We start from the raw sequence: 144,179 nt of genomic DNA, 5'->3' as shown, positions 1-144,179 counted from the left end.
GAACCCATATTACAATCTTCGCGATCTTACCCATAGCTTTTAAACGGCGTGAAACTTGATTGATTGGTCATCATTTCATTTCATTTGTAGATATTGGCAATCGTTTTCGTCCAATAATGTTTGCAATTCGGCGTCTTCAAACACTTCCGGTGGTTTCCTACGTTCCTCATATCAAACCACTTACCACTTTAAACCTCTAAACATACCACTTTGAGGGTGAACCCCGGTCTGGAAATTAGATTTTTTTTTTTTGCTTTTTTTATGCTTATGCCCGTAGGTATGTTGCTGTAAAAGGATTTTTCGATATTTGATTTCGTTGGAAAGTTACAGTCAAAAGAACGAGGAAAAAATAAAGATATACGAGGGTCGTTAAAAAAAAGTTTCAGTGCCTCAAAAATTGCGGAAAAATAAAGTTAGGACAAAAAACAAGGTGATTTTCGTAATCTACGTTTTATTTTCTATTTTTCTACATAATCGCCGTAACGTTCGAGGCATTTTTCATAGCTTGGCACGAGTTTTTCTATTCCGAGCGCGAAGTGCGTAGCGTGTAACTTTTTGAAGTACGTGTAACTACGTCACGAATTTCTTCAGTGTTATCAAATCGTTGACCGCCGAACGTCTGTTTCATGACCGTACTATTGTGAAGTTTTGGACCGATTAAGAACCGCGATCAAGAACAAAGGGTCATGTTTATTGACGAAAGGAGTGTTCCTCATCCACAATAATGCGCGGCCCCATTCTACTCGCGTAACTCAAGAGCAATTGAAAAAATTCAAGTGGACTGTGTTTGAGCATCCTCCTTACTCCCCAGACCTCGCCCCTAGCGACTATCACTTATTCCCGGTGATGAAACAGGTGTTCGGCGGTCAACGATTCGATAACACTGAAGGAATTCGTGACGCTGTACATCGTATTTCAAAAAGTTGGACGCTACGCACTTCACGCTCGGAATAGGAAAACTCGTGCCACGCTATGAAAAATGCATCAAACGTTACGGCGATTATGTAGAAAAATAGAAAATAAAACGTAGATTACGAAAATCACCTTGTTTTTTATCCTAACTTTATTTTACGTGATTTCTGAGGGACTGAAACTTATTTTTTGAACTACCCTTGTAATATCGTTGTAAGAATTTTTGAACGCGTTTTTCTTAAAACCATGTTTTTTTCAGTTGGTGGTACCGATATCTCCGGAACTACTCGACCGATTTGGCTGAAATTTTTTATCAGCATGTAAAAATCAATTATCTAAAGCATTACATAGCCGTTTTTTGATATCTCGTTTTTTCTCGATTTTTATGAGCTTCTGAACACCGATTTTTCATGAAAAATAACTTATTTTTAACAAAAATGGGCACCATTTTGGCAATTTTCCGAATTTTCGAAAATTATTATGTAACGTTTTAGTTATTGTTCTAAAGTTTCAAAATATTCATTGAAATTTGTTCTGCGTCATCCCGTTGCTCCAGAACCGATACCACCAGCAAGGTGCAGATTTTCTGACAGCATCTACGCATCCAGTCAACAGCTACGTATCCAGCTGTGAATTTAATAAATAAGTATGACCGTCCGTGGAAAGGACTTGAAGCCTTGGTCATTTCAATAATTTATCGTGGATTTCCAAAATATGTGAACGAAAGAATTGCCACATTTTACATTACAATACATTTTACCCTCTGAAGTTATTGCATCTCTCGAGTGAATGTACTTCTCGAATTGCGACTTTGCTTGTTTTGGTGAACTTCAGGCACTCAGTTACAATTGTAACATGCACTTTGAACGTATACTGACCGGAAGATATGAAAGTGACAAGGCGTTATGTTCGTACCCTCTCTTGTAGTCTGTGTTTGCAAAACACATTCCGGAATGCAAACAAGGATGCGGGTACAAAAGTAAACCCGGATTGCACAAATGCAAGTGAGTGCAAAAGTACTCGCAGTTCGCATGTACACTGATTTTTGGATTTTTGGCGGTTTATTTTTACGCGGATGTCGGCATTTACGCGGGTTTCGGAAATGACGCGGTTTTTACGCGTATTTCGAAATTTACGTGTTTTTTTACGCGGCACGTATCAACCGCGTAAAAAATACTGGAGTCACGATTTTACGCGGTCGATACGTGCCGCGTAAAAAACACGTAAATTTCGAAATCTGCGTAAATAAAACGCGTAATTTCCGAAATCCGCGTAAATTCAGAAATCCCGTGACTTTTCATGGAATAAGTTTGTATTGTACTGATTAGTAGCTGAAAAATGAAAGGAGAAACAGATACCAAGTATAAAATGTATGTAAAAAAATCAGTTAATCTATTTTTAGAATACGGGTTGCATTTTGAACTAATAATTTACTGTTTGTTAGATTTATACACGGATTTTGAAATTTACTCATTTTATTTTTACGCGGATTTCGGAATTTACGCGGTTTTCTTTTTTCTCTGTTAGGTGTGAACCACTGCGTCCATTATTTTGAACTATTTTGGTATACCCCTTTTTTATACTACACTTCAAGCTTATTTACTGCTTATTGATGAAGGATTAGACTGAAAGCTATAGCGAAATAGGTGCCAATTAAGAATAATCTGTTTTCAAACATTATTTTCAAACAATTTATAATCCTGATCGGCGACGCAGACCAAATTTCCTTGGGCTCCAGAATAGCTTTATCAAGGTGATTAAGTCGGCGTCTTGTTAGAGCTCCGCAGTTACAGAGCAAATGTTCCGAGGTTTCGCTTTATATCATCTTGTGCTAAACCTATATTTTTAAGATGGTATTTACTCGGACAGTGTCCTGTTACAAGACCAGTGAATGTGCTCAAGTCTTTCCTATTAAGGCTCAGCAGTTGTTGAGTAGTTTTCACACTCGGCGTAATATTTTTTCTGCCTGTTTAAGTTTTACAGCCATCCAATTGGCTGTCACTTCCCGGTCTTCCCATTTATTCAGCTCACTTTTCAACACACAGTCAGGTTCTGGACCAGTGAATGGTGAGTTTGAGTCTATCGGGGAGCCTTCCGCGAGCAAAAATCGGGCCAGTTAAAAGTAGGATATAAGGCGTTTAGATAACGCTTGACATTTCACAATTATTCAATTGATTATCTCAAGTATTTTTTATAATTGTGATAGATGCGTAGAAATATTTCCTATCAATTGATGCAAATATATTTGCGATCTATTGAGAAATGATTAAGGATATAAGAATTCGGAATTTTTGATTTTTTCATAGATGTTCAATGTTAAGATTTCCATTTCATCACCCGTATATTCCTGCTGGGCGTAGTCCTACGTCAACGAAAATGCAACGCAGTCCTAATTAAAAAAATAGTAAAGCTGATATGGTATGGACGTTGGACGTTTGAGAAAATAAATTTTGTTAGTACATTTTTTCGAAAATCCCATTTTTTATCGAATTGTAAAATTAAAAAAAAATTAAAATTCGGTAAATAAGGAAAATTTTTAAAAATCCAAGTACAAATTATTGAATGTCTAAGCATCAACAATATGAATAAAATAATGAATGTTTTCGAATTTCTAGACTAGAATACCCCTTTGCTCGATAAGTTGCAACATTTGTTTACAATGGCTGACCAAGAAGAGCGAGGTCGATGTTTGAGATCAAAATTTCAAAACTATACAAGCCACTCCTGCGTCCTGAGTCCGCGTCGAAAACTTCACAACAAATCTGCATAATATTGCTGCGCATTGTCATTTCTGAAATAAAAAAAAACATACCATAGCGAATTTTCTTCACAAATTTCACACACGATTGGTGAATGATCGAGCTTTTTTTTAAATAAAATGTAACCAAAAATTAACTTTCAGATACGAGTCTCTTTAAAGCGATTGGATTAGTGTTGCCTGATATATGACCATCGATACCATCTAGTGAAAGGCTGGCCAAACGTACCATTTTTCACGGGACAGTACCGTTTTTTGGACCATTTTCGATTGTTCCGTCTTTTTATCAATTTATACCGTATTTTTAGTATAAAACAATATATTTGTAATAATGCCATGTTGTACTATGATTTATTTAGAAACCCATGCCTTTAATTTCTTCTCAGCAATGATTAGTTAGTAGCTTTACGAATATTTATTCGCCATGTTGAGAGAGAGTATGTATCTATTGTTCGAGTTGATGTTAATTTTTATGATTTTCCGCTAAAAATTTTCCAAACAAACGTTAAAGGAATTTTTTAACAAAACATTTCATAAAGTTTTGTGACCTTGGTACCAGTACTGGTTTTCAAAATAATTGGGTTTTGAACAAAACATTTCGGAAATATTTACATTTGTCTGAAATTCGTGACAATTTAGCCGCGGTTTGCGGTATGTATATTCAATTTGAAATTGAAATTATATTGATTCGTAAAGGAATTTCTAATAAAAATATTCGTGAATGTTAAGTTCCACCCTAAAATATTTGTGCAATTCCGATGGACAATAAAATTTAAATCTTTTACCTGCTATATAAACGGTTTTTCTAATCTTTCCCAGAATAAATCAATAGTGTTTACTTATATTAAAATAGTCATATAACTTTTTTGAAATTGTCCACGTAAACTAAGTTGAGCATCCCTCGCAACTTATTCTTTTTATTAAAGCTTATTTGACCAAGTTACAATCGGGACAGGAAGGTCGCTCTTGATTGAAAAGCAAGTGTGCTTACAATGTGAGTTGTGCTTGATGACTCGGTGCTTTCGGCTTTTCGCCAACACCGTGAGACTATTCAACTGTGTGTATGCGCGCTTCACCTAAAAATGCCCCCTTAATCTTAATCATCTTAGTCTCGTTTTTAGAGTCCGGGCAATGATAAATCGCGAGCATTATGAAGGGTACGAAAAAAAAACAAACTCGAAACAACGCTGTTAGACTCTGGCAGAATTCGAATGCCCTCATGTGTCCGGAGATGGCTCGTCATTAATAATAATGATTTAATTAGTTTTACATCCTTATAGATTGTGTATCATGTTCGATGAAACTACGCGGATATGTATGGGGGCTTTTTAGAAGTTTCGGTTCTGTATATATCACAGTGTCGGAATGAGAACACCTTGGTCGTGTCTGCATATAGCTCATTTGAATGGAGAGAAGCTATACTTTTATGACCTTTCATCATTTGATTTATCGGATGAAGAAGTTCCAGTTTGTTCCTGAAGAAAAAGTTCAATAAGCATTGTTCACGATAGAAAAACCACACGTTTTCGACACTACCCAAGAACAGACCCATTTTTAGATATTTTAGAGTTGTACATCAGTTTCGTCGATATAGATGAAGACACTATATTCTACATTCACTACATTCTAATAATTAATTCACCTCCTCAGCATAGTATTACTTTGGTCAATTATAAAATGTGCCTTACCTAAAATAATACCAGAAGGGAAATCAAGTGCAGAATTCCCATCATTATTTGCGGACATTGGATCAATTTAGTCCATCTAGACTTCAGGAGTAGATCTTTTTCAAGTGTTTGCGAAACCGAATTCGTTATTCGGAGGTCATCAGAAAGAAATACAAATGTATAGCGTTTAAAAAATATATAAATTAGGCCCTTGACACTTGGCTCAATCAATGCATACTTTTTATTTGAGTTGTCAACCTTTGCGCATCCGTTCAATGATTCATTAATGGACATATAAATGTATGTTTTCCATCAAAGTACTTACAATCAATGGTACAATCGTATTGTAAATATGTAATTACAATGATTATTGTTCGAGTCGCTAAATGTTGCAATCAACGGAGTATGACTTCAGCAAAATTATTATCAGGCTAACACCATTTAATCGGCTAAGGACTCACCGGTTATTATATCGATGATTTCATGTTTTACCGCGAAACTATAAAGCCTCACACAGATGTTCAAATTAAAATTTCGTCATATAATCATTGTGTGCTTTATTCTTGCAATCCGCTTATTGTGGTGGAAGAAGGAGTGGAATACTGTGCTATGCGAAATACGCTCAAAGCTCATTCTTATTTCATAAATTATCTGGCTTGAAAGTGATTCCTGGTTATAGACGAATTTATAGATAATTATATCCCTTATGCAGCCGACTACCAGTGCAACTGAGCTTGGTAGAAAGAGATTGCAGCTGATCTGGCACGATACAAGTTTTAAGTACATGGACTGCAAATTGAATTCACAAGAGAGCGGGTCAAAATCAGTTTGCATTGATTGTTCTAATTATGTGCATCAGAGTTTTGGATTTTGTTATACATAATCGCAAACCTTTTTTATAATCGATCCAGATTGCTTTAATTACATGAAAGTTATACCACAGTTGGCCACAGTTAGGTTATAAAAATCAATCCAACAATTATATATTTATTTTATTTGAAGGTACGTTCATGATATTATCTAAAGTCATCGGTTGAGTAGCAATGAACTTCATTGACCTTTAACCATGTACTTATGGAATACTTCAAATAATTAGTTATTCGAAATCAATTATTTGAGCTATTGCGGGAACTTTTGAGTTACCTCCTCGTTGAACATACGCATTTCATTTTTGGTATATCACCCTTTTTTTCTCTATGAACGTTTCAAAATAATTAACCACATTTTCAGAAAATTTAGTAAAATAGGTAAGGTTGGCGAGATAAAAAGGCTAAAAAGGCTTCAGTTGCGTCGAAGAAATATAGAAATAAATCTTAAAGACCACAAAACTGCAACAGAAACAGAACGCAGGAGCTAATTATAATCATTTAATCCTACCGGCAAACGTGACTCAATTACTGAATTTTACATCCAAAGTATGGCTTCATTTTTTTCAAATTAAACAACATCCGCAAAGCCATACTCGAATAAATCACTCTCAAGGGCTTTTAATGCCGCGTAGCAGAACAAGCGACGAACGCTCTTGTTGACTGTCCATACCGTTTTTTTATTCACCTACGAGAAATCTTCAAACCGATAGTGCTAATGTAAATTCGCTAACCAAGTGTTTATATGCCTTTCCGCTACTAGTAACTGAGCAGTCAAAACTGAATCTACTAGCGTTGTAATTACTTTTTGGCGAACATTGTCTCGCTTAACTCGCTTAACAACATCCACACGTTTCAACTCTTCTAGCAGAAGACAAGAAGTACTGAAAACGGAAAGTGATTTACTCTCGATGTGAATTAGACTAATCAATTATGATGATGAGAAGTCTTTTATGACAGTATAAGGCCGTTTATAAAGTAGTACATGTGTAACGTTTAGTTTTGCTCCTTAATTTTGTTCATCTATTTTTGCCCCTTAATGTCTGTCAGGCATTGCTATTGAAAGCTATTTTTGAAAATCACTAAATCATTAAATTGAAATCTGTTCGCAGCATATAAAAGGTATGACAGATAACTTTTGATAAAAAATAGGTATTCACATTGAATGTTTCGAAAAATATCAATTATGAAAATGTTTAGTTTTCATAGGTATTGTTTCAACTTGTCCTGTAGGGCGGGGTAAGTTGAAACGCGGAACTATCATGAGTTTAATATGTGGTTTAGCTTCTCGAACTATCTACAACTGATTCATGAAACGCTAAATTGAAGGAATTACATATACACAATTCGAGAAGGGGGTTTCGGTAAACTTGAGATGTGGGCGGACTCTTCCCCTCTTACACGCAAAATGGACACTACACACAAAGAATTAATATACGAAACAATAACATCAAGAATACTATTTTAGACGCTTTCATGTCAGACTCGAGCCACTCAAAACGACCACTAATGAGATTTATTGGATTTTTTTTTATCCCATTTATTTATTAGGCTCATTAGCATTTAGCTGTAACAGAGCCGGGTTTAATCGTGTACATGTACATATGTTTAAGTTTCTATAAATTGTGAAATACACTGTAGTTAGTAGTAGCCATTTAGGCGTTAAGTTTTCTGTTCCATTACATTATGGTAAATTACTCAGTAGTAGCCATTTAGGCGTAAGGGTATTCTTTCTGTTCTTCCATTGTTCAGCAGACCGGACAGCGGAGACAGTTTTTTTTTTTTATCTTCGCTTATTTTTCGTCGGCCTATTTCCGCCACTTTAGTGCCAATCACCGACATCAGGGAGGCGACTCCACCTGTTCCTACCTATCAGACTCAACAACTCATGAGCCGGGCCAACTTCTTTTACTTCCGCTCCGAAGGAAGACGTAACCAGAGATTTTTCGCCTCAGAAAATCCCAACGACGCCAGCTGGGATTTAACCCAGGCCGATCGGATTGTGAGGCTGTTACGCTGCGGAGACAGTTGATATTGATCATTGTTGAGTTATTTATAGAACAGCAGCCCGATATTTCTTGCAGAGCAGAGCAGTTGTATGGATGAATCGATCTTTGTTCCACCGTGGATCGATTTCCACCGCTGATGATGGTTGCGTGGACGTAGTTATTCTATAACAACACAAAGATGGTCAATTGTTTGAACTCACGATCGATCGCTTGGTAAGCGAACGCGTAACCAAGTGGCTACGAAGACCCCCTTTTATTGGATTATTCAAATATTCATATATTACGTAATGCACTCAGGAAGGGAGGAGGGGATGTCTTGTGAAAACTTGTATAGAAATAAATCCGAATAAGTCTAACCATTTTTATGCAAACGACCATTGTTACATGTTATGTAGGGGAGAAGGAGTTCGAAATAGTACAAAAAATTGCGTTGCGTATTATTCGAACGTCCCCTAGTTGCAAAATTAACAAATTTGACTTGTCTGATACCCTGCACAATCTGTTCACGTGGACCCTCAAGCTGGGTATCGAATTCTCTACGGAGAAAACTGAAATGGTCGTTTTTTCTAGGAAGCACGAACCCGCCCAATCCCAGCTTCACCTATCCGGCAAAACGATCCAACACTCTATGTTTTTCAAATACCTGGGTGTATATTTTGATTCTAAGTGTACCTGGGGGAGACACATTGCGTATTTGAAACAGAAATGCCAGCAAAGAATCAATTTTCTCCAAACAATTACCGGAACATAGTGGGGTGCCCATCCAGGAGACCTCATTCAGTTGTACAAAACAACGATATTATCAGTGTTAGAGTATGGCAGTTTTTGCTTCCGATCAGCTGCCAGGATTCATATTCTCAAGCTGGAGAGAATACAATATCGTTGCTTGCGTATAGCCATGGGGTTTCAGATTTCATCCGTTGCAAGATCATGAATCCATTGGTGATTGATAACTTCGAAAATCTACTCCAACTGACTCCTCAGTCAAGTTTTATGTCTTTATACCACGAGTACCTTACCCACGACGTGCACCCTTCACCAGGCATGTTCAACCAAGTTTGCTTCCCATACTTTTGCGATTCCTCTTTAATTTTGATCTGTCCATGCGACAAAAAAATCCATGGAATACCAGATCACCTACGCTCCAATGTTATTCCGTCGATATTTTCGGCAGAATATGGGAAAGTTAGATCTGATAAAATGTTCTTTACTGACGGTTCATTCATAAACGGGTCCACTGGCTACGGCATCTTCAATGAAAATTCCAGTGCCTCTTTCAAACTCAAAGATCCTTGTTCCGTGTATGTCGCTGAACTGGGTGCGATATATTACGCATTAGGGATCATTGAAACATTTCCCATCGACTACTATTTTATTTTTTCAGACAGTCTCAGCTCAATAGAGGCAATCCGCTCAATGAAAGTTGCTAAACGCTCATCTTATTTCTTAACAAGAATAAGACAACTATTGAGTGTTTTGGTCGAAAAATTATTCAAGATTACCTTAGCATGGGTTCCCTCTCATTGCTCGATTCCGGGGAATGAGAAAGCGGACTCGCTAGCTAAGGTGGGCGCTTTAGAAGGCACACTTTTTGAAAGGCAAATTGCTTATAATGAATTTTTCCACATTCCTCGTCAGTATACGCTCGTAAGTTGGCAGCGCATGTGGAGTGGTGATGAGTTCGGTCGTTGGTTACACACGATTATCCCTAAGGTCTCGACGAGTGCATGGTTCAAGGGATTGAATGTAGGTCGTGATTTCATTCGCGTGATATCTCGGCTTATGTCCAATCACTACAACCTAAACGCGCATCTCTATCGCATTGGGCTCGCAGCAAACAATCTTTGTGATTGTGGCGATGGCTACCACGACATCGAGCATGTTGTCTGGTCGTGTATCCGGTTCCATGCTGCTCGCTCTCAGCTCTCTAGAGCACTGAGAGCACAAGGCAGACAATCGTGATCCTGATCCTGATCGTGATCCTGATCTTCTGCTTCATCTATACCTGTTCCTCAGAAACGCCGATGTCAACGTTTAATGATGTTTCCTTCGTTGTGTCCCCGTTTCATATCCCTCCTATCCAAACGATAAACTTTTACTTAGTCGCGGCAATACATACACACACTCTTTACAGATACACGGGCCAAAGGTTGTGCAGTCCACTGATCATTCAACAAGAGCCAAAGGTTGTACCAAAATATTGATTTTTGACGAAATAGCGAAATTTTTAGTAAAAAAAAATGCAGTTTTGTCTAAAAAATCGAGACAAAAGCATTCACCAAAATTTTATTTTTCTGCGTGCGATGACAGGAAATTTAGTGGAGAGTCTGATGAAAAAAATTTCATCAAAATTGGATGGACCGTTCCGGAAACAGAACTCCCACCCAAAACATGGTTTCGATAGAAAAGCGTTTTAAATTTTGGATACATTTATTTATCCCAGCTACAGCGCGTTGTGTACAACGAACGCGTCTAATGCAACCCACTTTTCGCACTTTAAAACTGGAGTATTAATAAAGCGCTTTAACGCTTAAAAGATGACCTGAATAGGGGGATGGAACTCAACATGGGAATTAACTTCCTTTATAATAAGAGCAACATTCTTCATAAGCAGGATTAAAAAAAAATCCAAATTTTGTAGCAAAGTATTATTGGGATAGTCCACTATGAACAACATAAAAGGTATGTATATTTTATTAAAAGTATGTTTATTTTACATCGTATCTTCAGTCTGTAATCCTTGGACCATTAAACTGTCCTTTAACGCTTAAAATATGACCTTCCGGTCGCTTTTTTGTTGCGAAATTGGACTTGCGGACTTCTCTAGCTGCTTCTGACATCTGCATCTCTGTTCGTTCGATTCGTTCCTTTTCCGATTTCCCGCAGAAATTGCTACACTCCGGTCCAATTTCAAGCTTAAGATCTTTTACCGTCGAAACACCTCGTTGGCCATCATTGAAGTTACAGGTTGCTATATTTCCAAAATTTTCTTCTCACATTGAATGGTTTATTATTATTATTTTATTGTCTTGAATCAAATTGCAGACCAATACATTCTTAATACTACTTAAGACTAAAACATTATAGCAGGTTGTGTCCAAGATACGACCGCATTGTTGACGTAGAGCTACGCTGTTTTTTATATACCTTCGGATATTATTCTATAATGTTGTGAAATTTTGGAAACAACTGCTTAGTAGAATAATCTTTGAAATGGTTTTTCATTGTAGAATCAGCTGACGATAATTGATTTATGATTCATTCTTGCCCTCACAAAACAATACACTAGCTGATCGTATGTCGCAATTTATTTCATGTCAATGCATTGAAAATTTACCTCGAACACTATTCCGGTGGCCTTTTTCGCAATTGACATAGACTCGGCTACAGTCGTTTATATGCATGTTACACCTGCACCATTATTCCACATCTCATAACTACATCAATATATCTTTGGCACCGCATGGAAACAACCACAATGACAACACTTGCAAGTATCAAATATCATGCTACATGTTATTTAGTATTGCCTCAAAGCAATCACACCTCTAGGTATCGTTCGTACAACGTAAACCAAGCTACAAACAAACGTTCGCCATAGCATGCATACGGAGCCATACATTGGTGGCTTGAAGCTACTAGGAATACAAATACTTCTCATCATTTTGGGCTATTCTCAAAAGAAACGCTTTTGTTAATATTACTGGCCTCAAAAAAAAGTTGCATTACTTTCTCATGCTCGAGGGAAGCGCAGCTGTCACCCTTGGTGGAGAAATTTTTGCTACTGGTAAGTGAAACCTAATCACATACAAAACTCCAGAACGACATTTACTTTTATGGTGACTAAACAAGCGAAATAAACTCTTTTTGTTAATATCAACAACCTCGAAAACAGTAGCAATGTTTCATTATGATCAATATTAACGCAAATCCAATCCTAGTTGAAGGCAGTTTTGCGACTGGCATGCGAACCTAAATTACTTAAAACATTCCAGTAAGACATTCAAGATGCTTGGTATTCCCCAAAAATTTTTTTGGAGCACAACCTTAACGCCTGCTTCGCCATAACGTCAGTTTAATGTATTGATGCATTCTCAAAGGCACCAAAAAAGCCGTTTACATTTTCGACCGACGCGCCGAAATCGCCTATTTTGCTATTGTTCGATGCGGTGTAACACTCGCGAAGGCTCGGTTCAGTGCGTGCGCTTTTCACTGCACCAACATCGCGTGCTTCATTAGATGACGCTTGCCTCGAAATTTCATTGCCCCTGGCAATGCGTTAGTTTTTTGCAGGGCTCTTCTTGTTCATCACACACTACGCGAAACGTCCAATTTATGACGCGGGAAGAAAAACACACGATACGAATAACGAATAACGAACAGAAAAAGCAAACGACGATGTTGCAGTCTCCAGTACTATGTATGTGTGGCCGACATGGGATACTTCCTATTGAGGTGCAACTGATCATTAATCAGCGACGCCCCCCTGGTCTGTACCTCATATCAATCGTGGTGCGTATCTCTTGACTCGAGGAATCCAGGGTAGAATAGAAAAAGCAAACGACGATATCCAAGTTGGATTATCACTGGTGGTGTCCAATCATAGATCGAAGCGCAGCGAAAGCACTGAACTGGATTGCTCAACAGTCCGAAGCCGAATGAAAGTTTGCCTCAGCGAGATCCACTGTTTATACTCTAGGCAAGTATTCTCCTTCAATCTTCTATTTTTCCTTTGTTCACGGCGACTTCAAATCCTACGATTTCCCCTTCGTTGGTAGTCGATAAGTTGCTCGTTATTGACAGCTCTGTTCGGGAAAGCACACAAATGGACAGAACAAATGTATGGGAAAATGGAAACGCATAAAGTTTTCATGAATTTTAAATGGTCAAACCAGGGAATTCTAATGTATAGCATATTAAACAAATCTTAGGAAATTTCCGATTCGTTTAGTATGTAAATCGCTAAAATACGTTCGCGGCAAAAATAGTTATTAACGTTAACTTTATTTCATAAAAACGTGACCTGTTTTCTGATTTGGCACCCTCAATGAAAGACGTAGTTTTACGTCAAAAAAAACTAAAGAGAGCTGGTTGGATAATTTATCCGTTTAATTCAAAAGACGATTTTAACAAGCTACATTATCAAAATGAAATGTTTTTGAAGACATCTACCAAATACAAGCATTAAGGCTTTCGTTTGCATTTTGTATAAGGCCTCCAAAGCATCTTTCCAGTATGTGATGACTCCATTATATTCACCCATAATCTGTATTTCGGTCGATTCGAAATATTTCGAACGTCTTGATGAAATTTAATTCTGTATTCCGTTAGAGTTGTTTTTGCATTTCTCTTCGAACATTAAAGGGGCAAAACGTTCGAAATAGGAAATGCGAAATTATAACTCGAACGAAATAACAGTTTCGAACGAAATGGAAATCCGTCGGAATATAGAATAGGACTGATTGTTCGATAGCATTGTTAGCCAGAAGGACATTCATTCCCGTAAGCAACTGATGTATGCGTTGCGCGCATTCTTCAAGCGCTCCTTACGCAAAGACTTAGGTCCACTTATTGGCTTGTAATTGGCTTGGAACGGATAATCGGGCAAACCTGGGATAAAAACTACAGTAAAGTGGACAAGAATATTTTAAGCCAGTTTAATATTTAATTTTTATTAAATTTATAAATTTAATTAAAAGAATTAAGTTTCCATAGTGTACTACCCCCTTAAAGGAACTGAACCAATTTATGGTGAATTTATATGAATACAATCTGTATGATTCTATCGCATGGACCAAAAAAATTTGATTTTACTATTTTTTAAAAATCGGGAAACGAAAAACAAAACCGCTTTTTTTCAAACAACCGCCATTCTGTCAAGAAACATGATTTTGAATTTTATTTTTCAAAATATTGGAAAAAAAAACCTGCGTGCGATGAAAAGGCATTTAGTGAAGTTTAAAACTGGAGTATTAATCAAGCCATGAACAGGGGGATACAACACAACATGGAAATTAACTTCCTTTATAATAAGAACCACATTCTTCATAAGCAGGATTCAAAAAAATCCAAATTTTTTTGCAAAGTTCATGCGATAGTGAAATCTTCACTGGTCAGAATCTATTCGATTTGGTTGTTTCAGATAACCAGGAGGGCTGAAATCGTATACGCCAATGCACAACATTTTTTTAACCTCCTCACTTGATCAGCTTGGAAATATTTCAATTATGAATATTTTTTCTGTCCAATTTTTTTTATTGTTGAAAGATAAATGAACAAATAATGATATAATGGATAGTACAAATATTCTTTGTTTTGTTTTTTCGAAGTTCGAAAAAACGTCCGAAATTCGGGCCTCTACACTAGAATACTCCCTTAACACAAAACAAGACAGTTCAAACAATGTAAGCAGTTGTTTATATTCCAGACACTGATATACTGAAATATTCTGAATTCCTTGCTGATTTCAGAAGATTTGCTTCGATCCTAAACTACCTGCATGATTCACATATTATAGTTATAATGTGATGGAGATAACGGAGGAAGAAAAAGACGACGAATTCAAAAAAAAAATCACAAGATATTGAACACCTTTTCTTCTTCCACATATTTTTTGACGTAGGACTACGTCTTTCATTTCTATACCGGGGTGTAAAATCAAAGTTTCGAAAACGAAAGCGTTACGCCGGAGACCGAGATTTTGAGCGTTAATAGCTCCTAAACAACTGAACGAAATGGTATGATAAACACTTCATTCGAAAGATAAAATGTCTACGCATTCTATACTTGTTACTTTCTGATCCAAAAACTTGTTTCAATAGTCTTAAAATTGCTTTCAAAACAGGCTATTGAAATCACCAATCGGTATATAAGCGAGCGCTGCTCGGAAATCCACTCAGTTCAAATTGAACAGCGATTGGAGCATGTTGTCGCTGTTGTGGTGAAGCTCTTCGTTTATCATGAAAGCGCGGATGAACGGTGTCACCAAGAGCCTGTTTGTGCACCTTAGGCCAAAAGGGAATCCATCAGGAGGAGAGTGATGCCACAAACGGTTCCCAGGGAAGATCTCGAAGCAGCCGCTACACACACACACATACACGCGCGGAATTCTTTCCGTTTGGATGCCATTCAGCATCGAGAAAGATCCGGAAAATAATCTGCCAGTTCCTCTGGGAATTTAAAAATACATTCATAGAGTTTATTTGAATGTTTTCTATCCATGTAACACTGTGACCAAATATGATTCAATCAAGTGCTATTAACAGATGGTTATCGAGTTAGCATTAACCACTGGTGGGCTTCCAGTATCGAGGAAAATGTGGAAATATCTAATCGTTACTAAAAATAATCTGCCAGTTCCTCTGGGAATTTAAAAATACATTCATGTGAAAGAATTTATTTGAATTTTTTCTATCCATGTAACACTGTGACCAAATACATTTGGTTTTGTGATTTTTCAATCAATCGCAATTAACAGGATAGCTTCTGAAGATTATTCTTCCCCATCAGTAGGATATTTCCGTATCCAATATTGTATGCGCCCGCAATCGATTATTGCTCAGTCACCGAAAGTTCCGAGCTCAGAGAGTTCATTCCCCTCTAGTTTGCCTTCCAAATTGCCATCGTAAACCACGCCTTCTCTCGATTCAATCACGCACAAAAAGCATACTTAAGCGATATTCTGGTGGTGAGATGCATTCATTTTTCGTGAGGACATCGACAAGACAACATCGTTGCTGAGGGTGCTGGACGGCGAAGGATCGAGATCTGCCATGAAACGCAAGCAGTTTGTTTGAAACTGTGAGGGAGCACAGAGAAGCCGATCCTTCAGGAGAAGAGAAGGTGACAATCGAAGTAGCCGCTACACACACATCTTCTTCTTCTTCTTCAATGGCACTAACGTTCCTAGAGGAACTTCGCCGTCTCAACGTAGTATTACTTGCGTCATTTTTATTAGTACTTAGTTAAGATTTCTATGCCAAATAACACGCCTTGAATGCATTCTGAGTGGCAAGCTCTAGAATACGCGTGATCACAGTGCAAGTCGGAGGAATTTTCTTTGACGAAAAATTCCCCCGACCAGAACGGGAATCGAACCCGAACACCCGGCATGTTAGTTATGACGCTAACCACTCGGCCAAGGGAGCACGACGCTAACACACATACACGCACGGAATTCTTTCCGTTTGGATGCCATTCAGCATCGAGAAAGATCCGGAAAATAATCTGCCAGTTCCTCTGGGAATTTAAAAATACATTCATGTGAAAGAGTTTATTTGAATGTATTCTATTCATGTAACACTGTGACCAAATATGATTCAATCAAGAGCTATTAACAGATGGTTATCGAGTTAGCATTAACCACTGGTGGGCTTCCAGTATCGAGGAAAATGTGGAAATATCTAATCGTTACTGAAAATAATCTGCCAGTTCCCCTTGGGAATTTAAAATTACATTCACGTGAAAAAGTTTATTTTAATGTTTTCTATTCATGTAACACTGTGACCAAATACATTTGGTTTTGTGATTTTTCAATCAATCGCAATCAACAGGATAGCTTCTGAAGATTATTCTTCCCTATCAGTAGGGTATTTCCGTATCCAATATTGGATGCATAAAACCTTGTGCCTCCAACGTAACGCTCTCGTTTTCGAAGTCCCCCAAATATTCATTCATTCAGAATGAATTCAGATTCAACTTCAAACAAATGATCTCTAAATCAACGTTAGTCCTACGTCACCCTTGCGGTTATACCATAGATATAACCCACTTCCTGTTTTTTCGATCGTGTTCACTGCAAAGTTACGTATGCGTATCTCCAGTGACCATGGAGATGGTTCATTTTTGAATCATAAACACATTTTTCCTTGATTGTTACACTCTGTCGACCATGTAATCTGACAATCGTTTGTTGCGCTCAATTGCTCCAGTCACTTGGAATCCGGAATCATGGAGACTGCTCTATCTCGAATAGGTTTTGAGAAAATGAAAAGTTGAGGAGTTAAAATAAATGCTAAGTACTGCATTAAAAAAAATATTTCGATGTGGTTCGCTTTTAATTGTATTCTTTTCTTTGAATATTTTGGAAACTTCGTGGTCCAATATCAGCAAAACTGAAGTCGTATAACTAACGTATGTACAGCATCATATACCCCATATTTTGGGTGATATATGATACATCTAACTAGCATATACATACAAAAATGAAGACGATATACAAAACGTTTTGTCACAAATTCCGAACATTTCATTTTGAAATGTAAATTTACTAAACTTTAATGTTATGAATAATGAAAATCCTGATATTCTTTGGGGTCACACTACATTTTAACACCATTTACATGTATCGATACTATAATTTATAATACTAATCATTTGCAAAAAAGTGACTGTCAAAACCAATGATAAAATGTTTTCGTTAGCAAATTCCGTATTTGCTTTTTTCGTGCTAGAAAAAATCTACTATAAATTAATGGAAAAAAAATTATGCAGAAACCTTCATTAAAATTAGATTAGCAAGATTCAAATTTCGAACAGCACATGTTTGCCGCACTATTTTCATTTTAATTCACACTATTTTAATTAATTCTGGAGCATCAATATAAAAAGACCTAACACCATTTGTAAACAAATGTTTGTAAGCTCTTTCCTTACAACACGTTGGTCGCAGGCGCAAACCAACGAGAGTAAAGCGGCCCATAGACGTTCAATTTATTGTGCAATATGAAGTTATCTTTGGGAAACCTTAAAAGGTAACCAATAGGATATATTCCGTCATTCATTGCACGTACTCCTTATCGACCTCCAATCGCGGCGATGGAAGATATACAGAGTTAAAAAATAAAAGAATTGAAGAATTAGGGAACTAAAGAATTCAATAATTAAAGAATCAAAAGATTGAAGAATTGAAGAATGGAATAATTAAAGTAATAAAGAATTGAAGAATTAAATTTTCAAATTAAAAACAAATTGAGTTCATTTCATCGCGCCGCGAATCCTATGACACATAGAATTGTCTCCAAACTGCCGCATATTTCACTCGCGACTGCGAAAGTCCTAGTAATCCTAGAAAACCTGATAAGGTAACTGGTAAATTCGATTCAATTCCTGATACATCGCGCGTAGTATTTCTTTTATTTTATGGTTTAATCCTGTATTCCAAACTTTTGTTTCATTGTCGCGAGTAGTACTTCCTTTATTCTTTGAAGCTATATTTTTTTATAGAAACCTGAAACTGAAACACTGAAGTAGTTTATCTGTATCTACTGATCAAATGATATCTCTAATTCTGTCAAAAACATTATTCTCAAAGTAATATCCACAAATTATACTATGCAACACATTTTACAAAACGAAAAAAGAAAATCCGAACCGAATCGGTTGTGCGCATCGAAACAAATTTCACCATCAGTTTTCTTTCAACCGGTCCTGTCCCCCGCACAAAAATAAAGGTTTGCCTGTATTCAAATTGTATTCTGTTTCTTTTTCTTTGTTCACGGAAACCTTCTGGGTGTCGTACTGCTCGGCATTGATTCAAGTATGGGTGACAATTTTTGTTTACACTGAGTATCTGTTATTGAAAGGAGCACTGTTTTCTTTCATGAACAAGTTCACTAGACATTAAGATTCGTTTAGAATAAGTTTGAACTGAAACATTATTGAGTAAAGTATAAGTACAGATCATTGCTGTAGAGGCTGAGAGCAGACATAGGACCGCAAATAGTTAAATCTTACGATTCATTCGTGTCCGAATTGTCCGCTGTTACTCTAGTTGCCTGATTTTGCCGGTACAACTTAAAGAGCATAAATTGGACCAATCAAAACGTAAGATTTAACACGTTCAGATAATGATTTACATTTTACTTCTATTAAATTGTTTATCTAAAAAAGTATAATTTTATTTATTATGATAGATGCCTAGAAATATTTCCATTCAATTGAAGCAAACATCTTTACAAATTATCTATTAAAAAAACTTCGAGTTATTAACGTTCGGAATCTTTCATTGTTTCCTACATATTCAGTGTTTAGATTCTCATTTTACCCCCATACCCCCATATATGAGACATATACTTGAGTCATTGAACAGCATCATACGAATTTATTGTTGATAAATGTTTCCCCTACCGATTCACATATATTGACATCTAAATAACTAGTTATTGTTTTTCAATTTATGATACGAATTTTTTAATTTAATTTTTCAAAACTATAAAATTCTTGTTTCATTCGCTTTCAACGGTTTCTGTTCCGCAATTGTCAACCTCATGATTATCATTTTCTCATGTGGCGCCGGCACCTCATTGTGAGTTGGCTTCCTCTGTACCTATTCGTTCAAGACACTGTGGGATCTCAATCAGTAACAAATCTAATAATAATTAATTCTTCTGGAAGCGTGAACTAGAAATAACAGAGCTATGAATTCAGATGTTGTGCGAGTGTGAAGCATGCTCGGCTGCATGCAACATTAATTCCTCTCAATGCGGACAATTTAGTATTTGAGACAACTATTGGAAATTCGCACGCCTCTGTTGCTCTTTCACCTTTTTTTATTATGCTAAGATAAAAAATTTTTCTTCCGAACGCAAACAACTTTGTAGAGTGAATGGAAGCAAACTGAAGTAAAAATCATTCCAACTTATAGTTGAATTGCAAAAATGCTATGATACAAAAGATGATGAAAATGATGAAAACATGATACGTGGTGTCCTATTTATGAACACAACAATGGAAGCCTCAAATCAACAGTTCCGTTGTGTCCAACTGTGAACTTTCGAACAATAGGAATATTCTTACGCCGAAAAAAATGCGACATGTGTTGTGTATCGATAGAACTAAATGGCTAATGTTTAATAGATAAAAATGTATATCGATGAGATAGGAATACTCTTACGCCTAAGTGGCTACTATGTAATATACAACATAAGAAAAATGTACACGATAAATTCGGCTCTGTTACAGTTGTTCTGAATTGCTAGATGAGCCTAGTAATAAAAATAAACAGATGGGGAAAAAAAAGTTGATCATATGTATATAGTAATTAATTTCAACAATGGGTGGATTACATCTATGATATAATCGCAAGGTTGACGTGGAACTACCGTTGGCTTAGTAAGCATTTGTTTGTAATTTAATTCAACACATTTGTTTTGTAAGTAAAGAGTTTGCACAAAACAATTGATGTTAGATCAATTCATGCATTGCAATAGATAATGTGCTTCGTTACAAGTAAATTTGATGACCGTCCATTTACGTTTGAAATAATGCCTAAGACCAAAAAAATGATGCCAAAATATGTGAACGGAAGAATTGTCCAACGATCATTGTATTTTACATTTCCCTCTGAAATTATTGAATCTCATGTGTACGTAGTTTTAGAACCGGGAATTGCGTGATTTGATGAACTTCAGGCACTCAGTTTCGATTTTGACATGCACGTCCAACGCATATTGTTGAATCAATTGACGTTATCGCAGCATTTTGCCTAATCATCAAACGGTATGCGTAGAAATGCAGTGGGCAGAAGATATGAAGGTATATCTTCCAATGCAGCCTTGAATAACAGAGCCAAAGCGTTGTGTTCGTACCCGCTTTTGTAGTCCGTGTTAGGATAACACATTCCGGAGTGCAACAAACTATGGGTGGGTTTTATTTAAGATATAACCGTAAGGTTGACGTAGGACTAGTGTTGGCTTAGTAATCATTTGAGTGTTTAATCAATATATTTATTGATTAAATTATTAATTGAATGGAACAATTTCCGATTTCAATTGCCAACAAATCCCAATTTAGGTCAATTAATGCATTATGATAGATTACGTCCTTCGTTCAAAATCTCACGTATGTCATGATTCCTTGTGTATTTCATTCATTTGGTGGACTTCCAAAATATGTGAACGGAAGAATGGCTGAACGATCAACGTATTTTACATTTCCCTCTAGGTACAAAAGTACCCGCACCTTGCATATATTCGCCATTCCGATTTCCTCAGACTCCTTGGTTTTGAAGTCTGTATTGGGGATACTCATTTCGTTCTGTAGAAATGCATAGGAATACAAAATTACCCGCACCAAGCATGCACTAGGCAACACCTTCCGTTTACCCGTCGAGACGTGTACCAATTAAAAATTGCCCTCAAACATAACGTTCACCCCGTCACAGCTAGAGACGTCGGTTAATCGTTCGATTAATTCAAATAATCGAATATCTGAAATTATAATCGAGTAATTCGGTATCGAATAATTTAAAATCAAAATATGAATACATCGAATAATTGCCACTGTAATCGCGATTAATGAAAGAAAGAATTTTTCTCAAGGCTAATGCATTTTTAGGTTAAGATTTTTTTTTTATCTGTATTATAGTGATGTTCAACTCATTTGGCTGGTTCGTCACTTTTTACTTCCATTTTTGGAAGAATGTCGGGAGTGAGAATTGAACTCGTGACCTTTAGCTTGAGAGGCATGGATGTTACCACTACCCCAGATCGCCTCCACACGACAATTGCGAAATGAGTTAAGAATTAGGCTATATAGTTTTTTTTATCCAACATTTTTTCATCCAACCATCTAACATCGACAACCCGATAGACCACGCGACCAGAATGACAACGAGATACGTGATTATTACAAGAAATAAATATTCGCTCGATTAATCGAATATTGAAAAACAATTATTCGAATGAATCGAATATTGAAAAATGTCCGAACGATTAATCGATAATCGAATAAATGAAAAATTTAGACATCACTAGTCACAGCCAGTGTTGCTAATGGTCACCATCGTATGACTGTTCATGGAGACGTATGTGCTGTGTCATTAATGAACATCATAAAATGAACAGTCAAACAACCGTCGAACTAAAAATGTCATATGACATTTCGGCTTTTTTTCGTCCTATACATTAGATATCCATCGCCCCGTAATTAAACAACAGTGTTCACGGGGAACGCTACCGCTGAAAACGTTCATTCAACACATTCGCACTTGATAGGGGAGAGTTCGACGGTTGCTTTGATATAGCAATCCGTCTGAATACCATCCATCGTGTATGGATGTGTGAGTGAGCAGGTGGATGTATATGTGCAGCTACGCTTGAATGCAGAATAAAGGGAGAAAAAGAATGATGGTTATGAGCACGAATGGTAGAATGGAAATAGCATATTTTCATCGCTCTTCTGGGTACGGTCGACAGAAAGAGAAAACATATAAACGTTCAATTGATAGTCGTGTTTGTGGCTGTGCGTTTATTTCTGATGTGACTGTTAGAACCGAGCAATGCATTCTTGGTTACATTACATATTGAGCCGTAACTCTTGAGCGAGGGCAGTATATGATGGTTGAGAGAAATGTCGACCGTTTACAACACTGGTCACAGCTACTCTCGTGTGGTACCATCCGTTAGAACAGTCGTAGTAGTTGTTCATCTTGGACGGTCAGGCGTTTTCTGCACGTTGGTCGGCCCTCCATTCCCGCTGTAGCTTGGACATGATGTGTACGATTGCACGGTTCACTGCATTCCAGGTACCCTCGTCACGACACATTTCCTCCAAGTGTTCTCAGCATGTAGGGCAGGCGTCCTTGTGGTGAATCTGAGACACACGAATGTTCTGGCGTTTCCTGAACATCTTCACACTCCGGGCAGAGTGGCGACCTTGCGTGCCCGAACCGATGTAATTATTCCTGAAACAGCCTTGTCCAGACAGGAACCTATCGTGGTTGTTCCGCCACGTACATTACGTTTTCTTACTAAGCGCACGTTCATGGGTCCAATCGCAGAATTGTTCATTGATTGATCTATGAATCTATCAATCTACCCTTTAAAATTACCTTTTACTACAGGGTGCGGCAGCATAAATTCCTTTTTTAAAATGCGCGCCACTCAGTTAGTTGATGTCATAGCGGAGCGCTAGTGGTCTCGTTCAAGAGGGGATACTGTAAAGTTTTGTCCCGACACGGTTCAGTCGCCATCATGCGTTGGAATAGTGAGGAGCGTGCCTTTGCCGTTGAGGTTTACTTTTCAAGCGGATGTTCGGTTATTGCAACACAGCGTGCATTTCGGAATCGCTTTAATTTAGACCCAGACCGCAAATCAATTGTTACATGGGTCACTACATTCAGACAAACTGCAAGTGCGACAAAAGAAGGAACTGGAGTCCCTCGGCCCGTTAGATCACCTGAGAACATTGATGCAGTGAGAGCGTCAATGTTGCGATCGCCACGGCGTTCTGCGCGCAAACACGCATCTGCCCTTGGACTGTCCGATCGTTCTGCGAGAAGAATTCTTCGTGATGATCTTGGGGGACACTTGGTTCCAACAAGACGGTGCAACAGCACACACTTCAAGAGCATCGATGGGAACACTTTCCAGAGCGCCTTATCTTAATCAGAGGCGATTTGGAATGGCCGGCACGCTCTCCCGAAAAATCTCCCTTGTGATTTTTTTCTATGGGGTTTTTTGAAATCCCGTGTTTATGTGAACCGTCCTAAACCCTACAAGATTTGAAGACCAACATCCAAGAAGAAATTGCTAACATAACACCTGCTATGCTAACAAGAGTCATGACAAACGACAGAAATCGGTTTACGCAATGTATGGAGAATGGGGGACATCACCTAACAGATTTGATCTTCAAAACAATGTAAAAACTTTAGACATGTACCTACATTATAAAAAATAAATAAATATTTTCCGATGCATACAATAGTTTTTATTGAGGTTTGAAAAAAGGAAGTAATGCTGCCGCACCCTGTATAAATTTCCTAGTACTTCTACCAAAACTCTTCATTTTATTATCATATTATTTTCAAACACAACTCTCGGAGATTTTTCAACCACTTGCAAATAACATGTTTCTCCGTTACATGGAATAAATGTTTGATACAGAAAATATGATAGAATAAAGACAGTTCCAAATCGGACAATTCCTTTCTCGAGTTTTGCTATTATCAACACATTCGGTGATCTATTTTTCATATAGATAGAAGAAGATATAGGAGTGCGTTTTATCACATTAAAATCCATTTCCACTTTCGAAGAAAAATCAATTTCGTTAGCGCAAACATCAAATGGGCTAACAACTTTGTCTAGTTGTAGAACATATGCGAATTTGAATTTTCCTAATTTTCCCATTTTCCTTCAGAGTTTTCCGAAAATTTTCAATTGTCATGTTTGGTTGAAACATGTGTATTATTTTTACTGGACTCCCTCTCCATTTCAGAAGAGAGAGGGGTGCCATACCATCATAAAAACATTTCTCGTATCCAAAAACACTCACATCTGAAATTTGGCTCCATTTGCTTAATTAGTTCTCGAGTTATGTAGACGTTTGTGTTTCATTTGTATGGCAGCTCCCCCTTAGAGAGGGGGGTGCAGTGTGTAACCACCCACTTCCACATGTCATATTTGGTCTCATTTGCTGGATTAATTCTCGAGTAATGTAAAAATTTGTGTTTGATTTGTATGTTTTTAAAAACAACACATTGACATATCCGCACTGGCGGCATGGAGCTTCATTTACTAGTTTAGGGGAGCGTGAAAGAATTGCTGATTTTCAGCCGGAATGAACACGTTTTCAAAACTAAAATTATGAATGAAAATTAGCTTTTCCATATCAAACTAGTATTCTATTTAAATGAAAAACATTTTTGTTTGCAGGTGGTGAAGATAGGAAAATTGTTTATTAAGACAACTCTATATTAGATGAAAAAATTCAGCAACAATGTTGGAATTGTTTAGCCATGTGGTTGAATGAAAGTCAGAAACACGTGTTTCAAGTAATCAAATAACATGTGAAAATTTTCATTCAAATTTTAGAATTTGAAAACCGGCTTCGTGTCTTCTAATCTGATAGAGATTACACTAACGAGTTTGGGACCCAAATTATGGCGCTAATTTAAAGTTGCCACCAGACGTCGACACAGCAGTTCTTCTTCTTCTTCTTTGTTTTTAAGAGGCTTTAAACTTTGCAGTTCATTCGCCTCTATTTCACAGCAGTTTAGAACAAATGTTAGCGTTTAGTACAACGATGCTAATGACGCAACGCATTATTGTGTTCGACTAAATGGAAACACATATATTTAAAATGAACTGTCGAAGCACAATTGTCGTAACGCGACGCATAGCGCGGCATTCTGGTCCCACCTTTAGAGACGGGACATTTACGCAATTTGTGTTGCCTAAGTAGGACGATTGTACGAGTACTCTACAGAAAACGCCAATGAAAATACAGCAGTGATTGAATGTGAATGATTTAATAACCAATTCGTTGCGGTCACATATCCAGTCATTAATGTTTTCACGTCATGGGGAGAGCACCTTGCAGAAATTATTAGATCTGGTATTTACTTACTTGGAACAAAACTACGCTTCAAGCTGTGTTCCATTATAAAATAAAATAGGTTTTTGTTTTCTCCCCCTGACATTCATTGAGTAACTTGGTTTGATTTGTGCCGTCTCAATCATTAGTTGCCATGCTAGCGATGTGACACGGTCAGAGAAAAATATAGTAAGACTAATGCGGTCTATTAAAAACGAGATTGATTAATTAAAAAGCACTTCGGTTGCACAGGGATATTTTCGGATGCTGCTGATCAAACAAAAAATACTGCTCTAGTCAGTAATCAGTGTAAAATCGGGGTGTCAACGAGATTTTGTTTTCTATAAGTTCCATGTAAGTTTGTATTTTCTGATATTGTTCGAAAATCATTAGTCTTTTGTAGTGAGAGACACACTTCGGGTGATTTCTACATTGTTCTCTTATAATTTATGCTGAGTGTAAGATAACTCTTGCTAGCACGGGTAAAACAGTTTATTAAACTTTCTAAACGCTATAAAGTGGATGTTCTGTTCACTGTATATCGTAACTACGTTATCACAAATTAGACGTTTACTTTATTCTCAGAACCTTACCTAAATAGGAATGTAATTGTGTCCGTTGTGTTCAAGTGCTACTTCAAACTTGGTTGGTTAACTACAATATATATACTGACAGTGGAAACGGGTTTTAGTGTAAATGCTAGAATTATGTTCAAGAGGTAAACATACACAGTAAGTATTGACTACTTCGAGAGGACAAGCGCTTGATTCAATCAGTGAGCTCGAATGGAAATTATAGTTGCAGAAACGAGAAGAGAATACATTGATTATAGACATACGATTCTCAGTGGTCTTAACTTAGCGTAGAATAAACATTGGTTTTATACAAAAATATACATTCAATGCCTAAGGTGCCTTGTATGAAAACAGTTTCACTTGTTCAAAAATCACACAATTATTTCTCTTTTTTTACACCAAAATTCACCCATTTATTAAAAATTAAAATATATGTTCGAATGCCTTCTTCTTTGAGCTCACACCTCTATTTACAGCTTGAACATTAATTTTACAACATAAGTTGATTGCAACATAAGCTATTGATTTCACAACTAAAACTTTAAAACAATTTAGTCCTTCGATCTGAATATGAAAATGAAAAAAATAATGAAAATGAAAACGCGATTTTTAGGAAAGGTCTTTGCTTGCCACAGGAACCGACGCGGACCATACAGAAATTCATTGTCGGTCCCCCGGTAGCATAAAAATTGTTCGATCCATTGTTACTGTTCTTACTCCAAAGAAGTGTGAAAGGGGAATGAAATAAATGAAAAATCAATAGCTCTAATACAACATCGGTCATTGCCGTAGACACTCTTGTGAACGGCTTCTAACTGACATGCAATTCCTTGTGTTTCAATTCGCAACACACATATAACATAACGAACGTATTAAAATATAAAAGTTAATACATAAAATTGCCGTTTATCCTCTCTGCGAAAAATGTTGCCCTGGTAGATTTATTCCTTATACCTAATTCTCGTGACTATCGTCGATCAGCGACTCGTGCTGCTCTTCCAAATCCGGAATCCGAACAATGTTCGGCTTTCGACAGTGCCAAATCCGTCGATAAATCATCTTGAAGAACTTCAGCAACGGATCACAGTCATCAAATTTTACCAGGAACGCAACAAAAATCAACGAAAGGAACATCGGTAGGGAACCGAAATAAAACAACAACGGAAACGTCTTACCGTGAAGAACCATGTCAAAAAGCATGGCCAGTGGGATCTGCAGCGATATTGCAACTGTTCCGATAAGCGATGAGGTAAGAAAACAGCCCCTGATGAGATAGACAACAGTTAAAAAATGGTTCAAGCTTCATCAAAATTATACTAAAGAGCAATTCCAAATGAAATCGACAAATGACAAAACATGAGTATTTTTGATTCGAATGAAAGTTTCTATTCCGTTTGGGTTGGAGGAAGTATGAGTTTTCCACAGCAATTGAGAATTTTTTGACTCAAGTGTAACTTTTGAAAAGGACGTATCAATTTTAGTAAGAGAAATCTTTGATAATTTATATCTCAAAAACTATGAGTCGTACCGAAAGAGTGTCTTAGAAAGAGTTATAGAGTATTGATGTTGAAACGTGAAAAAAATATACACTTAGAAAAAAATTAGTACTCTTTTTTTCAATTACAAAAAAAAACTTTAATTTGCAATATCTAAAATACATATTTATGATTTTTTTTATTTTTTCATATGAAATAGAACTCATGTAGAAAATTTAAAAAGTCAGTCCAAGATAGTAAAACTATTTTTGGCAAATTTTGTGGAACATCGAATTTTTATGAATTTTCGAAACTTCGAATTTTTGTATGTTGACCAGTCTTCAGAAAACCAAACTCAGCGGTGCGCTTGAGTTTTATTTTCATCAGCGCCCGTTCATGAAAAACATCTGTTCTCTCTTTGAACCAAGTGCACCAAAATCTTTGAACATGAGGGCATTGATTTTGAGCCCGGTGCGACTCGTGTGTGAATCCGGGAGCGTCAGTGTCTCTTTTGTTTTGTCTTTTTCTTCGCCCCAGCGCAAGCGTTTCCCATGGACGCTTTGTTTTTTTTTTCTTTTCGTGATTACGTTTGCAGTCTGAAGCTCAGATTGACTGAAAACACAATTTGATGGGCAGACGGGACGCTAAAATTTGAAAAATGTAATGAATGAATTTGGAAAATTATGCACGCACTTTATAATGCAATCTCGAGATTTATACCATCCTCTACGCTGAATATCAAAGTACATGTACCTAATGTATGTTCATTTTCAGTTGTTTCGATGGTTTAGTACGGTTTTTTTTTATTTTGCCAAGCAACGAAAAAGAAACAAATGTTTAAGGTCCTGTATTATGAAATCGTCAATTATTAAAAAATATTCTTCTTCTTCTTCTTCAATGGCACTAACGTTCCTAGAGGAACTTCACCGTCTCAACGTAGTATTACTTGCGTCATTTTTATTAGTACTTAGTTGAGATTTCTATGCCAAATGACACGCCTTGAATGCATTCTGAGTGGCGAGCTCTAGAATACGCGTGATCACAGTGCAAGTCGGAGGAAATTTCTTTGACGAAAAATTCCCCCGACCAGAACAGGAATCGAACCCGAACACCCGGCATGTTAGTTATGACGCTAACCACTCGGCCACGGGAGCACATATTAAAAAATATTACATCACATAAATAAACAAAAACGTTTAGGAATTTTGTTGAAAATTGCTTACGGCAGTTGACAATAAGTCGCGGTTGCAGCGGATGATCATCAAATCGTCGAGCATATTAGGGGACATTCGTAACCGATGTTGCTCTAATAAAAGTTTAATCGCTGAGAAGCATCGCTCAACTGACACTTGCGTTGCTGATGCAGATAAAGCAACCATCGCCAACTCATACAATTGTGGATCTTCGAATTGTTGGGATTCCCAGTATTTCACCACATCTGTATTGACCGGAAGTCGTGTTTTGGTGTTAGCCAATTCCAAAAGTTTCAACTTCAGATCTACCTGCGAAGGATAAAGCTTGGAAGATGAAGCTTTCTGGCATTCTTCTTCGAGCAAGGCTTCCAAATCGTCCTCTGTTGAAATATTTGGCTGTTGTTGAGATGTTGGGTTACTCTGAGCCTCAGGTTGATTTGGTTTTAATGTTATCAAAATATTGCTCACTTTTAACATATGTTCCTGTATAAATTAAAATATTAAATAAAAATCAATAAATTTATAAAAAATGAAATAGAATAAAGACACTCGACAAAAAATTAGAGGAACAGAATTCGGAGTGAACATTTTTAAGTGATTTTTCAAATGATGTTAAATCGTGATAAATCAACACATGAGAATGAAATATACATTTTTGTAAAGCTTCAACTTTCAAGTTCTGAAATATTCACATTTTTATTTTCGTGAGTGTACCGTTCTGAATCATATTTCGGACGCTTATGGCATATGATGCAGAAAACAGTTCTCAACTTTATGCACAGGTATTATTTGGTTGATATTTTTAATAAATTAGTTCAATATGCTTTTAACCTTTCTACTTTGTTACCTATTTGATTGAAAAACATGAAAAAATCATCGAATAAATGCTTTTCAAATCAAGCGAATAAGAATCAAATGAGTGGATTTTTGGATGGATTTTTTCCTACTATGTAATAATTCAAATGTAATTCTCAAATGAAGTGATAGTGAAACCAAGGGATTACTGTAAAGAAGCAATTATGATATTAATTTTATAGTTATATCATCAGTGCATCAAGCATTTCAAGATTTTAGTGTCCGATATATGATGTTGTCCGAAATATGATTCAGAACGGTAGATGTAGTGGAAAAAAATATAAGTAAGAATTAAACATTAAACAGTTTCTTTCTGTTTTTTTCAAAGTTGTTATGGACTAATACAATGTTTTGTTAACAAAGTCATTAGAAAATCAAATTAACTTTATCAACCTGGTTTCATTTGATCCCTAGAACGTTCCTGTAGGACCTTCTGAATAATTCTGTTTGAAAAAACAATCCGGTGCATATTACAGCTCAAAATAAGTACGGCGCGAGCACAGCGCAAAAACGGTGCTGACAGCCAAACATTTCATCTGTGTTTCGGTGTGTGCTCATTTGCCAGAGCGCTAGTGCGCACACGGAGTGGGAGCTCAACTGGGTACAAAAATCTTGTTGCGCATCAGCACCGAGTTGAATTCTGAAGACTTATGTTGACAATCATTTTTAGACACAAATTATGAATCCTGATAATCCTTTCACTACGGCAGTGTGCTCCATCGGAGTGCTAGCGCTGAACGGAGGACTGCGCCGAAAAGTATGCATATCGCGCTGGCGTGATCGATGCGCAGTATCACCCTGATGTCGTCTATAGAGGACGCTCGTATCGAAAGGGTTAAAACAAAAATGCTCTTTATTAATCTCCTTCTACATGCAGTCATTCTCAAGATATTTAGAAAAATATTTCTAATTTATTATCTTTTTTATAGTACATAGGCTCTTTTAATATGTTTGTCGGGTTATACCGTCATGTTCATGAAATTTTATGAATTTGCTTATAATTTCCAACAACTTTTCCAAATACATCAATATGTATTGTATTTTTTGGTACATTTCTGCATAATTCCAGAACTAATCAAGCATACGGAACCAAATTTGACATGTGGAGGTTCCAAGAGACAAGAAACATTTCTAAGGTGGTTCAACACTCCTCCCACCTTTTCAAGCGGGGGGTTGCCATAGAATAGAAACACAAATTTCTGCATAACTCGAGAACTAATCAAGCAAATGGAACCAAATTTGGCATGTGGAGGTTTTAGGAGACAAGAAACGTGGGAGTTTCTTACGTGATTTGACACTCCTCCCCCTCTCTTCAGGAAGGGGAGGTGCTGCGCTGAATAACTCGAGAACTATTGAAGCAAATAGAATCTATCTTAGCATATAGAGGTTTTAGGGATCGATACACGTTTCTATGGTGGTTCGACACTCTTCCCCTCTCTCTAAGGGGACGCTGCCATACGAATGAAACACAAATTCCTGCAAAACTCGAGAACTAATAAAGCAAATGGAGCCAGATTTTCTCTATCTCGATGAATTTTATGGCACCTTTGATTTTACAAGCATTCTTCTTTTCATAACTCGATACCTCCCTAACTCGATGCCTCCCTTACTCGATGGTTTTTGATTCATTTTTCCATGTATTTTCACCTTCCTAACTCGATTGATATTCGCGTACATGTTTTTGTGCGTTATTAATTGTCATTTCAATTGCTCTTTAAAGTGAAGACGGAGTGTTCGTGTCATCAAAGCATTTCTTTTCAATTATGGAAAACCACGAAAAACCTTCAAGCGAACTATTAAAACAATAACCACGTTTGAGCATCATCGAGCAGGTCGAAAAGTATGTACGGAAAGGGTCTGAAGCTGCAAAAGATGTCAGTATTGTACAAAGTACGGTATCAACACTATTCAAGCTAAAGAAAAAATGGAATCGAAAGGGGAAATTGAATCTAGACAAAAGGCATATAAGGTTGTTCGGAATCAAAAAGTTGGAGCGGTCAATGGATTTTTTTTGTCTTATCAAGCCAGAGAGTTTACCTCTCTCAGGTTCTATTCTTCGGGAGAAGACTTGCAAATTTGTCCAGAAACTGGGAATTTTCAACTTTAAAGCACAACCAACATGGACGGAAGCGATAAACTACCGTTGCTGGCCAATGGAAAGTGTAAAAACCCACGATGTTTCAATAAGAAAAAATCATTACCGGTGATATACTAGAGCAACACCAAGGCCTGGATGGCCTTATGCTTTTTCAGAAATGGATCATGCAACTTGACGAAAAATTTCCAAAGAAAATAAAAAGAAATTAATTCGGGAATTATGTGTAATGGTAATGTCTTCTTCTTGAATGGCGTTAACGTTCCCTGTGGAACTTTTGCCGTTTCAACGTGTGCATTAACTAGCGTCATTTATTAATACTGAGTTGAGATTTCTTAAGCCAAATAACACGCCTTGAATGTATTCCGAGGGGCAAGCTCTAGAATACGCGTGACCACAGTGCAAGTCAAAGGAAATTTCTTTGACCGACCAGAACGGAAATCGAACCCTAACACCCGGCATGATAATGTGAGACGCTAACCACTCGGCTACAGGTGCACCATGGTAATGTATCATACTTATATTCTTTCTTCTCAAAGGTGGTGGTGGTAGAGTTCGTTGATAACTGTACAGTGCACCCAAAATCTCTCCGACCAAAGGTTAAATCGATAAGTTTACAGTTTTTCAACAAAATCTTCATTTCCGTAGCTCAGCAGCTGGACTTCGACATAATCAAGAACCTGAATCAGTACTATCGCCATTTCCGATTAATTGTTTCGATTAGTTAAAGACTGCAAGAAATGGAGGATGTGTGTCCTTTTTAACATTCATGTTATTCAGTATTCTTACTGTATTTAAATGCACCCTAGAACCCGTCACAAACTGGAACTGGATACAATTGAAATACTTTCACCCTCTAAGATCAATAAGGTTAAATCTGAGACTATTTAAAATTGCTTCAGGAAAGCCGAATTTTCATTCAATGATGATGGTGCTAATTAATATGCTGGCATAATTAATGCATCGTGAGCTTGCTGATGTCGACAGTACAATACCGTTCGATTGCTCAATGTCTTTTAATGATTAGTGCAAAAAGGACCAAAACGTGATTTGCAGTGATCTGATGCCAGATACCGATATACTGGAAAGTGTTGAAAAAGCTGAGAAGAACGCTGAATCGAGTTGGAGATTATTCAGGTAGGTTCAGATGATTGTGTCGAAATTACACCTTCGAATGTTAAATCAAATCTGAAGAATATGTCCGCAATATTAAAATCAACTGAAAATGTTCCTGTGAAACTATTTGAACATTTCTTTCTGATTTAACAGTTCCTGCATGATCGTTACAATTTAGTTTGAATAACATACTTAATCAATATTTTCTTTGTTAACCTAGTTCCTTATGCAGGTCGGACTCGATTATATATGAATCGATTCTATAAAATTTTGGACTCGATTATATACAATTTGAAAAAAAAGTTTTTCTTATAATTCAAATATGACTTATTTAAAGAAAAAATGGAACCTTCCAACGTTGAAGTGAATTTTAAGTGGCTTTTATAAGCACAGTGGAGAAAAATTACTAACTTTTACATTTTCCACTTCCAAATTGTTATTTGAATCCACAAATTTAGATGTTCCACTACTACATCGTATACTAAATTTTCTCATCTTTCAAATGAAAGCAACAGAAACGCCTTTCGTAGCTTACTTTTCAATGTAGAGCAAGTTTGGGGCAACAGAGTCCGAAACAAACAAAAAAAGTTCTATAACTCTATCATCATTGAAATTCGAACATATGCGTAGAAGAAATAGTTTTTTTTTTCAAATATCTCGAGAATGGCTGCATTTAGAAGGAGATTGATAAAAAGCTTTTTTTATTTTAAATCACCTTAGGATTCATAATTTGTAACCAAAAATTATTGTTATTAACATATAAAAATTCGAAGTTTCGAAAATTCATAAAATTCGATGTTCCGCAAAGATTGCCAAAATAGTTTTACCATCTTTTTTGGATTTTCTACGAGACTTCCATTTTATATGAAAAAATTTAAAAAAAATAAAAAATATGTATCTCAGATATTACGAAGTTTTTTTTGCAAGTAAAAAAAGAATACTATTTTTTTCTCACTGTATATTTTTTCACGTTTTAACATCAATACTCTATAACTCTTTTTGAGACAATACTTCGTTACGACTCATAGGTTTTGAGATATAATTTATCAAAGATTTCCCTTACTAAAATCGATACGCCCTTTTCAAAAGTTACACTTGAGTTAAAAAATTGCTGTGGAAAACTCATATTTCCTTCAACCCAAACGGAATACAAACTTTCATTCGAATCAAAAATACATGTTTTTAAAATCTGCATTTTTGGACGATTCCATTTGGAATTATTCTAAAGAAAATTCATACGAACTTACCAGAGCCACAGGGCCTCCGACAAAACCGTGCCTACCAATCCGTTCAATAACAGCACAAGGAATTGTTTGCGCGAGGGCAGCTCGAACACCTCCAGCTGGGAGAAGTTAAGTACGAACAGTAGCGGCCACAGCAGGAGCAGATTCCACATGCCAACAAAACCGAAAAACATCGGAATGTTAATCTTCTCCTCGGTATCACTTTTACGTTTGACTAGCACCAAATACGAAGCGTAGAAAAAGGCGCTCATTATGGCTAATACAATCCCACGTGTCATTTTGGGTTCGCTTATCTCCGACAGTGAAACCATAATCTGTAATATGTTGTTAGCACTGTAAAACAAAGAATAACTTTCCAAACGAAATACTCACGGCGCCAGAAATACTCAGGAGTACTGCGAAGATTTTCGAAAAAGTAAGTTTATCACCACATGACGATGGAAACATTGCGGCCAAAACCAACGTGAAAAAACTCGATGTTGAGCTCAGCAATGTAACCATTGCCGTTTCACTTGGATCTAATGCTAGCTGAAACATGTAGTTTGCGATGAACCACTAAAACAATACAATGTTGAATCACTCGATTCTCCGGAGACATACCTATGCTCAATGCAAATTACCAAAATCGAAAACATGAGCGCAGTACGCGCAGTTTTATGGTGAGATTTCTGGCGCCTCACTCGCAAGCTGGCAGCGTACGACAGACGTGACATTAGCGCCTCAGTCGCCTCATGAGGAGACATTTCACGGACCTCGGCAACCTTGCTGAATCGCACACTTCGTATGCTGGAGTCATCGCTCTCGGTGGCCGATACCTGAGCATCTGCTTTGATTGGAATAAATGAGGAATCACTCTGAAATTAAAAAAAAACACAATATTTGTAACTCATTCTCATGTTGTATCAAACAATTGCAAATCATAATACTCACCAGACTAGAATTCCCATTCACGAAATAATTATCGTCGTCCTCGGCATTCTCCATTAACTAGAAGAAAGAATGCTAATAATGCAAATAATTCGTAAAATAACAAATGAGGAATGACAAACCGCATAATTTCCATTCTTAACGCAGGTTTCTTTCCATGGCGCAATAAGCCCCAAGAAAACCAAATAAATTGTAAACATTGATGCCTTGAAGTAGGTGCAGAAAAATGGCTTGTCATAGTTCTCATTTTCGTATAAAAACTGGAAAAGAAAATGATTCTATTAGGGCAAATGGTACTGCAAGATTTTAAAATATCACCCACTTTAGTCAATTCGCTCGAAGAAACCCATATAACGTCGACAAGCACCAGTAAGACTATCCCTACGATCAAATTATGTGCTTTGTTTAACATTGCATCCGTCTTCCCAACAGAGCACATGCAAACCAAATTCCGACAGTACTAGTGGTTGTGGTTGTTGTGCGGATCGGGTTATTTTAGAGTTTATCACGTTATATTCGGTAGAAACAATTGTGCCCGGTTTCACATCAGGTTAGTCCGACGCTGCCTCTTGATATTTTATTCCAATTAATGGTTGGGCGCTGCAATACTTATTACCGATAGATCATTTGTTTCGTACTTTGTCGTGTTCATCGCTTCCATCTTCCTCGACATCGAAGTAATTCATCGTCAGAAGGTATCAGAAGCAGAGCGATCGTTACATTATCTCAGCACAGATAGAATAATATCGTAAATATGCCTTCGTTTGTCGAATATGGTACGTCTCGTCGCGAATGAGCTTCCAGTGGAGGATCTGAAATAGGGAAAGATATAAAATATAATATACTTTCAACCACAATTCATAAAAACAAGGTCGATGACGAGAAGATAACGTATAGGTAGATCATAAAAATTGACTTATTTCGGATGGCAATGAAAAAAAAACTACATAGAAACATAGAAAAAAAGTAGAAGCGTCTGAGCCTAGAGGCACGGACGGAAACTTGGCGTAGAACTTTGAGGACAGTTGCTTTTGAATTGAGTTCTTCAATTTTCGGCATCACTAACGAACTCAATGTTATGATAGCACATGACAGAGACGTGCATTGAGCATAATATGATTAGACAACAATCTTTCTAATAAAATCTCTAACAACGTTTAACCCTTTAAACCAAGCTCTCGTCGAAACAATAAGGTGTCTCCATCTTCCAAGTCATCTACTCTTCTTTTATTTATTTATTCATTTATTTATTTATTTATTTATTTATTTATTTATTTATTATCTTTTGAAATAAATAAATTCTTTGTATTTGCCAACAGATGATTTCCATCCCAATGACATTAGTACTTAAACTAACTTAAACTAACAACACGAAACGAAACAATCGATCAATATAAGGCTTTTAGGCAGTAAACGTCCCTAAATTTTTTGGTAAAGCGAAAAAAAAACCCCAGATGGGAGAAGGCTTTAGATACAGCATATGTGACGTGATCTTTAAAATTCATTTTAACGTCGATCAAAATCCTCAAGCCCTTGACTGTTGATTCGCGTTTGAGTTGTACACCTGCCAATGTGTAGTCAATGTAGAAGAGTGTGTGTTCACGCCCGAATGAAATAACCGAGCACTTCGACACGTTAAGCGACATACTGTTCTTTAGACACCATTCGGCGAAAGCTTCCATTTGTTGTTGCAGGAATAATGCATCTCGCGGTTGCCGTATCACGTAGTAGAACTTCAGGTTATCGGCATACGAGAGTTTCAGACATTTCATCGTGAAGTTGACATCGTTCATGTACAGCGGAAACAAAAATGGTCCTAGGTGACTGCCCTGCGGAACACCAGACCAAAACGGAAACGGTGATGAAACATGATCTCCAATTTTGTCGGACATGCTACGACCAGTTAGATACGATCGGATTCAGATGACCATTTGGTTACTCATTCCAAGTTTGTCAAATTTAGCTACTGCTATTCGATGATTCATCTTATCAAACGCTGCGAATAGGTCGGTGTAGATAGCGTCTACTTGTAGTCCATTCTCAATTTGATGTGCTTAGGCACAAATCCGTGTTGTTCCGATGAGATATACTGTGAGCAACTTTGCATTAATGTCTGAAGCACGATCAGCTCAAACAGCTTAGAGCTGGCACATAATGCAGCTATACCTATATACCTATATTCTTTGATTCTGATAAGTGTTGCTTAGCGTAGCAATAGATGTACGGGAAAAAGTTCATCATCGAATTTCAAAAACCAACCATGTACATTTTGTTTGTTGACCCAACAAAATGATCTGTTGTGTTTCAGCTCAATCGGACATTATTTAGGGGTGAATCAAAACGCTCAAAGTTTTGATTTTTTGATCCTCGAAAATCTTCCAAGGAGGGAATAAAGGAAGTTTAGAAAATCGAATATTTTTTTCGATGCCAAATGACTTAAAAATGCATGAAACGTCGAGATCTGGTCTCCTCTCAACGACCTTTTGGGACTGAGAGGCAATGAAGGTATGGAAAAAAATTATCGAATTTAAAGAACCATGTACATATTGTTTATTTGTCCAAAATAAAGACCTGTGCAAAATTTCAGCTCAATCGGTCATGATTTGGGGGTGCCTCAAAACACTCAAAGTTTTGATTTTTTGGCCACTAAGTCCAAAGGCTAAGTCCCGAAAAGTCGATTTTCGGCCAAAAATTTGTTTTCGAGATAACAGCGGATCTCGACGTTTTATGCATTTTTAAGTCATTTGGCATCGAAAAAAAATCGATTTCTAAATTTCCTTTACTCCCCTTTTGGAAGATTTTCGAGGATCAAAAAATCAAAACTTTGAGCGTTTTGAGGCACTCCTAAATTATGTCGGATTGTGCTGAAACTTTGCACAGATCATTTTTTGGGCCAATAAACGAAATGTACATGATCGGTTTTTGAAATTTGATATGACCATTTTCGCTGCCACCCTAGTGTTGCTGTCGGCAAATGTAGAATAATTCTTAATATGCAACGACTCACCTTGTCTCCCACGAAAAAAACATGTAAGTTGATGATTCTAATTTGTGTCGAATTTTGTTTTTTTTAATTACTGGGGAAATAAAAGGCGTTTATTCTATAAAACTCGCAAATTGGACGTAAAAATGTGTTTCCCACCCGACCATGCTTTGTGTAATAATTTGATTCGCGCATTTTTTCTTATTTTCTGTTAAGACTCAACCTAGGATCCATCAAAGATCATGGGCCTGATCACGAACATCACTGCCACGTACGCTTTCACGTCACTTACACTTCACTTAATCTTTTTGTGTCTATCATCATTGTCACGGACAGTTGCGTGTAAAAATAAACTCCGTGAAGTGAAAGAGTTCATTCCCGTTTATAGGAGACATGTCAGTTCACAATTTCGGGCGTTTAGTATAGATCAAGGTTAGAATCATTTTATAAGAACCATTTCTACAATTATGTTGGATAATAATAACTTCTTTACAGACATGAATGAGAATTTTTTTTTTATTGCGCCAGTTAGTGACCATTCTATCCTGGATTCCTCGAGTCGAGAAGACGCACCACGCTAGATATGGGGTACATACTAGGGGGGCGTTGCTGATTAATGGTCAGCTGCATCCCAATAGGAAGTATCCCGTGTCGGGCACACGTACAGAGCATTGGAGACAGCAACATCCCAATTACGAGAACACTTGTAATACTAACCTCGAGCCGACCGCGAGTAATCGGTTACATATTACTAACATAGATAATAAGAAAAACTGTCAAAATATTGAACTCCGGCCCCGTCAGGCTAACGCCATATGAGCCTTGTTAAAAATATATATTTTGGAAAAAAAAAAAATAACTTCTTTAACCCATAGAAAACCACGATCAGTATGATCTGAGCTACTCCCATACGGGATTCTGAATTTCAATCCTTTTCTCCTTCCTATTCTCGTGTAATTTGATACACGGGACACGAGGTTTGATTAATTATTCAAACAGAAACTGGTTAACAGCATTCGTCAGAAACATAATCTGATGGATTTCAAAGAATTATCTGAAAGCAGAAAGTGATTTTCAGAAAGCAGAAAGCAAATTTTCTTTAGACGGATATCAAAATAATGAAAACAGAATTTCAAAACAGTATCTTGTGAATGCTTTGCAATGATAGACTCATTTTTTCCTTGTTTAAAACTTATTATCAGTTCAGTTCAGTTCTTTGTTTTTAATAAACATTAAACTTTGTAGTTCATTTGGCTCCTCAATCTAATCTAGCTTTTTAATATTCTATTGAAAGCATGTCATCAAAACAATGTCGTTTAAAATATTTTACGTAAAAAGTAAAACAAATAATGGCCTTATTTTTTAACTATCATGCGAATGTTTAAATTACAAAGACTTGCTCTACAATGTTGGAAAAACTTCACGGTTATTATTCAGTACTCAAAATATCAACAAATCAATATATATATATTTTTTTTTAAAGAGACTTTGCCTAATCAATATTATACATAATCAACCATAATGATCGTCCGGGTCCAAATAAACAAATTGATGTTCTCTGGATACTTCAGGATTTCGTCTAAAAATGCCACCAAGTTGGTAAATTGCTGTTTGTTTTTCTTTTTTTCTTAAATAAGACAAGACAAGATTCAAATTGTTAGCAAAAAATTTGATGGGTCTGAGCCTAGGGGGACGGACGGGATCTTGACATAGGACTGTGATTGTGTGTAGTAACTGCATTTAAATTGAGTTTTTCATTGTTCAAAATCTGTATTTTTGTCTCTTTTGATACATCAAATGGATGCCCTGGAAAACCGTTTCCTGTATGTACTTGTATCCTTTAAATGGGCTAGATGGCATAACGTGGTAGAATTCTGTACCGCATTCTGTTCAAAAATGTACACAAAAATACCATCAAAGCCATTACTACCCTTTTCTTTTGTTTATTCAATCATGCAGAAGAAGACAAAGAGTCATCAGCATTCGTCTTCCTAAGCTCGAAGCCGCCGGACGGTTTTATATCGTTATCGTCCATCGTTGAAGTGATACCGTTATTTTCGTGGCTGGTGAAGTGAGTGTTGGACACTAACGGGATTCCCTGTGAATTCATTGAAGCAGACACAACAAGCGAGAGGAAGAAACGCTGCACGCGAGCGCTGAGTGTTGGTGTGTTATCGCCGTAGCACCGTCTTCGACATCATCACCGCGTGGTGCGATACACGGGTTCAGCTGTACCGAACGATCAACACGCAGCACCGTTATAAATAATCCGCACTGGTGTGCATAATAAGTATACTCAAATTAATAGGTTAAGGTTATTAGGTTAAGGAATTATAAAAAAAAATTGCAAAAATTATAAGAAAGTGTACATCTGCCATTTTAAATGGCAGAAGGGGAAGAAAGCGTTGACATGGATATCGAATCCACTGTCTCCCCCTCCCCAGCTACGGGTGCTGGGAAGTCGCTTAAACGCGTTCCCCCCTCAGAAGATGTCTCTTTACAGGAAGAGTTAACTCACCTCAACAAGCCTCCCTCAAGAAAATTTGCAAACCTTTCCTCTTCACCCCCTCATTCTCCCGCTCCCGTTTCCGCTCAACTCCCGAACTTGCCTCCCAGCCCTACTGATCCCGCTCCCGCTCAACAATCGACCTCGACCTCCCCCTCAGTTGCTTCCTCTCCTCGTGTCAAGGTCTATCCAGAAGATTCACCTGGAGCTGGCCCATGGGTTGTTTTTTTCCGGCCCAAACCGAACGGAAAATCCATCAATGTCATTCAGGTTTCGAAAGATCTGGCAAGATATTATTCCTCCGTGGTCGAAATCTCTAAGGTTAGACCGAACAAACTGCGTGTTGTCGTGAGTGATCGGAAACACGCAAATGCAGTTGTGATCGACGAGAGATTCTCCCTAGAGTATCGTGTCTACGTGCCTTCCCATGACGTAGAAATCTCGGGGGTGATAACTGAAACGGGTCTGACGTGTGAAATGATAAAGGAAGGAGTTGGTAAATTTAAAAGACTCCCGTTGGTGGGCGTTAAAATTTTGGACAGCCGCCAACTAGGGAAAGTATCCCAAGAAAAGGGAAAAACTAAATTCACGCCGTCAGACTCGTTTCGAGTAACTTTTGCTGGTTCCGCTCTCCCTGACTACGTCATGGTGGGCAAATTAAGACTGCCTGTGCGACTCTTCGTGCCAAAGCCCATGACTTGCCAAAAATGCAAGTCAGTTGGTCACACTTCAGATTATTGTGCCAACAAGGAGCGCTGTGCCACTTGCGGAGAGCAACATGAGGGGAAATCCTGCAGTGCGACTGAGCATAAATGTCCATATTGCGGGGGATCCCCACACGAGCTCTCAGTTTGTGAAACTTACAAGAGTCGCTGGGAGAAACAGAAGCGCTCTTTGAAGGAACGCTCGAAACGCACTTTTGCGGATATTTTAAAGGGCGCTTCTCCACTGGCCCAACAACAACAACCAATCATCACACAAAATGTCTTCGCCACGTTACCCGTTGACGAAATGGAAGCGGACACAGCTAACGGGGGCACACCGTTCATTTTCCAAGGGAATCCCCGGCGCAAAAATGTGACCACTCCCAAAGTTCAAGGACAAGCCCCTCCGGTTATACCTCCTGTTAGCATGCCTAAAAAATCGAGTGCAGCGGACAAGCAAAATCAGGTTCCTCCTGGCTTCCGTGGGAATAGTTCACCTTCGAACGACCCAGCACTCGAGGGGACATCAAAAACCCCAAATGTCCCTATTTTTCCGTCCAGCTCAACTCCCCAATCGGGATTTATAAAGTTGTCTGACCTTTTGGACCAAATCTTCAAGTGTTTTAATGTTTCCGACTCCATCAGAACCATTGTCATTTCAATGCTTCCAGTATTAAAGACAATTTTGCAACAATTGATGCAAACATGGCCCCTCCTTGCAATGATTATCTCTCTTGATGTCTAATTCAAATAGAGAGGTCGGAGATATCACTGTTTTACAGTGGAATTGTCGTAGTCTTATCCCTAAATTGGATACATTCAAATTTTTAATTCATAACTTCAATTGTGACGTTTTTGCTCTGTCCGAAACTTGGCTTTCTTCGCGAGATGATATCTCTTTCCACGATTTTAATATTATACGCTTGGACCGTGTTGACAGATACGGAGGGGTGCTATTGGGGATCAATAAGTGCCACTCATTTTTTAGAATTGACCTTCCACCTATTGGGGGGATCGAAGCTGTTGCTTGTCATGCAAACATCAGAGGCAAAGACCTTTGTATTGTCAGCTTGTATTGGCCTCCGAGAGCTGCGGTTAGCCGCAAGCAACTTGTTGACATGTGCTCACTCCTTCCTGAGCCACGATTGATCTTGGGAGACTTCAACTCTCACGGAACTGCCTGGGGGGAACAGTACGACGACAATCGTTCATCGATGATATATGACCTTTGTAACAGCTTCAATATGACCGTTTTGAATACTGGGGAAACAACACGTGTTCCTAAACCTCCTGCTAACCCAAGTGCTCTTGACCTCTCGCTTTGCTCGAATTCACTATCGTTAGATTGCAAGTGGAATGTAATCCAGGACCCCAACGGTAGTGATCACTTGCCAATCAAAATTTCCATCACCATTGGTTCGAATTCTTCTGAATCTATAAACATGGCATATGACCTCACAAGACACATTGACTGGAAAAAATATGCGGACGCGATTGCTCTAGCCATCAATTCCAGAGATGGTTTGCCTCCATTGGAGGAGTATAACTTCCTTTCTCGTTTGATATATGACAGCGCGGTTCGCGCTCAAACGAAACCCATCCCAGGCTCCACTTTTCGTCAAAGGCCTCCCAATCCATGGTGGGATAGCCAATGTTCCAAGCTTTATCAGGATAAATCGAACGCATTTAAAGCTTTTCGGAAACGTGGAACCATTGAGAATTTTCAAACGTATTTGGACCTTGAAAATCAATTTAAAAACTTGATCAAAGGGAAAAAACGTGCTTATTGGCGAAATTTCGTGGGAGGTTTGTCACGAGAAACGTCAATGAAAAAATTATGGAAAGTGGCTCGAAACATGAGAAATCGCTCTTCATCGAATGAAAGCGAAGAATATTCACATCGATGGATTTTTAATTTTGCACGGAAGGTTTGTCCCGATTCCGTTCCTGTGCAAAAAATTGTTCGAGATATACCACAAGATAGGTGCGATCTTGATTCCGAGTTTTCGATGGTAGAATTCTCTCTTGCTCTCCTTTCTTGTAACAATTCGGCTCCAGGAACGGATAGAATTAAGTTCAACTTGTTAAAAAACCTCCCTGATGTGGCGAAACATCGCTTGTTGAATTTATTCAATCGGTTTCTGGAGCATAATATTGTTCCAGATGATTGGAGACAAGTGCGAATTATAGCTATTCAAAAACCCGGAAAACCCGCATCCGACTTCAATTCGTACCGTCCAATAGCAATGCTGTCTTGTATACGGAAATTGTTGGAGAAAATGATCTTGTTTCGCCTTGATCGATGGGTTGAAACGAATGGCCTACTCTCAGATACACAATATGGGTTCCGCAGGGGCAAGGGGACGAATGATTGTCTTGCGTTGCTTTCTTCAGAAATTCAAATGGCTTACGCCGAAAAAAAACAAATGGCTTCAGTATTCTTGGACATAAAGGGGGCCTTTGATTCTGTTTCAATAGAGGTTTTGTCAGACAAATTACACTCTCGGGGTCTGCCGCCTCTGTTGAATAATATGTTATATAACTTGCTTTGTGAGAAACAGTTGAACTTTTCTCACGGGGATTCGACAGTAAATCGGGTCTCCTACATGGGCCTCCCCCAGGGCTCATGTTTAAGCCCCCTTTTGTACAACTTCTATGTAAGCGACATCGACAATTGTCTTACACAAAATTGCAGCCTAAGACAACTTGCAGATGACGGAGTGGTGTCTGTCGTAGGATCAAACGAATCCAACCTGCAAGGACCCTTACAAGATACTTTGAACAATTTTTCAACCTGGGCCATTGGGCTAGGGATCGAATTCTCCACGGAGAAAACAGAGATGGTGGTTTTTTCTAGGAAGCATAGACCAGCAAAACCAAAGCTTCAACTTTTGGGTAAACCGATCACTCATGCTATGTCATTCAAGTATCTTGGGGTCTGGTTCGACTCCAAATGTACTTGGGGGGCCCATATTAGGTATCTGAGTAAAAAATGCCAACAAAGAATAAACTTTCTCCGTACAATTACCGGCACCTGGTGGGGAGCCCATCCCGAAGATCTTATAATGTTGTATCGAACAACTATTCTCTCAGTGATGGAGTATGGCAGTTTCTGTTTTCAATCAGCTGCCAAAACACATCTCATTAAACTCGAGCGAATTCAGTATCTTTGTCTCCGTATTGCGTTGGGATGTATGCCCTCAACGCATACCATGAGTCTCGAGGTTTTGGCAGGCCTACTCCCACTAAAAGATCGCTTCAATTTATTATCGCTTCGGTTCCTCATCCGGTGTAAGGTTATGAACCCATTGGTGATCGGAAATTTTGAGCAGCTTATCGAGCTAAATTTTCATTCAGGATTCATGAGCTCATATCATGAATTCATCTCCATGCAGGTTGATCCTTCTTCGTATACTCCCAACCGTGTTTGTTTTCCTGACTACATCAATTCCTCTGTACATTTTGATCTGTTCATGAAGGAGAAAATCCATGGAATTCCAGATTATCATCGATCGGGGATCGTTCCTACGATCTTCAATGCAAAGTATGGGCGTGTCAATTGTGATAATATGTACTTTACTGATGGGTCCTCTATGAATGAGTCCACAGGATTTGGAGTGTTCAACGAAATTTTTAGCACCTCCCACAGTCTTCAGAATCCTTGCTCTGTGTATATTGCTGAATTGGCAGCAATACATTGGGCGCTGGACAGCGTCGCCTCACGACCTGTTGAACACTATTACATTGTAACGGATAGTCTTAGCTCTGTCGAAGCTATCCGTTCAGTGAGGCCGGAAAAGCACTCGCCGTACTTCCTTGAGAGAATACGAGAAATTTTGAGTGCTTTAACCAGACGCTGTTATGTCATTACCTTTGTCTGGGTCCCTTCACATTGCTCAATTCCGGGTAACGAGAGGGCTGACTCATTGGCAAAGGTAGGTGCAATTGAAGGCGATATTTATCAGCGTCAAATCGCCTTCAATGAATTTTATTCTTTAGTCTGTAAAAATACCGTCGTTAACTGGCAACGTAAGTGGAACGAAGATGAATTGGGTCGGTGGCTTCACTCGATTATCCCTAAGGTTAGCCTCAAACCATGGTTCAAAAGTCTGGACTTAAGTCGGGACTTTATTCGCACCTTCTCTCGACTCATGTCCAATCACTGTTCGTTAGACGCGCTACTCTTTCGTTTTAATCTTGCCGATGGCAATATCTGTGCTTGTGGCCAAGGTTACCACGACATCGAACACGTTGTTTGGTCGTGCGAGGAGTATCTTGTTGCCAGATCGAATTTAGAAAACTCTCTTCGGGCTAGAGGAAGGCAGCCCAATGTGCCGGTGAGAGATGTGTTGGCTCGGTTAGACCTTGATTACATGTCCCAAATATATGTCTTCCTAAAAGCTATCGATCTTCGTGTGTGATTGTCCTTATATCCTTATATTCTCCTTTTCCTTTTCCTTCGCGAGAAATCAAATCCCTTCTTACTAACAATAGAATAAGGTGAAATGTAAATACATGTTAGATATAAGATAGGCTTAAGAATTGAGTATGATGAATGTGAGTGCGAATGTGAGTGTGAACATTGTCAACATATCCTTATATCCCATCCTTTTCCTGAAACAAAATGTCACCCTTCTAAACTCGAGCAAGCCGCGAGTAATCGGTTCTCTACCTCATTAACATTAGAATTAATAAAAAATGTTTATGTATACTTGTAACTATACAGATAGGAGTTTGGCTCCTTTAAACTTATGTAACTGAGCCTGTAAAAATAAACGATTTAATAAAAAAAAAAAAAAAAAAAAGAGTCATCATCTACCATTTTTAAACACAAGTATATATATTTTTATAGATAAAAATAGCATTATCTCCTTCGTTACCGCGTTGTCCGGAACATTGTTTGTAATAATTTTATAGCCCTGTAAGATCGCGACTACTCAAGCTATCATAATCTGATTTTCGTGGGTATACCCTTTCGATCTTCTAAATCAGCAGCCACAATTACACGAATTGTTAGTAGTGAGACCTACACGATAAAACATGAATTGAGCACAAACTGATTGGACAACATACAATATAATATAAAATTAATGCCTATTATCGGTAAATGGAGAATAATTCATTTTACGCATCAACTCACATTATGAGCTAACGCCGAATTTAGGCAAAAAGATTGCTCGTTGCGTTGGGGAGGAAGCGAGTGGATAGTGCAATCGAAAGAAAACATACCCTATTAAATCGCCAAATTGTTAACTTTTGACGTAGGACTACGTCTTTGATTTCTATATGGGGGGTCAGTCTACGAAAAATGTAACGTTTTATTTGGAGTTTTCAAATGCATATTACGCAGAATCGTTCTTACGATATATGTTATAATATATACCATTATACGGAAAATTTATCCAAATTTTTTTTCGACTTAGGCATCAATTGTGGAAATAATTAAACAAGTTAGCAATTTAACAAATATGAGAGGTATGTTTTGCGAGCGAATGCGAAGGTGAATCATGTATTATGCATTCTTTCTTTCAACTTTTCATTCGTTCCCATGAATGTTGTATGCAACATACAATTGTGTGCAATAGTTCGTTCTATCAAACATATTAGTAAGACCTTTTTTGAATCTAATGAGAAATCAGACGCAAGATTTCATACATCACTCAAATTTCATGCAAGATTTCATCGATGCAACGGTGAAAGTGTCGCCCATACAGTGATCGTTAGTAAACCCCTTGCCGTATGATTTAATTTCCAACAACAGGGCCCAAACACGAGCACATTGAATCGTCCCGATACTCTGTTGAGTGTGTGCATCTTACTTACGATCGTAGCAGTCTCGCATCATTACACGCCTGAAGCATGTATCGATTTGAGGTTCGATTTGGTACGTTCTGGCACAGTCTAATCGCAACGAGTGACGTTATACGTGAAGGGGTTAATTGGGCCGGAAAATCAATAAAATTATCGAATTTCACTCGCTAACTGGACTGCAAAACAGCAAAAGCTATACTTCAAATTGAAGATGACATCTATTATTGATACATAACTGCTTTGCTAACTGGGCTAACGTACGCCCAGTTATAGATAAGCCCAGTTGAAGATAGTCCAGTTAGTGAATGACTTCTGTGTATGACGGGGTGACGAACATCTTAAGCGAGTGTCTTCCGGGCTGCGGCAACATGGGCAATTGTACAGCGAAAATTATATCAATACTAGGAGGATGGCATCGATCATCATTCAAGGACTTCTTGAGACCGGCATTACATCGCATCACAAAAATTAAACGAAATGGAATATTAATAACCTTTATGACTCATATTCATAACTTTCAATGACTCAATTCCTTCTATGATAGATTGAGCCGTAGAATCAATACGATTTGAGCTCGAATTATCCGAAAAACGTGAATACTGATTTAACAAACGAACGGGATTCGCAAGAAAAAAGTGGCGTTCGGTAGGCAGAACTCATTTATACGAAAACTAGAATAGGCGTTTCGTTTGAATTGTTTAATTTTCGAAATTTAGAAAGATTTGATTCGAACGAATTTCATGTGTATTTTACCTCAAAATATAACGAAATCGTTTGATGTGTATTTTTCTCCTCAAATATAACTAAATCGTACGTATTTTTAAATTGTTTTTTGTTTCTTTCCCATAAAATTCATGTTCGATGTAATCAATGACGATATTTTTTTTGTTTGCTGATCCGCATATACTTCATCTACCATTCCACTCTGTTATGTGTTTAAGTTAAACTAACAGATGTCTGAACAATGAAAAGAATTACATTAACAAAAAACAACCGTTCTGAACAATCACAGTCCTACGTCAAACTACCGTCCATGCCCTTAGGCTCAACCTTTCTACTTTTTTACTATTCACTGTTCATGTTTCAAGCAAAAAAAAATCTGGATAAATTTCCTGTCTAATGATATATAATACAACATATGACGCAATAACGATTTTGTGTAATATGCGTTTGAAAACCCTTAATAAATCGTTACATTTTTCGTAGAGTGACACCCCTATATAGAAATCAAAAACATAGTCCTATGTCAAAAGCTAAATAAATACGAAATAAAACTTACTCCATTGTGCGTGACTAGCTTTTACCAACTAAAACACAAGTGACAAATATACCTGTTTTGACGTAGGACTACGTCTTTCATTTCTATACCGGGGTGTAAAATCAAAGTTTCGAAAACGAAAGCGTTACGCCGGACACCGAGATTTTGAGCGTTAATAGCTCTTAAACAACTGAACGAAATGGTATGATAAACACTTCATTCGAAAGATAAAATGTCTACGCGTTATATACTTGTTACTTTTTCATCTAAAAACTTGTTTCAATAGCCTTAAAATTGGTTTCAAAACAGGCTATTGAAATCACCAATCGGTATATAAGCGAGCGCCGCTCGTAAACCCACTCAGTTATAATTGAACAGCGATTGGAGCATGTTGTCGCTGTTGTTGTGAAGCTCTTCGTTTATCATGAAAGCGCTGATGAACGGTGTCACCAAGAGCCTGTTTGTGCACCTTAGGCCAGAAGGGAATCCACCAGAAGGAGAGTGATGCCACGGTTCCGCTTGAAACATCGGAGCAGCCGCCACACATACATACACGCGCGGAACCCTCGTTCCGCGTTCCGCGTACCAGTTCCCCTGGGAATTGAAAAATACATTCATGCGAAAGAGTTTATTTTAATGTTTTCTATTCATACAACACTGCAACCAAATACATTTGGTTTTGTGATTTTTCAATCAATCGCAATTGACAGGAAAGTTTCTGAATATTATTTTTCCCCATCAGTAGATAATTTTCGTATCCAATATTGGATGCATAACATGAAAAACGGAAAATGTTACACATCGCGAAAATCATGTCATTTTCGAGCGATTATTTGCATCCTACTCATATATTGCTGCGACCAAATACATTTCGTTTTGGATTTTTCAATCAATTGCGATCAACGTAAGACCACGTCTTTCGGCAATTTATTAGAGGTGCAATGAATCTTTAGGAATTCCCGCTCTACGCGCACTGGCAAACGATGTTTACTCAACAGTTTCTCAAACGAGAAATGGGTGTTGTGAGAAAGGATTAGCGAACGCAAAAACGACAAACGGGAGAAAGAGATGTTTGAAGGTTGAAGGAAATTAGCAGAAAACATCTTCATTTTATCTTCCGAATAATGTGATTATCATAGTACTTCCTTTTGCCGGAAACAGATTAATAACGCTCAAAGGAGGAATCGAATCCTCCGAGGAAATACCCAGCGCAAATTAGAATCGACTATAGATTGCGCCATTAGTACACAAATAACTTTATAATGCAGTTTCATCAAAGTGATTTCTTCGATATGGGGAAATATTCACTGCATCATGTCATGTATTTCATATTCTTCACTATCAAAATCCATATCCATGGCACCTATCGGTATCGAATTGTCATCGACAACACGATTTTCGCTAAATGCTCCCTTCAGTTCGGCCCGCAAAAAACTTTCCTGAACTCTAATACATCAAATTAGGAGCCCTGAAAAGGGCTGCTGATTATATGCTAAGCTAATAGCACGCTCTCCTCGGATACGATGGGCCAAGGACATCCTTGGGCATAATGTGACGCGCTTTGCGTGGATAGCACACAAATTGGTATCTTCGAATAGGCCTCCTGCAGTACCATAACCGCGAAGTTTGACGAGCAAGTCGGTTTTGAAGTTCCGGGCAATTCCACAAACCAAACGCTGCAAAGGTAGCTTGCGGATCAGCAGTTTGTTCGACCTCTGAAAGCGACGAATTTCACTTAAAGTTCCCGGTCGATAGCGATGTGGCTTCTTCACGCTTTCTGCGGCTGGTGCGCTTATCCGAGCTGCTTTCATGGTGCCTTACCACCGAAAGACTAACGAGCTGTCTTCTTGGTCCCAAACAAACAAGTCCTCACGGTGCGAGAGTAGAGTAAGAAATGAACGAAAGCAAAGGAAGCGTGATATTATATACCATAACAGACTTGAATGTAAACCCCACCCTCTTTATTATATTCTTAGCTTAGCCTGAGAGAGAAAAGAATAACATCGAAGTAATTATACAGTAATGTATTTGAATCCGGACACTTTGTGTTACATTCAATATCATACCGCAGACACAACATTTCGTGCATGCTGAATTAATACGATTGATTAGTAAGTATCAAGTAACTATCAGTAACTATATTAGTAACTATTAATCGCATAAATTGAACATGAAAAAAAATGTTATGGCTGTGGTATGATTTTGAATGAAATGCAGTGTCCGGATTCAAAAGCATTACTTCTTTTACAGTACAGTTAACTCAACTGAAAATTTTTCAGTTCGGCCTGCAAAAACGAAATTAATTGGAAGAGTACAGCATAATGCATAGACGTGAGTATGAGCTTCCCCATCTCACATTCCAATAGGATTAATGGGCTTCCAAGTGGGCGCGCTACATACGGATACGTATGATTTCAATAACCTGTTTTCGAAGCTATCATTAAGCTATTGAAACAATTTTTCGAGTCAATAAATAGCAATGATATAACTCTTGGACATTTTATCTTTTGTATGAAATGATTATCATACTGTTCCGTTGATCCGAAGCAGAATGAATCACGCTTAAAGAAGGAATGGAATGGAAAAATCTAATCGTTGCTGAAAAATAATCTGCCAGTTCCCGTAGGAATTGAAAAATACATTCATGCGAAAGAGTTTACTTTAATGTTTTCTATTCATGTAACACTGTGACCAAATATTGTTTAATCAAGTGCTATTAACAGGTGGTTATCGAGTTATCATTAACCACCGGTGGGCTTCAAGTATCGAGGAAAATCTGGAAAAATCTAATCGTTGCTGAAAAATAATCTGCCAGTTCCCCTGGGAATTAAAAAACTACATTCATGTGAAAGAGTTTATTTTAATGTTTTCTAACCATATAACACAGCGACCAAATACATTTGATTTTGTAATTTTTCAACCAAGTGTAATTAGCAGGAAAGCTTCTGAAGGTTATTCTTCCCCATCAGTAGGATATTTTCGTATCCAATATTGTATGCGTATGCAACGGAAAATGTTTCGTTTCGCGAAAATTATATAATTTTCAATCGATTATTGCTCAGTCTCCGAAAGTTTCAAACTCAGAGAGTTCATTCCCCTCTAGTTTGCCTTCCAAATTGCTATCGTAAACCATACCTTCTCTCGATTCAATCGCGCACAAAAAGCATTTATTCTGGTGGTGAAACGATATTCTGGTGGTGAAACGATATTCTGGTGGTGAAACGCATTCGATTAGAGGCGAATGAACTGAAAAGTTTAAAGCCTCTTTAATCCAACATCATCATCATGAAACGCATTCATTTTCCGTGAGGACATCGACAAGACAACATCGTTACTGAACGAGCTGAACTAGCTGGACGAGCTGAACGAGCTGAACGGCGAAGGATCGAGGGATCGAAGGATTCATTACCTGGCCTGACCTGACCTGAAACGCAATCAGTTTGTTTTAACTGTGAGGGAGCGCAGAAAAGCCGATCGATCAGAAGGAGAAGAGAAGGTGACCAGGAGAGTATCAGCATCGAAAAACGGTTCCCCGGGAAGACATCGAAGCAGCCGCCACACACACACATGCACGCGCGCAACTCTTTTCGTTTGCTGGTTATCGAGAAGAAACCTGGAAAGAAATGATCGTTGCTGAAAAATAATCTGCCAGTTCCCCTTGGAATTGAGAATTACATTCAAGCGAAAGAGTTTATTTTAATGTTTTCTATTCATATGATGCTGCGACCAAATACAATTGGTTTTGTGAGTTTTCAATCAAGTGAAGTTAGCAGGAAATCTTCTGAAGATTATCCTTGTGAAGAACCTTGTGCCTCCAACGAAACGCTCTCGTTTTCGAAGTCCCCCAAATATTCATTTACACATTCATTCAGAATGGATTTAGATTCAACTTCAAACAAATGATCTCTAAATCAACGATAGTCCTACGTCACCCTTGCGGTTATACCATAGATATAACCTACTTCCTGTTTTTCTCCGTGACATGACAGTATCGTGGTATTCATAATAACACCGAGTTCATCAACGTTGTCACGACGGATGAACTCTTCCGGATTCTACACACACGGTGGCAGCCGTAATAAGGTTGTATACAATTCACTTCGTTTTCACCGTGAAGTGACGTTCGTGATCAGGCCCCATGTTTCATATTAATTCTATCAGAGAAGAAATCCCGTAACGCAATTTTTAAATTTTCACTAACAATCCGGTAATGCTTATCACGATAAAACGTACTTGAATTTGATTATTTGAATATAATTTGTTTACCCAAATAATTGTCTCAGCATCTTCGGGATAAACTGAAAGTATCTAAATATTACAAATGAATTGGAAAGAAATGCTCAATAATTTACAGCTTTGCCAATTAATATAATGTGAATGCAATTATGAAACCAATCCTAATTAAAAATTTAAAATTGATCATACATTAACAAAATTAGCCGCGAGTTCCATGCATTTTGCTTATGGAAAACAATATCGTTATTTTTTTCTTATATCGTCCGTTGTAACATGTATTCAGTTCATCTGCATCTTCATGCATCTTCATTCGTTCCCAAACAGTTCGTTCGGAATCAGTTCGTATTGCGAGCGACCGTTCGTGCACTTTTTGGCGAACTAGTTCTTTCGTACTGTTCGCGAACCGGTTGCCCATCTATATCATAGAGGAGCATTGTATGCAAACACGTTCTTTGTAGCTCTTCCCCCACATGACCAGCAGCGAGTAGAATCTAAAAACATGCATACTTTATTCGATAAATTGTTCACTTGTCTTGCTATTTTCACTATTTATGTTTTAATAAAAAAAAATTGCTAAATAAATTCCCTATCCAATGTAATATAGTACAACACATATCGCAATAACGATTTTGCGTAGTATGCATTTGAAATCTCCCCCCTATATAGAAATCAAAGACGTAGTCCTACGTCAAAAAAAATCGTTAAAGTTTAGCTTCGCCTGTCCGACGGTGCTGCGCGACCGCGATTTAGAGCTTAAGCTGAAGAAAGACGCCAAGAGTAAGGTGGCCTCATCATTCCGCACGTAGGGCCAGTAGATTGTAGAAACCTCCCAAAACGGTGAAGTACCTAGCCAAAATGGACATTTCTATGCGAGAACAGTCGAGGCCGGTCGTGTTTGAGCAGCAAGCAACCATCCAGAAGGAGTGGTTGAAGGTGCTGATGAAAATGACCGGATACTTTATCTTTCCCAAGCAAGCAGGTAGGAGCTATACATTTTTTTGTAAAAAATTAGGAAAAAAAAAGACGGGTGGGTAATGTCGGGGACATAACCGGAGTGACGTAGGACTATACAAAGGGGACAGCTTTTGTTAAATATATATTTTAAATATATTGTTTTATTTTCTTCTTCCACGTGAATACCTACCTATCTACCTGAAAAATGGATTAGTTTACTGTTTACTCTTTATGAATATGTTGATGGTTCTGAAAAGAACCTTTGGTGTTGTGTTTTTGTTATCACTCGATATTCTCATCTTGTTCGGTTAAACCTTCCTGTTTAGCTATTGCGTTTGCCACTCGCCACTGCTTTCACAGTTGGAAAATTTCTTCCTATCCAGCTTGTGACATGTTGTTCAGTAAATTACATTTAATGCGACGTGCCGGAGAAACACTTTGTCATTCACTGAAACTAATTGTTGCCTTGATGAGCGCCGAACCGAAGCTGCTCTGTTCTTGATGCGGGTTTTCTGATTGTCGTGAGCAGCTTTGCAAGCCAACTCGAGCACTCCGACGGCCGAAACTCTATAATCGCTGTTAGATATACTGGTGCTCCGGCACCAATCCGTTCGGCCTAGTTACCCTTGCGGAGCAATCAGTGAATGCGACCAACAGGGAACTGGAGTGAGACTTTGCCTTTCCCTTAACTTGTCCTCCTTTGTTACGTCCACGATGCCGATGCCGTACAACCACACGGGTTTACGGTTTGAAAGAAAATAAGATATTTTTTTGGGATCCGCGTGTTTTATACTCTAGCGGTACACACTCACAGGATAGAGACAAATCGGCAGACTCAGCCAGAGGGGCGAGTCCAACGAGACGAACGAATGAGCGTTAAAAGGGAGCGATGGCAAAAAAATACATTCATTACGATTTGTTCGCTCGTTGGATTCACATGCAGGCTAAAAAGGGTCCTTTTCAGGATCACAAAATTATCTTCAATCTAAAGAGTTTATTGTTTTGTTATCACTCGATATCCCCATCTTGTTCGGCTAAACCTTTCTGTTTAGCGATTTCATTTGCCACTCGCCACAGCTTTCACAGTTGGAAAATTTCTTCCCATCCAGCTTTGTGACATGTTGTACAGTAAATTACATTCAATTGCACGTCGCATTACCACCACTCAGTGTCGGATTGGAGGTAATTTTAACCTGTAATTGAACATTTGCGATGACAGTGTTATAGTATCGACTTTCAATGTGGGGTCACAATTTGGACCCCGAACTCTATGTTTACAAAAATGTCCAACTAAATATGTCGCATTACAGGTCCGTCCAATTAGCTAAATGTCGAACTAATTGTAAATTATTGTACTTTCAATCTGGAATCAATTTAGGAATTGGTGGAAATTGTATAATCAGGAAAGTCTATCCCCAACTATCAATAAGCTCAGAACAACTGCCAAATTCACATACTCATCAGATCATGGCAAACAAACTATGAAAAAATTAATTTGTGTTTTATTATTATTTTGGAAAATGTTTTAGAAAGCATTGAACTGTATTTCCTAAACTCTTTTTTGGAAGGTTTAATGGCCCTGAAAAGCGCCTTGTTTTATGGAATGGTTCCAATTTAGAAAACTTAGTACTCGTGGTTTTGAAAAAAAAACCATTTCGAACGCCCTCGATGCCACCTTGTTCTGGATTTGCCACCAAAGCAGTTTATATAAAGAACAAACTTTTTTCTTCTGCTACCAGCTGCCGTTTTGCGATTGCGTTTGCTACTCGCCACTCGCTGCAACTGCCTGTTGTCTTGATGTCCACCGAACCGAATGTGTTCTGTTCCGAATGCGGGTTTTCTTATCGTCGCGAGCAGCTTTGCCAGCTAACTCGATCACTTCGGCGGCCGAAACTATATAACGCCGGCTAGGTGGACTGGTGCACTGGTACTAACGCGCTCGGCCTAGCTACCCTTGCGGGGAACTTCAGATCAACACGGTTCGAGCGGGATTTTGCCTTTCCCTTCACTTTTCCTCCTTTACCATGTCCAGACATGGCTGCTTGGGTTGGTTTGTTGATGTGTTGTGATGCGAACCGATGTGGTGTACGGTTTGAATGAGAATGATCGTTACGGAAGGAAGGAAGGAAGGTATTGTATTATAGAGACTTTAAACTTTTGCAGTTCATTCGTCTCTAGCCTTGAGAAAGGCCCTTTGAAAACTCTACTCTATTCTACTCCAGCGCTACCACCTCCGCCCTCTTGCCTTGAGAAAGGCACTCGATCCCTCGCCGTCCAGCCCGTCCAGCAACGATGTTGTCCAGTCGGTGTCCACACAAAGAAAGATGATCGTTACGGCAGCGGAGCGGGGATTTTTAAGCTGACTGGCTGGCTCGAGAATTACGCATGTGTGAGACTGCGACCAATGTTTCGTTCACTTTTTTCTTTTTCCTTTCCAATCGTGCTTCATTCTATTTCGCTGCTGCTCTGGTTGCCCGTTTTGGTCGGTACGATTTGAGGAGCACAAAAGGGACCAATCAAAAATGGGCACATAGTGCATTTTGACAATGCTTGATATTTCACAATTGTTCATTTATTTATCTCAAGAAAAATGAAATGTTATTCGTTATGATAGATGCGTGGATATATTTCTTATCAATAGATGCAAAAACCTTTGCGATCTATTGAGAAATGCTCGAGTTATAAGCGTTCCAAATCTTGCATTTTTTCCTACTTGTTCAGTGCCTAGATTTCCATTTCACCCCCTATATCTTCCGGTTAGACGTAGTCCTACGTCAAAAATGATCCTTTTCAAAAACTGGTCGAATTTCATTTTAATATTTCAAGTATTACTGAGCAAAATTGCTTAAACGACCAATGTAAAGGGTGTGTCACATAAAACTATAAAACAACTTTTGGCATTTTCTTTTTATTCATACTTCGAGCCCAAGCCCGTATGCTCGCACCTTCCTCTTTACCCCGTCCATAAGGTTCTGTACAACGTCAGGTTGTAGTTTTTTTTGAACAGAAATCCATTTTCTCTTGAAGTCCGCCTCCGATTTGACAACTTTTGGGTTCTTCCGGAGGGCATGCTTCATAATCGCCCAATATTTCTCTATTGGGCGAAGCTCCGGCTCGTTGGGCGGGTTCATTTCCTTTGGCACGAAGGTGACCCCGTTGGCTTCGTACCACACCAACACGTCCTTTAAATCGTGGCACGAAGCGAGATCCGGCCAGAAGATGGTCGGGCCCTCGTGCTGCTTCAATAGTGGTAGTAAGCGCTTCTGTAGGCACTCCTTAAGGTAAACCTGCCCGTTTACCGTGCCGGTCATCACGAAGGGGGCGCTCCGCTTTCCGCAAGAGCAGATCGCTTGCCACACCATGTACTTTTTGGCAAACTTGGATAGTTTCTGCTTGCGAATCTCCTCCGGAACGCTGAATTTGTCCTCTGCGGAGAAGAACAACAGGCCCGGCAGCTGACGAAAGTCCGCTTTGACGTAGGTTTCGTCGTCCATTACCAGGCAATGCGGCTTCGTCAGCATTTCGGTGTACAGCTTCCGGGCTCGCGTCTTCCCCACCATGTTTTGCCTATCGTCGCGGTTAGGAGCCTTCTGAACCTTGTATGTACGCAGGCCCTCCAGTTGCTGGGTCCGCTGGACGAATGAACTTGACAAATTCAGCTTATTGGCGACATCCCGGACCGAACTTCTCGGATCACGTCTAAACTGCTTAACTACGCGCTTGTGATCTTTTTCACTGACGGAGCATCTATTTTTGCCGTTCTTCACCTTCGTGTCGATGGTTAGGTTCTCGAAGTATCGTTTTAGTACTCTGCTGACCGTGGATTGGACGATTCCCAGCATCTTACCGATGTCCCGATGTGACAACTCCGGATTCTCGAAATGAGTGCGCAGGATTAATTCACGACGCTCTTTTTCGTTCGACGACATTTTTCGAAATTTACGAAAAATTGACAGTGAAGCATGGCCAACGTGATCTATACATCTCTTATCTGATTATAAGCGAAAGCTGAAGATATAATTCCTAAAAATTAAATTTCTACAGCGTTTTTTCCGTGATGCAATTTGATGTGACACACCCTTTATTTACAACCACATTTGTATTCACAATTTCACTGCTATCTGGGATGGTGCTGTCAACTCCTAAGACGAGTTAACATGAAATTCTGTAGGACAAGGTTCGAAGTGTTTAGAGAATCCAGGTTATAAAATCTGATCTGTCACCAAATGATTGCTACTTGTTCCTCTAAATGACTAAAGATTTGATCGAAGAAAAAATAAAATAAAATTCAAAATCTATGATCCAATATCTAAGATTCAAAATTAACACTTTGGCGTCCGGCGACATCACAGTGCTTACGTGCGCATATAATCTCAGTGGCCGGCGACAGCACTCTAGTATCGTTTGCATTCTGTTGGGGTTTTGTTTAGGTAACAATAACTTACACGCGCCAACATGTTTTATGTTTTGACGTAGGACTATGTCTTTCATTTCTATACCGGGTGTAAAATCAAAGTTTAGAAAACGAAAGCGTTACGCCGGAGACCGAGATTTTGAGCGTTAATAGGTCCTGAACGAAATGGTATGATATGAAGTGTTCATCGAAAGATAAACACTTCATATCATACCATCGAAAAAAGATAAAATGTCTACGCATTATATACTTTTTGCTTTTTGATCCAAAAAAACGCCTTAAAATTGCTTTTAAAACAGGCTATTGAAGTCACCAATCGGTATATAAGCGAGCGATGCTCAGAAATCCGCTCAGTTATAATTGAACTGCAATTGGAGCATGTTGTCGCTTCGCGAAAATCATATAATTTTCAATCGATTATTGCTCAGTCGCTGAAACTTTCAAACTCAGAGAGCTCATTCGGCTCTAATTTGCCTTCCAAATTGCCATAGTAAACCACACCTTCTCTCGATTCAATCACGGACAAAAAGCATACTTAAGCGAAATTCTAGTGGTGAAACGCATTCAGTATGTTTCGAACTGTGAGGGAGCGCAGAAGAGCCGATTTTTACCTCGGGATAGTTAAAATTCCCCTTGATACTAAAAGGGAATCCATCAGGCGGAGAAGAGAAGGCAACCAAGAGTGTACCAGCATCGAAAATTGGTTCCGTTTGATGCATCGGAGCCGCCGCCACACACACATACACGCGCGCAACTCTTTTCGTTTGGTGGTTATCGAGTTAGCATTAACCACTGGTGGACTTCGAGAACAATCGCGAAGAATTCGGAAAGATGTCATCGTTGCTGAAAAATAATCTGCAAGTTCCCCTTGGAATTGAAAATTACATTCAAATTCCTTTTTTCACATTCCTCGTCAGGACACACTCGTTAGTTGGCAGCGCATGTGGAGTGAAGATGAGTTCGGTCGTTGGTTACACACGATTATCCCTAAGGTCTCGACGAGTGCATGGTTCAAGGGATTGAATGTAGGTCGTGATTTCATTCGCGTGATATCTCGGCTTATGTCCAATCACTACAACCTAAACGCGCATCTCTATCGCATTGGGTTCGCAGCAAACAATCTTTGTGATTGTGGCGATGGCTCTCACGACATCGAGCATGTTGTCTGGTCGTGTATCCGGTTCCATGCTGCTCGCTCTCAGCTCTCTAGAGCACTGAGAGCAAAAGGCAGACAATCGGATATCCCCGTCCGGGATATCTTAGGTAGCTGTGATCCTGATCTTCTGCTTCATCTATAGCTGTTCCTCAGAAACGCCGATGTCAACGTTTAATGATGTTTCCTTCGTTGTGTCCCCGTTTCATAACCCTCCTATCCGATCGATAAACTTTTACTTAGTCGCGGCAATACATACACACACTCTTTACAGATGCACGGGCCAAAGGTTGTGCAGTCCACTGATCATTCAACAAGAGCCAAAGGTTGTACCGCTCATGACAACTCTACACGAACTGATGATTGCGCCGGCTAGTGACCATTCTATCCTGGATTCCTCGAGTCGAGAAAGACGCACCACGCTAGATATGGGGTACAGACTAGGGAGCGTTGCTGATTAATGGTCAGCTGCATCCCAATAGGAAGTACCCCTTGTCGGGCACACGTATAGAGCATCGAAGACTGCAACATACCAATTATGAGAACACTTGTAATACTAACCTCGAGCCAACCGCGAGTAATCGGTTACATATTACTAACATAGTTGTAAGACAAAAATTGTCAAAATATTGGACTCCCGGCCCCGTCAGGCTAACGCCACATGTGCCTTAATAAAAAATATATTTTGGGAAAAAAAAAGAAAGAGCTTATTTTAATGTTTACTATCCATATAATACTGCGACCAAATACATTTGGTTTTGCGATTTTCAATCAAGTGCAATTGGAAGGAAAGCTTCTGAAGAGAATTCTTTCCCATCAGTAGAATATTTTCGTATCCAATATTGGATGCATAAAACCTTGTGCCTCCAACGTAACGCTCTCGTTTTCAAAGTCCCCCAAATATTCATTTGTTCATTCATTCAGAATTCAGCTTCAAACAAATGATCACTAAATCAATGATAGTCAACCTTACGGTTATACCACAGATATAACCCACTTCCTGGAGAGGTGGGGAAATACGGACATATTAAGACGAACTTCAATTATATATTTCGAAACTCATGTTTCTCCAAATTTAAATGCCTAAAACTATCAAAAATATGTTAACGGAAGAATTGACAAACGATCATTGTATTTTACAGTTCAAAAGTACTCGCTGCTTGCAAAGCCGATTTCCCTGGGCACCTTGGTTCTGAAGCGCGTGTTAGGGAAATACATTTCGGTGTGAAGAAAAAAGTCCCCGCCTTGCATGTATTTGCAATGCCGATTTCCCCAGACACATTCATTTTGATGTCCGTGTTAGGGAAAGACATTTCGATGGGAACAAAAATACCCCTGACTGGCATGTGTTTACGAAGCTAATTTCCCCAGACACCTTGGTTTAGAAGTTCGTGTTGGGGAAACCGTAAATCAGGCTAATCAAAACGTGGCAAAACGTGAGTTTAGATAAAGTTTGACATTTCACAATTATTCAATTGTTTATCTCATGAAAAATAACATTTTGTTCATTGCGTTAGATGGGTAGAAATATTTCCTATCAACTGATTCAAACATCCTTCCGATTTATTAAGAAATGTTCGAGTTATAAACATTCGAAATCTTTCATTTTTTTCCTGCATGTTCTGTGTTTAGGTTTTCATTTCTACGAGGTTCTACTGTACATGCAAGTAGGGGGTATCTTTGTTCCCACCGAGCTGTTTCCTTACAAAGGACTTCAAAATCAATGTGTCTGGGCGAAGCCGCTTTGCGAATACATGCAAGTCGAGGGAATTCTTGTTCCTACCAAAATGTGTTTCACTGAGATGGATTTCGAAACAAAGATGTCTGGGGGAATCCGCATTAAATGTATGTATGTAAATATATTGAATTCGAAAATTGTTTCATTCAATCAATAATTGAATCAATACAATACAAATGCTTACTAAGACCACGGTAGTTCCATTTCAACCTTGCGGTTATATCATACACTCTGTGTAACTTCTATAAGGCCACCCTGATTCTATTTCGTTGCAACACAAACAGTTAGAATTTCAACAAGATACATTCATACATTGTTGAATGCTTAGAATAAAGTATATTTAACGTCAATTTCGTTCAAAAGAGTTGTTTGTTTATTTAGTGTGCTTAAATGTGATAATTTCAGCTCTCTAGTTTCTATAAGACCACTTCAAAATTCATAAGTATTATCAATGAAAATTTCAAAACGATCGGCGGATTTACATGTCAATAATTGGTAACCTTGCCATTTCGACTAATAACCTTCAAAATTCGTGTTGGAATACTATTTACCAAATTCTGATGAACGGATTTCTCGATATTTTTCCATTTTTCCGAAATTGCGACATTGAGTTCTTCAATCGTGGTGTACCGTTTTCCCTCAGTGTAGATTCTGCGTACAAGGATCTCCCTAAGATTTTCAACAGGATTCAAGTCTTCAGAGCGTATATAGCAAAATGTATTCTTTCGGAAACATTCTTTGTCACAACATACCATGTCCCACTGTCGGTTCATGTGAGCTTTGGCAAAACTCAGACGTCTTCCGATGTGAGATGGTGAGGTTATGTGAGGATATTTAACCAAAACTAGACGAATTGTCACCCGAGCAGGTGAGTAGTTGAAATATTGTCTTATTTGCACATGCGATTTTGAGGTATTCGAAGCTTTTCTAGCTTTTTCCCGCTTATTCTGGTCAGAGAGCTTCGATTCACGTAGAGCTCTCTCCTTCTTACCGTATCCTTGAGGATTGGCCAAATAATTGGGCCCTACTTGATGGGATCGTCCAATTCAACTGGTCTTATAGAAACTTGACAGTTGAAAATACGAAAACATTCGTTTACGCTCAGCGCTTGCACACACACATATGAAAATCAAGCAATGTATGGTAGTCACCAATAACTACACACTAGAATATAAATTGAAGCATTGTTTGTTTACAGTGACACAAAGCAGCATCATCACCTGGTCTTATAGAAGTTGGACAGAGTGTAGATAAAACCTACCCATTTTTGTGGTGAGAAAAATTGTGTTCGATAATAATAATTATTTTGTACTACATTAGTAATTTTTTTCATTATTTCATCCATACAGAACATAGGAGCCATCTCGTCCAGGGCCACAAAGGGCGGTTCTCATCTTATCTCATTCCACTTCGACATCTTCTATCGTGGTAAGCACCATCCGACGATTAATCACCATCCTTCTGCCGCCATCATATCCGGTTTTAACGCCGGTAGAGTGAACAAACAATACAAACACAAACAATACAATTTCAAACATATCCAAAATCAGTCTATTCTTTAAGTTTCAGATTCCTGCAAACAAAATTCAATATTGAATTTTCATCTCATCGAAGTATCACTATGAATCACACAGATTTATTAACACATGCCTGCTATCTCTTTTTACGTGGACACTAATTAGTCGCTTCTTCAAATTACCGAGATTAGCGATCGCTTAGCAATAACGCTTTTCTATTTAATTCAAAGTAGATCTTATGGAATTAATCTAACAAATTTTATGGATCGTAAATCAGCAATGAGCAATAAGTCATTCATAAAGAAGGTTACAAAAATGTGCAAAACTGGAGAACATATATGAAATAAGTGAATGAACCGCACTGAGAAAAGAATTATCTTCGTGAGACAGGTCAAATTCTTGGTTAACACTCCTGTTCTCACGCGAAAAATCGTAACTCGTGTACTCACAGACTGTGCGTGTCTCTGTAATATTGCTATTGTGCACTTTTAGGCGTTTCTTTAACTTCATTCAGTTTTAATAGTCATTTAATTCAGCAAACCTAATGCAATTTTTCTGACATAAACTTAGAACAAAACAATTTTGAAATAGGAATGGTCTTCAGGATAATCTCCAATATTCTGAATTTATCGATTTGCTCCTGAGGTGTGTGCGTTTGTCATCAGAAGATAATTGAAAAATCAATAGCAAACTGATTCATAAAGCGATTGCTTGCACATAGATGATGGAAGAGTGGACGGCAAAAACACGATTTGTTGGTTCATAGAATGCTACAGTGTAATGTTATACAAAAAACAGGAAGTGGGTTATATCTATGGTATAACCGCAAGGGTGACGTAGGACTCTCGTTGATATAGAGATCATTTGTATGAAGTTGAATCTGAATTCATTCTGAATGAATGAATATTTGGAGAACTTCGAAAACGAGAGCGTTACGTTGGAGGCACAAGGTTTTATGCATCCAATATTGGATACGGAAATATCCTACTGATGGGGAAGAATAATCTTCAGAAGCTATCCTGTTGATTGTGATTGATTGAACAACCACAAAACCAAATGTATTTGGTCACAGTGTTACATGGATAGAAAACATTCAATTAAACTCTTTCACATGAATATATTTTGAAAATTCCCAAAGGAACTGGCAGATTATTTTCAGTAACGATTAGATATTTCCACATTTTCCTCGATACTGGAAGCCCACCAGTGGTTAATGCCAACTCGATAACCACCTGTTAATAGCACTTGATTGTAACATATTTGGTCACAGTGTTACATGGATAGAAAACATTCAATTAAACTCTTTCACATGAATATATTTTGAAAATTCCCAGAGGAACTGGCAGATTATTCTCAGTAACGATTAGTTATTTCCACATTTTCCTCGATACTGGAAGCCCACCAGTGGTTAATGCCAACTCGATAACCACCTGTTAATAGCACTTGATTGAAACATATTTGGTCACAGTGTTACATGGATAGAAAACATTCAATTAAACTCTTTCACATGAATATATTTTGAAAATTCCCAGAGGAACTGGCAGATTATTTTCAGTAACGATTAGATATTTCCACATTTTCCTCGATACTGGAAGCCCACCAGTGGTTAATGCCAACTCGATAACCACCTGTTAATAGCACTTGGTTGAAACATATTTGGTCACAGTGTAACATGGATAGAAAACATTCAATTAAATTCTTTCACATGAATATATTTTGAAAATTCCCAAAGGAACTGGCAGATTATTTTCCAGCAATGATTAGATCTTTCCGGAACTTTCTCGATGCTGAATGGCATCCTAACGGAAAGAGTTCTGCGCGTGTATGTGTCGATCCTTCGCCGTCCACCTCCTCCAGCACGTTAGGCAACGATGTTGTCTTGTCGATGTCCTCACGAAAAATGAATGTGTCTCACCACCAGAATATCGCTTAAGTATGCTTTTTGTGTGTGATTGAACCGAGAGAAGGTGTGGTTTACGATGGCAATTTGGAAGGCAAACTAGAGGGGAATGAACTCTCTGAGCTCGGAACTTTCGGCGACTGAGCAATAATCGATTGCGGGCGCATACAATATTGGATACGGAAATATCCTACTGATGGGGAAGAATAATCTTCTGAAGCTATCCTGTTAATTGCGATTGATTGAAAAACCACAAAACCAAATGTATTTGGTCACAGTGTTACATGGATAGAAAACATTCAATTAAACTCTTTCACATGAATATATTTTGAAAATTCCCAAAGGAACTGGCAGATTATTTTCAGTAACGATTAGATATTTCCACATTTTCCTCGATACTGGAAGCCCACCATTGGTTAATGCCAACTCGATAACCATCTGTTAATAGCACTTGATTGAAACATATTTGGTCACAGTGTAACATGGATAGAAAACATTCAATTAAACTCTTTCACATGAATATATTTTGAAAATTCCCAGAGGAACTGGCAGATTATTTTCAGTAACGATTAGTTATTTCCACATTTTCCTCGATACTGGAAGCCCACCAGTGGTTAATGCCAACTCGATAACCACCTGTTAATAGCACTTGATTGAAACATATTTGGTCACAGTGTTACATGGATAGAAAACATTCAATTAAACTCTTTCACATGAATATATTTTGAAAATTCCCAGAGGAACTGGCAGATTATTTTCAGTAACGATTAGATATTTCCACATTTTCCTCGATACTGGAAGCCCACCAGTGGTTAATGCCAACTCGATAACCACCTGTTAATAGCACTTGGTTGAAACATATTTGGTCACAGTGTAACATGGATAGAAAACATTCAATTAAACTCTTTCACATGAATATATTTTGAAAATTCCCAAAGGAACTGGCAGATTATTTTCCAGCAATGATTAGATCTTTCCGGAACTTTCTCGATGCTGAATGGCATCCTAACGGAAAGAGTTCTGCGCGTGTATGTGTCGATCCTTCGCCGTCCACCTCCTCCAGCACGTTAGGCAACGATGTTGTCTTGTCGATGTCCTCACGAAAAATGAATGTGTCTCACCACCAGAATATCGCTTAAGTATGCTTTTTGTGTGTGATTGAACCGAGAGAAGGTGTGGTTTACGATGGCAATTTGGAAGGCAAACTAGAGGGGAATGAACTCTCTGAGCTCGGAACTTTCGGCGACTGAGCAATAATCGATTGCGGGCGCATACAATATTGGATACGGAAATATCCTACTGATGGGGAAGAATAATCTTCTGAAGCTATCCTGTTAATTGCGATTGATTGAAAAACCACAAAACCAAATGTATTTGGTCACAGTGTTACATGGATAGAAAACATTCAATTAAACTCTTTCACATGAATATATTTTGAAAATTCCCAAAGGAACTGGCAGATTATTTTCAGTAACGATTAGATATTTCCACATTTTCCTCGATACTGGAAGCCCACCATTGGTTAATGCCAACTCGATAACCACCTGTTAATAGCACTTGATTGAAACATATTTGGTCACAGTGTAACATGGATAGAAAACATTCAATTAAACTCTTTCACATGAATATATTTGGAAAATTCCCAGAGGAACTGGCAGATTATTCTCAGTAACGATTAGATATTTCCACATTTTCCTCGATACTGGAAGCCCACCAGTGGTTAATGCCAACTCGATAACCACCTGTTAATAGCCGCGCGTGTATGTGTGTGTAGCGATGTCTTCCCAGGGAACCGTTTGTGGCATCACTCTCCTCCTGATAGATTCCCTTCTGGCATAGGGTGCACAAACAGGCTCTTGGTGACACCGTTCATCCGCGCTTTCATGATAAATAAAGAGCTTCACCGCAACAGCGACAACATGCTCCAATCGCTGTTCAATTAGAACTGAGTGGATTTCCGAGCGCCGCTCGCTTATATACCGATTGGTGATTTCAATAGCCTGTTTTGAAAGCAATTTTAAGACTATTGAAACAAGTTTTTGGATCAAAAAGTAACAAGTATATAACGCGTAGACATTTTATCTTTCGAATGAATTGTTTATCATACCATTTCGTTCAGTTGTTTAGGAGCTATTAACGCTCAAAATCTCGGTCTCCGGCGTAACGCTTTCGTTTTCGAAACTTTGATTTTACACCCCGGTATAGAAATGAAAGACGTAGTCCTACGTCAAAACATAATCAATGTTTTCGTATTCTCGAGTGGATACAACTGTAGTGCGATGTCGCAAGGTTATTATTCTCAAAATGGAACTATCAGTATATTATCGTCTTTTTTTGTGATCATTTTGTAGGCAAATCACACAATGAATCAGACCTAATAAGAAGCGGTGGGTTTAGTTAGCATTGTGGTGCTTTAGGAAATGACGTCTCTTGAGTGTGAGTAGCATTACTTGGGTCGTTGATTGTTATGAGTGTTGCTTAACACCAAATGGCTAAAATGTTTGTACAAAAAGTAAAAAGAGAAATCGGAATGAACCAGCCATGCTGCTATGTATTGTTTGTAATAGAGGGGTTGTTATTAACGAATATGAAGTTTTAATCTGGAAGCCAATAATACTTACAATAAAACCGGTTTTTTGCGCTTTTTTGTGTGCGATTTTCATTTATTGTGTGATTTTGACGTAGGACTACGTCTTTTATTTCTGTACCGGGGTGTTCAAAGTTTCGAAAAAATGAGAGAGTGACGCTGGAATGTAAGATTTTTAACGTTAATATCTCTTTACCGGTTTAATGGAGTGGTATAGCAATCACTTCATCGGAAAGATAAAATGTCAACGAGTTATATGATTGTCACTTATTGGTCCAAAAAATCTTTCAATAGCCTAAAAATTGCATTGAAAGCAAGCTATTGAAATCATAACAATCTAGCTCATTGATGATGATTGGTGATAACAATGTGTTCCCGAACACGGACGCAATATCTAGCAACTGGAGAAACCGTCATAGCGAATACATGCAAGCATACATTATTTTGCTTACTTTCATTAGTGTTTGGAAAACCATATCAAACACACTTAATAAAAAAAAATTGTTCGCGTGTGAATGCGTCCGAGCGAAGGAATATTGGCGCCCATTTACGCACTCGACTTGGTGTACCCGTGATGCAATCCAATAGCATCAGTTTCTGTTCTACTTTCGCATGGAACCAGGGCCCGAAATCTTCGAAGGTGAAAAATGAAGACCGACTCTACTTTCAGTAGCTTCGCTTTGACTAGAGCTGCTTCGGCAGTCGCCGTCAACAGAAAGTGACTTGACTAGGAAATGAATTGACTAGCGTTGACTAGCGAGGATGACTGGTGAACTAGTCCAGTCAGTGGTTATGTTAAGTGACACGACTAATGAATACAAATCTGCCTCTTCATTCAACTTCCATTTCTCCCTGACACTAATTTTAAACCCGCGTACGCAATCTTATTTTTACTTCCATATAAAAAGGAACGAAAACATGATTTCTGGTGCACAAAAGTAGTTACCCCATCAATGGACGGTTTATTGTCTACCCATCGTGAACTCAAACCAACGACTTAGATATTTATCAAGTAGGCTATAAAAATCCTCGCGTTAGTATTAATAAATAGCGAACAAAATAGCGCCCACACATACTGCACGCTATCTTATTCGTGTGAGTAATTTTCGTGTACGATACAAAAAATCTAGCTCACCTGTAGCGTATGTCAAACCACGTTGAACTCAAACATCGATGCATGCATAATGATACATGAGAGAGAGAGAGAAACGAATTCGTTTTGGGGGAAGTCACTTCAAAATGCGATGAAGACAATTTGACTGGGAAGAATGAAATAATATAGTCGAGTCGGTAGAGGGAGATACCGACTGAACGCCCGACTATCTGTTTAGTCGTTATGGCGGAGAAACTGCGTGAAGAAACCAAAAGTCATTTCCGACTGAATACGGATATAGTTAGTCAGATAGTCAGCTGACTATCCTCAGTTGACTATGACTATGCCGAGTCCTGCATGGAACAGTCATGAAAAATTGTCACATCACGTTAAAGACGAAATGAATTTTATGCAAGGTTATAGACTTTATTTCATTTTCACCGTGAAGTGGCGCCCTCAGTTCCTATTTTGTGCATGGAGTGATCCTGAAAAATCTCGTGTTATTCTCACGAAAACAAAAATGAATCATGTATCAAACATCTTCAGTTGCTTTTACAAGGCCACTCAAATACCATCGGTTCGTTTCGGACCATCAACAAGTTCGAAAGAGTTGAATTTTATATTACTAACAATTCCATACTTATACTCATCCACCCACACACTAACAAGAAAAACTTTCAGCAATCTTTCAAAATATTCATTCATTCATTCATTCATTAAGAATTAATTCAGATGCAATTTCAAATAAATGATTACCGAGCCAACGATAGTCCTACGTCTACCTTGCGGTTATATTAAAGATATGCAGCATTTGAAAAAAAAAAGACGGGTGGGTAATGTCGGGGACATAACCGGAGTGACGTAGGACTATACAAAGGGGACAGCTTTTGTTAAATATATATTTTAAATATATTGTTTTATATTGTTCTCCTACGTGAATACCCACCTATCTACCTGAAAAATGAATTAGTTTACTGTTTACTCTTTATGAACATGTTGGTGGTTCTGAAAAGAACCTTTGGTGTTGTGTTTTGTTTCTATGATGTGATGCGATGCGATGTTAAACGATGCCATACAACCACACTGGCTTGAAAGAAAATGAGATTTTTTTTGGGGTCCGCGCGTTTTGTACTCAAGCGGTACACACTCACAGGATAGAGACAAATCGGCAGACTCAGCCAAAGGAGCGAGTCCAACGAGACGAACGAATGAGCGTTAAAAGGCAGCGATGGCAAAAAAATATATTCATTAGAGGCGAATGAACTGAAAAGTTTAAACCCTCTTAAAGCCAAAAAGAAGAAGAAGAAGAAGAAAATATATTCATTACGATTTGTTCGCTCGTTGCATTCACATGCAGTTGTTTCTAACACGAAGGCACCGAAGACTAGTGGAATAGTGGAAAAGCCGCCAAAAAGTTCGGCACGGCGCAGAAGAATATTTCGGAAACCGACAAGAAGAAGGAGAAGGAATCATATGCTATCTACATCATAAGGTGCTGAATCAGGATCATTCCGACACCGGTTTCTCATCAAAGACGATGAGCGTCAATGCATCTTTGAGCGTATCGTAGCAGAAGCTCCGCGTCTGATCCACTACAATCAACCATTACGGCGTGGGAAATTCAGATCGCAATCAGTCTGTTGCTGCCCGGTGAACTTGCATGCGGTTTCCGAAGGTACCAAAGCGGTGACGAAGTATACCTGCTCCAAGTAAAGAGCGTTTTCCGACTGCTGATCCGGAAGCAAACCCTAAAAAGGGTCCTTTTCAGGACCACAAAATCATCTTTAATCTAAAGAGTTTATTGTTTTGTTATCACTCGATATCCCCATCTTGTTCTGCTAAACCTTCCTGTTTAGCGATTGCGTTTGCCACTCGCCACAGCTTTCACAGTTAGAAAATTACTTCCCATCCAGATTGTGACATAATTTACTGTAACACTTAATGCGACGTGCCGAAGCACCACTCAGAGTCGCATTGGAAGCGATTTTAACCTGTAATTGAACATCTGCGATGACAGTAGTACAGTGTCGACTTTCAATGTGGGATCATAATTTGGATCCCGATTTCTATGTTTACAAAAATGTCCAACCAAATATGTTGCATTACATGTCCGTCCAATTAGCTAAATGTTGAAATAAATGTAAATTACTGTACTTTCAATCTGGAGGCAATTTAAGAATTGGTGAAAATTGAATAATTGCGAAAGTCCACAACCATCAATAAACTCAGAACAACTGACAAATTCACATACTCATCATATCCTGGCAAACAAATTATGAAAAAATCAATTTGTGTTTTATTATTATTTTGGATATTATTTTAGAATGCATGTTATATAACTGTATTTCGTGAACTCTTTTTTTGAAAGGTTTAATGGCCCTGATAAGCGCCGTGTTTTATGGAATGGTTACAATTTAGAAAACTCAATACTCGTGGTTTTGAAAAAAACCATTTCGAACGCCCTCGATGCCGCCTTGTTCTGGATTTGCCACCAAAGTAGTTTGAATAAAGAACAAACTTTTTTTTTCTGCTACCTGCTGCCGTTTTGCGATTGCGTTTGCCACTCGCCACTCACTGCAACTGCCTGTTGTTGTCTTGGTGTCCACGGAACCGATTGTGGTCTGTTCTGAATGCGGGTTTTCTTATCGTCGCGATCCTCCTTTGCTCCTTTGCTCCTTTGCTCCTTTGCCATGTCCAGACATGGCTGCTTGTGTTGGTTTGTTGATTTGATGTGATGCGAAACGATGTGGTGTATGGTTTGGATGAGAATGATCGTTACGGCATCGGAGCGGGGATTTTTAAGCTGACTGGCTGACTCGAGAATTACGCATGTGTGAGACTGCGACCAATGTTTCGTTCATTTTTTTCCTTTTTCCTTCATTCTATTTCGCTGCTGCTCTGGTTGCCCGTTTTGGTCGGTACGATTTGAGGAGCACAAAATTGACCAATCAAAAATGGGCACATAGTGTATTTGGACAATTCTTGATATTTCACAATTATTCAATTGTTTATCTCCAGAAAAATGAAATTGTATTCGTTATGATGGATGCGTAGATATATTTCCTATCAATTGATGCAAACACCTTTGCGATCTATTGAGAAATGCCCGAGTTATAAGCGTTCCAAATCTTGCATTTTTTCCTACTTGTTCAGTGCCTAGATTTTCATTTCACCCCCTATATCTTCCGGTTAGACGTAGTCCTACGTCAAAATTTGATGAAGTTATCGGACATTTGTTTTTTTTTATCTTTGTTATATATTTCATCGCTCTACATATGTAATGTGTCAGCTAATTACCTGTCTCATACTTTGTTTTGTTTGTTGTTTTGTTAAAACGTCAGTAGGAGCTTATTGAAGGGAGCAAAGAGTTGATGTTATGATCTGCGCAAGTGAGTAGACAACTTATTAAAGAGAAAAATTATAGGAGGTTGTGTCCAAGATACGACCGTATTGTTGACGTAGCCTACGTTGTTATTCTATATAATTCTATATAAGAATAATAAAGTCGCTTGTTTATAACTTCGGATATTATTTTATAATGCTGTGAAATTTAAGAAATAACTGTGCAGTAGAAAAGTTTTTTATATTGTTGAATCGGTTGACGATAATCGATTGATGATTTATTCTTGTCCTCGCAGAACAATACACTAGTTCAGGGGTTTTCAAATGGTGCTACGCGGGAAATTTGTGCTCCGCAAAGTTATAGCAAATGCTCCCACTTGAAAACCCGCCTTAAAAAAATTCTTTGATTTAACTTCACTGGGCATATAGTGGTTTATCTTGTTCACTCTGGGTCAGATGTCGTGTAATGCAATTTTTCTGACATAAACTTAGAACAAAACAATTTTGAAATAGGAATGGTCTTCAGGATAATCTCCAATATTCTGAATTTATCGATTTGCTCCTGAGGTGTGTGCGTTTGTCATCAGAAGATAATTGAAAAATCAATAGCAAACTGATTCATAAAGCGATTGCTTGCACATAGATGATGGAAGAGTGGACGTCAAAAACACGATTTGTTGGTTCATAGAATGCTACAGTGTAATGTTATACAAAAAACAGGAAGTGGGTTATATCTATGGTATAACCGCAAGGGTGACGTAGGACTATCGTTGATTTAGAGATCATTTGTTTGAAGTTGAATCTAAATCTATTCTGAATGAATGAATAAATGAATATTTGGGGGACTTCGAAAACGCGAGCGTTACGTTGGAGGCACAAGGTTTTATGCATCCAATATAGGATACGAAAAACCTTGTTCTGAAGAATAATCTTCAGATGCTTTCCTGCTAACTGTACTAAATCACAAACCCAAATATATTATATGGATATTTTATGGATAGGAAACATTAAAATAAACTCTTTCGCTTGAATTTAATTTTCAATTCCAAGGAAATTGGCAGATTATTTTCCAGCAACGATTAGATATTTCCACATTTTCATCGATACTAGAAGCCCACCAGTGGTTAATGCTAATTCGATAACCACCTGTTAATAGCACTTGATTGAAACATATTTGGTCACAGTGTTACATGGATAGAAAACATTCAAATAAACTCTTTCACATGAATGTATTTTTAAATTCCCAGAGGAACTGGCAGATTATTTTTCAGCAATGATTAGATCTTTTCGGAACTTTCTCGATGCTGAATGGCATCCAAACGGAAAGAATTCTGCGCGTGTATGTGTCGATCCTTCGCCGTCCACCTCCTCCAGCACGTTAGGCAACGATGTTGTCTTGTCGATGTTCTCACGAAAAATGAATGTGTCTCACCATCAGAATATCGCTTAAGTATGCTTTTTGTGTGTGATTGAATCGAGAGAAGGCGTGGTTCACTATGGCAATTTGGAATGAACTCTCTGAGCTCGAAACTTTCGGCGACTAGGCAATAATCGATTGCGTACGCATACAATATTGGATACGGAAATATCCTACTGATGGGGAAGAATAATCTTCAGAAGCTTTCCTGCTAATTACACTTGGTTGAAAAATTACAAAATCAAATGTATTTGATCGCTGTGTTATATGGTTAGAAAACATTAAAATAAACTCTTTCACATGAATGTATTTTTTAATTCCCAGAGGAACTGGCAGATTATTTTCCAGAAATGATTAGATCTTTCCGGAACTTTCCGGCTACTAATGGCATCCAAACGGAAAGAATTCCGCGCGTGTATGTGTGTGTAGCGATGTCTTCCCGGGGAACCGTTTGTGGCATCACTCTCCTCCTGATGGATTCCCTTCTGGCCTAAGGTGCACAAACAGGCTCTTGGTGACACCGTTCATCCGCGCTTTCATGATAAACGAAGAGCTTCACCACAACAGCGACAACATGCTCCAATCGCTGTACAATTAAAACTGAGTGGATTTCCGAGCGGCGCTCGCTTATATACCGATTGGTGATTTCAATAGCCTGTTTTGAAAGCAATTTTAAGACTATTGAAACAAGTTTTTGGATCTAAAAGTAACAAGTATAGAACGCGTAGACATTTTATCTTTCGAATGAAGTGTTTATCATACCATTTCGTTCAGTTGTTTAGGAGCTATTAACGCTCAAAATCTCGGTCTCCGGCGTAACGCTTTCGTTTTCGAAACTTTGATTTTACACCCCGGTATAGAAATGAAAGACGTAGTCCTACGTCAAAAAAAATGAGTGGGTTATATCTATGATATAACCGCAAGGTTCACGTGGAACTACCTTAGCTTAGCAATCATTCGTTTGTATTGATTAAATTCTTGGTTGAATGAAACAGTTTCCAAATTCAATTGAGTTCAATATATTTGCTCTGTGAGTCAAAAAAATTAACAAATGCCGTGTAAAGTCAATTCATTTATTGTGATTGATTGTTCTTCGTTACAAGTAAATTTAATGACGGACTTTTTACGTTTGGTATGATGACTAGAACAAAATATATGTACGGAAGAATTATCAAACGTTTGATGAACCAGCCTAAGGCTGAAAATCTTTCCAATAAAGACAAAAAAAATATTATCAAACGATTATTTTATTTTACATTTCCCTCTGAAGTTTACATCCCAAAAGTGTACATACTTCTCGAATCTCGAATTTGCTTGAAACTGGGAAGTTCATTCGCTTCTAGTGGCTGCACGATTTTCCCAGGTTCCTAAGTTTAGAAGATCGTGTTAGGACAGACATATTCCACTCTGCACAAAGGCAAGCGAGGACAAAAGTACTCGCAGTTTGCATTTATTTGCAGAGCCGATTTCCCCAGAAACCTCGGTTTTGAAGTCTGTGTTAGGGAAACACATTTCAATCGGAACAAAAATACCCCCGATTTGTATGAATTCGCAATGCCGATTTCCCCACGCTTCAAGGATTTGAAGTCTGTGTTAGGGAAACACATTCCAGTCGGAACAAAAATACCCCCGACTTGCATGAATTTGAAATACCGATTTCTCCAGGCACCTTGGTTTAGAAATCTCTATTAGGGAACACATTTCGGTGGGAACAAAAGCTCCCCCTACTTTCGTGTGTTCTTTTTCTTCTTTTTGGCTTTAAGAGGGTTTAAACTTTTCAGTTCACACGCCTCTAGGCTCTTTCGTGTGTTTGCAATGCCGATTTCGCTGCTTGGTTTTAAAGTCTGTGTTAGGGAACATTTTTCGATGAGAATAAAAGTCCCCCTACTTTCATGTATTTGCAATGCCGATTTCCCCAAGGCTGCTTGGTTTTGGATGGCTGTGTTAGGGAAACCGTAAATCGGGCCAATAAAAACGATGCAGTTAGGGCGTTTAGATAACGCCTAATATTTTACAGTTATTCAATTGTTTATCTAATGAAAAACAACATTTTGTTAGTTGCGATAGATGCGTAGAAATATTCCCTATCAAGTGATGCAAACATCTCTCCTATCCAGTACGAAATGTTCGAGCTATAAGCATTCGAAATCTTTCATTTTTTCCTGCATGTTCTGTGTTTAGGTTTTCATTTTACCCTCCATATATTCCGGTTAGACGTAGTCCCACGTCAAAAACATAATCAATGTTTTCGTATTCTCGAGTGGATACAACTGTAGTGCGATGTCGTAAGGTTATTATTCTCAAAATGGAACTATCAGTATATAATCGTCTTTTTTTGTGATCATTTTGTAGGCAGATCACACAATGAATCATTTTATCTCGCGGATGATAGACCTAATAAGAAGCGGTGGGTTTAGTTAGCATTGTGGTGCTTTAGGAAATAACGTCTCTTGAGTGTGAGTAGCATTACTTGGGTCGTTGATTATTATGAGTGTTGCTTAACACCAAATGGCTGAAATGTTTGTACAAAAAGTAAAAAGAGAAATCGGAATGAACCAGCCATGCTGCTATGTATTGTTTGTGATAGTGGGGTTGTTATTAACGAATATGAAGTTTTAAACTGGAAGCCAATAATACTTACAATAAAACCGGTTTTTTGCGCTTTTTTGTGTGCGATTTTCATTTATTGTGTGATTTTGACGTAGGACTACGTCTTTCATTTCTGTACCGGGGTGTTCAAAGTTTCGAAAATGAGAGAGTGACGCTGGAATGTAAGGTTTTTAACGTTAATATCTCTTTACCGGCTTAATGGAGTGGTATAGCAATCACTTCATCGGAAAGATAAAATGTCAACGTGTTATATGATTGTCACTTATTGGTCCAAAAAATCTTTCAATAGCCTAAAAATTGCATTGAAAGCAAGCTATTGAAATCATAACAATCTAGCTCATTGATGATGATTGGTGATAGCAATGTGTTCCCGAACACGGACGCAATATCTAGCAACTGGAGAAACCGTCATAGCGAATACATGCAAGCATACATTATTTTGCTTACTTTCATTAGTGTTTGGAAAACCATATCAAACACACTTAAAACAAAAATTTGTTCGCGTGTGAATGCGTCCGAGCGAAGGAATATTGGCGCCCATTTACGCACTCGACTTGGTGTTCCCGTGATGCAATCCAATAGCATCAGTTTCTGTTCTACTTTCGCATGGAACCAGGGCCCGAAATCTTCGAAGGTGAAAAATGAAGACCGACTCTACTTTCAGTAGCTTCGCTTTGACTAGAGCTGCTTCGGCAGTCGCCGTCAACAGAAAGTGACTTGACTAGGAAATGAATTGACTAGCGTTGACTAGCGAGGATGACTGGTGAACTAGTCCAGTCAGTGGTTATGTTAAGTGACACGACTAATGAATACAAATCTGCCTCTTCATTCAACTTCCATTTCTCCCTGACACTAATTTTAAACCCGCGTACGCAATCTTATTTTTACTTCCATATAAAGAGGAGCGAAAACATGATTTCTGGTGCTATGATTATCAAGTAGGCTATAAAAATCCTCGCGTTAGTTTTAGTAAATAGCGAACAAAATAGCGCCCACACATACTGCACGCTATCTTATTCGTGTGAGTAATTTTCGTGTACGATACAAAAAAATCTAGCTCACCTGTAGCGTATGTCAAACCACGTTGAACTCAAACATCGATGCATGCATAATGATACATGAGAGAGAGAGGAACGAATTCGTTTTGGGGGAAGTCACTTCAAAATGCGATGAAGACAATTTGACTGGGAAGAATGAAATAATATAGTCGAGTCGGTAGAGGGAGATAGCGACTGAACGCCCGACTATCTGTTTAGTCGTTATGGTGGAGAAACTGCGTGAAGAAACCAAAAGTCATTTCCGACTGAATACGGATATAGTTAGTCAGATAGTCAGCTGACTATCCTCAGTTGACTATGACTATGCCGAGTACTGCATGGAACAGTCATGAAAAATTGCCACATCACGATAAAGACGAAATGAATTTTATGCAAGGTTATAGACTTTATTTCATTTTCACCGTGAAGTGGCGCCCTCAGTTCCTATTTTGAGCATGGAGTGATCCTGAAAAATCTCGTGTTATTCTCAGGAAAACAAAAATGAATCATCCTTCGGCATAAGCTTCGAGTAACCGGTCGTGTGCTGTGAGCGTCTCCGTTGAAGCATTGTTTTCGGTTACCGTTGGCTGTTATTATTTTTTTTTGTCGCCCGGGTGTGCTTTTTTCGCGCGTTTTCGAATTGTTCGAGATATCGTGGAACGCAGTGTGAACTCGGAATTGGTGAGAAAAGCTGAATCGTCAAAGCCTGGCAAGGCCTGCCGGCTTTCAGTTATCGCCGATTTGTCGCCATCGCAGTCGAAGTCGGACATCGGTGGTCAGTTGCACGCACACAATACCAGCGCGATTCGCTGCTAACTTACAGCAGTGTGAAGGAGAGCATCACTTCTTAGTGGTGTGTGATAGTACCGAGCGCTCAAGCGCTCCGACTGAGAAGCAAGCAGCGGTTGCCAGTTCATCAGCACTGGGGTGCATTGTGGTGAATAGAAATAAATAAGATATAAGATTTATTTTGGCAGACTTATCTCACTTCTTAACTAGGCGAACCTAGCCAGAATTTTCACCTGCCCCCGGGCTTCTGAATGCCAAAGGGGGACTAGGCTCTGCGGAATGCACGTATCTGCATGCTCGTGCTGTTTTAGTCCTGACCGAGGAATTGTCGGACAATCGCGCAGGTGCTAAGGATGACCGACTTTTGGATGCCGGCCAATTCCTTCTCGATGTTCAACACCTTTAGCGCTTCCAGAAGTGTCTTCGGGATAATTCCAGTTCCAGAGAGAACGACTGGAACAATTCTTGGGACCTCCCTTAGCCCCCACAGTTCCTTGAGCTCCACGGCCAATGGTCGGTACTTGCAGATTTTGCGACCGTGGGTCTCCTCCAGATTCTGGTTCAGTGGAATAGCGACATCGATGATGGTGACTTTGCGGTCGCTCTTGTCGTAAACCATTATATCTGGGCGGTTGTGGTGGATCGAGAGGTCGGTCAGAACAGTGCGATCCCAGTACAGCTTGAAACGGTCATTTTCCAGGACAGGTGCAGGCAGGTACCGGTAGTTTGGTACGTTGTCTTCCAGTAGAGCACATTGGAGCGCCAGTTGTCGATGAACAATACGGGCCACGTTGTTGTGGCGCTCGGTGTAGGCTGCGTTGGCCAAAACGGGACAGCCTCCCATAATGTGCTCTATGTTTTCACCTGGTTGATGGCACATCCGGCAAATGTCATCAACGTCTTGATGCCAGACGTACCGCCTGCAGTTTCTCGTCGGCATTATCCTGTCCTGGATGGCTATCATGTCGGCTTCTACTACTGAAGAGAGTTCACCACGCGTTAGCCACAGATTAGATGCGGCCTTGTCGACGTGTGGCCGGTCCAGTTGATGGGGGTGGGCACCATGCACTGCCTTCTGCTTCCAAGCTGCAATCTTCTCCTCCACTGTCTGCAGATTGCAGTTGAGTTGGTACTCCGCTTGCGCCAAGTGCAGAGCGCTGTATCCTCTGTCGGCGGCGCAGACAGCCCGGTATAGCGCGTTTTGGTTGGCGCGTTCTGCGAAGTACTCGCGCAGTTGTCGTACCTGGGTAACACACAGTGCAGAAATGTCGACGATTCCAAGTCCCCCTTCTTTGCGTGGTAGTGAAACTCTCTCCAGTGCCGATTGAGGATGGTGCATTCCGGCCTCTTTGAATGCTTTCCTCATCCTCCTCTCAAGGTCCTCTAGGTTAGTTTTGCTCCATTTGACTACACCAAAACTGAAGGTCAGCAGGGGAACCGCGAATGTGTTGATCGCGCGTACCTTGTTCCCCGCGTTGAGGAAAGTCCTCAGGACACAGTTCACTCGACTCAAGAACTTGTCTCGCAGCTCCGTCTTGATGTCGGAGTGGCGAATCCCGGTGAGCTGTCGGAATCCAAGATATTTATAGGATTCGCCACGAACCATGTCTCTTATAAACTCGCCGTCATAGACCTCGTAGCCTCCGGATTCGGTAAGTTGTCCTTTCAGCAGGTGGACACAGCGACACTTGTCGAGGCCGAACTCCATACAGATGTCCCTGCTTATGTCTTCGACAACCCGGATAGCTACACCTAGACGCTGACGTGAATCAGCGTAGACCTTGAGATCGTCCATGTAAAAGGTATGGGTCACTTCTTCGTGGGCGCCGTCGCCATACCTTATTTTATAGCCATGACCGTTTCTATTGAGCGTCCTACTGAGGGGGTTCAGTGCCAGACAAAACCAAAGCGGGCTGAAAGAGTCGCCTTGGAATATCCCCCTCTTTATCTGCAGCGTTCTAGACTGCAACACATTTTCCCCATCACTGAGGTGCAGAGACGTACTCCACTGCCTCATCGCATGCTGCAGGAACCTAACGACGACGGGATCAATTTTGTAGAGCTCCAATACCCGGACGAGAAACGAGTGAGGTATGGAGTCATAAGCCTTCCTGTAATCGATGTAGGCCATACTTAGGTTCCGCTGGTTATATACCGCCTGGCCGACTATGGCTGCGTCGATGATGGCCTGGTCTTTGCAGCCATGCGTATTTTTCCTGCATCCTTTCTGCTCTTCTGCGATGATGTGATGCTGTTCGCAGTGAGCAGAAACTTTGGTGGTAATTATGCTGCTCAGTATTTTGTACAGACTCGATAGGCACGTTATCGGTCTGTACTTTGATGGGTTCAATGTGTTGCTGTCTTTCGGGAGGAGGAAGGTGACGCCACGGGTGGCGAATTCAGGAAGGTTGTGTGGGTCACGTAGCACCTTGTTGAAGCACTCAGCTATCTTTGGATGTGCGACGGTCAGCTTCTTGTGCCAAAAGTTCTGGACACCATCGGGGCCCGGTGCTGCCCAGTTCCTCAGGTACCGCGAGGCTTCGCGGACATCGTTCTCTCCGACGATGATAGCTGGCATCTCTCCAATTTCACCACAACTCTCCTCCTCCCGTCTTAACCACATTTGCCCGTCGCGATGTTCTACTGGGGTCTCCCAAATACCAGCCCAGAAGTTCGTCACATCGCTAATATCTGGCAAACCTTCGCGGTAGTCGGGCTTCTCGTCGCTAATGTGGTCGTAGAACGCTTTTTCGTTATCTCTGAACATCCGATTTTGTTCCTGGCGCTTTGCAGAGTCAGAGTAACGTTTCAGCCGTTTAGTTAGGACGCTCAATTGCTGTACCAGTGTGTCGAGTTTTTCCGTCAGCTGGTGAGCTCCCAGCTGGCGAAGTTCAGTAGGCCGCACGATCACAGCAACTTGGCGACATAATTTCGCCGATCTGCTGCCTCTTTTGTACGCCATCAGTCTTCCAATTGCGGCGCGCTTGTTTAGGATCCGTTGCTCCAATCTCCTTCGCCATGGAGGCTCACGCCTTTCACGGAGATGTTGGAGCAGTCCGCCTCTTGGCCTAATACGGTATCCTAAACTTTTGGCGGTCGCCACAGCAGCACAGTAAACTTTCAGTTGCAGCTCCTCCATGTTCTCAGCATCAACCAAGTGCAGCGGAATAACGTGCTCGTTCATGAGCTTTACTGCACTTGTCAGCCTGCGGGAATGCTGCAACTTCGGGATCCTGGGGCGCGACAAAGGGTCCGTGTCGCGGAACTGTGAGATCGCCTCGTCGTAATGGAAGACCAGATCGCGTAGTAGTTGTTGATCTGGCTGTGGATCTTCCGGCTCAGGGGGTTGTTGTACTGTGGCCTCCACTGGTGCTGATTCGCGTGCCCCACTCGCGAATGAATTGCTCAGCCGTACTGAACTTCGTCTCGACACATCGCTTGCTCTGCTTGTTCTGGAGCTTAGTTCTCTCTGCACCTGCTGCTTGATCTCGTCGACTTGCGTTTGGGAGAGCATATTGTTGCGTACAATCGCTCTACGCCTCGCGTTCATCGCGTTTTGGTCAAGCCTCCCGACGAACTCTGGATACGCTTCCTCGAACATTGCGAGTATTCGAGGGCGACCGCTCATGTCCGTCTCCAAAGCAGTGCAGATGTAATAGGCGCGGATCACGAATTCATTCATTTCATGTGTCCACATGATCCGTCGCCTAGTAGTACCCACAAGTGTGGACGACTGTCGTCTGACAGTCGCAACACGCCTCGTAGGCGCAGCGTTTCGTTGGTGATGTCGATGGCTGCTGTTTCCGTGTGGCGGTAGCTCTTCGGGTTGAACCCGGCTGGTGGCCCGCTCTTGCACATCGCCCTCCAGCCGCTGGCCGCTCGCTCTTACGCCCGTTCCAGGACCAGCTCCAGTTCGGGGACCCTCCTCGGGCGATCGCATTCTGAGTATTCTTCGTGAACGTAGCTCCATTTTCTGGGTGTATCTCCTTTGCCCGGGAGACAGCGGGTTGGCAAGGCCTCCATGACCCGGGAGGCCTTCCCCGGGAGAGATATAGCGCTCTGACTCGCTCGCACCCCCTCACTTAGCCACTTTCGACACCCGTTCTCGGAGCCAAGACCAGGTGTGTGTTTCCAGTTCACGCCCGATCTAAAAATGTCGTCATATGATCTTCGTGGAGGCGTGAGATAGGAACATTTGAGACCAACAGGTAGGCTCCTACCCTAGTGTTGATCCCCATTTGAGAACCAAAAGTGATCACTACCGTTGGGGTCCTGGATTACATTCCACTTGCAATCTAACGATAGTGAATTCGAGCAAAGCGAGAGGTCAAGAGCACTTGGGTTAGCAGGAGGTTTAGGTACACGTGTTGTTTCCCCAGTGTTCAAAAGTGTCATATTGAAGCTGTTACAAAGATCATATATCAACAGTGAACGATTGTCGTCGTACTGTTCCCCCCAGGCAGTTCCGTGAGAGTTGAAGTCTCCCAAGATCAATCGTGGCTCAGGAAGGAGTGAGCACATGTCAACAAGTTGCTTGCGGCTAACCGCAGCTCTCGGAGGCCAATACAAGCTGACAATACAGAGGTCTTTTCCTCTGATGTTTGCATGACAAGCAACAGCTTCAATCCCTCCAATAGGTGGAAGGTCAATTCGAAAAAATGAGTGGCACTTATTGATCCCCAATAGCACCCCTCCGTATCTGTCATCACGGTCCAAGCGTATAATATTAAAATCGTGGAAAGAGAGATCATCTCGCGAAGAAAGCCAAGTTTCGGACAGAGCAAAAACATCACAATTGAACTTATGAATTAAAAATTTGAATGTATCCAATTTAGGGATAAGACTACGACAATTCCACTGTAAAACAGTGATATCTCCGACCTCTCTATTTGAATTAGACATCAAGAGAGATAATCATTGCAAGGAGGGGCCATGTTTGCATCAATTGTTGCAAAATTGTCTTTAATACTGGAAGCATTGATATGACAATGGTTCTGATGGAGTCGGAAACATTAAAGCATGTGAAGATTTGAGCCACAAGGTCAGTCAACTTTATAAATCCCGATTGGGAAGTTGAACTTGACGGTAAAATAGGGACAGTTGGGGTTTTTGATGTTCCTTCGAGTGCTGGGTCGTTCGAAGGTGAATTATTCCCACGGAAGCCAGGAGGAACCTGATTTTGCTTGTCCGCTGCACTCGATTTTTTAGGCATGCTAACAGAGGGTATAACCGGAGGGGCTTGTACTTGAACTTTGGGAGTGGTCACATTTTTGCGCCGGGGATTCCCTTGGAAGATGTACGGTGTGCCCTCGTTAGCTGTATCCGCTTCCATTTCGTCAACTGGCAGCGAAGCGAAGACATTGTTTGCGGTTAAAGGTTGTTGCTGTTGGGCCAATGGAGAAGCGCCCTTTAAAATTTCCGCAAAAGTGCGCTTCGAGCGTTCCTTTAAAGAGCGCTTCTGCTTCTCCCAGCGACTCTTGTAAGTTTCACAAGCCGAGAGCACGTGCGGAGTTCCTCCGCAATATGGACACTTTTGCTCAATCGCACTGCAGGATTTGTCCACATGTTGCTCTCCGCAAGTGGCACAGCGCTCCTTGTTGGCGCAGTAAGCTGCTGTGTGACCAACTGACTTGCATTTCAGGCAAGTCATGGGCTTTGGCACGAAGAGTCGCAGCGGTAGCCTCAATTTGTCCACCATAACGTAGTCAGGGAGGGCGGAGCCAGCAAAAGTGACTCTAAACGAGTCGGACGGCGTAAATTTCGATTCTTTCCCTTCCTGGGAGATTTTGCCGAGTTGTCGGCATTCTAAGATTTTAACCTTAATCAAAGGCAGCTTTTTAAATCTGCCATCTCCTTCCATAATTGATTTGCACGTCAGACCCGTTTCGGTTATCACCCCCGAGATTTCTACGTCATGGGAAGGCACGTAGACACGATATTCCAGGGTAAACCTCTGGTCGACGACAATACCGTTTGCGTCTTTCCGATCAGCTACGACAACACGCAGTTTGGTCGGTCTAACCTTCGAAATTTCTGTCACGGAGGAGTATCTTGCCAGATCTTTCATGATCTGAATAACATTAAGTGCTTTTCCGTTTGGCTTAGGCCTGAAGAAAACAACCCACGGACCAGTTCCAGGTGCATCTTCAGGATAGACCTTGACACGTGGAGAGAAGACTACAGGACGAGAAGGAGATGACGAGGATTGAAGGGGATCGGGGACAACAGGATGGGGAGGCGAAATCTGAGCTGTTGTAGGAGCGAGGGGGGTTGGAGAGGAGGTATTTGCAGGTTTTTTAGAGGGGGGCTTGCTAGAGTTAGCAGACTCGTCCCCGGACGAAACATCCTCTGATGTAGGAACGCGTTTAAGTGTCTTCGCTGTTCCTTTATTAGAACTTTTTTCAACCAGAGGGGAGTCATCATCAGAGATCTCCATATCTGGAGATCCTCCCCCTCCTTCTGCCATTCTGTAATTCGTACTTATATTCTAATAATTTGTTTTTAATAATAATAATAATAATTAAAAAAAAAATTAAAAAAAAAAATAAAAAAAAAAATAAAATAAAATTGGTTCTCAAATGGGGATCAACATAGGGTAGGAGCCTGCCTGTTGGTCTCAAATGTTCCTATCTCACGCCTCCACGAAGATCATATGACGACATTTTTAGATCGGGCGTGAACTGGAAACACACACCTGGTCTTGGCTCCGAGAACGGGTGTCGAAAGTGGCTAAGTGAGGGGGTGCGAGCGAGTCAGAGCGCTATATCTCTCCCGGGGAAGGCCTCCCGGGTCATGGAGGCCTTGCCAACCCGCTGTCTCCCGGGCAAAGGAGATACACCCAATAACATGGAGCTACGATCACGAAGATTAATTAGAATGCGATCACCCGAGGAGGGTCCCCGAACTGGAGCTGGTCCTGGAACGGGCGTAAGAGCGAGCGGCCAGCGGCTGGAGGGCGATGTGCAAGAGCGGGCCACCAGCCGGGTTCAACCCGAAGAGCTACCGCCACACGGAAACAGCAGCCATCGACATCACCCAAGAAACGCTGCGCCTACGAGACGTGTTGCGACTGCCAGACGACAGTCGTCCACACTTGTGGGTACCACTAGGCGCCGGATCATGTGGACACACGAAATGAATGAATTCGTGATCCGCGCCTATTACATCTGCACTGCTTTGGAGACGGACATGAGCGGTCGCCCTCGAATACTAACAATGTTCGAGGAAGCGTATCCAGAGTTCGTCGGGAGGCTTGATCAGAACGCGATGAACGCGAGGCGTAGAGCGATAGTACGCAACAACATGCTCTCCCAAACGCAAATCGACGAGATCAAGCAGCAGGTGCAGAGAGAAATAAGCTCCAGGAACAACAGAGCAAGCGATGTGTCGAGACGAAGTTCAGTACGGCTGAGCAATTCATTCGCGAGTGGGGCACGCGAATCAGCACCAGTGGAGGCCACAGTACTACAACCCCCTGAGCCGGAAGACCCACAGCCAGATCAACAACTACTACGCGATCTGGTCTTCCACTACGACGAGGCGATCTCACAGTTCCGCGACACAGACCCATTGTCGCGCCCCAGGATCCCGAAGTTGCAGCATTCCCGCAGGCTGACAAGTGCAGTAAAGCTCATGAACGAGCACGTTCTTCCGCTGCACTTGGTTGATGCTGAGAACATGGAGGAGCTGCAACTGAAAGTTTACTGTGCTGCTGTGGCGACCGCCAAAAGTTTAGGATACCGTATTAGGCCAAGAGGCGGACTGCTCCAACATCTCCGTGAAAGGCGTGAGCCTCCATGGCGAAGGAGATTGGAGCAACGGATCCTAAACAAGCGCGCCGCAATTGGAAGACTGATGGCGTACAAAAGAGGCAACAGATCGGCGAAATTATGTCGCCAAGTTGCTGTGATCGTGCGGCCTACTGAACTTCGCCAGCTGGGAGCTCACCAGCTGACGGAAAAACTCGACACACTGGTACAGCAATTGAGCGTCCTAACTAAACGGCTGAAACGTTACTCTGACTCTGCAAAGCGCCAGGAACAAAATCGGATGTTCAGAGATAACGAAAAAGCGTTCTACGACCACATTAGCGACGAGAAGCCCGACTACCGCGAAGGTTTGCCAGATATTAGCGATGTGACGAACTTCTGGGCTGGTATTTGGGAGACCCCAGTACAACATCGCGACGGGCAAATGTGGTTAAGACGGGAGGAGGAGAGTTGTGGTGAAATTGGAGAGATGCCAGCTATCATCGTCGAAGAGAACGATGTCCGCGAAGCCTCGCGGTACCTGAGGAACTGGGCAGCACCGGGCCCCGATGGTGTCCAGAACTTTTGGCACAAGAAGCTGACCGTCGCACATCCAAAGATAGCTGAGTGCTTCAACAAGGTGCTACGTGACCCACACAACCTCCCTGAATTCGCCACCCGTGGCGTCACATTCCTCCTCCCGAAAGACAGCAACACATTGAACCCATCAAAGTACAGGCCGATAACGTGCCTATCGAGTCTGTACAAGATATTAAGCAGCATCATAACCGCCAAAGTTTCTGCCCACTGCGAACAACACCATATCATCGCAGAAGAGCAGAAAGGATGCAGGAAAAATACGCATGGCTGCAAAGACCAGGCCATCATCGACGCAGCCATAGTCGGCCAGGCGGTATATAACCAGCGGAACCTAAGTATGGCCTACATCGATTACAGGAAGGCTTATGACTCCATACCTCACTCGTTTCTCGTCCGGGTATTGGAGCTATACAAGATTGATCCCGTCGTCGTTAGGTTCCTGCAGCATGCGATGAGGCAGTGGAGCACGTCTCTGCACCTCAGTGATGGGGAAAATGTGTTGCAGTCTAGAACGCTGCAGATAAAGAGGGGGATATTCCAAGGCGACTCTTTCAGCCCGCTTTGGTTTTGTCTGGCACTGAACCCCCTCAGTAGGACGCTCAATAGAAACGGTCATGGCTATAAAATAAGGTATGGCGACGGCGCCCACGAAGAAGTGACCCATACCTTTTACATGGATGATCTCAAGGTCTACGCTGATTCACGTCAGCGTCTAGGTGTAGCTATCCGGGTTGTCGAAGACATAAGCAGGGACATCTGCATGGAGTTCGGCCTCGACAAGTGCCGCTGTGTCCATCTGCTGAAAGGGCAGCTTACCGAATCCGGAGGTTACGAGGTCTATGACGGCGAGTTCATAAGAGACATGGTTCGTGGCGAATCCTATAAATATCTTGGATTCCGACAGCTCACCGGGATTCGCCACTCCGACATCAAGACGGAGCTGCGAGACAAGTTCTTGAGTCGAGTGAACTGTGTCCTGAGGACTTTCCTCAACGCGGGGAACAAGGTACGCGCGATCAACACATTCGCGGTTCCCCTACTGACCTTCAGTTTTGGTGTAGTCAAATGGAGCAAAACTAACCTAGAGGACCTTGAGAGGAGGATGAGGAAAGCATTCAAAGAGGCCGGAATGCACCATCCTCAATCGGCACTGGAGAGAGTCTCACTGCCACGCAAAGAAGGGGGACTTGGAATAGTCGACATATCTGCACTGTGTGTTGCCCAGGTACGACAACTGCGCGAGTACTTCGCAGAACGCGCCAACCAAAACGCGCTATACCGGGCTGTCTGCGCCGCCGACAGAGGATACAGCGCTCTGCACTTGGTGCAAGCGGAGTACCAACTCAACTGCAATCTGCAGACAGTGGAGGAGAAGATTGCAGCTTGGAAGCAGAAGGCAGTGCATGGTGCCCACCCCCATCAACTGGACCGGCCACACGTCGACAAGGCCGCATCTAATCTGTGGCTAACGCGTGGTGAACTCTCTTCAGTAGTAGAAGCCGACATGATAGCCATCCAGGACAGGATAATGCCAACGAGAAACTGCAGGCGGTACGTCTGGCATCAAGACGTTGATGACATTTGCCGGATGTGCCATCAACCAGGTGAAAACATAGAGCACATTATGGGAGGCTGTCCCGTTTTGGCCAACGCAGCCTACACCGAGCGCCACAACAACGTGGCCCGTATTGTTCATCGACAACTGGCGCTCCAATGTGCTCTACTGGAAGACAACGTACCAAACTACCGGTACCTGCCTGCACCTGTCCTGGAAAATGACCGTTTCAAGCTGTACTGGGATCGCACTGTTCTGACCGACCTCTCGATCCACCACAACCGCCCAGATATAATGGTTTACGACAAGAGCGACCGCAAAGTCACCATCATCGATGTCGCTATTCCACTGAACCAGAATCTGGAGGAGACCCACGGTCGCAAAATCTGCAAGTACCGACCATTGGCCGTGGAGCTCAAGGAACTGTGGGGGCTAAGGGAGGTCCCAAGAATTGTTCCAGTCGTTCTCTCTGGAACTGGAATTGTCCCGAAGACACTTCTGGAAGCGCTAAAGGTGTTGAACATGGAGAAGGAATTGGCCGGCATCCAAAAGTCGGTCATCCTTAGCACCTGCGCGATTGTCCGACAATTTCTCGGTCAGGACTGAAACAGCACGAGCATGCAGATACGTGCATTCCGCAGAGCCTAGTCCCCCTTTGGCATTCAGAAGCCCGGGGGCAGGTGAAAATTCTGGCTAGGTTCGCCTAGTTAAGAAGTGAGATAAGTCTGCCAAAAAAATAAATAAAATAATCAAAATTTTTATGCCAATCAAAATTTCCATCACCATTGGGTCGAATTCTTCTGAATCTATAAACATGGCATATGACCTTACAAGACACATTGACTGGAAAAAATATGCGGACGCGATTGCTCTAGCCATCAATTCCAGAGATGGTTTACCTCCATTGGAGGAGTATAACTTCCTTTCTCGTTTGATCTATGACAGCGCGGTTCGCGCTCAAACGAAACCCATCCCAGGTTCCACCATTTCCCGAAGGCCTCCCAATCTATGGTGGGATAGCCAATGTTCCAAGCTTTATGTAGAAAAATCGAATGCATTTATAGCTTTTCGGAAACGTGGAACCCCTGAAAATTTTCAAACGTATTTAGCCCTTGAAGATCAATTTAAAAACTTAATCAAAGGGAAAAAACGTGCTTATTGGCGAAATTTCGTGGGAGGTTTGTCACGAGAAACGTCAATGAAAAAATTATGGAAAGTGGCTCGAAACATGAGAAATCGCTCTTCAACGAATGAAAGCGAAGAATATTCACATCGATGGATTTTTAATTTTGCACGGAAGGTTTGTCCTGATTCCGCTCCTGTGCAAAAAATTGTTCGAGATATACCACAAGATAGGTGCGATCTTGATTCCGAGTTTTCGATGGTAGAATTCTCTCTTGCTCTCCTTTCATGTAACAATTCTGCTCCGGGATCGGATAGAATTAAGTTCAACTTGCTGAAAAACCTCCCTGATGTGGCGAAACATCGCTTGTTGAATTTATTCAATCGGTTTCTGGAGAATAATATTGTTCCAGATGATTGGAGACAAGTACGAGTTATAGCTATTCAAAAACCCGGAAAACCCGCGTCCGACTTCAATTCGTACCGCCCAATAGCAATGCTGTCTTGTATACGGAAATTGTTGGAGAAAATGATCTTGTTTCGCCTTGATCGATGGGTTGAAACGAATGGCCTACTCTCAGATACACAATATGGGTTCCGCAGGGGCAAGGGGACGAATGATTGTCTTGCGTTGCTTTCTTCAGAAATTCAAATGGCTTACGCCGGAAAAAAACAAATGGCTTCAGTATTCTTGGACATAAAGGGGGCCTTTGATTCTGTTTCAATAGAGGTTTTGTCAGACAAATTACACTCTCGGGGTCTTCCGCCTCTATTGAATAATATTTTATATAACTTGCTTTGTGAGAAGCATTTGAACTTTTCTCACGGAGATTCGGCAGTAAGTCGGGTCTCTTACATGGGACTCCCCCAGGGCTCATGTTTAAGCCCCCTTTTGTACAACTTCTATGTAAGCGACATCGACAATTGCCTTACACAAAATTGCAGCCTAAGACAACTTGCAGATGATGGAGTGGTGTCTGTCGTAGGATCAAACGAATCCGACCTGCAAGGACCCTTACAAGATACTTTGAACAATTTTTCAACCTGGGCCATTGGGCTAGGGATCGAATTCTCCACGGAGAAAACAGAGATGGTGGTTTTTTCTAGGAAGCATAGACCAGCAAAACCAAAGCTTCAACTTTTGGGTAAACCGATCACTCATGCTATGTCATTCAAGTATCTTGGGGTCTGGTTCGACTCCAAATGTACTTGGGGGGCCCATATTAGGTATCTGAGTAAAAAATGTCAACAAAGAATAAACTTTCTCCGTACAATTACCGGCACCTGGTGGGGAGCCCATCCCGAAGATCTTATAATGTTGTATCGAACAACTATTCTCTCAGTGATGGAGTATGGCAGTTTCTGCTTTCAATCAGCTGCCAAAACACACCTCATTAAACTCGAGCGAATTCAGTATCTTTGTCTCCGTATCGCGTTGGGATGTATGCCCTCAACGCATACCATGAGTCTCGAGGTTTTGGCAGGCCTACTCCCACTAAAAGATCGCTTCAATTTATTATCTCTTCGGTTCTTCATCCGGTGTAAGGTCATGAACCCATTGGTGATCGGAAATTTTGAGCAGCTGATCGAGCTAAATTTTCACTCCGGATTCATGAGTTCATATCATGAATTCATCTCCATGCAGGTTGATCCTTCTTCGTATATTCCCAACCGTGTTTGTTTCCCTGACTACATCAATTCCTCTGTGCATTTTGATCTGTCCATGAAGCAAGATATCCATGGATATTCAGATTACCAACGATCGAGGATCGCTCCAACGATCTTCGATGAAAAGTATGGGGGTATCAATTGTGATAATATGTACTTTACTGATGGGTCCACTATAAACGAGTCCACAGGATTTGGAGTGTTCAACGAATTTTTTAGCACCTCACACAGTCTTCAGAATCCTTGCTCAGTGTATATTGCTGAATTGGCAGCAATTCATTGGGCGCTGGACAGCGTCGCCTCACGACCTGTTGAACACTATTACATTGTAACGGATAGTCTTAGCTCTGTCGAAGCTATCCGTTCAGTGAGGCCGGAAAAGCACTCGCCGTACTTCCTTGAGAGAATACGAGAAAATTTGAGTGCTTTATCCAGACGCTGTTATGTCATTACCTTTGTGTGGGTCCCTTCTCATTGCTCAATTCCGGGTAATGAGAGGGCTGACTCATTAGCAAAGGTAGGTGCGATTGAAGGCGATATTTATCAGCGTCAAATCGCCTTCAATGAATTTTACTCTTTAGTCCGTAAAAATACCATCGCTAACTGGCAACGCAAATGGAACGAAGGTGAATTGGGCCGGTGGCTTCACTCGATTATCCCTAAGGTTAGCCTCAAACCATGGTTCAAAAGTCTGGACTTGAGTCGGGACTTTATTCGCACCTTCTCCCGACTCATGTCCAATCACTGTTCGTTAGACGCGCTACTCTTTCGTTTCAATCTGGCCGGCAGCAATATCTGCGTTTGTGGCCGAGGCTACCACGACATCGAACACGTTGTTTGGTCGTGTGAGGTGTATCTTGTTGCCAGATCGAATTTAGAGAACTCCCTTCGGGCTAGAGGAAGGCAGCCCAATGTGCCGGTGAGAGATGTGTTGGCTCGGTTAGACCTTGATTACATGTCCCAAATATATGTTTTCCTTAAATCTATCGATGTTCGTGTGTGATTATCCTTATATCCTTATACCCTCCATTTCTTCCTTTATGAGTAATTGGTCCGCTTGCTATAAACAGGAGAATGAAATGTAAATTCACAATAGATGTACGAATAGATTTAAGAATTGAGTGTGTGTGATTATCAACATTGTAATAATTTCCTTATACCCCATCCTTTTCCTGAGAAAAATATGTCACCCTTCTAATCTCGAGTTCACCGCGAGTAATCGGTTTCCCACATTACTAACCATAGATTTAAGAAAATTGTTCATATATATAGTTTTAAAAATATATTTAAGATTTCGGCTCCTTTAAACTTATGCAACTGAGCCTGTAAAAATAAACGAATTTATAAAAAAAAAAAAAAAAAATGAATCATGTATCAAACATCTTCAGTTGCTTTTACAAGGCCACTCAAATACCATCGGTTCGTTTCGGACCACCAACAAGTTCGAAAGAGTTGAATTTTATGTTAATAACAATTCCATACTTATACTCATCCACCCACACACTAACAAGAAAAACTTTCAGCAATCTTTCAAAATATTCATTCATTCATTCATTCATTAAGAATTAATTCAGATGCAATTTCAAATAAATGATTACCGAGCCAACGATAGTCCTACGTCTACCTTGCGGTTATATTAATGATATGCAGCATTTGAAAAAAACTTATTTGATGAAGTTATCGGACATTTGTTTTTTTTATCTTTATTATATATTTCATCGCTCTACATATGTAATGTGTCAGCTAATTACCTGTCTCATACTTTGTTTTGTTTGTTGTTTTGTTAAAACGTCAGTAGGAGCTTATTGAAGGGAGCAAAGAGTTTATGTTATGATCTGCGCAAGTGAGTAGACAACTTATTAAAGAGAAAATTATAGGAGGTTGTGTCCAAGATACGACCGTATTGTTGACGTAGAACTACGTTGTTATTCTATATAATTCTATATAAGAATAATAAAGTCGCTTGTTTATAACTTCGGATATTATTTTATAATGCTGTGAAATTTAAGAAATAACTGTGCAGTAGAAAAGTTTTTTATATTGTTGAATCGGTTGACGATAATCGATTGATGATTTATTCTTGCCCTCGCAGAACAATACACTAGCTCAGGGGTTTTCAAATGGTGCTACGCGGGAAATTTGTGCTCCGCAAAGTTATAGCAAATGCTCCCACTTGAAAACCCGCCTTAAAAAAATTCTTTGATTTAACTTCACTGGGCATATAGTGATTTATCTTGTTCACACTGGGTCAGATGTCGTGTAACTGTGAAGCACAACCGAAATAGAGTTGTTCCCAGTTGGGTAATGTGAATACAAATAGGATTATTGATTTAAAAAATGCAGGTGCTCCGTCAAATAATATTGCTATAAAAAGTGCTCTGCCATAAATAAAATCTGAAACCCCCTGCACTAGCTGATCGTGTGTCGCAATTTGTTTCATGTCAATGCATTGAAAAAGGGGGGTCTTCATAGCCACTTGGTTACGCGTTCGCTTACCAAGCGATCGATCGTGAGTTCAAACTCAGGGCCCTTAAATTGACCATCTTTGTGTTGTTATAGAATAACTACGTCCACGCAACCATCATCAGCGATGGAAATCGATCCACGGTCGAAATAAGATCGATTCATCCATACAACTGCTCTGCTCTGCAAGAAACATCGGGCTGCTGTTCTATAAATAACTCAACAATGATCAATATCAACTGTCTCCGCTGTCCGGTCTGCTGAACAATGGATGAACAGAAAGAATACCCTTACGCCTAAATGGCTACTACTGTGTAATTTACCATAATGTAATGGAACAAAAAAAACTCAACGCCTAAATGGCTACTACTAACGACTGTGTGTTAATTTACAATTTATAGAAACATAAACATATGTACATATACACGATTAAAACCCGGCTCTGTTACAGCTAAAATGCTAATGAACCTAATAAATAAATAAATGAGATAAAAAAAAAATGCATTGAAAATTTACCTCGAACGCCACGCCACGCCAATCGGTGGCAATCGATTATATACTCGTTGCACCAGCACTATTATTCCATATATCATAGCTACATCAATATATCTTTGGCACCGCATGGAAACAACAACAACGACAATACTTGCAAGTATCAAATATCATGCTACATGTTATTTGATATCGTCTCAGTGGAATCGCACCTCTAGACATTGTTCGTATAACGTAAGCCAAGAGCCAAACAAGCGTTCACCATAGCATGCATACAGAACCATACATTGGTGGGTTGAAGCTACTAGAAATATAAACACTTCTCATCATTTTGCGCTATTCTCAAATGAAACGCTTCTGTTAATATTACTGGCCTCGAAAAAAGTTGCATTACTTACTCATGCTTAAGATAAGAGCAGTTGTCATCCTTATTGGAGAAAGTTTTGCTACTGACAAGCGAAACCAAATCACATATAAAAATCCAGAACGACATTTACTTTCTTGGTGACTAAATAAACTTCTGTTAATATCAACAACCTCGAAAAGAGTAACATTGCTTCATTATGATCAAGATTAGCGCAACTGCAATCCTAGTTGAAGACAGTTTTGCGACTGGCACTTAAATTACTTAAATTACTTATAACATTCCAGCACGACATTCAAGATGCTTGGTATTTCCCAAATAATTTTTTGGTACATAACCTGAACGCCTGCTTCGCCATAGCGTTAGTTCAATGCATGTCAAAGCCACCAACGAAGCCTTTATGATGACGCAATGTTAACTGCTTGGAAATAGACTGAATATTTGCCTAAGCAGAGATTCATTACTAGTACCGTGGCGCAAATATTTCCCTCTCACTATAGCAGATACGCAGATACGAACGGGGTTTCAGCGTAGCGAAGATGTACTATTTTACGTACGAGTTATGAAGCACGCACGTACGCATACAAATATCCATATATCGATGGCTTGAAGCAATTAAATATACACATACTAATCTCCGTTTTGCACTCTTCTCAACAGAAGCCTTTCCTGTGATTATTGCCGGTCTATATTAGCTTAGCTGTCATACTTGGTGGAACGAGTTTTGTCACCGTCATTCAAAACCAAATCACATGCAAAATTCCAGAACATTTATTTTCTTGGTGAGCCTACGATAGCCTAGTTTGATGATTCCCTACACAATTGTGTAATTCAGAACATTAATACAGTGGCGTCAGTTTGATGCAATGATTGCAATGCCAGAGACATCGATGAGTGAGTAATTTGGTCGCGTCCACAGCTCAATCCAAAATGTGATAGCACAAAACAAGGAAGAGCAAGCGATGTTCATTGCTTCGTATCTAGAACGGTACTGAAAGTTGGCCTCATCGAGATCCACTGTTTACACTCTAGGCAAATATTCCCCTTCGTTCTTCTTTTTCTTTTTCCGCGGAGACTTTAAATCTGACGATTTCCCCTCCGTTGCTCGTCGACAAGTTGCTCGTTATTTACGGCACGGGTAGAAAAGCTCACTAATCGACACAACAAATGTATGGAAAAATGGAAACGCTTATAGTTTTCATTAATTTTAACCTTTTATACACCAGGGGATTGTAATGTGTAGGATATCAAACAAATCTTAGGGAATTTCCGGTTCGTTTGGTATGTAAATTGTCAAAATCCGTTCGCGACAAAAATAGTAATTAACGTTTACTTTATTTCATAAAAACGTGACCTGTTTTCTGATTTGGCACCCTTAATGAAAGACGTAGTTCTACGTCAAAATGAATTGACTAGCGTTGACTAGCGAGGATGACTGGTGAACTAGTCCAGTCAGTGGTTATTTTAACTGACGCGACTAATGAATACAAATCTGCCTCTTCATGCAACTGACTTCAATCCACACTTCCATTCCCCCCTGACATTAATTTTATACCCGCGTACGCAATCTCATTTTACGTCCATATAAAAGGAACAAAAACTTGATTTCTGATGCAAAAAAGTAGTTACCCCATTAATAGACGGTTCATTGTCTACTCATCGTGAACTCAAACCAACGAACTTAGACATTTATCAACTATGCAACTATGTTCTCGCGTTAGTATTAGTAAATAGCGAGCAAAATAGCGCACACACACTGCACGCTATTTTATACGTGTGAGTAACTAACTCACCTGTAGCGTATGTCGAACCACGTTGAACTCAAACATCGATGCATGCATACGTGATACATGAGAGAGAGGAACGAATTCGTTTTGGGGGAAGTCATTTCAAAATGCAACGAAGACAATTTGACGAGGAAGAATGAAATGAGATAGTCGAGTCATAGAGTGGAAAAGCGACTTAACGCCCGACTGACTGTTTAAGTGCGATTCACATACAACATCCACGTCACGTTCACGTTCCGTTACGTCACGTTACGTCAATGATTCTACCATGGAATTCTCATGAAAACATTCACATACACCAGCAACGTATCGACCCGTCAGCAAACGTTCAACGAAAACAACCGGCAGGATTTGTAGAAAAGAATAATTGACGGAGACGGACGGCTCGTTTGGTTTTTGTCTGGGATTTGTGTCTCGGCTTCAATTTTGATTTGGTTCTACAGTAATTTACATCTAATTCGACATTAAGATAATTGAACAGGTCTGGATGCAACACGTTTAATTGGACATTTTTGTAAACATTGAGTTTGGGGCTCAAACTATGACCCCACATTGAAAGTCACCACCATTCGTGAATGTGAACTACTGGTCAAAATCGACTCCAATGTGACACTGAGTGGTGACTCAGCATATCGCATTATAAGTAACTTACTGTACTTTTTATGTCAACATATCTCTTAGCTCCAAATTTCGGAGTGAAAATAATTCGCGACTAGCTGAGAGAAATATTATATTTATTATTATTGTTGGATAAGGGTCGGACTACGGAGTTTAAGCATTTAAATAATTGAATTCAATGATTTTCATTGAATTTTTCAAAATTTAGAACTGATTCTATGCATGCTGATTTGAAAGAGGGCATTGCAATTTATAATTGTTGTAGATGGCGACACCATGAATAACATTAAATAAATCATTCGTTTGACATTTGACGTGACTATGCTGGTGGAAGCATCGACTGCATGTGTGAATTGGTGGAGACGTTGACGGAACGTAGACGTTCTTCTCCGTAACGTTCTATGTGAATCGCACATTAGTCGTTTTGATGGAGAAACTGCGCGAAGAAGCCAAAAGTCATTCACAACTGAATACCAGGGGTATGACTAAAACGTCAAATCTGGCAATATGAGGCAGTGTACCCAATATTGCTGCGGTTCACTGACATTTTGGTTCTGTCAATTACTGTTGTTTAGAACTCGGTCCGGTTATATAGTCAAATAGTGGCTAATACCATGGACAGACATTCAACTGTACTAGCGCTGTACGTGTACAGCGTTGTACAGGTACCACGATAGCATGACACACATACTTTGGTTGTACATTGTACCGCATGTCAGACTGACAATCAGAAGTTTGAATTTATTGCATTGTATTTTCACCAATATTTCAATGAAAAAGGCTTTTATTTAGCGTCTAAACTATCGAACACAACAAATATGTTTCCAATCTGAGTTATTAACTCAAGAGAAAGTCAATGAAAAGATTGTATACCAAATGTTTTGATTCGTTTTGTTCATGCTACCCACCACTAATCGTCTATGGTGCTGCGCACAGTACAACTGTAGCCATGTACAGCGGTAAAATAGGTCGGTACAGGTACAGCGATTGTACCGAGTTGCTTGCATGGTTCTAGCGCTGTACATGGTGACAGACATACAATTTTCGAAGTACAACGCAAGTACAGCTGTATGTCTGTCATAAGTATAACTTTAAACACCATGTTAAATGTGAACACCTCCATGTGTAACCGAAATATGAAAATCGCTCATGCAGTTAGAAACATAGCAGCGCATTTTTCTTCTCCGTGATTTCAACGATTTCGATCCTCGCAAATGATATGTTGGTAAACAAATGACGCCATTTTGATTTTGGGTAGCCTATATTCAATTGATGTTTAACCCTTGCTGAATACGGATAGTCGTAATTTGGATCATTAGCGTTAAAAACCTCAAATGTTCAAGAATTATATATTTCGTACCTCCATCACAAGTTCAAATTGCATAATAGAATTCACGAATATATTCATTATATAAATTTGCGTTAGTGTAAACGGTTGATGCTATTTCTATAAATCTCATATTTCTTCATATGAATACATCACTAGTCTAAACACACCGTCACACATCGCAATTCTATAGGTCTTCTCGAAAATTGTAGGAAAGTGACAAATTTTTGCTCTTTTCTTTGTCATGGCCTTCATAACATAGTCTTCATGCATTTTCATGCCAAAATATCTGTTTTCGTGATTGCATCTCATTTTAAATTTTTATTGCGTTATCCGCGATTTTGCTTATCCATGGTGACAATCTGTTCCGCGAATAATCGGGGTTCTACTGTATATATTTGCTCTTCAAATCCATTCACAATCTGTTACACGAGCCGTTCATCAACTCATCGTCGAAATAAGGTCAATACCTCTGTTAAACCCGAACATAATTTTATCGAACGATAATTTTTATCATTTGTCCGCGACATATAGAAGATAACTACAGACAAAATGGAAATGTTACGCAGACATACCACCCTAGTTTGCAATGCCGAACATAATGATTATGTACAATTCGGTTCACAAAATTGATGCTGATATGAAAAAACAGCCAACACGCTATCATTAACATCAACGGCAATAACAAAACACAAAAAGGCTGTCCACTAGAGGATTAGAAGAAGGCAAAAGGAAGATACATTACTGAACGGCGTCTGCTGGCTGTCTTCATACTGGTTATGTTTACATATGGTATCCATCATCTTCTTATCAACATTTAAAGCACCATTGTCTTGCCGCTGACAAACATATCTTTAAAATACGCAAATCGCCGTACATATGGGTATATGCAATTATAAAAGCTGAGTTAACAACAAATCTAAATACCCAACGTATAATAATTTTCAACGTAAATAAACGAAATAGCTCGGCAATACTGAAGTCAATATCTTACCTGCTAAATTTCCTCGAACTTGCACAAACACCATTACATATGTCGAAACAAACCGCTGCTCAATGTATCTTGCATTTTCTGGCGAACGGTCGATTGCGAAACATTCATTCGATTGAATTCGGAACAATAAATCACAAATCTTGATTTTTATTTCAACAGTACGCACAATTTTCAATCACTTGAATATCTAATAACGACTTTGATTTCTTTCCATACACCGCCGGATGACAATCGAAACTGACAAAACACTATTTTACAAATCGGACAAAAATCAATGTCAGTCCGTCCATGGGCGTAGCGATATGGGAGTCCAGTTAGATGAAATATAAAAGGTGGGAAAATATGTACGTTTTTGTTGCGCATTGGGAACAGGGTGTTGATGCAAATTGATAACCATTTGTTAAACTAAAGGTGGCCATACACTGTTTGCCCGGAGGTCAAATATTTGATATTTTTTGACAGATAAGGTTTGATTTGATATTTGTACAAACACTATTTTGTTTGCCACTCTTCAATTTTTAACAGTAGTAAACAAGATCAAACACAGAACATGGAAAAAATCAACTGAAATATTCAAGGTAACCTAACCATGTACCGACAGGTTCGAAGAACAGACTGAAAAAATATTTTAGGCATCCAATAATTGAATATTTGCTTGTCGTGTTTTGTGTAGAATATATTTGATCAGTACACGTTGACCAAATTTTATCTGTCAAAAAGAGTCAAATATTTGGCTTCGGTCAAACAGTGTATGAGCACTCTAAGGGGGCTCGCACACCGCAGCATATACAACAGGCAACATATTTTGTTGTTCTTCGCATACCAGAGCAATAAAACCCCCTGACATAATGCAAACAATCGGCTTAATGTACGAAACTTGTCAACATATGGGCGATAAGTTGCTCTTTAAACGACACGCCGTGTTGCTAGCGACATGTGTTGCTCTGTCAAGGCGACAGCGATATCGTATTGCGTCGGTGTGCGAGATCAACAAAAATTAAATGGAAAAATCCATTGGCGATAATATTGCTTATTGCATGTTAATAAGCAACAAGCAACTGGTTGCTTAATGCTCCGGTGTGCGAGCCGCCTAAAGTTTAATTACAAACTGTTAAATGATAATTTTGTATGATAGTGATTTTATATTTTTGAATTTCATCGGAAATGGTATAAAATTTATATGAAAATTATGAAGCAAGTTTCAGAACCACGTGTTCAAATATTATCAAGAAGTAATTTTCATTCAATTTTCAACATTTTAACACTTCCTTCGGACCTGCTAATCTGGAAAAAATGCCAAAGGTAAATTGCTTCACAAACACGGATGAATCATTTTGACGTGAATTGTCTATTCAAAATATTTTACGATATAATGAAGGTGTTCAGATTACGGAAAGAAATTCTTTCGTCAATTTCGCTGTTAGTAGATCAAAGCTTTGTATACATGTTTATCATATAACTAGTTGACCCGGCAAACTTCGTCCCACCCAAAATTTATTTTTTTGTTATCACATATAACTAAGCGCACGTTCATTGGTTCAATCGCAGAACTGTTCATTGATTGATCAACTAATCTACTATTTAAAATTATTTTTTATTATAATAGTTCAGTACTTCTACCAAAACTCAACATTTTAATATCAGATTATTTTCACAATTCTCGTGCAAGATTTTTCATGCACTTGCAAACAACATTTTTCTCCGTTACATGGAATAAATGTTTGATACAGAAAATATGATAGAATAAAGACAGCCCCAAATCGGACAATTCCTTTCTCGAGTTTTGCTCTTGTCAATACATTCGTCGATCCATTTTTATTTATATAGATAGAAGACGATATAGGCGTGCGTTTTATCACATTAAAATCCATTTCCACTTTCGAACATAGATCAATTTCGTTAGCGCAAACATTAAATGAACTGACAACGCTTGTCAATATGTAATTTTAGAACATATGGTCGGTGTTAAGTCAGACCGGACCATGTGGCATTTTTTTGATTACGAGAAAAATGTACTTGAAGTTCAGTGCTCTGCAATTTTCAAAGCATTTAATTTTTCCGTTTAACGTTGTTCTCAGAGATGTTACTAACTCTCTGGCAATACTTTGATGCATGATAGTTATAAAAAACATCAATTATCATGCTAAAAAAGACACTCATTTGGCTGCCTATACGTACATGGTCCTCTCTGACTGAACCAAATGAAGCATTTTTTAAGATTTGGTTCACTATGACTAAACATTTTTTAAACACTGAGAACAAACAATAAGTTTTCTTTGTGTTTTCAGGCAGATAATGGATAAAAACATCGAGCTGAAATAAGAGTTTAAAATGACGCGTGGGTAATAAAGGGGGCATAACCGCAGTGACGTAGGACTATACAAAGGGGACAGCTTTTGCTAAATATATATTTTAAATATATTGTTTTATTTTCTTCTCCTACGTGAATATCTACCTATCTACCTAAAAAATGGATTAGTTTACAGTTTACTCTTTATGAACATGTTCTGAAAAGAACCTTTGGTGTTGTGTTTTTGCGTTTTTTTTACAAACTAAATTCTTGATTTTTTTCTGAAGGCTTTGTACTTATTAAATGTTCAACGCCGGGCATCTTTTGGAGTATGCACATATCGTACAATCAAAATGATGGCTGTGATAGGAAATGCATAGGTGGTAGGTAGCTCATTCACTATCATATATTTCACTATTGAGCACATTACCGTACCTTAAACTGTGGTTTCGGAGACGAATGAATTGTAAGATTTGTAGTCTCCGCAAACAAAGTAAATAAAAATGAAAAAGAACTGAGGTTTTAGAGACGAACTCTACGATCTGTCGAGAAATAAACGAGCTATAAGCGTTCTGAAAAACCAACAGTAAATACAGGGACGGATGACCTTCGGATTAAAGTCCTTTAAAATAAGAACAGAGCAGCAGGAAATACATAGCTCATCATGTTGCTCCTTAGTTATTTTTCTATACAATGTAGATGTAACGTCAGTCAATTTTCAACATCAGTTATCAATCAAAGAAAGCAGTTCTTGCTACCGAGAAAATTCGTGAATGCCATCCTGCATACAATGTGTTGTAATTTGAAGCCACTTTCAATTCGGGAACCATGCATGGGTTTGTGAAAACTGAATGATCAATTTAAAAGACCCCAACCACCAATAAGTTCAAAAACAAGCATAAACAAAATAAATCAGTTCATATTATATGTCATATTATGTCACTTTAGAATGCATTGGTATTGTGAATGACTTTTAATAACTCTTCTTTAAAAGGTTTAATGGCGCTGAAAAGCGCCGTGTTTTACGGTGGCTGGTTTTGCCACCAAAGCAGTCTGTATAAACAAACTTTTTCCTTTTTCTACCTGCTGCCGTTTTGCGATTGCGTTTGCCACTCGCTGAAACTAGATGTTGCCACCGAACCGAATGTGCTCTGTTCTGTAGGGGGGGGGGGGGGTTTCTTATTGTCGTGAGCAGCTTTGCAAGCCAACTCGAGCACTCCGGCGGACGAAATTCTATAACCGCTATTAGGTATACTGGTGCTCTGGCACCAATCCGTTGATGCGGTGTGATGTGAAACGATGCCATACAACTACACTGATTTACGGTTTGAAAGTGAATGATATATTTTTCAGCGGATCCGCGCGTTTTGTACTTTAGCGGTACACGCTCACAGGATAGAGACAAATTGGCAGACTTAGCCATAGGGGCGAGTCCAACGAGACGAACGAATGAGCATTAAAAGGCAGCGATGATGATGATGATGATGATGATGATGGTCCCGCCTCCTTCCCCTACAGAGGTTTGAGCAAGACGAGTTATCAAAAGATAATTTATTTATTTTTTCTCAACATTGAAATCAGTTTAGCAAACACAAAAAAAACGCACTGATTTTATTCACAGATATAAGTTCAAAAAAATTGCAATTTCCAAAGACAAGCCAATACTCAGTCATGTCCGCCACAGAGCCGATACGGTCCCGACGAGGCCCTTGCAGCCAAAGGGTCCACCAGAGCACAAGTCCAACCGCCAGCCTTGTTTTGGATTGACAATGAATATCCTCATTCAGAGAAATCGAGAAAATTTCCTTTACGAAAATTTCCTAGACCGGCACTTAAAAATCTTTCAATTTAATATCCTTTATATCTGTGGCACGCGCGCGACGCTCAAACTTTTGTAGACTACTTTTATTTTTTTTTCAACTAATACAACTATAAAAACAACAAAATAAAAATAAAAATAGTCCATCATCACCAGATCATGACAGACATAATAGAGATCAATACTAATTAAAAAAAGATAATTTAAAAAAAAATTAGATAGTCTACATAATATAATCCGTTCAAAAAACTTCGTCAGGTTACTCGAAAACATTGAAAAACAAACTAACAAAAATTGTCCACATTAATTATCCGTTCGTATAAAACTTCGTCAATAAAAATCTTCGTCATAAAATAAAAAAAAAATCGTTCGACTGTTAATAAAACACAGTTTTCACGTGTGAAATACAGTGCCTCTTAAATTCTGTAAGTGTTGTTGCGCATTTAATATGTCTTGGCATCGAATTGAAAACATTTATTCCTTTGAAGTACAACGAATTTTGTGAAGCACATGACAAGAAATTAGGTGTTCTTAATTCATTCGCGTTTCTAGTGTTATATCTATGGAAATCACTTCCTCTTTCAACTCGATCACACAAATATCTAGGCAGCAAACCGTGAACTACTTTAAAAATGAACACCATAGTTAAATAAACAATTCTTTGCTTCACGGATAACCATTTTAGAGCGTCCAGCATCAAAGATGAGGAAGTGAATCTATTACATTTTAGAATCAACCGCATTACTTTATTATGCAAACGCTGTAATATCGATATTTGTGTATCATTGGCTAAAAATAATATGGAAGAACAAAAGTCTAAATGAGGAGAGATGATTGATTTGTATAGCTGTATTTTACTGCACATAGTTAAATCGTTTTTCAATCGGCATAAGATTCCATACTTCTTGGCAATTTTCTTGATGACATTGTCAATGTGAGTATTGAACTTGAGTTTGTCATCAATAATCACGCCAAGATATTTAATCTCCCGAACGCGATCAATGGTCTCATCATCAATTACAATAGAGACGTTTTCATTAGAACGATTTCGCGAGATTACCATAAATTTAGTTTTATTTATATTCAACTTCAATTGCTTATACTTCAACCATCTACTTAAAGAACGCAAATCTCCATTCAAATGTAAAACGACCTGATTCAAATCATTAGCTGCAATGAATAACACAGTATCATCTGCAAAAAGGTTAATATCACAAAATCCTAAAACTCGTCGCATGTCGTTGATGTACATAATAATAAGAAGGGGCCCTAATACACTTCCCTGAGGTACTCCAAGATTATTCCCTACGGGACTGGAAATTGAATCATTAAAAATAGTCCGTTGAGTTCTGTCATACAAATAACTTTCAAACCATTTATATGCAGTACTCGTAATTCCAAAGCGCTTAATCGTATTCAACAACAAGGGCCTAGAAATTGTCTCGAAAGCGCGTTTCAGATCCAAGAAAACAGCAATGATGGTATCTTTACATTCTAATTTCTCTTTCTATTTTGCTAACAACAAGTTCAATGCGGTTTCACAGGAATGTCCTTCTCGATATCCCGATTGTTCTGGTATTAGCAAAGCGTTGAGATTTAAATATTGCAACAGCTGGCCTTTAACAACTAATTCTAATATTTTCTCTAATGTGTGCAACATGTTAATGGGACGAAACTTTTCGGCTTTAATCGTTCGAGCAACCTTTTGAATAGGAACTATGAAAGATTCCTTCCACACCTGAGGCACATGCCCATTTAATAAAGACTTATTAATGAGGTCCAGCAAGATGTGATCAATGACATGAAAGCAATCTTGAATAACTCTAGCATTGACATTATCCACTCCAGCCGTTTTACCTAAAGAAAAGCAAATAGTTCTAAGTTCATTTAATGTAATTGGGTGAAATCTTTCAAATCTACAATTACTATCAACCGGCTGTCTTATTTCATCAGGTTCATCGACCAATTCAATGGACTGATTGATCAATGAAACACTATTGACGAAATAATCATTAAACTTGGATACTATAGCCTGTTCAGACTGTTCAAGTGTGCCATGAAAAGCTATGGACCGCGGTTTACTATTACTAGGTTTCAATAAAGATTTCAAAATTTTTCATAACTCTTTGCTGTTGTTTTGATGCTGATCAATCTTCCTCTGAATATATTCACAACGAGTTTTCTTAATCGATTGTGAATATTTATTGCGCGCGATCGTGTACATATTCCAGTGATTTCCATCATTTGTTCTACGAAATTTGTTGTACTATTTGTCTCTCTCACGTTTAAGGCGCAAAAGATCCAAATTGTACCAGCTGTTCGAGTTTTTCAAAGATACATACTTTTGCGTAACTAGCTGATTTGTACACGTTTTCAAGGTAATAGTAAGAACAGCTGCTGATTCATCTAAATTATCAAAAAAATACATTCATTACGATTTGTTCGCTCGTTGGATTCACATGCAGGCTAAAAAGGGTCCTTTTCAGGATCACAAAATTATCTTTAATCTAAAGAGTTTATTGTTTTGTTATCACTCGATATTTTGGAAGTTGGAAAATTTCTTCCCATCCAGCTTGTGACATGTTGTACAGTAAATTATATTTAATGCGACGTGCCGAAGCACCACTCAGTGTCGCATTGGAGGCGATTTTAACCTGTAATTGAATTTTGCATTTGCGATGACAGTGGTACAGTGTCGACTTTCAATGTGGGGTCATAATTTGGACCCCAAACTCTATGTTTACAAAAATGTCCAAATAAATATGTCGTATTACATGTCCATCCAATTAGCTAAATGTCGACTGTACTTTCAATCTACAAACAATTTAAGAATTGGTGAAAATTGAATAATCGGGAAAGTCCCCAACCATCAATAAGCTCAGAACAACTGCCAAATTCTCATACTCATCATATCCTGGCAAACAAATTATGAAAAAATCAATTTGTGTTTTATTATTATTTTGGATATTGTTTTAGAAAGCATTGAACTGTATTTCGTGAACTCTTTTTTGGAAGGTTTAATGGCCCTGAAAAGCGCCGTGTTTTATGGAATGGTTCCAATTTAGAAAACTTAGTACTCGTGGTTTTGAAAAAAAACCATTTCGAACGCCCTCGATGCCGCCTTGTTCTAGATTTGCCACCAAAGCAGTTTGTATAAAGAACAAACTTTTTTCTTCTGCTACCTGCTGCCATTTTACGATTGCGTTTGCCACTCGCCACTCGCTGCAACTGCCTGTTGTTATCTTGATGTTCACCGAACCGAATGTGGTCTGTTCTGAATGCGGGTTTTCTTATCGTCGCTAACTCGATCACTTCGGCGGCCGAAACTATACAACGCCGACTAGGTGGACTGGTGCACTGGTACTAACGCGCTCGGCCTAGCTGCCCTTGCGGAGCAATTGGTGAATACACCTACGGGGAATTGCAGACCAACACGGTTCGAGCGGGATTTTGCCTTTCCCTTCACTTTTCCTCCTTTGTCATGTCCAGACATGGCTGCTTGTGTTGGTTTGTTGATGTGATGTGATGCGAAACGATGTGGTGTACGGTTCCGATGAGAATGATCATTACGGCAGCGGAGCGGGGATTTTTAAGCTGACTGGCTGGCTCGAGAATTACGCATGTGTGAGACTGCGACCAATGTTTCGTTCATTTTTTTTCTTTTTCCTTTCCAATCGTGCTTCATTGTATTTCACTGCTGCTCTGATTGCCCGTTTTGGTCGGTACGATTTGAGGAGTACAAAATGGACCAATCAAAAATGGGCACATAGTGCATTTGGACAATGCTTGATATTTCACAATTATTCAATTATTTATCTCAAGAAAAATGAAATGTTATTCGTTATGATAGATGCGTAGATATATTTCCTATCAATTGATTCAAAAACCTTTGCGATCTATTGAGAAATGCTCGAGTTATAAGCGTTCAAAATCTTGCATTTTTCCTACTTGTTCAGTGCCTAGATTTTCTCGAAATCATGAAAAAGTCACATGGTCCGGTCTGAATTAACACCGACCATGTATAATATGATTTACTGTTTACAAGCAGTTGTCATTTATCTATTGGCGTCCAGTAAATAGAAAATTTTCTATTCATTGGGGAGACCAATTACTTGTGCGATACTGGCGCTAGTAAGTGGAGCCGAGTGTTTACATGGCTCTAGTAGCTAGACTCTAGCGACTGGATACTACAACTAGAGCCCTGAGTGGCATCGTCTAAATCAGCCTTTACTGTACCTACCATTAATCAAGGCGCGTAGAAGTATATCCTAAGGTGGGCCAACTTGCTAAAACCACTCTTCAGCCATCTTGGAAGTCTACTGTGTTTTGTTTGTAAACAAAACACAATACGCTTGTGCCGGAGCTCGCTCGTGATCAGTCTGTCTCTTTCACGCTTCAAGAAAATAATTCCCCTTCCGCTTTCTTCCGTACTGTTTTCATATACCGCTCCCCTACCCAACTTAGTGACGAAACGGCCTCACCTAGTACCATAGACCCGTCTTGCCATTAATATTTGCTTGTGAAATATTTCCACAGATAATTTGAAATTTTTCAATCAGGGTTTCCATATATATAATAAAATTCAAGCAGTGTGTAGCACCGAGATGGAAAATGAAAGGTGGGAAGAATTTTTAAATCTGTGACGTCACAGATTTTGTTTATGTATGTTACTTTTCTTATAATAGTCCACTACATAGGAAAAGTGTTGTTATTAGAAGTAAAAATAAGCAAATGAAATGAACGATCTATTTGCTATCGTTCAAAATCATAAGGTCCCGACATTCTAACAAAAACTGAAATTTCAATATTTTTGAAGTGTTCTAAACTTAATTTCAATTCAATTTTACTTCTCGTTACGTCGACCAAAAACGTTCACGAACAAAGTCAGAGTCACACAATCTTTTGTTCCTTTGACGGATAAGCATTTGACATGGGAAAAAGTTTGCAAGTTATTTCATGTAAAATTAACTTTTTTTTTTCCAAAATATATATTTTTATCAAGGCTCATATGGCGTTAGCCTCACGGGGCCGGGAGTTCAATACTTTGACAATTTTTCTTATTATCTATGTTAGTAATATGTAACCGATTACTCGCGGTTGGCTCGAGGTTAGTATTACAAGTGTTTTCGTAATTCGGATGTTGCTGTCTCCAATGCTCTGTACGTGTGCCCGACTCGGGATACTTCCTATTGGGATGCAGCTGACCCTTGATCAGCAACGCCCCCCTAGTCTGTACCTCATATCTAGCGTGGTGCGTCTTTCTCGACTCGAGGAATCCAGGATAGAATGGTCACTAACCGGTGCAATCATCAGTTCATGTAGAGTTGTCATGAGCGGTACAACCTTTGGCTCTTGTTGAATCATCAGTGGACTGCACAACCTTTGGCCCGTGTATCTGTAAAGAGTGTGTGTATGTATTGCCGCGACTAAGTAAAAGTTTATCGATCGGATAGGAGGGATATAAAACGGGGACACAACGAAGGAAACATCATTAAACGTTGACATCGGCGTTCCTGAGGAACAGGTATAGATGAAGCAGAAGATCAGGATCACGGCTACCTAAGATATCCCGGACGGGGATCTCCGATTGTCTGCCTTGTGCTCTCAGTGCTCTAGAGAGCTGAGAGCGAGCAGCATGGAACCGGATACACGACCAGACAACATGCTCGATGTCGTGGTAGCCATCGCCACAATCACAAAGATTGTTTGCTGCGAGCCCAATGCGATAGAGATGCGCGTTTAGGTTGTAGTGATTGGACATAAGCCGAGATATCACGCGAATGAAATCACGACCTACATTCAATCCCTTAGACCATGCACTCGTCGAGACCTTAGGGATAATCGTGTGTAACCAACGACCGAACTCATCTCCACTCCACATGCGCTGCCAACTTACGAGCGTGTACTGACGAGGAATGTGGAAAAATTCATTATAAGCAATTTTCCTTTCAAAAAGTGTGCCTTCTACAGCGCCCACCTTAGCTAGCGAGTCCGCTTTCTCATTCCCCGGAATCGAGCAATGAGAGGGAACCCATGCTAAGGTAATCTTGAATAATTTTTCGACCAAAACACTCAATAGTTGTCTTATTCTTGTTAGGAAATAAGATGAGCGTTTATCAACTTTCATTGAGCGGATTGCCTCTATTGAGCTGAGACTGTCTGAAAAAATAAAATAGTGGTCGATGGGCAATGTTTCAATGATCCCCAGTGCGTAGTATATCGCACCCAGTTCAGCGACATACACGGAACAAGGATCTTTGAGTTTGAAAGAGGCACTGGAATTTTCATTGAAGATGCCGAAGCCAGTGGACCCGTTTATGTATGAACCGTCAGTAAAGAACATTTTATCAATTTTATTTAATTTTTTTACAGAAACTGCCTAATTTGACGTTCGCCTCTGTTCAACATCACATCATGTCCTTCTAGTTCAGAAGCTACGAGCTACAAAATACGAATCGTAAAACGAACTTCTCAATGTGCTACACCGAGATGAAGAATAGAAGGTGGGAAGATTCACGGGTTTTGGTTGTGTTAAATTTTGATTGTGTTAGTAGCCAGGAAGATAGGAAGTTCACATACCAGGCATACCAGTCAGTTTCTCAAATGGTACAAAATTGAATGTGTCATCGAATAACGTTGAAAGAGGATATACAAAAGCTAATTACAAATTTCCAATTCATATTTTTCGCATTACGGGAAAAATCAGAACATATCACGAACTAAAATGTTTAATTTTTTTCTTTGATTTCAGAAATAGTATTCTAATGTATACTATGTATGGATTCAAGAGCAACTTCATGGAAGTTTGACTTTTGTCAGCAATTGTAATTACTTTTTCACAATTAGGGTGCTGAAAACTTCAGTCGTCTAAAACTAAGACGCAAGCGGAAAACTTTTTGTCTCAATCTAAGTTATACGGAGTGAATTAAATTTATTTTTCAAGTTAATTTTACATTAGCTTAACCGCAAACAAAACACAGTACACTTCCAAGATGGCCGACGAGTGATTTTAGCAAGTTGGCCCACCTTAGGATAGACTTCTAGGCGCCTTGCATCTCTGAACTCTCTGGCGAACCGAAATATGAAGCCGAGTTGTTTTGACGCCTTAGCAGAAACGTAAGCAACCTGTGCTGTTCACTTTCAAAATCCCCAAGAAAAGGCAATATTCAGAAGAAAGCCTAAATTATGAAATGATCAATATGATGACAGTGAACTCAGAATAATTAGAAATGCAACATCTACTTGAGAATTCGAATATCTTCGTTCAAAAATGGTTATTTTTAAAACCGAACAATCCATGATCATAGGTGGAAAAATCATGATCATATTTTCTCTTTGAACAAAATCGTTAAGAACATAAACATTTGAATAATTTGAACGCCTTATGCTTTTATTAGGAAGTAGAACCCTAACTCGTTTTGATCACATGTGATTTTCATGAAGAAAAATCGATTTGCGTTTACTAGTACCACCCGAAATTGGACAAACCAACATCAATTACCCTACTTGCTTGGGTGACCTTAAGTTTATACAGTAATTTACATTTAGGAGAACCGCGGGTAATACGGACAGTAGGGTGGTTGGTGGTTGATTTGTATAGTTACATTTAGAATTCCGATTTCTGTTAACACCTTGTTCGCCCCGTCACCCAGATCTGGACTGTTTAGAAGCTGACTGAAACCAAAAACAAAAAAGTTGAGGGTCTGTCTGTTTATACTGCTGAAAAGCACGATATCACTTCTAGATGGATTAATTCGATTTATTCATCATTTAACGGGCATTCGTGATGAGTTCAGGCCTTGGTGATAATAAAATTATATTTCTCGCGATCGATAAACCTCTACGCTTCATATATTACAAACATGTCCATATTACCCCCACTACATGTCCATTATACCCGCATCGAAAAAGATGTTGTACTTTTCGGTCTGTTTTAATTTTAGTAAAAAATATTGAAAAACACTTTATTGTAAAATATTTGGCCAATTAGGTAGAAACACAGTATTTTGAATTGCAAGAAACTGCATCAAAGTTTTGGGAAACATGAGTTTGCAAAAATATAATTGAAATTCTTCTTAACATGTCCGTATTACCCTCACCTCCCCTAATGCGACATGACGGGACACCATTCAGTGTCGCATTGGAGGTGATTTTGACCTGTAAGGCGGCTCGCACACCGCAGCAATAAGCAACTAGCAAGCTGCAATACGCAATATGCAACAGGCAACATATTTTGTTTTGCTTCGTATACCAAAGCAATAAAAACGCCTGACATTATGCAAACAACCTGCTTAATGAACTAAATTTGCAAAATTATGGGCGATAAGTTGCTTTTCAACCGACACGTTGTGTTGCTAGCAATATGTGTTGCTCTACAAAGGCGATAGCGATATCGTATTGCGTCGGTGTGCGAGATCAACAAAAAGTAAATGGAAAAACCCATTGGCGATAATATTGCTTATTGCATGTTGATAGTTTTTAGTTGCTTATTGCTCCGGTATGCGAGCCGCCTAATTGGACATTGGCGAAGAGAGTGGTACAGTGTCGACGTCTGGTGGCGACTTTCAATGTAGGGCCATAATTTGGGCCCCGAACTCGATGTTTACAAAAATGTCCAATTAGAGGTAAAAATGTCCAATGAAACGTCTCACATTACAGGTCTGTTACTGCCGGTGTGAGACAGGACTGCATATTATCACCGCTACAGTTTCTTATCGTCATGGATGAGGTACAAGTAAGAGCTATTGACAGGAGACCAAACAGGGGATTTTTTTGGAATCATTTAAGACTGGAGCACATAAACGACCTGGATTTAGTCGACGACATTGTTTTGCTCTCCCAACGTCAAAGTGATATGCAGAGCAAACTAGACGACCTCTTCGAGAGCTCTCAAACAGCAGGTCTGGTAGTGAACACTGACGAGACCTCTAGCTTCACAGTAGCGGGACAAAGAATTGAACAGGTGGAAACGTTTCAATATCTTGGGAGCCAAACCAGTCCGGATGGTGGTACCAAGACCGATATAGCCTAGGGTGGCAATGGATGTATGGGAAACATTTCATAATCGAATTTCAAAAACCGACCATGTACATTTTGTTTATTGGCCAAAAAAATTATCTGTGCAAAGTTTCAGCTCAATCGGACATGATTTAGGGGTGCCTCAAAGCGCTCAAAGTTTTGATTTTTTGATCCTCGAATAAGGAAATTTGGAAAATCGATTTTTTTTAATGCCAAATGACTTAAAAATGCCTTGGAAGATTTTCGAGGATCAAAAAATCAAAACTTTAAGCGCTTTGAGGCACCCCTAAATAACGTCCGATTGAGCTGAAATTTTCCACAGGTCATTTTTTGGACCAATAAACAAAATGTACATGGTTGGTTCATTAAATTCGATAATTATTATTTTCCATACTTTCATTGTCTCTCAGGCTAAGTCCCAAAAGGTCGATTTTCGGCCAAAAATTTTTTTTTCGAGATGATACCAGATCTTGACGTTTCATGCATTTTTAAGTCATTTGGCATCGAAAAAAAATTCGATTTTCCAAATTGGAAGATTTTCGAGGATCAAAAAATCAAAACTTTGAGCGCTTTGAGGCACCCCTAAATCATGTCCGATCGAGCTGATACTTCGCACAGACCATTTTTTTGGGCCAATAAATAAAATGTACAAGATCGGTTTTTGAAATTTGACATGACCATTTTCGCTGCCACCCTAATATAGCCACACGGATCAGAAAGGCCAGGGCTGCCTTTACAGGTCTACGAAATATATGGCGCTCAAATCAAATCACTCTACATACAAAAACCCGAATCTTTAATCCGCAAAATCTCCAGGTTTTCGTAAATCGTTGCCTGCGATACATAATTCGAGCATGGTGGCCTCACAACTGGATATCCAATGTGGAACTTCATCGTCGATGTCATCAGCGCCCGATAGCTACAGAAATTCGTGAACGTTAGTGGAAGTGGATCGGGCACACCTTAAGGAGGAGAACAAACGAGATTTGCCGAGAGGCTTTCGACTGGAATCCACAAGGACATCACAGAAGAGGCAGACCCAGAGGCTCGTGGCGGCGTAGCCTTACCAATGACATCCGAATTGTTGATGAAAATCTTACCTGGCGGCAAGTGAAAGCCATGACAGATGACCGTCGACAGTGGAGACTTCTGACATCGTCCCTTTGTTCTGCCCAATAGGCAGACACGGCTCAAAAAGTAAGTAAGTAAATTACAGGTATGTCCAATTAGCAAAATGTCACATTAAATTTAAATTACTGTAATTTATTATTCCTTCCCAATCCTCCTAAATATAATACAGTAATTTACATTTAATGCGACATTTTTTTAATTAGACAAACCTGTAATGCGACACGTTTAATTGGACATTTTTGTAAACATAAAGTTCGGGGCCCAAATTATGGCCCCACATTGAAAGTCGCCACCAGACGTCGACACTGTACCACTCTCATCGCCAATGTCCAATTACAGGACAAAATCGCCTCCAATGGGACACTGAGTGGTGCCTCGGCATGTCGCATTAAATGTAAATTACTGTAGTTAACTTTCTTCGGGTGTAGACCGGCTTTTGGAGTAGCATATGGCGATTTCATTTACTCCAATATTTTTAACGATCAAAATTGTGAAATTGATGTATTTCGAAATTTCGAAATTTACTCCAGGAACGGCGTGATTTCATTGCATTCATGGAGCGAATCGCAGATGAAGATGCGATCCATTAGTTGTGTAGAACCCATACATCGTTGCGATTCGCGTAGCCAAGTTTCATCACATGCTCATGAACGATAGTTCAGGAATCTGTAGTGAAGAGTAGAATTGATATGTCGTGTACTGAGTATCATTCTTGATCAGTGTCAATACTCGGTAATCATCAGTGGTGACACGAATCGTCTGTAATTTGTAAATTTTCTATTCCAACTTGAAAGGAATATATTGCCACCCAGAAAAAAAATCTTTTTTTTTCGCTGCACTTGGAATATTATTTACATATTCTGTTTTACCAAAGACTTCTAAAGGTATCTGGGAGTAGTCCAATTTATTTAGGGCTGCTCAAAATGTAGTACGATATTAATTAGGAAGTCATTTTTATGTAGAAAACAGCGATTTTAGAATGCCGGCAGAAAATGATTTTATTCGTTGAAAATGCAACAAGTTGATAAGTTTTTCACTGAAAACTTTTTTTAGATTTATTAAAGACACTTTACTACTACTATGGCATTCGTGTCGCTATTAGAGTGTGCTATTTAAAAAAAACCCGTTTACCTATAATTTCATCGAATCTTCTCTCGTGCGAATCGAAATAATAAGTATAGGGGAGGGAGGTCCCGTGGCCCGTCTTCGGCTTGTTAGCGTCACACATATCATGCCGGAGTGTTGGGTTCGATTCCCGTTCTGACCGAGGGATGTTCCGTCAACGAAAGTATTTATAAAAAATATGCATGTAACAGTATGTTGAAAAGGTGAATTTTCTCCAAGAACTCCTTTAGGAAAAAGAAGAAAAACATTCCTAAAAATCTCTTAACTCCCGATAAACTTCCTCCGAAAAGGTAAAACAAATCCTCCTTCACACAGTTCAAATTATGCCACATGTTTGTTATCGATTACGAAAGCTCAACATATTTACAATGATTCCCCACTGAATTGCCTTGAGCACACTTGTTGCAGGCTCCATGGTAACAATTTTACCAAAACAAACAACTTTCTCAAGAAAAATATAAAGGATAATTTATATCGGCCGACGAGGAGAGGAAAGTGTAAGAAATATAAATTTGTCGCAAAAATGACTGATCTTTATGAATACTGCAATGGACGGGCGGGTGGTTCAGCTGCATCTAAAAATATTCAGCCAGGTATGTTCTCAGGTGGCGTTAGAATTAGAAATTCAGTCGAGAGAAAAGAGCGATTGAAGAAAGAAGCTAGTTCAGATTACTGATATTCTGTTTCGAGCTCACTACAGCTATGGCTAGCAAGACCGTGACTAATCGAAACATGAACTGGCTTGTTCACGGATTGTACACAAGAAAGGATTACAATTTATGTAAAAAGCTAATAAACCGGCAGTTGACAATAAATTTCGATAAAGAGTATCTGTATTTTGTCAAGGTATGTTTCTAGAGTGGAAAACCTTAGGAAAATACTAACCGTTTATTGTTGTACAGGGACTAATTTCGCGAGAAGAAGGTAGTTTTGCGGAAGCGACGAATTGTTTCCAGAATGCCATTATTGCAAACAAGAAGAACTCGGAGAATTACAAGGAACTCGCAAAGACATTGTAAGTAAATTAAACAGTGACTGACTTTCGGTGACACTGAACTTTGATTAGATTAAGATTAATACATTTGTAAAAAAAATAATCTTCGCATATTCAGTTTTTTCCGTGATGTGTTGAAGTGTGGGAGTACGATAACGTACAGAACGAAATCGGTGCAACAACACTGGTAACATACCAAATGCATGAACTTTGCCTGTTAACGTAACCCCCATTTAATGTATACCTCAATTGATGTTTTAAAATGTTCAATCAATCATATTGAAGCGTCAACGCTTATATTTGAGGGGCTTAGAATGAAAGGGGTGTAAGTGGAGCGTGGTGATCGTGGTGATCGATTTCTCTACATCGACTCTCTCTTTTGGTAATAACTTAGCTGCAGATGCATTCCCAGCTGTATTTGACGATGTGGGAGATAGATCAGAACCTCAACTATCGGATTATATAGCAAACTTAAATTGGAACGTTTTTGCTGTTGAGCTATTAACTGAAGAAAAAGTTGATGAAGAGAAATCGATCAAGTCACTTACACCCCTTGCATTCTAAGTCCCTCATTTATGTCGAGCTAGCCGATCTGTCGAACTTCGTCCCGCTCACTATTTATATTTTTCAATTTTAAAAACTTTGAACACTTACAATTCCTCCCGAAATTCTGTCTATGAACATATAATTACGATTGACAATAGATGATGCCACACTAAATTATTGATTTATTAGAGCACTTTCCTAATTCAATTGAATTCAATACTTTTTATTTATTGTGCAAATAAACAGATTAAGGCAGTAATTTGAAAAAAATTTAAAAAAATCCTTCATATTTCTGAAGTGCAACTAGGCATTCAAGAATATACTCTAGAGAAGACGTTTCAAAAATCCCATTATTTACCGAGTTATAGCCATTTCAGCGATGCGGTATAGATTTATTTTGCCAAAAAACATGTTTTCGACTTTTCGAAGGTTCATGCGATAGCAGCATCTCTACTGATTCGGAATCTGTTCGATTTTATGTTTCAAATAACGAGAAGGGCTGGATTCGTGTACGCCATGGCACAACTTTTTTTTAACCCCCTCATTTCATCAACTTGTAACTATTCTACTTATGAATATTTTTTTCCGTTCAATTTTCGTTTTACTGTTAAAAAATAGATGAACAAATAATGATACAATGGATAGTAAAAATATGCTTTGTTTTATTTTTTCGGAGCTCGAATAAACGTTCGAAATTTGTGCCTCTACACTAGAACTCCTCCGACCGATTTGGCTGAAATTTTTAATCGGGAAGTAAAAATGAATTATCTAAAGCGTTACATAGCCGTTTTTTAATATCTCATTTTTTCGATTTGTATGAACTTCTTTTTTTTTAATATTTCGTTTATTTTTACAGGCTCAGTTACTTAAGTTTAAAGGAGCCGAATTCTTAAATATAATTTTAAAACTATATACATAAACAATTTTCTTACATCTATGGTTAATAAGGTGGAAAACCGATTTCTCGCGGTGTACTCGAGTTTAGAAGGGTGATATATTTGTAGGAGAAGGATGGGATATAAGGAAATTGTAACAATGTTGATGAACACTCAATTCTTGAATCTGTTCGTATATCTATAGTGTTTTTACATTTCAACTTATTCTACTATTTATAGCAAGGGGACGAATTACCCGCAAAGGAAGGAAAGGAGGGTAGAAGGATATAGGGACAATCACACACGAAGATCGATAGCTTTAAGGAAAACATATATATGGGACATGTAATCAAGGTCCAACTGAGCCAACTCTTCCTTGGGCCCGAAGGGAGTTTTCTAAATTCGATCTGGCGACCAGATACACCTCGCACGACCAAACAACGTGCTCGATGTCGCGATAACCTTGGCCACAAACACAGAGATTGCTGCTGGCAAGACTGAAACGGAAGAGTAGTGCATCTAACGAACAGTGATTGGACATGAGTCGGGAGAAGTGAACTTCTTAACAGCGATTTTTCATAAAAAATAACTCATTTTTAACTAAAATAAAAGTTAACTAAACTAAATTTTTTGAATTTTCAAAAACCCCTATGTAACGATTTAGGTATTGTCCTAAAGTTTCAAAATATTCATTGGAATTTGTTCTGCGACACCCCATTCTTTCAGAACCGATACCCCCAGCAATGTTCCGATTTTCAGATAGCATTTACGCATTTAGCTGTCAACAGTGTAATAATTATTAATCGCGTCGCCTGCCAGCCTAAGTACTTCTTGGTAAATTCATCGACCTTCTTCTTCTTGAACATCTACGAAACATCCAGGCTTATGCTTTAACACCTTCATCGCCCAACGTCATCCAACTGAGGTGATTGCGGAGCTCAACTTGCGGATGAATTATTAAATGAAGGTCGAACTTTGTTTGTAGACAATTTTTACATGATCTAGCAATGTTTCTTTAAATCTGAAGACGAATTGTCATAACATTCCAATGTCATCTATATATAAAAATATAGCATGGAGGGGGCTGCCATACAAATGAAACACAAATTTCTGCATAACTCGAGAATTAATTGAGCAAATGGAGCCAAATTTGGTAAATGAAGGTTTAAGGGGACAAGAAATTCTTCTATGGTGATTCGACACTCCTCCCTCCTCTCGAAGGGGGCTGTCATACAAATGAAACGCAAATTTCTGAATAACTAGAGAGCTAATCAATCAAATGGAACAACATTTAGCATCTCGAGGTTTCAGGGGGCAAGAAATTTGATGGTTCGACACTCCTCCCCCTCTTCAAGGGGGGGAGTCTGCATAACTCGAGAAATAATCAAGCAAATGGAACGAAATTTGGTATGTGGGGGTTTTAGGAGACAATAAATGTTTCAATGATGGTTCGAAACTTCTCACCCCGTCTTTGAGGAGTGACTGTTATACAAATGAAAGCAAATGGAGCCAAATTTGGCATGTGAGGGTTTTTAGGTACGAGAAATGTTTCTTTTAAGGTTTGACAATCCCTCCTCTGAAGGGGAGGTGTAAACATTAAATTTTAAACTAATTTTACCCAAAATTTCATCAATGCAATGCAATAAAATGTTAAACACAAAAGAAAGTGTTGCATTTTTTTCGAGTACAATCTTTAATCCAGACCTTGCCATTTCCGACTACCTTTTGTTTCGACTTTGAATAATGTATTAATTCTTCTTCTTCTGTAGGAGCATTGTACCACTGCGACCATTAGTTTGATCTATTGTAGTGCACTCCAGCTTGCTATGTATGCAGTGTGAGTTCGTTCCATCACTCAGGGAATAAGTGATAGTCGCACCAGGACTTTGCATATCCCCCCACGAAGTTATGACTTCCTTTATGAAGTTCCTTACCTTTTTTGGTTCAGCAGACCAAATCTCGTTTGGCATAAAAATTCCCTTTCCAAGAATCCGCAGTCTGCGCTGAATTAGTGTACTACATTGACACAGTAAATGTTCCGAAGTTTCAGCTTCGAAATTACAGAAACGACAGTTATCATCTGCCAGTTTTACGATTTTTCTAAAGTGATACCTGCTCGGACTGCCTCATTCAATCTGAGTAGGTATTCTGTTACAAGGTGCAATGAATAATTTGGATTGTCTTGGTGTTGATAGAGCCCTCCAGTTGGCTTCAATCATTTATATTTCCCAGCTCAGATTTCACGCATGATGTAGATAATCCACAAAATGACTCAAGCTCGACGAATTTAGTTGAAGATCCTAATCTTGCCAAAAGATCGGCTTTTTTTATTTCCTTCTATACCGTAGTGAGCAGGCATCAAATATAGATTAACTTCGTTAGTAGCAGCTAGTTGTTTTAAGGATAAAATACATTCCCAAACTAGCTTTGACTGACATGTGTATGCTATTACTGCTTAGCTATCTGACAAGATACAGATATTGGCATACCTGTATTTTCTAACCAAACAAATATTTGTACATGTTAGAATAGCTTGTTTCATTTGTATGGCGCCCCCCCCCCCCCCTAAGAGAGGGGGGAGGAGTATCTAACTACAGTAAAAAACATTAATTGCACTCTAGAACCTCCACATGCCAAATTTGGTTTCATTTGCTTGATTACTTCTCGAGAAATGCAGAAATTCGAGTTTCATTTGTAAGCTTAATAAACGTAATATTTAAGGAAAATTTGTTCCATTCAATTTGTTTTTTTGTAGTATTTTTTCATCGCCATCCGAAAATAGTCCATTTTTGAATGCATACGTTAACACTAAATTGGATGAAAAATGGATTGAAATTTTCGAGCATTTCATTCGGTAATTTGAAGAAAATTGTTGCATCGTGCTTGCCAGGCTTTAATGCTCTAAATGAGCCAGTGATTTTCAGGCGTAAACAAAATCTAAACCACCGAAACATCACAACTGAATGACGATACTTAGAAAGAAATAATGCAGATCAGGTTTAATTGCAAGGACACATGTTAAGTGTTTCACGAATAAATGAGACTCGCTAAATTATGGTTTATTTTCACATAACGTATATACATAACGTTTTGTTTTTTGTGTCCCGCGTTAGACCTTTGACCATCTGGTCACTTTACTATAAGTCGACGAATGTTGATTTCCAGTTCAGCACTGAATCACCATGAATTTCCTCTTGTCTTTTTTTTTCAACTAAAAATACTGCATAACGCTCACATAAGATCATTTTATTGTTCAAAGTTTCATAATGGGGCGCTTCAAGCAATCATTAGAAGTGTTTCTAAAAGCGGAGACCCTCATGGAACGGCCAGATCACGAGGTTTACCACTATATTGGAGAGCTATTCTACCGCAATTTCGGTCAGCCAAAAGCTGGAGCTGCCGAAGCAAAAGAATACCTTAAACAATCCATAATGTGCGGCAAACATGCGGAGAGTTTCAAAATTCTGGCAGAAATTTATATTGAAGAGGGCGATAACATCAAGGCGATTGAAATGATAGAAAGTTGTCTGCAGTGAGTGTTTCATATACTTTTCAAACGCGGAGGTGGATATGGCAATGTGACGATATAACTATTGTGTTACAGGATGACCGAAGACGATGTCACGCTGATGACTCAGATAGGCGTCCTTTACCTTAAAACTAATGAATACCAAAGAGCATTCGAAAAACTGTTGGATGCCGTTGCCATTGATGAAAGGTGTACCACCGCTCTGCTAGCACTTGGTTCTATTCTACAGGTATATAACAATAACATTCTTCCCGTATCCAAACTTGTATGAAAATTTCAAAATCTGATTATTTTTACAATTTAGTCCAAAAACGATATCGACGGAGCTTTGAACAAGTACAGGAAAATATCCTCTTTGCCGGATGAGGGAACCGAGGTGTGGAGCAACATTGGTCTATGTTTCTTCAAAAAACAAAAATACATTACGGTAAGGTGTTTTCAATAACATTTAATTGTGTTTTTCCTGTGAGTTAGTATTGATGCCAGATAATATTCGTTTTCATTTTACCCCATTACTTCTTTTAATATGACACAATACTCGATTAAAAAAAATGTTTTTCAATCTACTCTGAGAGGCATGTTCAAAAATATACGTAGCAAGAAGTATTTCCTTTGCAAAAAAAGTATCCTTAGGCCTGGACGGATTTTTAGAGTAATTTCACTTGTTACTTGCTTACTTCCTCTCATTAATAATGCAAAACATTTCCGAATAACATCGTATCTGTTCTTTCTTCAACGATGACACAAAAAATGCTCGCCAAATATTCCCTACATTATGAAAACGACAAAAAACATGTACCCATCGAACAACCCGGAAGGCAATATCATGCTTGAAGAAAGCTATTTGGGCTTCACCGTTAAATTTTAATGCATTGTATAATCTAGGACTAATTCTGGTGACAGGTAGGGCTTTCTCAATATAAAATAAACTGTCAGCAAAGCTATCTCCTATGTGCGAGCTAGACACTGACGGAGCAGGACATCTCGCAATAACCTTGATTTGCGGATTATTCATCTTTTCCTACTTACAGCTCAACAATATGTGAGTGCTTTCCAAACGTTAGCTGCTGCCATTAGCCTTAGGCAGGACAATGCGGACTGTTATATGTTGTTGGGAAGTAAGTGATAGCGCTAAAGCAATGAACCAATTTACTTCTACGTCCCATTACATTTTGGTTAAGATAAAATCAGCAACTAACGGAAGCAGAGTTTCCTTTCCAAATCAGTTCTTGATGTTGTAATTACGCGAAGACGAATACTGATAACAAATGCTGAAAAAAAGCAGCTTGAATTATTTTCATTTATTACAATCGATATTTTGACGAATTTTTCAAAATCACGTTTTAATAATATTGATGACCTTCTGAATACTAACGATGATAACATAATTTTGTTGATATCTGCGTATTGTTAGGAAAAATCATAAAAATTTAAGATAAATGTGAAAAGCTTTTGAATAATTTGCTTCCTAGTTAACACTACCGGTTCTGCTGGCCGTTGAAGCACAGTGTAGCCATAGTATCTTTTTACCTCTTTTATTAGAGCGCTTGGAAAATTTGCAATTATCTCTAGAAAATAATTCCCGATGTATATCACTATAATTAAATGTCATTCTTCTCCGGCTGCTTAATCTTTGTAGAATTAAATGCTTCGATTTTATTTCCTCTCCATTACACTTTGCAGCATGCCTTCGGCATCTCAACGACCCCGGCAACGCATATTTATCGCTGGAAAAGTCCACAATGCTACCAGACGCTATCAAAAACCCATTAATCAATCTAAACTTTGCGCTTTATTGCTTCGAGATCGGCAAGTACGACCAATCAGTATCCTATTTGGCAAACTTCCTCGAAATGGCTCAGCATGCCAACGTACATCGAGAGGTGAGTACTCATTCTGATAATAGATTGGAGTAAACCTGTTGTTATATTTGCATTCATGATACCAACTTCTTCATTTTGATTTATTTCATCATGGTACCAATAACAACCGAAATAAATAGTACTTGAAGATGGCAGATAGACTGAATGCTGCCTTATCATCTTCAGTCGGCGGGCCAGCTCCACTGTTGCCCTCAGCGGTGAATTATGTTTCGCCCACCGTCTCACTGTCCACTTCAAAAGAAGTTTCTCTTCCGGTCGGTGATTCCATTGGAATACATAGTGAGATCCAAAGCAGCTCTAGAACCAACCCTGGAAATGATAACGATGACGGCAACCATAAAGGAGTGATTTCTGATGATGCAACAGAGCATAATCATGGTGACCAACGAAACGAGGAATAAGGAAAACCAACGAACCAGATTTATAGAGGTAACTAGAACCAATGTGAATATATTTTTACTCGCGTATATATTTACACATATAGTTGTTATTAATCTGAAATAAGAGAATAAATCATGAGACAGCTCCCAATTTCGTTTCATTCGTCGAGGAAGGTGAGTAAAATGTTATCAATTCAGCAGATATCTTCAAGACGAATAATTATTCATTGTTGGAGCATTGTTTGATTCTCAACAGATTGGAATATTTGTGTAAGACTGGGTGGCCCAGAAAGTGCTTCGTTCGAATCACTTTTTATGGGACAAAAGTCATCTATTCGCTCTCATGCTGTTTGCAGTATGACAGCGCCATTTGAAAACATCAGAATCAATAATCAGTTCTAGCAAATACTGTACGAAAAAATAACTAGAAAAGTAACTACTTCAGATAAAGTAACTAATCCATCTTCCAACAGCGAGGGAACAAAATCAGGTAGACTCAAGGAAAGTGAAGTGGAAGGTAAAACGTAATGTCAGAATTGCCGTTCGTACGTATCCCGTAAGTTTGAACTTATTTACATAGATGGTATCCAAACAACACTAAACATTGACAACAGTTTCGCCGGCACGGTTGATTGCCGTTATGAACCAGCACAAAAAACAAAGCTGCAAATTATGCGCCAGTGGCGGTACCACGATCAAAGCATTCCTTGAATAAATCTTATCACATTAGCCGAGCCAGCTGGCGGAAGCATATGCATAAAGGTTACTAGGTTACTATTTTCAACGACAACTGTTTATTTATTATACTGCTTCAAATACCTTCGACGAAATCAAATGTAATCATACCAACGTAAGTGATAATATAAACAAATCCAAACTTTTCGTCTTGCCATTCCTCATACGTCTTTTCTAAATAGTGTAAATTACGAGCTACCTGTTAACTCGACCATCTTGGGTAGACTATCATAAATATAGACCTATACTGCCCATGTTTGCATGGGAGACGTAATCACCAACACCATTAGTGTTGAGAAAATGTAGTTTTGTTGTTCTTTTGGCCTACAAGCCTAACTATGCAAATTTCCAATGAAATGATCTGTCCAGTTGAAGGATATTATCTGCAAAAAGAGAGCATAGGAGATTTTGCCGATTAAAACATATTTTCTTTCCATTTGAAAACCGCTTGCGTCTATTTATGTCTATTTACCGTATCAATGAACATTTGATCGTATAGCTAGACGTAACCATCAGGTTGCTTTGCCTGTAGTGCTAACATTTACCTTTCCGATTATAGTCAAAACGTCTTCATCTATAGTTTCAGTTGTCATCGGATAAAACCAAATAGGTTTGGAAGTAATTCCAATGGACTAACCATCACATGAAGAAATTGGAAATATTGACAAAAAAAAAACATCTGGAAGATATTTTGAAGCCTTCATTTAATTTAATTGACCAGCTTCAGCTTCAAGAATCACATATAGTTTTAGAATTCAAAAAAGTTTGGCTCTAATACCGTTAGATAAACATGACTATTAGATTAATTTGTCAGCGACTCAAATAGATTGAAGTTTTAAGATTAGTTATAATAGATTGACAAATAAAGAATTGAATATGAAATAAATTTTCAAAAACATCGATGTGTATTATTGAACTTGAGTTAAGTATTCAAAATAGATGTTCGCAAAATAAATTGAACATATGAATTTGCTGTGAAATTTCTATACAATCGCTGTATCTAAATCGTATACCTTCGGCTGGATACCATTTATACTGAAGAAGTATTATTTATATTGATAACGCATGATAAAATGGGCTGTTCATTTATGTAACTGATTTTTACAAGATAAGTAAATAAAACTGACTGGTTATTTAAAGCCTGATTTTTTTTTACTTACACCAAGTAAATGTTGAGAACGTTGAGAATTTGATGAGTGATAATGCTAGAAAACAATGTAATATATATTTTACTACTGATTTGATTGTTTCATTAATTACTTGAAAATTCAAATGCAGAAATTTAAGTAGTTACTGTTGAAGTTCGGCGATATTTTTCCCTTCTAAACGGCAGCACTGCAAGAAATAGAACGAGTAGACAGCGATAGTCGTTAAACGCCGTTAATAAAATACGAACAGTTGAGATGTAAGTTATCGTCATTCCACCGCAGTACGCAAATAAATATACACGTAGTTTTTCTATTACTCCCGAGTTTAATTTTTTCTTACACGTGACCGTTGTATCATTCCGTTCTGCCCGGAATGTCCACTGTTAATAGCCCTGGTATAAATTTCCACAGGTTATGGGCCCAGTGAAGTGTAAGAGACAATAAAAGTGTTTTTTCGAGCGATTTTTTGGTTTCCCGTGGCACCATTGTAGTGCAAAGTTGCAGCGTCGGTGCAAAAGTTGTTTGGTATTGGTGTGCTGTTACCGTTGGGGCTTGTGTTTGCGTTACAGTCGGTACGCCGAAGCCGGGACTAACCAATACAAGTGGTTGTGTGGGAACAAAACTGAGTGACAGTATTTTGATAGGAATCAGAATGGCTGAGAAATTTTTGTTTGCACGGTTAAACAACCAAAATTACCAAACATGGAAAACACGGATGGAAATGCTCCTGAAGCGTGAAGATTTGTGGTTCGTAGTGGTGGATGCGAAGCCAGCAGTTGTGACGGATGCCTGGAAGAAGGCAGACCAAAAATGTGTGGCAACAATTGTGTTGTATATATAAGACAACCAATTGAATCTCGTGAAAAATGTAACGGAATCACGTACGGTGTGGGAAGCACTTAGAACGTATCATGAGCGGGCAACGATGACGTCGCGTGTGTCGCTCCTCAAGCGAATTTGCAGTTTGAATATGAGTGAGGGCAGTGATTTAGAGAAGCATTTACAAGAGCTGGAAGGTCTTTTCGACCGGCTTACATGTGCAGGGCAGCAGCTAGAAGATTCTCTTAAAATTGCGATGATACATCGGAGTTTACCTGACTCGTACAGTGGATTGGTTACTGCTCTGGAAAGTCGTCCAGACGAAGATTTAACCTTTGATTTTGTGAAACAAAAGTTGTTAGATGAGTTCCAACGAAGATCAGAGCGATCTGGAGGATCGGAGGAAAAAGTGATGAAGGCCAAGGATAAGAAGAGCAAAGTTTGTTTTCATTGCCAGAAGCCGGGTCATTTTAAGGCGAACTGTCGTTTGCTGAAGCAGCAACAACAGCAACAAAATAAGAAAAGTGAGGGTGATTCGAAGAACAGTAAGCGCGATTCCAAGCAAGTTGCCGAAAAAGATCTCCCAGTGTGTTTCACGGTCGATGATAATCTGAAAAACGGTTCGTGGTATATTGACAGTGGATGTTCGTGCCACATGACGAGTGAAAGAACATTTTTTGTGAAGCTGGACAAAAATGTGAAAACAGAAGTCGTGTTGGCGGACGGTTCGATTACTAAAGCGAGCGGTATCGGTGAAGGAACGGTTCGTTGTGTAGATGGAGATGGTAAGGTGAACGATATTACCATCAATGATGTACTGTATATTCCCGCCTTAAACAGTGGACTGATCTCGGTTCGTAAACTAGCGCAGAAAGGGTTCGAAGTGAAATTTGGTGCAACGAATTGCCAAATAGTAAGTGATACTGGATGTATCGTCGCGATGGGAGAAGTTAGTGGAAATCTATATGCATTGTGTACGGTGGAGCACGCGAAGCTCGGAAAAGTGTGCCGCATCACTTCGAAGGACTGCCAGCACACCTGGCATAGGCGGATGGGGCATCGAGACCCAGTTGTTTTGGAACGTGCTAAGGAACTTTCGGAAGGAATTGTCGTTCAGGATTGCGGAATTAGGCAGATATGTGAGATATGTCTACAAGGCAAAATAACACGAAGTTCTTTTCCTAAGGTATCGGTACACAGATCAAACCACGTATTAGATTTGATACACTCTGACGTGTGTGGGCCTATGGCAAATGTTACTCCCGGAGGCTGCCGGTATATTCTGACATTAACCGATGATTATAGTCGTTATTGTGTAGTTTTCTTACTACGACAAAAATCTGACGTTGCGGTTTGTATTAAACGATATGTCGCTCATGTAAAGACCAGATTTGGTAGAGCACCCTGTGTAATACGGTCTGATGGAGGCGGAGAATACCTTAATCGTGAATTGAAGGAGTTCTATGATTCAGAGGGTATTGTATCGCAGGTAACGGCCCCATACTCTCCTCAACAGAATGGTGTCTCGGAACGCAAGAATAGGACCTTGCAGGAGATGGCGTCGTGTATGTTGCTGGACGCTAAACTGGAGAAGAAATATTGGGGCGAGGCAGTTATGACAGCAGCTTATTTGCAAAATCGTCTTCCATCCCAATCTGTAGATGTTACCCCTTACGAGAAATGGTTCGGGCAAAAACCCAACCTAAAACATATCCGCGTATTTGAAGCAACGGCTTATGTTCATGTTCCCGCAGTGAAACGCGTGAAATTCGATGCAAAAGGTCAAAAGTTGGTGTTTGTAGGCTATTGCGAGGATCGGAAAGCCTATCGTTTCCTGGATCCGACGAATGACAGCATAACAATCAGTCGTGACGTTCAGTTTATCGAACAGAAAGATGGATCACTATTGAACAACTTGAGTGAATCAACCGCAGGAGGCTTGGATTGGCCTGGATTGACAAGTTTAGAAGGTGAAGTTCGGATGAATCCCAATGAAGCTCAGCTGCCGCTTCAGGAGGAGTTTCGTGAATCTGACGATGAACTACATAGCTGTGAAGAAGATAACGTCGAAGGAAGTGATGAACTGAGAAATGCTGATGGAAACGTGCTACCCAAGGAAATTTACCACAACGATTCAACGATTATGTAGTGGACATTGCGATGGCTGTTGAAGCAGAACCAACAAGCTACAGTGAGGCAGTTACAGGTCCTGAGCGTGACTTATGGACGGAAGCTATGAAGGAAGAATTCGAATCCTTAATCAAGAATCAAACCTGGAGATTAGTAGACCTACCACCTGGCCGTAGGCCAATCGGTTGCAAGTGGGTGTTTAGACGTAAAGAGGACAATGAGGGTAACGTGTCTCGTTTTAAGGCACGCCTAGTCGCCCAAGGATACACTCAACAGTACGGGATTGATTATAGTGAGGTGTTTTCGCCAGTAGCAAGCCAAACAACCTTAAGAGTCTTATTGTCAGTAGCCGGACACAAGCAAATGCATGTGCATCACCTAGATGTAAAATGTGCTTATCTACATGGAAAGTTAGTTGAAGAAATTTATATGCAGCAACCTGAGGGTTTCGTCAAGCGAGGAAACGAGAAGAAGGTATGTAAACTTGAGAGAAGCTTATATGGACTGAAGCAGAGTGCTCGTGTTTGGAATGACACAATTCATGAATTACTAATGAAGTATGGATTTATGCAATCAAAAGCTGATTCTTGCCTGTACAGTTTGGTGACGAAAAATGGAGTGCGTGTCTACTTGATCATTTACGTTGATGACATGGTTGTCTCCAGCACTAACATAGAAGAAATAAAAAGATTGGAAGCAGCTCTTAAAAGGAACATTGAATTAGCATCGCTTGGAGAAATTGAACAATTTCTGGGAATTAGAGTTTCAAGAGACAAAGACGGTATCTTCAGTCTAGATCAAGAAGTTTACATTAGGAAGGTGATAGTTCAATTCGGACTGCAGCATGCCAAAGGCTCAAAATATCCACTCGATATAGGATATTACAAGAACCGAGAAGGAAGCAGAAAATTGCCAAATAACAATCGCTACCACAGTCTTGTCGGAGCACTACTTTACATAGCACTTAATACTCGTCCTGATGTAATAGCAAGCGTTACTATTCTGAGCCGGCAGACTAGTGAGCCAAACGAAGTGGACTGGAATGAGCTCAGAAGAATTTTGCGGTATTTGTTGCATACAATCAAGTATAAATTGAAGCTGATGATTGACAGGAATGATTCCGTTACGCTACAAGGTTTCTGTGATTCTGATTGGAGTGGTGATATTTCTGATAGAAAATCGACTTCAGGATATCTGTTCCAACTGGGAGGTGCTACTGTGTGTTGGGTGAGCCGCAAACAGGCGAGCGTGGCTCTTTCCAGCATGGAAGCGGAATACGTAGCTTTAGCGGAGTCGTGCAAGGAATTAATTTGGTTACGTCGCCTGTTGGAAGATTTTCAAGAACATCAATTGGATCCCACCACAATCTACGAAGACAACAGAAGTTGTATTGACTTTGTTCAACTTGACCATTTGTCGCGTAGATCGAAACACATAGATACTAGGATGCATTTCGCGAAGGACTTAGCAGAGAAAGGTGTTGTTGTGCTCAAATATTGCAGCACAGAAGAAATGAAAGCTGATATGTTGACAAAGCCACTTGGAAGCATCAAGTTGCGGAAGTTTTCGGAGGATGTTGGATTGATCATTGCAGACTAAAGACAAAAATAATAATAATATCGAGGAGGAGTGTTGAAGTTCGGCGATATTTTTCCCTTCTAAACGGCAGCACTGCAAGAAATAGAACGAGTAGACAGCGATAGTCGTTAAACGCCATTAATAAAATACGAACAGTTGAGATGTAAGTTACCGTCATTCCACCGCAGTACGCAAATAAATATACACGTAGTTTATCTATTACTCCCGAGTTTAATTTTTTCTTACATTCTGAGCCCCTCATTTGGTATACAAATTGAGTTCCACAGTTTTGTCATGATTTGAAATTTTATTGTAAAAATGTTTTCATATCCTTTCTTGAAAGCATTGCCACAACTTTTTCCCATCTTTCTGGCACATTACGCTTCACGAATCTGCTCAATTTTGGTTTCTACTTAAGAAAGGTAAGAAAGTACTGCGTCATAGACAGGTGCAAATGCGTGACTGAAATAAATCGCACCAGAAAACAACTGCAACAGGAACGACCACTCAGAAAAAGTATAGCATATTGTGGTGCGGGAAAAACATGATTGGTGATGATGATGATGATGATGATGATGATGATGATGATGATGATGTCCCACCTCATACCCCTACAAAGGTCTGAACAGGCCGATTTATCTTATAGATAATATTAATGTTTGAAACATTAAAGAAACCAGTGTAAAAAAAACAATCAAAGCGAACTGGCTCTGTTGCAGGCATAAATTTCTATTAATTGAACATTATAAATAGGTGTAGTATCCTACACCTGAGATACGTTGAACCAATACAGAGAGAGAGGACAGTTAGACACACCTGAATGGATGATCTTGGGGGGAGAGAAAACGGAAGGGGATAGAGATTGGGTTTGAATTGGAAGACAGTGGTGCGAAATAAAAGTCCAAGTGTTTGGTTGATAAATTGGTGGTTTTATTTGAGAGCGAAGGATATTACAATTGGCGACGAGGATTAAGCAACAGGAGTATGTATTTTATGAAATAGAAATGTGAAAATTGAGAAAAAATATGTTTCTGAGAAATGGAAAAATAGTGATATCAATATAGCGGTTTGTGTGTTTTTGGTGGAAATCGCGTATGAATTGCAATTTATGCATGGATTATGGATTGGTTTGAAATTTGCTATAATCAAATTTATGTGAAATGCATATTCAATAAACAGATTATTGAAAGGTTAAGAAAATCGTGAAAAGTTGATTTGGGAATCAACGGAGCAAATTCGATTTGGGAATCGAAGAGAAAAAAAAACTCGATTTGGGAATCGAGAAAAGTTGATTTGGGAATCAACGGAATGAAGTCGACGAGAAAAAAAAACCTCGATTTGGGAATCGAGATTGTTGATTTGAAAATTAACCGGATGAATTCGATTTGGGAATCGAAAAAAAAAGGAACTCGATTTGAGAATAAAAAAAAGAACTCGATTTGGGGATCGAAAAAAAAATAGATTTGGGAATCTACGAGACGAATTCGATTTGGGAATCGATGAAAATAGATTTGGGAATACACGAAGTTGATTTGATTAGAAATTGAAAAGTGATCAAATCAAATTACTGAGATTACAGAATATTATCAAATTAATTTTAGAAACAAATTTTATATAAGTTCAATATTTTATTTCCTCAGATGGGTGATCTACGTTCTGTTCTTCCGTTCAGGTGCAATGAGATAGAGAGAGGAAGATTGCACAAGGAGTGGGAAGCATGGAAAACATCACTAGAGTGCTATTTTGAATCAGAGGATATCATCGATCAAAAGAAGAAAAGGGCAAAGCTGCTACATTTTGGAGGAACACAACTTCAAGCACTTTTCCAAACCTTACCGGATAGCGAGAAGTTCTCTTATGTGACACCTGATATCCGTTACTATGATGTGGCTATTCTGGCATTGGATGACTTTTTCAAACCGGTTCAGCAGGATGTGCTCGAGCGACATAGATTGCGACATATGAAACAGAATCAGGGAGAAAGATTTGCGGAGTTCGTGATTCGCGTTCGTCAGCAAATCAAAGAATGTGGGGTGGACAAATACCCTATTAAGTTCAGAAAAATTCTATCAGACATAATGCTAACAGATGCCATTGTTGAGGGCTGCATTTCTAATGAACTACGTCGACATATCTTGCAAAAGGATCGCACGGTGGAAGAAATAGAAGAGATTGGTAAATCACTCGAAGGAGTCGAGCAACAGGTGAAAAATTTCAGACACAGCGAGGAACCGAAAGCAGATGTCTTCAATATTCGAAATGACCGACGATCAAATTCTGCAACCGGAGCTATAAAAGCCTCAACCAACAGGAACGTTAACCACCCTTTAGTCGTTAAAACAGGAGAGATTAATTGTTTCAAATGTGGTTATCGTGGACATATTTCTACAGACCCTACATGTCCAGCTCGAGGAAAAACATGCAAGAAATGTAAACGTGTCGGACATTTCGAATCCCAGTGTAGATCATGGAAGAGAACTAACGCAGCCAATTCGGAGCTTCGTTCAGGAACAAAGAAGGTACGCACAGTGGAACATTTTACGGCGATGGGAGATGTTGAATCGGTGGAATTGACCAGGGAGCAAACGCCAGACGAAGATCGAGCCAATAAAGACAAGAAAATTTACTACGCATTATATGCTGGTAACAAAACGAATGTTGTCACCTGTGAAATTGGAGGAATAAATATCGATTTATTGGTGGATTCGGGCGCGGAAGCAAATTTAATAACAGAGAAAGCGTGGAATATTTTGAAGACTAGAGGAGTGGAAGTTAAGTTTTCAGAAAAAGGGAGCGATAGAATTCTGAGAGGGTATGCTAGTGAGAGGCCGATGACTATACTAGGCAGATTCATTGCGGTTGTGGCAGTGGGATCAAATCAAGAAGAAGCGGAATTTTTCGTGGTTAAAGGCGGTGAAAGAAGTCTACTTGGAGATACCACGGCGAAAAGGTTGGGTGTACTTTGGATCGGGACACATGTAAATCATGTTATTTCGAAAGCATCATCACTTTCGAAGGTCAAAGGAGTTCAAGTTCACATTCATATGGACCCGAAAGCAAAACCAGTATTTCAACCAGTCAGGCGATTACCTGTGTCTTTGGAGAGCGCGGTTGAAAGGAAGTTGAAAGAACTATTAGACAGAGATGTGATTGAAGAGATGAGAGGACCCGCGTCATGGGTTTCGCCACTCGTTGTAGTTGGGAAGGCCAATGGAGAACCCAGAATTTGTTTAGATTTGCGAAGAGTGAATGAATCTGTTCAGCGGGAGCGACATCCAATGCCGCTCATCGATGATTTCATAGCGCGAGTTGGGAAGGACATGATGAGAAGCAAGTTGGATATCATGGATTCATTTTTACAGTTGGAGCTAGATGAAGAATCTCGTAATGTTATGACGTTCATTACAAGTCGCGGGATGTTCAGGTTCAAAAGAATGCCTTTTGGATTGGTTACAGCTCCCGAAACCTTTCAGAAAATTATGGATTCCATCTTGGCTGGATGTGAGGGTACATGGTGGTATATTGACGATATATACGTTGAAGGACGAAATAAGAAAGAACATGACGCTCGTCTTCGAATTGTTCTGGAAAAGCTTGAGGAACGTAATATCCAACTTAATTGGGAAAAATGTTTGATTGGAGTTTTTTTTTTTTTTTTATCCCATTTATTTATTTAAGGCTCATTAGCATTTTAGCTGTAACAGAGCCGAATTTTAATCGTGTACATGTCACATGGTTATTATATCTATAATTAGCATATTGAACAGTTGCCATTCGCCAGTATTCCTTCTATACCATTACATATGGTACATTCACACAGTAGCCATTTAGGCGTAAGGGTATTCTTTCTGTTCTTCCATTATCCAGTTGGACCACCGGACAGCGGAGACAGTTGATTGATCATTGTTGAGTTATTTATAGAACAGTAGCCCGATGTGTCTGGCAGAGCAGAGCAGTTGTATGGATGAATCGATCTTATTTCGACCGTGGATCGATCTCCATCGCTGATGATTGTTGCGTGGACGTAGCTATTCTGTAACAACACAAAGATGGTCAATGAGGGCCCTGAGTTTTGAACTCACGATCGATCGCTTACTAAGCGAACGCGCAACCAATGTGGCTACGGAGACCCCCTGATTGGAGTTAATGAGCTGGAATTTCTAGGCCATAAAATTTCATCGGATGGAATTTCGCCTTCAGACGATAAAATTGAGTCCTTGGTGTCATTATGAAAACCAGAGAATGCCAATGAAGTTCGAAGCTTTCTCGGCCTTGCAAATTATCTGAACAGGTTTTTACGCGACCTGGCCACCATGGATGAACCATTGAGACAGCTTACTAAGAAAGGATCTACTTTCAAATGGACTGCTCAACACGATGTAGCCTTCAATCAAATTAAATTAAGAATGATGCAGCCTAGTACGTTAGGATTTTTCAGAATCGAAGACAGAACCCTGGTAATGGCAGATGCTAGTCCAACTGGGTTGGGGGCCATACTAATTCAAGTTGATACAGAAGGAGAACATCGGATCATTAGCTATGCTTCTAAGTCTCTAACGGATACGGAAAAAAGATACTGTCAAACCGAGAAAGAGGCATTGGCTCTAGTATGGTCCGTGGAAAAATTCTATATATATTTGTATGGGAACCATTTCGAGTTGCTAACCGATTGCAAAGCTCTAGTTTACTTATTCACCCATCGCTCCCGACCCTGCGCTAGGATTGAGAGATGGGTGTTGAGACTGCATTCAACATGTATTGAATAGTATTCGCCAGGAGAATTTTCATGATCTGCCAATGGATTATAAGGTTTTCACCAAGGAGCTATGTGAAGTCAGTGGTATTCTCATGCGGTCCGATCGCATAGTGGTTCCTGAAGCTCTTCGGTATCGAGTATTGCAGGTAGCCCATGAAGGTCACTTGGGCATGCAGATGATGAAATCTTCTCTTCGTACATCAGTTTGGTGGCCCAAAATCGATAGAGCGATTGAAGGATTTGTGAAGAAATGCCGGGGATGTACACTAGTTTCAGTTCCTGATGCACCTGAGCCGATGATGCGGAAATGTCTGCCAACGGGGCCTTGGGAAGATATAGCTATAGACTTTCTTGGTCCACTTCCAGAGGGGCCATGGTTACTGGTGGTGGTAGACTATTATAGCCGTTTCATAGAGGTTGTGGAGATGACGAGAATCACTGCCCACGATACTATTGGAGAGCTGGCGACTATATTCGAACGATTTGGAATACCACGAACTCTTCGAGCTGACAATGGACCTCAGGTTAGCTCGGAATGTGAAGAATTCCATAAATTTGGCCACAAGCGAATGGCGAAGTTGAACGCCAAAATCGCACAATTCTTAAAAGACTTCGGATTGCAAGTGAACTAGGTATAGATTGGCGGATGGAGCTTCGGAAATTCCTCCTAGCTTACCATGCGACAAATCACTCTGTCACGGGTAGAGCTCCATCAGAACTTATGTTCGGTCGCAGGATCAGGAGTAAGCTTCCAACACTGTCTCAAATGTGTTTGAATGATGAGGAGGAAAGAGATAGAGACATAATAAGTAAACAAAATGGTAAAGCGTATGCGGATGAAAAGCGGAGAGCAAAGTCTAATGGGGTTTCTATTGGAGACAGTGTTTTGGTGAAGCGAATGAGAAAAGATCATAAGCTGTGCTCAGACTATTCACCGGAAGTGTTCAAGGTTATTAACAAATCAGGCTCAGAAATAACCATTCAGTCGACGATAACGGGTAAACAGCTGAAAAGAAATGTTTCACATCTGAAGAAGATCGATACGGATGAGAACGCAGATCGACTGGATCAAGTAGCGGGGTCAGAGCAGATGCAGAGAGCAGATGAGGAGATTGAACCAGTAGCAGATCCAGTTCCGGTTGATAAGAATATTCCAGTTCCAGAGAAACGCAGGCGAGAAGAACCGAAGAAATTCAGTGATTATATTCCATATTGAAAATTTAAAAGATAAGTGGGATGTAGTATCCTACACCTGAGATACGTTGAACCAATACAGAGAGAGAGGACAGTTAGACACACCTGAATGGATGATCTTGGGGGGAGAGAAAACGGAAGGGGATAGAGATTGGGTTTGAATTGGAAGACAGTGGTGCGAAATAAAAGTCCAAGTGTTTGGTTGATAAATTGGTGGTTTTATTTGAGAGCGAAGGATATTACAATAGGCAAAAACTGTAAAAAAAAAACAAACAATGTTCCAATTCGTTTCGACATAATCTCAACTTCAGGCCCAAAGTTTTTTCAAGGCATGTCAAGAAAATTTTCAACCCGGGAAGATCCTTGACTGATTGGGAATTGAACCCAATGTCTGATAGTTTCTGCTCAGAACATAAAAGAGATCTGCCACAATTCAGAAATACTTGATATAACTATCTGATAAAAAGACAGTTTTCAAGAATCCTGAATGAGCTATCCCCATTCCAGCTTCCACTACAGACCCTACAACAAATTCATTGTGTATCAGTTTTCTGCCAGTGTTCATCATTGACATAGTCCAGGCCCACCAAACGCGCGCGAGGCTCAAACTTTCGTAGACAACTCTAGTTATTTTTTTTTTTCTTGAAATATGCAATAAAAAATTGAAAAGAAAAACATCATCATCATCACGAACATGGTAGTTTAAGACACCTGTAAATAAATTTTGTAATTTCAATCAATTGGAAACATAAGTAAAAATTTAACGAAAAATTTTCTTCAAAATAAAAAACCTGTTCACAAAACAGATTTCACGTGTGAAATACACATTTTCTTAAACTCTGCCATTGTTGCCGCACGTTTTATATCTCTGGGCATCGAATTGTAAAAATTAATCCCTTTATATAACAACGAGTTCTGCGACCTAGTAAACATAAAGTTTGGTATCCTTGCATCGTTCGCGATTCTTGTATTGTATCTATGAACATCACTTCCTCTTTCAATTCGATCACACAAATATCGAGGCAGCATACCATTAAAAATTTTAAAGATGAACACCATTGTCAAGTAATAAATTCTTTGCTTCACAGATAACCACTGTAGCGCGTCCAACATCAAATTAGAGGAAGTGTATCTACTACATCTTAAAATCAAACGCATAACCTTATTTTGTAAACGCTGCAATCTCGTTATTTGTGTATTGTTTGCAAGGAACAGGATCGACGAGCAAAAGTCTATGTGTGGTGAGATCAACGATTTATATAATTTAATTTTACTATTTATTGTCAACTCTTTCTTCAAACGACACAAAGCGCCGTACTTTTTGGCAATCTTCTTGATAACATTATTGATGTGAGACTTAAAAGTTAAATTGTCATCAATGATAACTCCTAAATACTTGATTTCTTTCACGCGTTCTAATGTATCACCATCTATTGCAAAATTTACGTCAAGACTGGAGTTTTCTGAATCAATTAACATGTATTTTGTTATGCCAACATTTAATTTTAATTGTTTAAATTTAAGCCACTGAGCCAGAGAATGCAAATCTTCGTCTATGTGCTCCGCGATTTCTTTTATATCCTTAGCTGCGATGAACAGGACAGTATCGTCCGCGAACAAATTAATGTCACAGTATCGTAAAACCGTCGTACCGTCACAGATCATTTATGTACAGAATAAATAAAATGGGTCCTAAGACACTTCCCTGTGGCACCCCGAGTGAGTTGCCGATGGGACTGGAAACAGAATCGTTGAAACGAGTCTTTTGAGTTCTGTCGCACAAATAGCTTTCAAACCATTTATACGCCATCCCTACAATTCCAATGTGCTTCATTACATTTTGTAACAATAAGGGCCTAGAAATTGTTTCAAAAGCGCGTTTAAGATCCAGAAATACCGCAAAAATAGTCTCTTTCGCCTCGATATTTTCTTTCCATTTTACTAATACCAGATTCAGTGCGGTTTCACAAGAGTGACTCTCTCGGTATCCCGACTGTTCGGGTATTAGCAAATTGTTGTTATCAATAAAATGTATCAGCTGACCTTTCACAACGAGTTCTAAAATTTTTTCTAATATGTGCAGCATGTTAATAGGACGGTACTCTTCGGCTTTATCTGTCCCATTAACTTTGGGGTCCCATTAACACAAGTGATTCCTTCCAAACCTGTGGCACGTGCCCAGTTCGCAGAGATTAATTAATTAGGTTCAGCAGACCGTGTCCAATGACATGAAAGCAATCTTGTATCACTTTTACGTTGACATTATCGATACTAGCCGATTTTTTCAATGAGAAACAAATATTTTTCAACTCTGCAATAGTGATGGGTGAAAAACAATCTAGCCTGCAATTGATACTTATCGGCTGTATTATTTCGTTAGGTTCATTGACCAAGTCAATACTTTGGTTGGTCAGCAGAACACTATTAACTAAATAACTGTTAAATTTATTTGCTATAATTTGGTCTGATTGCTCTTCTGACCCTCTGAAAACTATGGACCGCGGTATACTATTTTTAGAATTTAATAAGGTTTTCAATATTTTCCATAGTCCTTTACTATTATTTTAATGTTCATCAATTTTCCTCTGTATATATTCACATCTAGTCTTTTTCAATGTCTGTGAATATATATTCCGCGCGAAGGTGTATCTATTCCAATCATTTTCTAAATTTGTTCTTATGAACTTTTTGTACTTTTTATCTCTTTTGTGTTTGAGACGCAGCAGATCAAAAGAGTACCAGATGTTCGAATTACTTAAATCAATATATTTTTCAACCACTAATTTATTGGTACACTCTTTCAAAATATTAGTCAGAACAGCTGCTTTGTCATTTAGATGTCCCGTCATTGCTGTAAAATCCAGGGTTGTCGAAACAAGTTGAGACACGGCTTTTTTTGAACATCTATTCCAGGATTTGATCTTTGTTCTATTTCCATCACCTTTATTCTGTTCATTCTTAATGTGAACAAAAATTGTCTCATGATCAGTTATTTTGAATTTGGCCTCTATAGTAGAATGAACAGTAGAGAAATTTAAAAACACGTGATCAATACGAGTTCTACTATTTTTAGAAATTCTAGTAGCTTCGAAAACAGATTGTTTCAGGTTAAAATATTGTGATATATGTTTCAATTGATTCGAATTATGCAATTAAGCCAGTCAATGTTAAAACCACCAGTAATTACATTTAACTTACTGCAATCAACGACACTTTCCCACCAGTTTTCCAAAATTTCTAAAAAACACTGGTCACTTGAACTGGGGGAGTGATATATTATTCCATAAATTCCCATCTGAATGCCTTTTTCATAAATGCCTTACAAAAAAAAAACGTAATTTCTATTATAAAATAATGTTTCGTTTTCGCTTTTCGAAATTTATTAAGAGGTCAATGTAATGGGAGCGAAGTCCCCATTTAACGAGGATAAGAAAACGAGGCGGCTCAAGCCGCCAAGATGACGCGATCCGAGTTCACCGCCAACTCGCTGTCGGAAACTGCCGAACACTTAAGCTTTGTTGGCCATTGAACATTGTCTCATTACTCAAAATGGTACTTTTTCGTGAAATTGATATGGGTTTTGGATACAATAGTCTTTTCTTTGATTTGTCCGCCATAGAATTGATTTACAAATACATATACATGGTGAAAAACCAAAAATATGTTTGATTACATTTGTCTCAAATTCCGAACAGCAAAATTATAATTTAAAAAAAAATCATAACTTTTGAGCTACTAGACTGATTCAAATTATCGATATGTCAAATTAATACCAATTAGCTAATCTTCTTTGGAAGAATACTATACTTCCAAAAATTTGGATTTAGTGCTCCGAAACTTGATTCAAATTCCATATTGTCTAATGCAAACATTTTATCGCTGGTTTTGACAGGCACTTTTTTGCAAATGCTCAATATTATAAATTATAGGCTGTATCGATACCTGTCAATGATGTTAAAATGAAGCTCTAACCACAAAAAATGTCAAGATTTTCATTGTTCAATTATTTTTAACATTAAAGTTCAGTAAATTTACATTAAAAAATTAAGTGTTCGGAATTTGAGACAAAATGGTACACTTTTTCTGCGTGGTTGTTTCTGTTGCAGTCGTTTTCTGCGGCGAATTATTTCGGGAACCATATCAACGATTGGAAAAGGTTTACTGTGGTCTACTTGATTCGCTCCAAGGATGAAGTTGCCAGTTACTTCGAAGATTACTGCGAAATTCTCTGTCAACATTTCTCGTTTACGTTCCGATAATAACGGGGAACATACCAGCAAGGAAATACGCATGTTCTGCAGGGAGAAGGGTATCAGGATGGAGTTCATGGTCCAATTCACCACCGAGCAGAATGGGGAAAGCGAGGGGATGAATCGGATACTGGTTGAGAAGACTCGTTCGATGCGTTTTGACTCTAAAATCGAACGAGAATTCAAGGGCAAAGCCGTTCAAACGGGCGCGTATTTAGCCAATAGCAGTCCTGTTTGTGCTCTTGAACTTCAGGTGTCAACATTTGAAATGTGGAACAACCGTAGACCAAATGATTCGACGATTCGACGGCCTTATTCTGCGTGGCGTGTGAGGTGAGATGACAATTGTCACTTATGTCACGCGATTCCACCAGGCGTATGCCGTGAGAAATCTCACTTGAATGAACTCCCACTTTATTCCCGCTCTCAAATATACGTGACGATTGTCACATCAACTGGGATTTCTAGGTGACAATCGTCGACATGTCTTGAGGTGTCGACAGTGCATGAAAACAAATGAAAAAAGGAAGAGGAATAATAAGTGTTTTTTTGGGTCGTATAGAATCGATAGTAATGGTATTATATGTATCAATAAATTCAATTTATCTTCAATTTTCACAGTACGAAAGACAAATTGCAAGTAGTTTGTTTTTTTTTTGTGAAAGCGGTAGTGAGTCTGTTATTCCTGAATTGGACGAATAAGCACACCGAAATTATTTTCATTTCATGAAATCTATTTATTTTCTCTAAAATATATCTATCATATGGGTCTTGTGTTTCATCTATCTATCCGCGAGTCATCGTCACCGAACTGCATATCCATTTCAGAAGCCGTGGTATATGCCCGAGCCGGAGCCAGAGCAACAATTTAACACTGAGAGTGCAGAGAGCAGCAGCAACTACGACCAAAACAAACAAAAATGCTAAACTTTACAGGATGCAATCAACTGTTTCACCAAATCTAAATCAAATACCTGCAAATTCGGCAGAATGTCCTGATACACTAACAACAGGCCAGGTTAAATCAGATCTATAGATACGGTACTGACTGCAGCAAAACAAATATCTGACCTCTCTGAGCGAAACAAATAAAATTCTGGGATGCCAGATGTTTTTTCTCAAATATATGCGATAAAAATCTGAAATATTTGTAAATATGTGCTAATGTCTGACATACTGACCAGCTTCGTTTATCATATGGAATCAATAATGTTTTGTCACTATTTTAAATAGCCTGCAGCAGGAATAAATGGTTATGATAAAAGTTAAATGTCTACAAATTCGTGAACACATGTGCGAATGTGGCATCTCTGATCAGATTTGGCAACCAGCAAAATGAACGCCTTGTCACTTGCTGTTCATCCTCTCACATACATCAAATGAACCTCTCACGGCATCCGAAACGACTGTAGGAATAGAGTGAGGAGAGTTGCGTGATGGTGATGTGACAATTGTCATCTCACCTCACACGCCGCGTAGAATCAGGCCGCGAGTGTTTGGATCATCAACGTATTGTCACGTCCCTAACGAAGGAATCTTCGTGGGTTATGGCGTGATCGGTTACCGGGTTTGGAATCCACAGGTAGGAAAAATCAAGATTGTTAGGGATGTCATCATTGAAGAAAAGTCACCGATTACTACGACTGGGAAGCAACCATCAACGCTAGAATGAGTTCGTAACGGAAAAACCAGCCTCCTGCCTGGCACAGAGACTATGGCATGACGTTTACTGGTTTTGCTCTGGGTTCAATGTTGGAAATCTTCAGCAGATTGACCAAGTTGGCAAGTGGCCATTCAAGACGAAATTGATTCACTTTTGCGGGACAAAACATGTACAATCACGAAGCTTCCGAAGGGTCGAGTACCGACTTCGTGTATGTGGGTGTTTCGTGTTAAGCCTGGAGATTGTAACAATCTGCCTTCTGTCGCTTTTTATTTCTCCTCCGTTATTTCACCTACACTGTTTTTTCCAACCGCGTTGTGTGCCGTCCGTTTACTGATTTACTGGTTAACAGTCATTTTTAGACCTTTCCCACTGAGAAACATTGGAGATACATGAGGTGAATGCTACGATATATCAAGGGGTCCTTGAGGGTTGGATTGGTATACATCGAAGATGATGAGGCAGAGATTTATTATGGCATTTTGCAATGTAGATTGGGCGAATGATGTGATCGACAGGTTATGACAGGTTATGTTTTCAAGATATTCGGATGTATGAGGACTTGGCTGACGAGGAAACAACAAAAAAAAATCCACCGAAGCGGAACTAGTCACTCTCTGTGTGAGGGTGTCTGGTTGGTACAATTGCTAGAAGTGTGATACCAGTTAACAAGTCCAGTACAATATTTTGAGAATCTATTTTCTATCATAGATAGAATGGTGGTAGAACCGAAAGATCGTGGTCGATTAAAGCATGTCGATCTGATGCTACAATTCGTTATAGATTTTGTTCGGTAGGGGCGTATTGTTGGCACTTGTGAATTGTTGTATTGTTGTAATTGTTGTTGTTTCTAACGATTTTTTCCCAAGGCATCGAAAATATTCCAACGGAGAAAATTTGTTTCGTTGCGGTTGCTATCGCCTACGCCGCCACCATACAACCGATTCCGTTCGGTTTTCCCGAACCCAGTATATCTGAGCCAATTTAAGGGAAAAATACTGACTAATTCATTTTACGGGTAGATTACACCTAGTTTTAAATTGAACCGGCGCCTTTGTGTTGATTGAGCGTCATGAGTTCCACAAACAAGATTACTTAATGGACAAATCACACTATCATTTAAAAATTTCGAACAAATGAAAATAAAACAATAAGAAAATTGACAGCCCTTGGTTCTAAGCAGGGCTTGGAAACATTGAGCTTATTAATTAATATTGAAAATAGATTTTTATCAGTTTTATCAGATTTTTATCAGTGTAACGCGTTTATTTTGCTTGTCGATGCTGCTGACATTCATTCGACGTCCAACAAATTTACAACTGTGTTCATTCGTATTCATTCTGTGCTATCTGTGCTTTCGTTAAAGTTCGAGTCAGGAATGTTGTGACTGTTCATAAGTCACAACATTCCTGACAAGTGTGTGATTTTCTCATTAAGACAGTGCCTTGCATAGGTGGATTGCATAGTTTGGATGGTGAGGAAGCATTCTGAAAAATCGATCCGAGTAGCAAATTTAAATTTCGTCAGCTAAAGCTGGATGTTGGCAATTTAATCCACCATTCCCATAGCATAGTTTGAACCATCTGCGAAAAAAGCTCGGATTATTCCCAAAACGGTGGTGTCTTGGACACCACTCTTCTATTTATTTTTTTCGATTACGCGATCTTGCAGCTTTGGTCTTTTTGACGTAGGACTACGTCTTTCATTTCTATACCGGGGTGTAAATTCAAAGTTTCGAAAACGAAAGCGTTACGCCGGAGAACGAGATTTTGAGCGTTAATAGCTCCTAAGCAACTGAACGAAGAGGTATGATAAACACTTCATTCGAAAGATAAAATGACTACGCGTTATATGCTTGTTACTTTTTGATCCAAAAACTTGTTTCAATAGCTCTAAAATTGCTTTCAAAACAGGCTTTTGAAATCACACCAATCGGTATATAAGCGAGTACCACTCGGAAATCCACTCAGTTACGATTGTGCAACAATTCAAGTACGATCGCTGGAATGGATGGATGTTTCCCTAACACAGACTTCTAAACCATGGAGCCTGTGGAAATCGGCATAGCAAATTAGATGCAAGCTGCGGGTGCTTTTGTACTCGCTTGTGTTTCTTGAAATTGGAATGTTTCCTCAACACAGATTTCAAAACCATGGAGCCTGAGAAAATCGACATTGGAAAATTGATGCTACGGGTACTTTTGACCTCGCTTGCCTTTCTGGAAATCGGAATGTTTCTCTCACACAGACTTCAAAACCATGGAGCCTGTGGAAATCGGCATAGAAATTTAGATGCAATCAGTAGATACATTCTAGTCGGCAATACTTTTATACCCCCAAACATTTTTACAATCCTGAATTCGTTTTGCTATCACGATTTACAAAAGCGGGTACAAATGCAACGCTTTGGCTCGATTATTCAAGACTGCATTGGCAGATATCCCTTCATGTCGCCAGCTCACTGAACTTCTACGCATACCGTTTGATGATTAGGCAAAATGTTGATAACTATTTGCTGCGATAACTACTACCATAATGCATGGATTGACTTAAATTGAGATTTGTTTGCAATTGAATTCGTAAATAGTTTCATTTATTCAATATTTTAATCAATACACAAAAGATAGCACTGCGCAGCGGCGATATCGTAACAAATGAGTAACACCCGGGGAGGGATTATTGCTAATTGAAGATTTACAATTGATTACTAAGCCAACGGCAGTCCTACGTCAACCTTGCGGTTATATCATAGGTATAACCCATCCATAGTTTTTTAAATTTATTTGCTGTTTAATTTTCATCAGAGAACAAAATATACTTATACCGTTTTGACTCATATTCCAAACACTCCATTTTAAAAACTAAATTTATTGAACATCAATGTCATGAATAATTGAATAATGAAAACCCCGATATTCTTTAGGATATACCCTTCAGTATAACAACATTTATAGGTATCAAAACAACATTAATGTTCAGTAAATTTAGTTTTTAAAATAAAGCGTTCAGAATTTGAGTTTAAAATTAAGATTTCGAAATTTGAGTCAAAACGATACTTTTTCACGTCTAAATTGGAGTCCTTTGGAGCATTTCTGACAAGTGGAATTGGAATTGTATATTCACTGTGTAAAATGAACGCATTTATACTGAGATGGAAACCTTGCTTGCTTGAACAATTTAAAAACGCCTCGTCCTCGGCTTACATTGTCGACTCCATCACACTCCGCAACTATCCTAATTTGTTGCCACTATTATGAATTTTCTGTAGGGGAAAAGGGGGAATTTGGACCACCTAAGCAAATCGCCTAATATTTCCAAACCAATACGGTCCAAATAAAAAATGTCACATTGTATCCTTAGCTACACTTGTTCTCTCAATCAATAATTTTGACGTAGGACTACGTCTAACCGAAAGATATAGGGGGTGAAATGGAAATCTAGGCACTGAACAAGTAGGAAAAAATGCAAGATTTGGAACGCTTATAACTCGAGCATTTCTCAATAGATCGCAAAGGTTTTTGCATCAATTGATAGGAAATATATCTACGCATCTATCATAACGAATAACATTTCATTTTTCTTGAGATAAATAATTGAATAATTGTGAATTATCAACCATTGTCAAAATGCACTATGTGCCCATTTTTGATTGGTCCATTTTGTGCTCCTCAAATCGTACCGACCAAAACGGGCAACCAGAGCAGCAGCGAAATATAATGAAGCACGATTGGAAAGGAAAAAGAAAAAAATGAACGAAACATTGGTCGCAGTCTCACACATGCGTAATTCTCGAGCCAGCCAGTCAGCTTAAAAATCCCCGCTCCGCTGCCGTAACGATCATTCTCATTCAAACCGTACACCACATCGGTTCTCATCACAACACATCAACAAACCAACCCAAGCAGCCATGTCTGGACATGGTAAAGGAGGAAAAGTGAAGGGAAAGGCAAAATCCCGCTCGAACCGTGTTGATCTGGAGTTCCCCGCAAGGGTAGCTAGGCCGACCGCGTTAGTACCAGTGCACCAGTCCACCTAGCCGTCGTTATATAGTTTCGGCCGCCGAAGTGATCGAGTTAGCTGGAAAAGCTGCTCGCGACGATAAGAAAACCCGCATTCGGAACAGAACACATTCGGTTCGATGGACATCAAGACAACAGGCAGTTGCAGCGAGTAGCGAGTGCCAAACGCATTCGCAAAACGGCAGCTGGTAGCAGAAGAAAAAAGTTTGTTCTTTATACAATCTGCTTTGGTGGCAAATCCAGAACAATGGGCGTTCGAAATGGTTTTTTTCAAAACCACGAGTACTAAGTTTTCTAAATTGGAACCATTCCATAAAACAAGGCGCTTTTCAGGGCCATTAAACCTTCCAAAAAAGAGTTTAGGAAATACAGTTCAATGCTTTCTAAATATTATGCAAAATAATAATAAACCACAAATTGATTTTTTCATCATTTGTTTGCCAGGATCTGATGAGTATGTGAATTTGGCAGTTGTTCTGAGCTTATTGATAGTTGGGGAC

General features: G+C 39.3%; 3 protein-coding genes across 3 annotated transcripts; 2 read left to right on the top strand and 1 right to left on the bottom strand.

Moving 5' to 3' along the window:
- Positions 1-25,852: 25,852 nt before the first annotated feature.
- Positions 25,853-98,040, bottom strand: LOC129767876 (solute carrier family 35 member F5). Its single transcript, XM_055769126.1, has 8 exons — positions 97,799-98,040; positions 35,334-35,823; positions 35,134-35,271; positions 35,015-35,071; positions 34,705-34,938; positions 34,457-34,639; positions 34,088-34,398; positions 25,853-27,370 (listed from the first exon to the last, which is right to left on the bottom strand). The coding sequence occupies exons 2-8, from the start codon at positions 35,448-35,450 to the stop codon at positions 27,061-27,063; spliced, it is 1,350 nt and encodes a 449-aa protein (XP_055625101.1). The 5' UTR covers positions 35,451-35,823; positions 97,799-98,040; the 3' UTR covers positions 25,853-27,060.
- Positions 98,041-113,643: 15,603 nt separating this feature from the next.
- LOC129768928 (Bardet-Biedl syndrome 4 protein homolog) lies at positions 113,644-121,522 on the top strand. Its single transcript, XM_055770877.1, has 10 exons — positions 113,644-113,774; positions 113,882-114,027; positions 114,084-114,196; positions 118,856-119,128; positions 119,201-119,354; positions 119,430-119,552; positions 119,944-120,028; positions 120,157-120,243; positions 120,809-121,008; positions 121,128-121,522. Exons 1-10 carry the CDS (start codon positions 113,705-113,707, stop codon positions 121,407-121,409), a joined length of 1,533 nt encoding a protein of 510 aa, XP_055626852.1. The 5' UTR covers positions 113,644-113,704; the 3' UTR covers positions 121,410-121,522.
- A 7,916-nt stretch (positions 121,523-129,438) lies between these two features.
- On the top strand, positions 129,439-133,186 carry LOC129766524 (uncharacterized protein K02A2.6-like). Its single transcript, XM_055767091.1, has 2 exons — positions 129,439-131,401; positions 132,759-133,186. Exons 1-2 carry the CDS (start codon positions 129,439-129,441, stop codon positions 133,184-133,186), a joined length of 2,391 nt encoding a protein of 796 aa, XP_055623066.1.
- Positions 133,187-144,179: the final 10,993 nt, after the last annotated feature.

This window comes from Toxorhynchites rutilus, chromosome 2 (genome assembly GCF_029784135.1).
Source record: "Toxorhynchites rutilus septentrionalis strain SRP chromosome 2, ASM2978413v1, whole genome shotgun sequence".
NCBI classification, from domain to species: Eukaryota; Metazoa; Arthropoda; class Insecta; order Diptera; family Culicidae; genus Toxorhynchites; species Toxorhynchites rutilus.
Note: the sequence above shows the minus strand (reverse complement) of the source record. Positions and strands in the feature narration are given on the sequence as shown.

What these genes read in the sequence shown, in the direction of transcription:
- LOC129767876 (XM_055769126.1), bottom strand. Translation starts at nt 35,450, where the DNA reads ATGTGCTCTGTTGGGAAGACGGATGCAATGTTAAACAAAGCACATAAT. An exon ending in TTAAGAATGGAAATTATGCG is followed by an intron (nt 35,072 to 35,133) that starts GTTTGTCATTCC and finishes TCTTTCTTCTAG; the next exon opens with TTAATGGAGAATGCCGAGGA. An exon ending in TCCTGAGTATTTCTGGCGCC is followed by an intron (nt 34,399 to 34,456) that starts GTGAGTATTTCG and finishes AACATATTACAG; the next exon opens with ATTATGGTTTCACTGTCGGA.
- LOC129768928 (XM_055770877.1), top strand. Translation starts at nt 113,705, where the DNA reads ATGACTGATCTTTATGAATACTGCAATGGACGGGCGGGTGGTTCAGCT. An exon ending in AGGACTAATTCTGGTGACAG is followed by an intron (nt 120,029 to 120,156) that starts GTAGGGCTTTCT and finishes TCCTACTTACAG; the next exon opens with CTCAACAATATGTGAGTGCT. An exon ending in ATGCCAACGTACATCGAGAG is followed by an intron (nt 121,009 to 121,127) that starts GTGAGTACTCAT and finishes CGAAATAAATAG; the next exon opens with TACTTGAAGATGGCAGATAG.
- LOC129766524 (XM_055767091.1), top strand. Translation starts at nt 129,439, where the DNA reads ATGGGTGATCTACGTTCTGTTCTTCCGTTCAGGTGCAATGAGATAGAG. An exon ending in TCTGGAAAAGCTTGAGGAAC is followed by an intron (nt 131,402 to 132,758) that starts GTAATATCCAAC and finishes TTCGTACATCAG; the next exon opens with TTTGGTGGCCCAAAATCGAT.